Genomic DNA, 132500 nt, shown 5'->3' with positions numbered 1-132500 from the left:
AGGGTAAAAGTAAGGGTGAGGGTTAGGGTTAAGGCCAGGGTTAGGAGTTTGGGTACTGGTATAGGTAAGGGTTAGGGATACAAATTATGAGTAGGGCTTGTAAAATACTAAATTAATACTTTGTTCTCTCTGTGTTTTGGGGACGTTCTCTCTCTGTTTCGGGGTCATTCTCTGTGTTTTAGTGATTGTCCTCTGTTTTTGGGGATCTCTGTGTTTTGGAGTTGTTCTCTCTGTTTTGGGGTTGTTCTCTTTGTGTTTTGAGGTTGTTCTCTGTTTTGGGGTTATCTATGTTTTGGGGTTGTTCTCTCTGTTTTGGGGTTGTTCTCTCTGTTTTTTGGGGTTGTTCTCTCTGTGTTTTGGGGTCGTTCCTGTGTTTTGGGGTCATTCTGTGTGTTTTGAGGTTGTTCTCTCTGTGTTTTGGGGTTGTTCTCTGTGTTGTATTGGTATTGTAAGTGGTATTGTCTATCATGTGCTCAACACCACCCACGTTTGCAGCTTTAAGAGCAAATGTAAATGTCCCGAGGCTGTGTTTCTGTTCCTTGAAAGTGACAATGAAGAACAGAAACCTCACCAGGCTTCAGAAAAGACTTCACAGAAAGACAGACATGTGATCCCCCCCAGCTCTCCTTAACTGGAGGAGCACGAAATGAAAAACCTGGAGCAGGAAAACCTCTGTTTTTAATTTCGCTAAGGTATTAATAGTTAGTTAAAAGTGCAGCATGTGCTAAATATTATTTTAACAGAGATCGCTATCATTCGGCTATGAAATAAGATCCTTCGAAGCTTTCAGCCATATTTCATGCAATTTCGTGTGTGTGTGTGTGTTGTGTGTGTTTGCATGTGCATGTGTGTTTGCGTGTAGTGTGTGTGTGTGTGTGTTGTGTGTGTGTGTGTGTGTGTGTGTGTGCACATGGTGCCTCGCTAGTATGGTGTGTGTGGTGTGCGTGGTACATGGTGCTGCTAGGTTGGTGTTTACAGTGTTGTTGTGTTTGTGGTATGAGTATGTGTGTGTGTGTGTGTGTGGTGTGTGTGTGTGTGTGTGTGTGTGTGTGTGTGTCGTTGTGTGTGTGTGTGTGTGTGTGTGTGTGTGTGTGTGTGTGGTGTGGTGCACAGACGTGCCGTGGATTGTGTGTGCGTGTGGTGCTAGGTATTGTGTGGTGTGTGTGTATGTGTGTGTGTGTGTGTGCGTGGTGCTGTTAACAACACTTGTGTGTGTGTGGTGTGCTTGCGAGGTATGCGTGCTATGTGTGCGTGTGGTGTGTGTGTGTGTGTGAGAGAGGGGTCCCCTAGTGTGTGTGTGTGTGTGGTGTGGTGTTTGGTTGGTTTGTGTGTTTGTGTGTTTGTGTGGTGTTTTGTTTGTGTGTGTTTGTGTGTTGTGTGTCTGTGTTTGTGTGTGTGTGTTTTTGTGTGTGTGTGTGTGTGTGTGTGTGTGTGTGTGTGTGTGTTTTGTGTGTGTGTGTGTGTGTGTTTGTGTGTGTTTGTGTGTGTGTGTTGTGTGTGTGTGTGTGTGTGTGTGTGGTGTGTGTGTGTGTGTGTGTGGGGGTGTGGTGGGTGTGTGTGTGTGTGTGTGTGTGTGGGGGTGGGGTGTGTGTGTGGGTGTGTGTGTGTGGGTTGTGTGTGTGTGTGGGTGTGTGTGTGTGTGTGTGTGTGTGCGGTGTGTGTGTGTGTGGGTGTGTGTGGGTGTGAGGGGTGTGGGTGTGGGTGTGGGTGTGTGGGTGGTGTGTGTGTGTGTGTGTGGGTGTGTGTGTGTGTGTGGGTGGGGGGGTGTGTGGGGGTGTGTGTGTGGGTGGGGGGGGGGGGTGTGTGGTGTGGGTGTGTGTGTGTGGGTGTGTGTGGGTGTGGTGTGTGGGGGGGGGGGGGTGTGTGGGGGTGTGTGTGCTGAGCAGAAGATTTTCAGAGCTTATGTTAACCTCCTGACTGGGGGTAAAGCTGGTTCAAGATAAATCTAATTCAGCAGGGCAGGACCAGGGCTGCCTTCGAACAACAGTTCGAAATGTTACCGAATTAAACAAACATCAAAGAAGAAGAAAAAAACAGGAAAAGAATCCATAATGACCACACGACCAGATCCAGTGAAATACATACAGAACATGAACATCTTGTAAACTGTGAAGCTGAGATCCAGCGCTCGGCTCAGTGCTTGAAAACAAATATACAAATATAAATCTGTTGGAATTACAAATGAATGCTTTTCCTATATTAGGTGTTTGTAAAGCTTGACAGTAGTACTAGTACTAGTAGCAGCAGCAGCAGTAGCAGTATTAGGTAATATGCTTTAATAACAGACACTCCTATACTTGTCCTGTGTTCTCAGTAAAAGCCTTTGTTCTCTTTAGAAGTGAAGCTCTATATCTTGCTGCTTATCGAACTGCCCATGTTATTAACCAGTGTTAATGCTGCAGCAGTCAGCTCTAACAGGGCTGCCATTTTGCCTTTTCTCTTGCATCTGGGATATAAAGCAGGCCGCGTGCCTCAAAGATCCATGCTGTTATATGACAAAAAAGATGTTCTCCATTATTAATCCACAAATGCCTTTTAATGGCCATGAAAGCCAAGCTCCAGCTTTCATATGTATATTGTGAGCTGTTATATCACCCACTCTGCTGGGGCTGTGCCACAAGGCTTTGAGCCTGCGTCTCAGATGCAGCAGACCGCTGCTGCTCTCTGCTGGCGGCCCTGATATTGCAGCCCCCTGAAACAGACATGGCTGGTGAGAGCACAGCTAGCTCCCTGCAGGACGTGCCAAACTAGCTGGCATGCACACACTAATACACTCCAAAATACACTGCCAGCCATACAAAAAACCAAGCTGTGCACAGTAATACAGTTCAGATCTGCATCTTCAATTCTGAATAAACTAGACACACTCTCGACACAGTGAAACTGTTTTTAACGTCGGACTCTGGTTCTGCACTAGGAAGGAGGTGATTGCAGATTTAATGGGAGCATTTTCATATTTTAGAATCCTACTGGTACAATGAAGCAATACACACTTATTATATACACCATTGCAGTGCCAAGGTACCATATCAGCAAACCCTATGGTATGGGAGTGTATGGGTATGAAGTGATAGGGTAGGGTAAGGTAAGGCATGGTATAGTACGGTATGATATACTGTGAAAACCACTCACTGTCACAGTCACTGTTAATAAAATCAACTGCATTCCCTTTCCAATTTCAACTAGCACAAAACCTGCCTCTCTGTTGAATGGACCCTCTTAATGTGCTCAGAGTGGAGGTGGCATTGAGGTAATCTGCTGCTCCACCTGATCTGGATATCTTGATGCAGAGCAGCGGCAGTGCATTAAAGAGCTCTCCTTCTCACCTTTCCCAATCTGAAACAGTTAAAAACGTTATGGCAGCGCAGGTACAGATAAGAGGCTGCTCTGCCTTGACACCATGCAAATTGACCCTTGGCAGCACAGAGCTGTAACAGAGTGTATGCAAATCACATTCAAAGGCAGCAGACAAACAAGCCTGGAAGAGGGAAGCAGAGAGTGTGGTCTGTTCACAGTTAACTGCGAGGATGCACGCTGTGAGAAAGAGTGCTGCTCACTCAGGTCAGCAGATAGGACAGGATGCACCAGTTTGCAAGTGTAAAGAGATTGATGCAAAATGAATCTCGATTTACACCGGACGTTAGTTTGTTCTGAGTTTTTTTTTTATATATAACTTTGGTTGATCCTTGGAGCCAGCATTGCACTGCAGCCATCAGCACTGTCCCAATAGGAAATCCCTGTTACCTGGAGATAGAGCACTGAAGGCTATGTTACAGTGAAGCTTCTGGTCCCCACCACTACTATCTCACTATCTTGGCGAAAGCCAAGTCTCACATTAGCACAAAGTAAATGACAGCTACTCCCTTGTGATAAAAATCAAGGTGAGTTTTTTCTTTCTTGTAGTAAAGAGTGCAGATTGGTGTAAAAGAGCTTGACAAATCATTCCCTCTGTGTCTCAAACCTCAAATATGGATCCCATCATGGCTAAGCCACCTCCATTTAACATTTTTACTGTTGATTTTAATTGTTCTTCTGACAGTTATACACAACATAAGATTAAATAAACAGTAATATATTCATACCAGGCTCGCATAGCATGCCTAACCCAAGCACTGAGCTTTACCTGTAATAAAAACACTGAAGGAGCACTTGTCAATATGTCATGCATGGGAAATGACCTTGAATGCGGAACATAGAAACATGACCTCAGCTCACAGAGGAACTGCATAGGCTCTGCTTGCTCCTGAGGGTGGATTTTATACTTGCTTAATAGCCTAATATTTGAGTTCTGTATGGTTCTCTGCTGCTGTTTCTGCGTGTATCATTATATACCGCGCTCGCTAACAATTCCAGCAAAACTGCTTCTGAAAAGACTCCTCAAGGCAGATTTCCTTTGAAGTGACATCAGAGAAGCATTTTAACATTGCGCTGCTCACTGCAGCCCATAGGTGAATTTATGAGTTTCCCATTGTAAAAGCATGGTGAAGCAAAGGTTAGCATTCATTGTAATGCACAGAGAGGAAGGGTAAAGCATATAAGAACATGGTAAAACATGGTAAATGCACAGTATAACCATGGGAAAAGCAAGGGGGGAAACTGCCATGTTAGCATGCACATTTACTGTGGTAAACTTTACAAGGGAGTTTTTGACAGAACAGTGAGCTCAAAGATGTAAAGTATTTAATATGTGTGCATATCTAATCTACTGCGTATAATGTATGTAATTGCAATTAGTGTTTTTATCTTCGTCTCTGCAAGGTGCATGCAAATGGCACTTGTACTGTCAGCATTATGTAAAGTGTATATGTTTCGTTTTTACTTGACAATATAAACGCGATTGTATCTCCACGGCAGCGACTTCCTCCCTTTTCCAAGGCAGGGATTCCTGGAGACTTTGTCAGAATTTATGCGGTTGTTTATTTAGTTTGTCTTTATTTACACTGTGAGACGAGGGGGACCCCGAGATAAACACAGATCGTTGGCTGATGCAATGCAGAGTGATTCCACAGGGCTGTGCAATGCTGTGAATCCAGCCAGCTGTGGTTTATCAAATAAAGCCCTTATTCATGATGTTGCCAGTTCAGAGCGAGCCTTGGTTGCACATTTCTTTGAATCCAGCTCATTTAACTAATGCAACTAAGCAAGCTGGGTTGGAAAAGCAAACACTGGATTCACAACCAGCGCAAGCCCCTAAGCCTGAAGAGAGAATGCACACCAAACTTAAACACCCAAAAGAATCTGTCACACTAATTAAACGCTGCATGACGTTGACATGTAAATTGCCCCCTGATTTTGCATTGTGTGGCTCATCCTGAACAGCGTGTGTAATTACACTGCAACTGAGCAGGACAGAGAGGTGCAACCTGTTAATCTCGCAGTCCATCTCACTCACTGATCTCCTCTCTGTCTCTCCCTGTAATTGCTTGTCTGTGTGATTAAGTAAACCCAGTGTATTTGGGGCTGGGCAGTGGGCTTGTGCACCAGCCTTTCAGCTCCAGAGGGCTGGGTTCAAATCCTGTTTAGATCACAAGATAATTTTTTTGGTGGTCACTATAGAAACGCTTGTAATTCGCTGATTGCAACAATATTCAAAGGCCCCTCTGAAAATCCATTTTATGAGCCAAATAGTTATGCAGTTGATCAAGGGGGATAATCAATTAACTAATAACTAATCACAGTTACTCTTAGGATTACTACTGATTATTGACTAATCACGATTGGTGTAACCAACTTAATGTGTTCTTTAAGAGACAGACGGGGGACGGGGGTGTTCTTTAAAATCAATTGGGGAAACAAACAGAAATCAATCAGAATATAAAAATGAAAAGACAAAAACAGTTACACCGATAACAACGCAGATCCATCGAGGAAACTGTAACGAAATGAAAGCTTAAAAAGACACCAGCCATGCATTCTGGCTGATACAAAGGGTCTATGAATAACAATAGGTGCGTTGTGATTCAGTGCGTTGAATAAATGTATTCACAGACAGCATCACAGCCACACAGTATTAGGGCCTGAGCACCAGTGTACCAGTACAAACGAACAGAACCAGTAAACCGCAGGGTGCAGGTTTCAGCTCCGGGCACCTACATATCAATCTAAACTGACAGTGCTGCTGTGCATTGATTGCTGTGTTAATGTCCGTGTGGATATCACTGTAATCTAGAGAGTTTGTCTGGGACTCTTAGCTGCTGTTTAAAAGCTTTCTGGTCGGGTCCTTATTTAAGATACAAATCTGCCCTCTGTTGTCCTCCGCTGTCCTCATGATGGATTGATTGATTGATCGATTGATTGATTGATCGAGTATTTCAAGTTGTTTTTCTTCTTTCTTTTTTTATTTTCTTTCTTTGTTTCTTGAGTGGGACGTCTTTGGAATTCCTTGTGCTGGTTGCAGAGGCTCGGGTGCTGTAAAGACCTCACCTGTTGGAGAGGCTGTTGACAGGTGCTACTGATCACCTGGGCTAACAGCTGCTTGCTCTGACAGGTGTCACGCAGGTAAGATGCAGCTCTGTTTTCAGCATAGTGGAAGTGGGGTTACACACAGTTGAGGCTGAGGTGAAGTTCAGGGGACGGGTCTTCTTGAGACAAGAGTTTCCTTCCTTCTTTAATTATCTCCGTTATTTCTTTTAAAGGAGAAAGAAAAATGTAACCCCCCCCACCAAAAAAAAATATTTAATTTGACCCCCAAAAAGTAATGCGATTCAATACAGTCCCTTAAGAACTTTGTGTGTTTGTTGTCACTTTTGTTAACATTAATTTGCTTAAAAAGTTAATTATGGACTGGAATCAAAACTATTTGAATTGGTGAGCCTATCAGTGTAATTCTCAGTGAGGTCGTATTCATTTCAGTGGCCAGCTTGTCTCTCTGTGTCCAGCATGCTGTTATTATTAACATTATGCACAGTGGTACAAGGAAAAATGCTGGTGTCACAGTCTGTTTCACAGGCAGGCCAGTGAGAGAATAATTGGGTTTGACTGGTATGTGGCTGCTAGTGAATAGCACTTTACAGCTTGTAATTTGTGAGGAACAGATAAATAAATAACAATTTAATAAATGAATAAATAAATCATGAAGTTCAGTCAGCCGGCATGGATCAGATCAAACAGACCTTTTGTTTCTTTCCATCTCAAACGATAAAACACTGACTGCCCTGTCCCTCCGACTGCAGAGAGACGGGCAGGGCAGTTAATTTAATTTAACAAGGATTATAAACAGTCCCAAGACTCTGTGTGTGTGTGTGTGTGTGTGTGTGTGTGTGTGTGTGTGTGAGAGAGTGAGTGTGTGTATGTGAGTGTGTGTGTGTGAGTGCGTGCATGCATGCATGTGTGTGAGTGTGTGTGTGTGTGAGTGTAGGGTTCTCTGAGTGTTTACGTGATTTAAAACTTTGAAGCAAAGAGCAAAAAAACAACTTCAAATGATCTTTCAGGAAAATGAACGCATTTTAACTTTAAAGGGATTGCAGGCAGTAATTATATAATTCTTGTCAACTGATGGTGGAGATAGCTTGGGAGGAATGCACACAGAGGCCCTGTAATAAAACGGACTCCTTGACTCCTTTTCAAATGTTTTAAAGCCCCAGGAGGTTATTCAAAGGTCATGTACAGGAAGAGCCTTGGTGAACAGAGAGGACAAAAATCATGAGCCTGTTTAATACTGTTCCCTCTTCTGTAATAAAATCAAATTGTTGTAAGAAGGAGGAGGAGGGCTGAGCCCTTCTCTCAGATCCAGAGCCAGGCAGAGTAATGAAACACGCTACAGCAAGGAGACTGCCTGCTAATGCACAGCTCAGGAAAGGCAGGGCATCACCGCGGGTACTATAAATCATGTGAAGTACAACATGCCACACACATGAGGACACACACGTATGAGCACGCACACACACGCATGCAGAGAGGTGCCCCGAATCCTGCCTCATGATTACAAACAGGCTTACACTGAAGGCTGATGCAGTGTGGTCTAGTGTGAACTAAGCTACCACCATTGCTTAAAACTTTTTAATCAATCCAAATTTAAAAGTTTGTTTGAATAAGCAGGTATTAGTGATGCAAATACAATTGATGAGAGCATTGTCAATGACAGCATGAGAGCAAGGACAAAAAACACTGTAAAAGAAAAGACAAAACTATTTGCAAAGGCACTGGCTGGGCTGGTATCTGGGTCTTTGTAAAGGCACTGGCTGGGCTGGTCTCTTGGTCTTTGCAAAGGCACTGGCTGGGCTGGTATCTGGGTCTTTGTAAAGGCACTGACTGGGCTGGTCTCTGGGTCTTTGTAAAGGCACTGGCTGGGCTGGTATCTGGGTCTTTGCAAAGGCACTGGCTGGGCTGGTATCTGGGTCTTTGCAAAGGCACTGGCTGGGCTGGTCTCTGGGTCTTTGTAAAGGCACTGGCTGGGCTGGTCTCTGGGTCTTTGTAAAGGCACTGGCTGGGCTGGTATCTGGGTCTTTGCAAAGGCACTGGCTGGGCTGGTATCTGGGTCTTTGTAAAGGCACTGCACTGGCTGGGCTGGTATCTGGGTCTTTGTAAAGGCACTGGCTGGGCTGGTATCTGGGTCTTTGTAAAGGCACTGGCTGGGCTGGTATGGGCTGGGTCTTTGTAAAGGCACTGGCTGGGCTGGTATCTGGGTCTTTGTAAAGGCACTGGCTGGGCTGGTATCTGGGTCTTTGTAAAGGCACTGGCTGGGCTGGTATCTGGGTCTTTGTAAAGGCACTGGCTGGGCTGGTATTTGGGTCTTTGTAAAGGCACTGGCTGGGCTGGTATCTGGGTCTTTGTAAAGGCACTGGCTGGGCTGGTATCTGGGTCTTTGTAAAGGCACTGGCTGGGCTGGTCTCTGGGTCTTTGTAAAGGCACTGGCTGGGCTGGTATTTTGGTCTTTGTAAAGGCACTGGCTGGGCTGGTATTTTGGTCTTTGTAAAGGCACTGGCTGGGCTGGTAAAGGCACTTTTGGTCTTTGTAAAGGCACTGGCTGGGCTGGTATTTTGGTCTTTGTCTTGGGCTGGTATCTGGGTAAAGGCACTGGCTGGGCTGGTATCTGGGTCTTTGTAAAGGCACTGGCTGGGCTGGTATCTGGGTCTTTGTAAAGGCACTGGCTGGGCTGGTATCTGGTCGCGGGAACATTTAACTAGGGTTTGGATTCATTCCCAAGTTTCCCAGACTCTCAGACCTCAGCTCCAATGGAACCACTCAACCAAAGCAAGGAGACACTCACAGCCAACCGCAAGCGCAGGGCGACTGTACTGAAGAAGCTTGCTGAAACACCTTCACCGCAGAGCAGAGCATCTTGGCAGGGCAAGCCACCTCACAAACTATTCATTTCCCACAGTTTACCCGGGTTTGACATGTTTATTCATATGCTTTACAATACATATCTGGGCTTTGCAATGACCCCCTATGCTTTACCATGCTTTCACCCTGCTCTACACTTTGCTAGGCTTTTGCTGTGGTAAAGTTTCATAGAGATGATAAACTTTCTTCTCAGTGTTATTGCTTCTCACTGTTAAGGCTGTTTCACATGATCTTCATTTCCTAATATTTCATCTCTACCCTGCTTTAATATCCTGTTCTGTGTTGTTCTGTATCATTCTCTTTGTTGTTTCTGCTTCGATCGATGTTGGTCATGCTTGCTAACTATACCACCATAATCAGCTTTGTAGATTCTTTTCAGGAGAAAGTCCGCTGAAAATACCAACATCTTTGACAAAGACAAACTAAAATGCCAAAAATGGTTTTCAACAATTTACGGAGCGTGATCGCATTGAATAATTGTACACATTCTCATAGATTTTTGTAATTTGGCAGGTATAAAAACAGGATTGCTGTAATTAATAATGTAATCCCTTTAGGGTTAGTTATAAAAATCAGACAAACCTTACCGACTTTTCTTTCTCGTAAACGACAAAATCTCGCCGTGGTGCTGATGTTTCGCCTTGTATTTATTAAACTGCAGGAGTTCATTAAAGTCTGGAGAAGGTACTTTGATAGTGGGCCTCTGAGCCCCTATATACAAAAACACGACGGCCTGCTCTTCAAACGGCACGTTCTATTCCGTCACCACCCTGGTCTGGATTGAGACAATGCCGAGGTCACGGCAGCCCGGCCCCCCTAACAGAGCCTTCCTTATGAGGCAAGCATGGTCTCAGGAAGGAACGCAGGCTGCAGCTTGAGATGCCTATCAGCCTGGGCTCAGGCGAGCACATTGCCTTCAGCTAGGGGTTCATTTGCTGCTCAGATAAAACATTTCACGTCCCTGAATTTCAGTTCACAGGCTGTTTTTAAAATTAGCTGTTACATAAATTTTAAAATAGGAGGCTTGACGGCTTCTTGAGGGAGCTGTTTCTCCGGTGATAACCCCCAGGCTGAACTCCTCTCCTTCATCACGTGATAAACCACGATGCCCACGACTCGATCCCTCCTCCCTGTCTGTATCTGTGTAGAGTCGAACCCCTCCCCTTATAAGTGACTGAGTCTCAGATCCAAATGCTCACCCTTTGTTATACAAAACTTTTTTTGTAAATCCCTTTTTGTACGTTTAGTTTTGGGGGACCCCAAGCTTTGTCACTGTCCCCTTGTCCCCAGCATACTGCACTGCACATTTGTTTTCTCTGGGTTTCCTATAAGGTTACTGATAACACTTTAGCTTAGGGATCCTTCTGAAAGGAGGATATAAAACCAGCAATGAACAGCAATTTCCCTGCTAAATATTTGAAATGATTAATATCTAGAAAGGCCCATTGAAAGGAATACTGTGCCTCTGTTCAGCTCTGCGTCTAGTGTGAGGTCTCTCTCCCCCTCCCACGTAGAGCCGTGTTCCTGCTGACAAACCTGTATTTTCACACTTGATCATTTATTAGCCTGTCACGTTCCGTGGCCGGCGACCGTGACGGCCTACAGCAAGCCTCCTGTCTCGCGGCCTGCCCTGCCCGCACCTCCTCACCTGTGTCAGGTACGCAGCGCCGGCTCGCTGCGCGGAAGAGAAACATGGAGAGATCTGTCGGCGCCGGGGATATGAAATAACTCAGAGCAGAGCAGTGATACCACGGGGCAGGCAGGGACCGGGATGAAGGAGCGCTGATAACAAGCAGGCTTGTTCAGTGGGGGGATGTCACTTCTGTGTACCAGGGTTCCAGCGCGTCCGTATTAATTGATAACCCTGTTGGATTTCATAATGCAAGTTAGTTCGGTTCACCGGGGCTCACCCTTCTAAAATTGAAAATTGTTTTTGCAGTTTTTCCCCTGTTTTTCCCATGGTTATACTATGCATTTACTATGGTTTACCATAGTTTACCCCGGTCTGCCATGTTTATTAGTATGTTTTACCATACCCCTCAGTTAGAGTTTTTGTAAACGCTTCTGTGAAAAGCAATATATATCAGTGCCAGAACCTGGCCTGCTGGGGCTCCGCAGGCACGGTGCAACGAGAGGGACCGAGCGCTGGCCTGCTGGGGCTCAGCAGGCACGGTGCAACGAGAGGGACCGAGCGCTGGCCTGCTGGGGCTCCGCAGGCACGGTGCAACGAGAGGGACCGAGCGCTGGCCTGCTGGGGCTCCGCAGGCACGGTGCAACGAGAGGGACTGAGCGCTGGCCTGCTGGGGCTCCGCAGGCAAGGTGCAACGAGAGGGACCGAGCGCTGGCCTGCTGGGGCTCCGCAGGCACGGTGCAACGAGAGGGACCGAGCGCTGGCCTGCTGGGGCTCCGCAGGCACGGTGCAACGAGAGGGACCGAGCGCTGGCCTGCTGGGGCTCCGCAGGCACGGTGCAACGAGAGGGACCGAGCGCTGGCCTGCTGGGGCTCCGCAGGCACGGTGCAACGAGAGGGACCGAGCGCTGGCCTGCTGGGGCTCCGCAGGCACGGTGCAACGAGAGGGACCGAGCGCTGGCCTGCTGGGGCTCCGCAGGCACGGTGCAACGAGAGGGACCGAGCGCTGGCCTGCTGGGGCTCTGCAACGAGGGGGACCGAGCGCTGGCCTGCTGGGGCTCCGCAGGCACGGTGCAACGAGAGGGACCGAGCGCTGGCCTGCTGGGGCTCCGCAGGCACGGTGCAACGAGAGGGACCGAGCGCTGGCCTGCTGGGGCTCCGCAGGCACGGTGCAACGAGAGGGACCGGGCGCTGGCCTGCTGGGGCTGCAGGCACGGTGCAACGAGAGGGACCGAGCGCTGGCCTGCTGGGGCTCCGCAGGCACGGTGCAACGAGAGGGACCGAGCGCTGGCCTGCTGGGGCTCCGCAGGCACGGTGCAACGAGAGGGACCGAGCGCTGGCCTGCTGGGGCTCCGCAGGCACGGTGCAACGAGAGGGACCGAGCGCTGGCCTGTTGTTTCAGCAACAAACTAACTCTGCTAACTCTGGCTGGGGTTAATAACCTACGTTGCTTTTTGAAAGAAAGTTTGTTTGAGAATCTAAAAAAAAAAAAATTGTAGCGCAATGTATGACCCTGGTGCACAGAGGCTATGAACGAGTTCGCCCTAAAATTCAAAATCGAGACATGACATGTATTGCAAACTTCAAGAAATCTAAACGGCTTTTATTATAGGGACAGCCTATATCCTGTTTGTCTTCACACACCCTGAATGCATGGATACTCTGAGCTGCTGAGAAACAAAATAAATAAATATAAAGACATGGAAAACAAAGCTGGATTTGAAACCTGCCTTAATCTGTTTCCGAACTTAGCTAATTAACATGTGAAGAAAGTGTGCTGGGGGGAAAAAAAGAAAAAAAAAACAACAGCAAATGATAAAAAGGAAAAAAACTTTCATCTTTCAATATTAATTGAGTGAACTAAGAACTAAGCATCTCTGACTGCATGATCCCCTGGGGGGTGTGTGTGTGTGTGTGTGTGTGTGTGGGGGGGGGGGGGGGGGGGGGGGGGTTACTGCTTAATTTCTTCTCTTGCAAAATCTTGCTTTTTACATAAGCCTGAGTTTGCAGATTGGATGCAAGTGTCTGGAGGGCTGGGCAGGAAAGGGAGACAGAACTAATACGGACTGTCTCCAACCAGAGCCATCAAAGTGAACTGGAGGAGAAGGGGGCGGCTTGCTCTGACCCCAAGATCTCAAACAACATTCACCGTTTAATTGGATTACGGGGAGCGACAGACCGGGGGGGGGGACTAAAGAGAACAAGGAGTCTAAAGAGAGACACTTAAAATGCCTTCATCTAGCCCTCTTAATCACAGTTTATATAACTAGCTAAGTTAGCCTAATGGCTGGAGCCAGCCTTGGTTCATATCGTTACCTTTACGCTGTTGAGAGAAAGAAAAAAAAACTCTTAAGTGTTTTTTTTTTTTTTTTTCAATGCATTTACTTTTCTTAATGAAAATAATAGCTGTGAGGTTCAAAAATAATTAAGTTTTAAATTTATTCATTTAATTTCCATGGATTTTGTAAAAGGGAGTTGAAGAGCATTGCCCAGCAGGATTAATTAAAATAATTCACTCCGTTTAGACAGTTGTTTACTGTATAGTTTTCCCGTCTTTGTTTTAACTTTAGAAGATTAAAAGGAATACGTCAAGCTATTTTTTTTTTTTTTTTTTTTTTTTTTACATATCAAATTTCTACAGTTAACAAAGGATTTATTCTTTGTCCTAGTTTATTTTATTTGAATGGTCTTCTAATGAGAAGATCTGCACTAGTCAGCCACGAGCTGGTAGTTTTTGACTGGTCATGATGGAAACCAGTAAATGTTTCCCAAGTTGTACAGGTCGACAGCAGCTGCAGGAATTCCCTGCAACATGCTCATTAAATACAATGCACAGTAGTAGTTGTGTATTTCATTTTAAAAAGGGTGTCTTCTCTCTGCCACACCTCGGGTTACCCACAGCCCTGCTTGCACTCCCTGGTACTTCCTTGGTCACCTGGAGAGTAGAAGTGCCTTCTTTCCAGACTGACTGCTTCCCCGAGCGACGAACATGCAATCAGTGACATGCTCTGACCCCGAACACGCTCGAGTGAACCTACCTGGGAAGTGAAACTTTAACATGCTGCCTGAAAGTAACACATGCAAATCGAGAGCTTTCTTTCACCTGTCAGCTCTCGCTGTGTACACGCAGGGCCTCGTTTACGAACGAGCACATGAAGCAGTGAGCCCAGCATGCACCATAAATCTAACCGTACTGTCCCATTTACTATCGGAGATCGCATTCGTTTACGTGCACACTGTTATTACACACCATAGTGTGCACACTCCATGTATAGTGAGTGATAATTTAATGTGCACGATAATGTCCAAGACTTACCCATGACCACTGTGATATAAAAAGCCCCAGCGGTCCAGGCGTATCTTTTGGTCACTGGCTTATTGTGAAGGTGGAGGTGGCTTAAACTGAGTAAAATTTAACCACTCTGTGAACTAAAAGATAAAATCTAAGAGATGATAACATGCATTTGTGTTTATTCACGCTTAATATAACCTGTTAGTTACAGGTAAATTTCACTGCTCTGTATGAAAACTTTCATGCAAGTAATGCCTCCACGATGCTGGATAGCTTTCAGCCAGAAAGAGGTTTAAATAGCGTACCTATCAGTGGTTAAAGCCTGGTTTCCAAACAAACTAGTTATCGCTCACTTTAATGGAAATACGGAGATCATGATCATGCGGCACACTAATTGCAATTATGATGCACCATAATGTTTAGTGCTCTTTCGTAAATGAGGCCCTAAGTGCTTCTTTGAAAGCTGCCAATGTGAGATCCACACCCAGTAAGGCAGTGCAGGACAGGTAAGATTTAGAGTTTCTGCATATCTGCTTTGAGGCTTAACCCTACAGGTTACACCTGTGTTGAAAGGACCAGCTGTTTCTGGGGCTGGTTTGAGCAGCGGTTCCCTGAAGGAACGACAGGGCTCAGGAGCAGTAACAGAGAGAGCTGTATTCAGTGCAAGCCTCTCATTTGAATACATTTGCGTCCTGCTCTGCAAACGCACCACAGCGGGAAGAAACAGGAAGGCTACAGAACCAGCCTCCGCCTGGAATTTGAATAGAAAACAATGGGCTGTGTTTTCGACAGTTAGGCTTTTAAAAATAAACGTGTTTTTGCAAATAGTGATGGGCTGTAAAGCTGAAACACAGTAGCTGATGAAATAAACTGTATCTGAGCACAGCAGCAGCAGCACCAGTGAGTCCACTGTTACCCTATTTCTAAACAAAAACATGACATTTTCACTAGAAGTCAGGAAGACACTGAGAAAGACTTCCAGTGGAAATGTTTGTCATTGAATTTACACTGAAGACACCGAGAAAGACTTTAGCGGAAATGTTTGTCAGTATGTTTTCGTTTAGTATATTTAAATGTTACACTGTCGAGTGTTTGCTAGTTATGGATGACTGTAAATCTAAAAGTCAAAGTAAAAATATAAAACTAGAATTCTGTGTTTCAGAATATCTTGAATGCTTGATTTCTAATGGACACTGTTTTGGATTATTACACCAGTAGTAAACCCAGTTTTTGGAAATGAGCCTGTTTTTTAGACGGTGCGTCGCTGACAATGAAATCGCGTCCAATCCCTGACTCATGAACGAGGTTAAGCCTGCTTTATATTGCACTTTTTTTCTGCAAGCATGATATTACCCGTGTCATTGTGATTTTCAGCTCCATGTTTGTGACAATAACCACAGAACAGCTCCTGACTGAATGTACTACAGCGAGCTTAGCGCTGTAAGCCAATTGAGGGGACCTGACGAGGAAGAGACGATTACCTTGGCATGGCTCAGTCTGTGGGAGTGCAGATTGGGGATCCGAGCCACAGCAGATCCTTCTCAGCGCCACGCTGTTGGCATGCTCTTGTAGCTGCCACCAAGCTGAGGAATGTAAGAGAACAGCAGGGCAGAGCCTGTGATAGGGTGTGACGAGTATGTGTTTGTGTTTGGAGTGCTGTACCTTGAATACATGACAGTCTCTCTTGTGAGACTCTAAAGGTCACGCGAGATTCTCATGAGAAGGGAGGGAGAGTTCAGTGTAAATGGAGGACATATTTTGTGTTGCTTCGCTCCTCCTTTGTTATGTTATGGATGTAGAGACAGTGGGCCTGTATGTGTATACGATTGATAGTGCTACAGAAGTGAGTTCTGTATAACTCATGACACATAATCAAATCATTGAATTACCTGAAACGCTGCGTGTCGGTGGCCTGTCATCAAACCTGCAGCTGAACCTCCCGCTGATGGATGACCGCCAAGGACCCCTCACAGCCAGTCAACACAAGGACAACCAATTTCTTACTCGAGTGACGTCTCTCAGAGATATACAGAGAAGCAGGAGTATTTCCGAGAGCCTCCTGCCATGAAACCTCACATAGCATTACAATCCAATTCTAAAATATCCTGGGAATCCAATGGTTAAGACAGTCTAACCAAATACAGGCAAGAAAACAGTTGCTTATTTCCAGATCCTCAAGAAGAATTCCGCTGCTCTGGAGATAGTTAACAACCCATAAATAGGACAAATTGTGCATGCTTGTACTGCCTATGAAAATATTTTAGGAAGTAGATGGAAATCTCCGAGGCATAAATACTGCTTTTTTTCAGCAGGTCTAAATGTTCCAACCACAAGAGGTTTAAGATAAGATTTTACCAGAGTATCAGTCAAATTATTTCAATGCGCTGACAGTCCTCCACCAAACAGAGAGTGATCAGGGAAGCTGATTGTGGGATTGTTATAGCTCTGCTTTGTGCTTTAAAAAGCCATTCCGCACCTAATCTACACCATAAATAAATAAAATAAACCATGATACTGCATTGAATTATTAAATGCAGACTGTTCATGAAATGTGTTTACAGCGATATCCTCTGCCCCATTTTGTTTTCCAAAGGTTTTTTTTTTTATTGATTTGTTTGTTTTTAATTGCTGAAATACGGTATTTCCAGATCTATGACTCCTCGAGATTATGTTATAATCCCAGTCCTGCCTTGTTTCTTAGTTAGCAGACCTGATTGGCCACCCAGATTGTAACACATTAAAACAAGGCTCTATGTGAGCTGTGACTCAAGAACTGGAAAACGAAACACCTCTGCACTCCAGCCACGGAAGAACCCCACACAGTGTGAGAAACAAGTGCTCATAACTGTAAGTGTAACCAGCGAACCAGCGACCTCGCACACTCCGAGCGAGAGTCTACCACTCCACAGAGCAGCCTGGCCCAGCATTCACCCTTCTGTAAGGGCAGCGTATCACACAGCGCTCAGAAAACAGGACGAATTACTAGCAGGGCCGCAGCCAGATATGAGGCACTGGCCTTGGTTAAAATCATGCAAATATTCATTTATACGTTCTCTTACATGTTGCTTAGCGGCAGTGTGTGGGCAAGTACCTCCATGATTTTTCATGGCTGGTTACTGCCCTGACTATGCACACCGCAAAAAGGTAGTTCAAAGGCATGATCATCACTGCTTCAAAATAATGGTCTTGGCAGCAACTTTAACTCCAGAGAATGCAGGACACTTGAGGCATTCCACATGCTTTCTGCAGTCCCACGCGTCTGCTATACTTTTACTAACTTTGAAAGACAAAAGCTCTAGAGGTGTGTACTATTGTCTTTAAAAAGTATTTATCAGCAGGTATTCAACAAATCTGTTCAATGACCTGTTGATTTCAAAACAAGACAAGCTGTCCTTCCCAAGCCTTCACTGTCAGAATAAGGTGTCAGTATGCCAGTCAAAATGCCAGCGCCCCGGATGAGAGGAGAACAAACAACCAGCTTTTAAGACGCTCAATGATTAGTGGATTGCCATGGCCACTCAGTTGGAAACGTGAGGGAGGTCAGCTTTTCTTCTTTTGAAATCAACAGAGAATGGATCTGTTGGGTACCTGCAGAAAAGTTGTTCTTAACGAGAGTAATGAGCACAAGTGACAAGCTTCTGCACCCCCCTAATAATACACTGGAGAGACCCTCGAGCACTGTTAAGAGGTGCTGGTCCTGTCACAGTCCCCTCTAACAATGACATATCTGTGCTCTGTTTAGGATATTGAATAACAGCTGTCATTGTACGGTGAACTTCTGTAAAATCGCTAGCTGGAATTGAAATTCAGCCAAAAGGGAGACCAAACAAAACAGCCAGTAGATAAAACTGAGCACAGGAGAAAAAGATTCCCGAGTTTACTGAAGCGAAGAAACTTTAGTAGTACATGAAAGCTGTCACATAATAACAAGTTGGATTCAAGGTAATTTTTTCAACCTAAATGGCCGTCCGCGTTCCCTTGTTACAGATCACGACTCCTGATAGGAAAATGACGGTAATGGTTAACAGATGGCAGGTGGAGCTGGAGCAGTTTAAAGACGAGGGTTAATCTGGGTTAAGTGATTTTTAAGCAGCGGGACAGTAAGTGGTGTGATACCTGAGAGATACGATCTCAGTGTTTTCTGGGACATTTCCAGTGCAGATGGATGGCGAGTTTAACTTCTTACTGATTTATGTGTTGGAGGATTTTTGGGTATGGCTTCTTTTTTTCTTCTTCTTCTTCTTCTTCTTCTTCTTCTTCTTCTTCTTCTTCTTCTTCTTCTTATTGTTATGAAGTATGAGTTACATTTTTTTTATTATTATTATTAAACCCCTTTAAACATTTTAACATTGTGAGAATGTTTTAGTTGTCCAACCTGAGTGAGTCTCACCTGAGTCTGTATTATAAATAATGCGCCGATCAACCCGCGCTGAAACCAAGCAATTTCCTTCCACTTCGTTCAGTCACAGTCATGTTTTCAAGACGTGAAGATCGTGTGGTATTTAGGTAGCTTGAATAGGGCAGTGGATGCAGGCTGTAAGAAAGCAAGTCGTCAAGGACTTCTTTTCTTGTCCTTAGGGTTCCAATTGAGCGATTCGAAGTTCTGGATGAAGTAAAAACAGAGAGTTACACGACTGAAAGATATGCCTGAATTCAAAGGCATGGCGCTGGTGGATGGAGCCATTCCAGGATATCAGCAGGCACAACTCAGTCTCCATAACTTTAAAGACTCCTCTAGTAGCCATTATTCTAGGTAATGGTAACTGTGCTGCCTTATCTTTTAATTGCTCAATCAGGAGCTGTGTTCAAAAGAAGTCTTCCAGGTGTCTCCAATCCCATGTGAAATGAAACCTTAAGGCCCTCTAACTAAGAGAGTGTGGTGAAGCATGGCTAGAGCTTCTGTATATGTTACCACACTGATGGTGAAAGTGTGCAGTTTTACCATGATGGAGGGTCCATCAGTTTAGGATCTCTGAGATGTATTGGGCTGATGAAATGTTTGCCTACAGTAGGTAACTCTGCTCAATATCTGTCATGTGTTTGTTGGTTATGAGGACAGCTATAGTCTCTCCTGTATCTTGCTCATACCTCCACAGTTAGGAAAATAAGACAAGGTGCTCAGGTTTTTTTTTTCTTTTCTTTTGCAGAAGTTCAGAAGGTAGAAAGGTCATGGCCACGCACACTTAACCAGCAGTTAAAAATCTGAGTACAATTACAGTACAAAACGAGAGCTGTTTTATTGCATGGCCTCAAAGGGAAACATGCTGATAAATCCCAAATTACTGCAAACCACAAGAAAGCCTTTGCAGACTGTATCTCAGATCCTACACAATGTACTGGATGCTCCAATAAACACGAACATTATGTTACCTTTAACCCTCTTGAAAAACCAGATTTGCAGCCTTGTAATCTCTGCTTTATTGTAACGTTTGGAAATGTTTCAAACGTTGGCCATTATTTAATTTTTTCACCCTCCCTTTGGTGTTCAGAGGGGGTATTTAAAATAAATGAATCGTTTCAAACACAAACAAATAACAAATAAACCAGTAACACTGAAAAGTCCGTCACCGTTTAAAAACCCATTTTATACCAAACATTTTTTTTTCCTTAATAAAAAAAAAATTAATAAAAAAAAACATTGAGTGAATAAAAATGTGCATTCTATAACAAAAACTACAACCAGATGAGAGTCAGAGCAGCTAATGGGTTACAGATGGGTCCGGTTCCTTTTCTTTTTTTTTTACTCTCAAGGATTCCTTAAATAAACTTCTAGTACTGTAAAAAAGAAGAGAAGAAAAGAGTGAACCCCTGGTGCATTGCTGTGTCTAAAGCAAAGAAGCAGACCCAAAGAATATTTCTGTGTCGATGGACTATGTGTGGTGGCTTTGAATCCTAAATCACACCTGCATTCCACAGCCTAGGGAATGCAATGGGGAAGAAGATTTAAAACAATCACTGAACATCCTTCACAAGAACATTCTTTAAAAACCAGCAGCTCATCAGATCCAACATCAACAGCAACAGAAGAAAAAAAAACAATTCTGTGCCACACTGACACCACAGTACCCCCTCGTGCCCAACACAGTCAGGGCAGTAGAGCTCTGGGGAGAAGCTGAAGAGACAGCAGGCTGTCACATGGGGAAGAGCAAAGGGTTACTTAAATAAGTTCACCGTTCATAAGATGCATTTGCCAATCCCCATTGCAGAGCCTCCTTTCCAGCGCTCTGTGCAACAGCAATGGGCAGGAAGGGCAGAATGAGGTTTTCAAGATTGGCTCAATGGAGTAGACCATGTGATGGGTAGCGCGGATATGATTGGCTGCAGGTCTATGGAAAGACTGGCCTCCACAGTGCTGAGCGGACTGCGATGGTGTGGCTGGAGGTTTGTTTTGCTTGTCCCATTGCTGCCCCTTGCATGCAGCGTGCGTTTACTATGCTGGACTGCACATGTCTGTTCTTAATGTACTGTGCTGGCCTGGGAGGCACTGCACTTCCATGCACTGTCGCAGCGGCGCATTATTTTAAGGTTACAGCACAGCTAGAATAGGATGCCCTCTGGGTTGGTATGTGCTGATGGTATTACACTGCATTCCAGTTTGATGGTATTACAGTGCATTCCAGTTTGATGGTATTACAGTGCATTCCAGTTTGATGGTATTACAGTGCATTCCAGTTTGATGGCATTACAGTGCATGCCAGTTTGATGGCATTACAGTGCATGCCAGTTTGATGGCATTACAGTGCATGCCAGTTTGATGGCATTACAGTGCATGCCAGTTTGATGGCATTACAGTGCATTCCAGTTTGATGGTATTACAGTGCATGCCAGTTTGATGGTATTACAGTGCATGCCAGTTTGATGGCATTACAGTGCATGCCAGTTTGATGGCATTACAGTTCATGCCAGTTTGATGGCATTACAGTGCATGCCAGTTTGATGGTATTACAGTGCATGCCAGTTTGATGGCATTACAGTGCATGCCAGTTTGATGGCATTACAGTGCATGCCAGTTTGATGGTATTACAGTGCATGCCAGTTTGATGGTATTACAGTGCATGCCAGTTTGATGGTATTACAGTGCATGCCAGTTTGATGGTATTACAGTTCATGCCAGTTTGATGGCATTACAGTTCATGCCAGTTTGATGGCATTACAGTTCATGCCAGTTTGATGGCATTACAGTGCATGCCAGTTTGATGGTATTACAGTGCATGCCAGTTTGATGGCATTACAGTGCATGCCAGTTTGATGGTATTACAGTGCATTCCAGTTTGATGGTATTACAGTGCATGCCAGTTTGATGGTATTACAGTGCATGCCAGTTTGATGGCATTACAGTGCATGCCAGTTTGATGGTATTACAGTGCATGCCAGTTTGATGGTATTACAGTTCATGCCAGTTTGATGGCATTACAGTTCATGCCAGTTTGATGGCATTACAGTTCATGCCAGTTTGATGGCATTACAGTTCATGCCAGTTTGATGGCATTACAGTGCATGCCAGTTTGATGGTATTACAGTGCATGCCAGTTTGATGGTATTACAGTGCATGCCAGTTTGCTTTAATTCACATTACCAGTAGCCCCGCCCCAAATATTTTTTGAGTGTACTCTACATTATGTTATCTTTCATTTTAGTAACACTAAAAGCAGATCATTTTTATAACACGTTGATCTATACTCCATGGCAGAACTTTATCCACGCTCTCTGTTTTAATTGCACTGTGTTTGTTTCACAAGAAGATTAATAATCACTAAATCAAGAAATAAAACACAGTGTTCTGAGTGCTGTCCAAGATACTGTAAAAAAAGATTATTATTACAAAGAAAAAAGGAAGAAGAATAGGAGCCAAGCAAGAGCCTGCACCTGCCCCAGTGGTATTTCTGCCCTTGACAGGCGTAACAGGCACTTCCGGCACTGGTATCACTGTCTTTCTCGCTCTGTCTAAAACTGTCCTTATCACAAGGAGACCAATTTTGGAAACAGCAGATGAGCGAAACGGATATTGGCAAAGATCGCGATTGCACTAATCACAGTGAATCGGCTCTTTGCCGTGTATCTGGTAAAGCTGCTGTGCCTGTCACTGTCTGATTAGCCCATAGGCTCCATTTTAATTTTACCAAAATTTCGAAACATTTCATTCCTTCTTAGAAGAATGTGGGACAGTGTTGTTGTTTTTTTTTTTGTTCGGTTGTGCAAGGTTAATATATAATTGGCTCCACTGTACTGTTAAAGGAAGAAAGAAACAAAACAGCTCTACCCTAGCTGTGGGGGTATTGTCGAGCTTGAACAGGGCTGCTCCACATTTTCTTTTTATTAATGAAGCCACAACACGTGTTTGCATTGCACTGACCCCTGCAAGGAGCGTGGTAACGGCAATGAGGAAATTAGAATAAAAAAATAAACCCGCTGTAATAGAAAAAAGATTTCTTTCCAGGACACCCCACGTGGGACCGTGCCTCTGGTGCCTGCGGACGGCATGCCCGCACCCCGTCTTGCAGCTAGAGGGTGCTGTCTTTGACATTGTTCCCGCCTGGAAAAGATGTTCCAGTCTGTTTGTTTATAGTTTAGCAGTTAACCAAGTTTTTGTGTAAAAGTGTCGTTGCCTCCCTGGGCATCGTGAGTTGTTTTTCGGTTGGTTGGGGAGGTGGGGAAAGCGCCAGTGTGCTGTATTCCTTTTGATCGGCTTTGAAAACTCCCCTTGTTTAAGCCAGGAGTGTGCGCGAGCCAGGGAAAATCCTTTCCATCCTGTCCTGTTACTAAATACTGGAAAGACAAATCTTACATGAGGGGAGGGAGAGAGGGAGGTATTTTCCATATTTCTCTTCATCATATATAGCCCAAAGTTTTGCCTAGAGATTTCTAGGATATTTTCTAGAGAATTAACTTGAATGGAATCTGATTTGATCAGGTTTGATCAAAGATAGAGCCTCGAGTCTAGACCCCGAGCCTTGCTTATAAAGACAGCTGTCTGAGTTTGCAGTTACACGCTTCTAGTTCACAATGCACTGTATGCTGACAGAGTGCTTGTGCTGACATAGAAAAGACAGCATCACCCCTGTTGAAGGAACCTCATTAGTATGAGCAGTATTACCTGTAGCTCCACGTTCACTGTGATGATATAGTATATACTTCCATTCAGTACACTTATTAATAGAGAGGGTCCTCATAGTCACATAATACTTGAAAGGTTAAAACAAAATCTATAACAATGCTGTAAATGAATGCTGTTTTTGTGTCCGGCGTGTATAGCCAGCTAGATGAATGGACTCGATCAGCACGTCAGGGGCCCTGTTTTTTGAATGAGGACCCAAAATAACAGGACCCTACTTTTTCTTGCTTTGACAATGGTGCTCGTTGATTGAGAAAGGATCCTTGATCTACAATAGCTGCACAACATTAATCAGGGGCTCTGTCTGCATCATAGACTTTAACCTGAAGGGAAAGGGTTTGGAATGCCGAGGTTTGCAAACGCAGTCCCGTGCTTTCGGGAGATGTCTGGATAGTTTATTGAAACCAGCGAAATAAGACAAGGAAATATTGCAGATCTATTTCACTGTGGGACATTCAAAGATACAGCTGCCGAAACGTTCGAATACTGCTACACTAAGAAGGGTCTTTAGTTTTACTTGAATTTCTCAATATTCCCTGAACATGTGCAGTAGAGCACGCAGGATTCTATACACAGCAGTATTGTCTCCCCAAACGACCCCCTTTCATCACACAGCCATGATGACAAGTTCCTGCTTACCGGCAGGCCACCATCCCGAGAGTTAAAACAAAGGGAGATGGAAAGAGAGAGTGAGAGAGGGAAGGGGGGGAAGAAAGAGGCAGCAGAATTCTGTGCACGATATATTGCAGCCGGCCAGCTCAAAGAGAGAGAGAGAGAAGGAGGCTTGTCAGCTTCTTTCAGCACCTCACTGACTCTCATTCACAGAACTCTCACTCCTCTGTATTAGAAACTCACACCAGCACAGATTGAACCAGGCCTAGCGGGTGTGCAGTGCCAAGTCAAGGCATCTCTCCTTATTAAAGTCTCCCGTAGTAAAAGCATAGCAAGGTATAATAAAGCACAGTGAATGCATGGTAAAGCATAAGTAAGCATTATAAAGCATGGAGAGGTATGGTAAAGCATAGGGAAGCATTGTAAAGCATGGAGAGGGGCTCACTACAGCATCCCAGCTTCATACTTTGTTAGATCTGTTGGAAATGTACTAGCAAGCTGAGGTGATGTTTTACACTTCTAATTACTTTGTGTTTACACAGGAGTTACACAGTTATTCCAGGAGTGAGGCTCCAGGCTGAAAGACCCTGACAAGCCCCTGTCCCATTGTGAAGAGCAGAGAGGTATGGTAAAGCAAATCACAAAAGCACAGCACAACCAAGGGGAAACTGCAACATTACTGTGCGTCCCCATAGCTTCACCCTCTTCATCAAAAGTGTCAGACATTAACATTATTATTATTATTATTATTATTATTATTTATTATTATTATTATTATTATTATGTTGATGATCCCTACACGGACAGAGTGAAATTACAGGATACAGTGCTTCTACAACACAGTGTCAATCAGGTGAGCTGTTAATTAAAGGTTGCTGCTAGAGGAAGATGATTGTTGCTGGGAAAAAATCTCTATCTGTCCCCCATTTTCATATGAATGCAGTTCCTTTTTAATTAAATTGAAGAGCTAATGAGTGGCTGTATCAACACGATGTAACATTTTACAGGACAAAAGCGTTGTGGAAATTAAAAGCGACGCCACAGAGAGGAGAGAGAGAGAGACAGTCAAAGAAGCTGATGATTATTGGAAAAGCTCTGAGCCTCGCTGCCTTTGAACGGCCCACTTCTGTTCTCATGTTAGGCTTACAAAATGAGACACTGCGTTTTTCTTATTGTGTTGATGGTATTAAAAGAAAGCAGAAAATAAAACAAGAAGAGAAGAAAAGCGAGGGAGAAGTTTTTTTACTTTTGGTTTTGCACAAAACATCATGGAAAAAAGAGTTCAGCTTGAAACAAGCGTAATCTCGGCAAGACGAAACAAAATGCCGGAGCTTGCTTTTTTTTTTTTTTGTATTTTTTTTAACAACGGGGGAAAAAATCCCCAAACATTTCCAAGCAATGCAGTTAGCGCTCATTTCTAATAACACATCCAAGCGATTCAAATACCTATAAAGAGCGCGACATTTTCAGCCAGCTTTTTTTATTATTTGTTTTCATTTTATTTTATTGCATTTTGTTTTCAAATCATTAGAAAACCCTTTTTTGTTCCCTCGCAGGATTCGCCTGAAAAAGCTCTTTGAGCAAACAGCAGTGAGAGCTTAAATCTGAACCACAATCAGAAAATAAGAACTTTCAGGCTGAAAAAAAGGACAACAAACAAACAACAAAAAGCTATTTTATTACATTTAGCATCCAAACCTGTTAGAGTTGCCGTGCAGACAGCTTCCACTAACTGCTTGGGTTCCAGAATGTTTGTGAAGTTCCATCTATAGGCATGTTTTTATTTACACTGTGCTTATAGATTCTGATGAGAAATAATAACAGTGAATTGGAAAGCACATATAAATCATTCTTTTGCTATAGTGCAAGAATGTTATATGTTTTATATCATGATTCAGATTTATTTAAACCACTTTTAACAGATCCCCACACTGAAGTATGCCTTGCATGTACTATAATATAGGAAGCAATGCTCAAATGTTTTTTGAGTGACACTGAGTTTTCGTTTTTGCATGGGTTTACAGCTGTGAATGGCCAAACATGTTTTAAAGACCTCACTACTTGCTATCTGGTACTTTGCAAAACAAAACAAACAAAGCCAGCTAAATGGAATCGTTTGGTCACTGCACAGAGAGAAAGAGCTTTGTGAGCAAGTCTGCAGATGCAAAGCGCACATCATAGGAGAGAGGTAGACAGGACTGTCGGACAACTGCCTGAAAATCTGCAGCCAAATACTGTCAAAAACAGAGGCAGCAGGAGCAGCACTGCTACCCAAAATAGACTCACTGTCCTTTAAACAAAGCAGCAACACCTGGGCTCAAATTTGCAAACCCTCCAGGACTTTGCATAATGAGCTGTTGAAAGAAGCAGCAAAGAACGCCTTGTGCAAGTGTAACCCACAAGCATGAAGACCATGCCAAACTCGTTAGCACTGTGGCTCAAGTGGACCCAACTCATTTCTTACCAGACTGGTTGTGGTTGTTTTGTTTTGTTTTTTTTAAAACATCAGTAATAGATTTGACTTCTTTTGTGTTTTGGAAAACTGTAGGGCAAGAAAAGTAGATTGTGCACAGAAGAGGAGAAAATGAAAACCAATAATGTTGGCTGACAGGCTTTATAACAAGTGCTGGCATTCTTCAGATCCATCTCTGTTCCTAGTCGTTTTTCAGTTGTTGGATTGAAAGTGTTAAACTGGCTTCCAGTTCAGAGTGATCAGCTTTGATTTAACAATTTTATTTTGGGCTCAGCAGACAGTGCTGCAGACTGTGCATGGCAGCTCAGTGCTGGGTAATCTGGCCGCTAAATCAGTCTCCTGTTTTTGCAAAGGTCTTATAGGTGCCAGTCACCTTCCTTCCAATCCACATTCCTCACCTAAACCTGCATCAGATTTCCATGATTGATAAAACAGGTCGCCTTCATTCTCTAGTACAAGTTACTGAAAGAATGTGCAGATCTGTGCGCATTGTACAAGAACTGGAACTAAACGCTTGCAGTGGTTAGAGCTCAGACTGGGAGTGAGAGAGGCAGTGAGGTGTAGTGGTTAGAGCTCAGACTGGGAGTGAGAGAGGCAGTGAGGCGTAGTGGTTAGAGCTCAGACTGGGAGTGAGAGAGGCAGTGAGGTGTACTGGTTAGAGCTCAGACTGGGAGTGAGAGAGGCAGTGAGGTGTAGTGGTTAGAGCTCAGACTGGGAGTGAGAGAGGCAGTGAGGTGTAGTGGTTAGAGCTCAGACTGGGAGTGAGAGAGGCAGTGAGGTGTAGTGGTTAGAGCTCAGACTGGGAGTGAGAGGCAGTGAGGCGTAGTGGTTAGAGCTCAGACTGGGAGTGAGAGAGGCAGTGAGGTGTAGTGGTTAGAGCTCAGACTGGGAGTGAGAGGCAGTGAGGTGTAGTGGTTAGAGCTCAGACTGGGAGTGAGAGGCAGTGAGGCGTAGTGGTTAGAGCTCAGACTGGGAGTGAGAGAGGCAGTGAGGTGTAGTGGTTAGAGCTCAGACTGGGAGTGAGAGGCAGTGAGGCATAGTGGTTAGAGCTCAAAGACTGGGAGTGAGTGAGGCGCAGTGGTTAGAGCTGATGAACCGGGGGTCAGTGAGGCACAGTGGTTAGAGCTGATGAACTGAGGGGCACGGAGACTGAACTGCTCCCTCCCTCACTAGCTAAGAAAAAGGGTGCTCCCTCCAGTCCAGGGCAAGCTAGAGGCATGGAGACTGAACTGCTCCCTCCCTCGCCCCCTGTAGGAAATGATAGAGTCTTGCTTGCTGGGTGATACTGAGGTATTTGTGCTGCCCCTCCTCTGTGGATAAACAGAGAGGACTTTGGTCTCAAGTATTGCTAAAGCTTGTGTCTTTCATAAACACAAAAATGTATCAAGTGTTTAGTAGATACACAGCAAACTGTCAGGCTGACACATGCACAGAACACGCAACCTCGCAGAAACGCATTCCTCAATCATTCTCCGCGACGCGTGGCAAATTTAAGCCCCAGGGCTCGCGACTATAAAGTCTAAAACACAAGTTTAATAAGAGTGTCAGTCCTTAACACACTGCCCACTGTGTGACCGGTTCAAACTTGTAGCAGCTAGACCCACACACAGATCCACTCTACTGCCAGTAACAGACAGGGCTGGAAATAATGCAATTCTTAACTGTGCAGTATTTGTAAAAAAAATTCTCTTCCTTAAACTTTTAACATTTTGACGCCCGGGGACATTTGCAAACAAGAACAATAAAATTAACTTGTAATGAACTAAATAATTATACATCAAACACACTGGTTATAAAAGTAACATTCAGAAGAAAGACGCAATTTACAGATTACACGGCTGCTCATGACTGCCCAAGTTCAAAAACAGAGCAATGAGTTCTGAAGAAAGGCTTCCCAGCTCCGCAGCATTCTTTAAACTTGTGTAATGGATGAGCTAGCGGCGATCAGAATTTAACATGCCAAAATCCTCGTCTACATGCACAGCTTCAAAGGCTCCACTACTTGGTTTAAGGCAAGGAGTAGCTGAAAATCCTTTCTGAACTGCACATTTCTACCCGAAGAACAATAAATGTTTAAAGATATAATTGAACTGGGGCACTAAATACCGCTAGACAACACAAGACTGCAATCTTCAATAAGCATTCATGAAAATGAAAAACAATCCCAAACTTTGAAATGAAAACTTTCTCTGCTTTGCAGTGTGTGTGTATGCAGGTGGACAGACGGGCAGGTTTTTGCCGTTTCTGGATTACGCTGATAAATCCCGTGTCTGGTTTCACAGTCAAGGCTGACTGCAGTTCTTCTTGTTTTGTACCTTTTAAAAGTTTATAAGAGGTCTGAGTTGGGTTCTACTGTGACATAAATAAAATACAATTTTAAAAGTATTTTACAGATCTACACTATGAAGCCTGTCCTTTTCTTTTCAGATTCCTCTCCCCCGTGCAGAATCAATCCAGTTTTTGTTTTTTTTGTTTTTTTTCATGTCGGTGCTGTGCATTGCAGCCATCAGAAATAATTCCAGTTTAATAAATCTGTTGCAAGGGTAAACAAGCAGCCTAATCAATTAAACAGACTCTCCAGCCGTGCGTCCCTGCATGTCAGACACTGTCTGTGGGTCTGTTAATATTCCCAGCCAGGTGCGCACTGCAGGCTCCTCGGAGTGCAAACGGCACCCTGTTCACTGTTAACAAATAAAGAGGAAAGCTTTTTAACATGCATTGCTGATAATCTGGCAACAACGTACAGTTTGACTGAGTGTAAATTGTTATATATTGCCCATGTACAGAGATAGAAAGAAAAAGCAGCATTGCTCTCCTGATCCTTTGCACAGATTTGAAGCAGATGCCAAAGATGTAAAACTGTAATGTCCCTCAACACTAACACTTTAATAGCTCCGTCATGAACCATACAGCCATGGGAATAAGATTATTTTTGATGTTTGTAACACTAGTTTGGTGTATGTTATAAATAAGTAATAATGCACCTGTAAATATGTTATAAATTGTGTTATAACAATATTATAGTTATTATTAGTATTACAATTATTATTACATTTCTTCCAAAGTAAGGGAATGTAATTATTCCTGATCACCTCTGACTGCTGTACTGCAATGAGGTGACCTGAACTGAACACACACTCACTCACACTCACACACACTCAGTCGTACGCACACACTCACTCACACACACTCACTCGTACGCACACATTCACATACACACTCAAACTCTCACACAGACACACACTTTACACACACACACACTCGAACTCAAACACAGATACACACACTCACTCGTAAGCACACACTCACTCACTCAGACACACACACACACACACTCCCACTCACTTGTACGCACTCACTCACACTCATACACACACACTCACTTGTACGCACTCACTCACGCTAATACACACACTCACTTGTACGCACTCACTCACACTCATACACACACACACACATTCACTCATACGCACACACTCACTCACACTCACAACATCGAGAAATTGTTCAATTTCAGGTCTTTTTTTTGTTTGTTTTTTTACTTTGCATAATTTCACGAGGAATGAGTACTTTAATCATGTTTAGATTGATCTTAATTGCTGGTGCACTCTTATAAAAGATTGCCACAGTAAAATTGCACTTTGATTTTGCCATTTCCCCCTGGTGGTACTACGCAGGGACTGCAGTCTAATGTGGGTTGCTGTGTTATTTGTATATGCTTTTCTATATCTCTCTGGGCTTTCCCCTGCTTAGCTGTATATCACCATGCTTTCACCATGCTGTTAAGCCTGGCATGGAATGGCCCTGCAGGACTGTGATTGGAGAGCCCTGATTTATACCCTCCACACCAGGCTTTGCTTGATCGTTAATTGACCCAGCCCTTGTTAACTGCCCTCACCTTTGGCTCAGGACACTTAACTGTCACCGTGGCCAGTTATCGGGCAGATCAGTGGCCGCTGTGTGGGCTACTATTGGCTCAGCGTCACTCCTTCCTCTTTACACCCCTAGCCTCATCTCGAAGGTTGGCTTTTAAACTCTCATTATTGCCACCATTAGGAACGCTTCATTTGCAAAGCTGGCTCTGGAACTCGGCATACATTCTGCTGGAGCGAATTAACATTCCACCGTTTGTTTTTGCTAAACTGAAGTTAGTTGGACACATTTGGGCTAATTTGCTTTAACCGCATCAACCCTGGGTTAAACAGTTTATTAAAAATGCAATTTAAACTTTCGAGGAGCGCCACTGGCACAGCCTGGCGCGTGTTTATTTCAACCAATGGATTTGTTTTTCAATTAACTTTATCACTTTTATAACCTTATAAAATGTATCAGTATTTGCGTCTGATTTTGTTTGTTTGTTTGTTTTTAAATTTACATTTTATTTAATTTATTTAACACAATCAGGTCTGGATCTCCCTCACTCGCTACTGCATGGGTTAAAGTGTGTAGTAAAGTACAGCGAAAGCAGAGTAAAGTGTGGTAAAACCAGGTTTAAAAAGTAAAAAAAAACTGCAGTTAATCTACAGTAACACTGCAGTCATTTTTCACACGACCTCTTGATTGGGCTCTCAGACCCCGACAGCTCCCAGTTCAAAGACATCCAGCGCTAACTACTGCCACCAGCCCACTGACTCACACACACTCACGCACACTCACATTCACACTGCCAGTCTCCAGAGAGATGAAAGCTAAGAGATTGCTCATTATCATCGCTGTTTGAAATGATAGATTAGAAACAACAGTGGTAGCTCACAGTGCCAACAGTGACCGCTCTAATGACAGTTTAAATGCTGGTTAAGAGCAGCCCCTTTTAAACCCTGTGGCATGTGGGGGCAGTAATGGAATTAGACAAAGCACTTAGAGAGAGGAAACTGCCTTCAGAGTGACCCACGACCTTCCCAGCTCTCAGGACTGACCTTGAGTGCTGACGTCAGGATTTTGTCAGCCAACCACAGTGAGCTGTGAGCTGTGTGCTGCACGCTGCTGTGGTCAATGCGTGCATGTTGTAATATGCTGTCTTCATTCAAATATTCACTGCACATATGGAAGACAACTTTGTTTTAAATCCCCACTGATTGAAGTAGTTGATTTTATAAACAATGGGGTTAGGGTTTTCAGAGAATCGTGTTCTCGTGGTAATAATAAGAGGCAAGAGAGGTTATCTAAAGAGAACGAGGTTGTGAGGTATCAGGTGTGTCCAGTTATATTATGTTACATGTCAGACTCTGGAAAGAGGAAAAAAACTAAACTGGAAACTAGAGCCATTGAGTTAAACTCCTGAGATGTACGTATTTCTTTCTTCAGTTGTTAACTAGCTGTTGTGCTCCTCCATTAGGGGATTTTGTGCATTTATTCTTGCTCTGCTTCGCTGTGGTTCTCTGTGCTTTCACCATGCTTTACTGCACTCAGCAATCGGATGAGCAGCTCAGCTATGTTAAAGGCACCGATACTGTAAAGGAAGGTTAACTATCCTTTGTGAATCCACCTTCAATCAGTCTAGACCTAAACTCAGTTATTTAAAGATCAGAACTCATCAGACTTCTCCTGTTGAGGAATCAATATGGAGCCTAGGTAACTGCCCCTCATAATCTGTGCCTGTGTGCTTTAGTGGCAGTCTTTCTTTCTTTCTTTCTTTTTCATTCTTTTTATAGTTTTTTTATAACATAGCAGAGAGAGAGAGAGAGAGCGAGAGAGAGATACCTGTAGGTATGAAATCAATTCCCTTGCGTTCTGTCAAAACTACAAGTGCTCCTGCCAGAATTCACCTGTGAGGCAAACATCTCCTGAGCAAGTCTATTCATTAGCCTTGTTACATGCCCATGACAAATTATTAACATTGCTTTCTTTTTCACTGGGATAAAAGGTATCACATTACTAATCATGTTTTCACTGCAATTATTTGCTCAGTTTTGCCAGACAGGTCTTGAATCCCGGGCAGTAGGCAGCGTTGTTCTGTATGACCTGGGGGAGAGGAGGCAGAGGGAGAGAGAGAGGGGTGTAATGAATATAATCCCCTTGGCTGGTAAAACCTGTGAGATTCATTTCATGTATTTTGATGGCATTGTCCAGACCCCATTGTGGCACGTCTTGTTGAAGCAACTAAGCCAGCTGAGTTTTGAAGCACGGCAGCTGGGCACAGTGTTTGAGGAATCTGATCTCAGGATCCCTCTCACTGGGTGGTCCCTCCAAGGTCGCTCCTCCAAAGGTGGAAAAAATAAGAACTATGACAATCATTAATGAATTTCCTGACACTTGATGCTTTGAGCTGAATTATTTGAAGTGGCAAAGAAAAAGATGACAGTTCAGTGCAGAGAAGCCATCGGCACAAACTTCAGCAGCTGTTTCTTCAACTGATTGAATTGCAACAGTTCAATTCAGTAATTTAGGGTTTAGGTGGAACAAGACGAGGAGGGCTCCAGACACGAGGAGTGGGACTGTCATTGGAGCTGCATCCATAAATAAAATACTAGAATGTGCTTTTTCTGTGCTCTTTTAAGTCTGACCACTGCAGAGTCCGTGTCGGGTAAACGTCTATACAAACTGAGCACTGGGACAATGACAGGGTGACCACTCGACAGGCCAGGGCCCGTTCCACAGCAGGAACCCTTTTCAGACGCGTGGCAGTGCAGAGCAGGGATGTCACGGCATTCCGAATCAGCACCATGCAGCTGGAGGGAACTTCGAAACATTGCCCTCTTTCTATTCCGTGGCACAACGAGACTGGCACTCCTTCACTCGCGGACCCCCTCATCCACCGTCACCTGTCACCGCGACAACACACAAGGTGTCACAACACGGCCTTTCAAGGCGCTGCATCCATTGACCCCTGACCTCCCTGCTGCTGAGACGGCCTTTCCCGGCATGCGGAGCCTCTGACAGCTCCCAGGAGTGATTGGCGGTTATTCTTTATTCTTTTTGCCGTCCTGTAAAAGCATAAAAGCTGAACTCCAGGACAGAGGGAGGCAGAATGACAGGGGAAGAGAGTGCCAAAGAGACGAGCAGACAATGCCAGCCTGAGCGGGAGCAGGGGAGACAGGCTATCAATATATTGCTTTATTGGACGGTAGTTGAATTTGCATAGATGTTATGGGAGGTATAATAAGGCAGTCAGAGATATGCAAAGCGAGCGAGTGAAAAGGGAACAATGCCGAACTTGAAGGCTCATTCTGGATTCTGTGTTATTTTTCATGCTGCCAGAATTTGCAGAAAGGAAAAGAAATTTAAAAAAAACAAAAACGAGAGCTGTAGTTTTGATCTGGATTTCAGAGCGTTGGCTGTGTTGGTTGCTGTTATTGCTGGTGTGTGAAGTCTTGCCCATGCAAATACAACAGATCACTACCACATAAAGCCGTTACATTGCCCGTACCCTTAGAAAAGTCAACCACAGTACATTAACACAGTAATTTAACGTGCTTTCCCCATGCTTTTTCAACAGTTATACTATGTCTTATAGTTTACAATGTTTTTCCATGTTTTTTAAAAGGCTTTACCATACCTCTCTGGACTTTACAATGCTATAGCAATGCTTTACCACTATGCTTTTTCACTATGCTTTATCTCACTTTGCTGGGCTTTTCTGTGGGTAGCTGCGTAATAAGCTGTAGGGGAACCAAGAAAGCGCAGACTCCCTTATGTGTGAAATATAGGACAGACTGACCTTCCGTTATACATGGTGACATGCTTACATGTACTGTTTCATTAAAAACCATGCACTGAGCGCATGGAAGGTAAGTGTGTCGCTGCACGCATTTTACTCGTCGAATTTTCAGCATGCAACCCACTGCAATGATGCTGCATTTCTTGACAGCCCATCTTTATGAATCACATAACAAGGCGTGTGCCAGGAGTGTTATCTTATGAAGGAGAGGGACTGCCGCAAATAGAACAGCTTTAAATGAAAATGTCAGACTGGGGTTTAATATTGTCTCCATAACTCAAAAAAGAGGATGTTATCAGCGTGTGTTTGCAGGCAGGCCAGTGGTGTGTTACTTCATCAGGAGGCTGTTAATGCATGCTTTGTAGCTGCAGTATTTACAAGCACTGTATTACATGCATTTAATGTAAAACCAATCACTCCTGGTATGAAGTGAAGGAGTCGCTGAGTGTTAGTGACACAGAGCTCTGCCCTGGCTGGGAGTGCTGCTTTATCTCAGGGTGTGCAGGCGGACGTCCTCAGCTTGATAAGTTAACTGTCAGTTTGTTCTTTATGAAGCCCGCACTGTCCTCCACTATCCAGCAGCTCATCTCTCCAGTGCCAGTGTCACAAAAAGCAGGGGTCCCCCGGACACCTCCCTCCCTTCCTACCTGAATTCAAAAAAACAATAATATGTGCATGAAAGATAAGAAGCTTAACCTCTGCAGATGGCATGACCCCCTGTACCTGCGAGCACCGTCTGTTTGTAAGGCTGGTCACTGGGGTCTCAATCGCCAGAGCCAGTGACTAACAAGCTGAGACTGAGTGCCCGAATGGGGCTGCACACAGCTCTGCTGCTCCTCGCTTTCCTGTTCCATGAACTGAATGACACAAGCGTTCTGTAACGATATATTTTCAGCTGCGACGGACACGAGTGCGGAAATGAACCGTCTGGACTGGGGGTGTGCGGTGCGGTATCTACAGGGCAGTCTGGACTGGGGGTGTGCGGTGTGGTATCTACAGGGCAGTCTGGACTGGGGGTGTGCGGTGTGGTATCTACAGGGCAGTCTGGACTGGGGGTGTGCGGTGTGGTATCTACAGGGCAGTCTGGACTGGGGGTGTGCGGTGCGGTATCTACAGGGCAGTCTGGACTGGGGGTGTGGTATCTACAGGGCAGTCTGGACTGGGGGTGTGCGGTGTGGTATCTACAGGGCAGTCTGGACTGGGGGTGTGCGGTGTGGTATCTACAGGGCAGTCTGGACTGGGGGTGTGCGGTGTGGTATCTACAGGGCAGTCTGGACTGGGGGTGTGCGGTGTGGTATCTACAGGGCAGTCTGGACTGGGGGTGTGCGGTGTGGTATCTACAGGGCAGTCTGGACTGGGGGTGTGCGGTGTGGTATCTACAGGGCAGTCTGGACTGGGGGTGTGCGGTGTGGTATCTACAGGGCAGTCTGGACTGGGGGTGTGCGGTGCGGTATCTACAGGGCAGTCTGGACTGGGGGGTGTGCGGTGTGGTATCTACAGGGCAGTCTGGACTGGGGGTGTGCGGTGTGGTATCTACAGGGCAGTCTGGACTGGGGGTGTGCGGTGTGGTATCTACAGGGCAGTCTGGACTGGGGGTGTGCGGTGTGGTATCTACAGGGCAGTCTGGACTGGGGGTGTGCGGTGTGGTATCTACAGGGCAGTCTGGACTGGGGGTGTGTGGTGTGGTATCTACAGGGCAGTCTGGACTGGGGGTGTGCGGTGTGGTATCTACAGGGCAGTCTGGACTGGGGGTGTGCGGTGTGGTATCTACAGGGCAGTCTGGACTGGGGGTGTGCGGTGTGGTATCTACAGGGCAGTCTGGACTGGGGGTGTGCGGTGTGGTATCTACAGGGCAGTCTGGACTGGGGGTGTGCGGTGTGGTATCTACAGGGCAGTCTGGACTGGGGGTGTGCGGTGTGGTATCTACAGGGCAGTCTGGACTGGGGGTGTGCGGTGTGGTATCTACAGGGCAGTCTGGACTGGGGGTGTGCGGTGTGGTATCTACAGGGCAGTCTGGACTGGGGGTGTGCGGTGTGGTATCTACAGGGCAGTCTGGACTGGGGGTGTGCGGTGTGGTATCTACAGGGCAGTCTGGACTGGGGGTGTGCGGTGTGGTATCTACAGGGCAGTCTGGACTGGGGGTGTGCGGTGTGGTATCTACAGGGCAGTCTGGACTGGGGGTGTGCGGTGTGGTATCTACAGGGCAGTCTGGACTGGGGGTGTGCTGTGTGGTATCTACAGGGCAGTCTGGACTGGGGGTGTGCGGTGTGGTATCTACAGGGCAGTCTGGACTGGGGGTGTGCGGTGTGGTATCTACAGGGCAGTCTGGACTGGGGGTGTGCGGTGTGGTATCTACAGGGCAGTCTGGACTGGGGGTGTGTGGTGTGGTATCTACAGGGCAGTCTGGACTGGGGGTGTGCGGTGTGGTATCTACAGGGCAGTCTGGACTGGGGGTGTGCGGTGCGGCATCCGGACATGATATACGAACCAGGGGGTTGAAACAGTGCAGCGTCCGGGTGATTTAAACTCCTGATCAGCTCAGGGTCACAAAGGCTGCTCTTTATCGCCCCCCGCCCCACTTAATTCGCCATAGAGCTCATGTGTGGGGTCTGATCTGTGTGGAGAGGTGCTCTGTCTCACACAGATCTCTCTCCTGATCTCTTCAGAGCAGCGTGGTTTCTTATCAGAGGGAGGGGATTGTTCTGAAGGATTAGATTAGACATGCAGCTGCCCCTCCCCTTCAGGTTCTCCTGACCCTTTGTGATAACAAGGCCTGGCGGTCAAGTGCAATTTCACAACGCTCGAGCGATAAAAAAGAAAAACAGGGGGAGGCTTTCAAACAGACGAGGGAAAGATATTTGATAAAAACAGCTGTTAGATTTCAACAGCTTTTCAACATTGCTCTCCCTCTGTCTCCCTTCACTTTCATTCTCTCTCTCCCCCTCCCATTCTCTCTCTTTGCTCCTCCCCCTGCTCTCTCTCTCTCTCTCTCTCTCTCTCTCTTGTTCAGGTCACCACCGTGAATAATGAAACAAATGATCTGCACGCCCGATTTGCTTCTCTCGTGTATTTTAAACAAACCACGTTGGTTCAAACATGCATTGTTTTCTGCAGGAATGCCTGCGTTTCTCCCGGAGGGGCGGCGTGTTCCTTGCACAGCTTCAGCAGCAGCACTCTGCTCCCCTGCACTCCACTGCCGGCGAGCAGACAGAGAGCCCGTTAGGGGCCATGTGCACACATACTTTACTCATAAACAGGAAACAAGGCAGTGATGTTTCAAAGCAGCAAATACAAAGCCAGGAGCTCCACCATTCACCTTGGGCTCTTACTTGCTGGTTCTGTAACACTAGCTTTTTGATTTTCGCTTCATAATAAAATGTTGCAAACTAGCATTATAAAAGTAGTCCATGGCTAACTTGCATGGTAATTTTGCAGTGTTTACAGGCTTTTAAACTATGCATTTACCACAGTTTACCATCGTTTTTAATATGCTTTACCATGCTTCCACTTTGCTTCATCACACTTTATGTAAAATGCCCAATTGTGGCAAAAAAGATGAAGTATAACCCCATTTAGCTACAAAGACTAAGATAAAATGAAAGTTGTATACAGTATATTCCTATCTTGTCATTTAAATGAACCCTTTAACCATGTGTAAGAGCACACACCTATTACTTTATAAAAAGGTATCATCTCTCAGTATTAAACACTGAACTCCCAGTCAAGGTGCAGCTCTATTTCACCAGACACTGCTTTCCATTGACCTTCAATGTTATTTGTTTCCCCTTATAATATTTGTATGACTTTTCCTAGGCTGGGGTCACAAACTTATAAGTTGCAAGTGGTTCTCAGAGCTGGACAGAGACAGTGAGACGAGGACGTGGACGTGTCAGAAACGGAAGACAATCCTTCCCATGAATCATCCTCTGAGGAGTCTGAAGATGTCCACACTGAATCTGCCGTGGCTTCTCCTTCAGCATCAAAGGGAAGAGGTGAAAATCAAACTCTCCCCTCCAGCCCATTGCTTCTCATGTGGGTGAAACATTCAAGTCTAGAGATGGAAGTAAATCATGGGCAGCATCTCCATGCATGAATCAAGGTAGGCTATCAAATTCCAATGCCATCAAAATACAATTTGTTTGCGATTGTGCAAAAATATAATGGGTGCATCTAAACTCAGAACGATGGGGGGGGGTTTAGTCATGGTGCATTTTGAAATGCTGAACTCAGTACATACAATGACAGCTGTTTAGACAAAACAAATGGAATTTGCGTGAAATTAATTTATTATTAAAAGTTAGTGGAATTTGCAGCTGATGACTTCAGATAAGAGAACTTCAGCTCTGGAGATAAGTCAGTCTGTTCACTCCAGAGAGCTCCAGCAGCTGGGGGGGGGGGGCATGTACAAGTCAGGCCAGCTCAGACGTCTTGTCCCTGGGCTGTTTCAGATGGGTGGTCCTCCCTACTACCACTGCTCCTGAATCAAGGGGGTCCCAAGGACAAGTCAAAGCTAATATTGTACCGTGACTCCAAAACACATGTGTGCAGTTAGCTAGGCAAGAACTGTTTGGATCAGGCATTGTGTCCTAATTCTCTGTGGCATTGTAGCTGATGACTCAATTAAAGTGATGTTTCTACTTTTTTGCACATTCCTCAACTGTCTTCTTTTAAAGCTGATATAGTTTATATAGTAGAGAGCTGGTACTGAAGTGATACACACCTGAAAGAACAAGAGTCTATACAATGGGCAGTGTGCCTATACTATTTACTGTGGCAGCTGCTTCACCTTTAGTGGAACTGCCAGTAAGGGGTGTATTTGGAGAAATGAAGTTAGCCATCACCGCATTCTAATTCTTTGCATGTGTGTGGAATCCAGTGCAGGCCCGCTTGTGCAGTTGTATTAATGTTAAGGTCGTTACTTTGCATCCATTATGTTTTAAACAGCTTCAGCATGCCGTTTAGGGTTTAGAAAATGTGCTCCATATTACAGGACCTTATTGCTTAAAGATGACTTCCAAAAAAAACAATGCAAAGTACTGTAGGAAAAATGCACAAGTGGACCTACATGGGGCTCGATATACATGGAAAAAACATGTCAACAGACAAGCTCATTTCTACCAGAATACCCCTGTGGCAGTTCCATTAAAGTGGGAACAACTTCTGTAGTAAACACTTCAGTCTTGCCTGTCAGTTGTAGGCAACATTCCCATTTGTCCTGCTTGTATCAGACAGTTGTTATGAAATAAAATAACATTAAGATTAGCTATAGTCTGTACGTGCTATTATTGACCTGCTATAAAAAGCATTGCAGTGCAGGGTGCTGTGAGACACAAGCTGATAGACCAGCTTCATCACTGGTGCACGGCTAAGAAGGGTCTGTTAGTCTACCTGAATTTCAGGGCTATGTTTTCATGTTTGAAACACGACGGTCTTGTCTGAAAACAACAAGCATGAAAGAAACGGACCTTTAGCCAACAAAACCGCAAGCTGAACGATAACACGTTTAAAGCGCAAGAACTAGCCTTGGGTGAGCGCTGCAGCTTGTTAATGTAAACGTGCTTCATGAATTTGTGACTGGGACTTCGTGCTTCCTTCTCCCCGCTCGCAGCCCTCACCTGTGGGCCTGAAACTTGAGAACACTTTGGGGGAAAGAAAAAAAAAAGGGGGGGGGGGGAATAAATAATAATAATGAAACTTTTTTGTCTTTTCAAGCTGGCTTCATCCCATAATTACCATGAAAATGAGTTATTTAATAAAAACATACTTCCGTCCAATATCCCCAAAATTCAGAATGAAACTGAATCTGTTTGGAGGATGTTTTTTTCTAATTATATTTATTTAGTTGAATAAGTACCATAAAATATAATATACAAAACCAGTATAATTGTATTTAATTGTAACAATAATGCAAAACGGTTTAGGTTTGAACCCTATTATATCAACCAATGATCTTGTTTGCGTTTCTCATTGTTTCTCATATCAGCCATATCAGAAGCTCAGCAGCAATGTTGTTGTACAAGCTTTCCATTTACCCTGAAGCCTCTGTATCTCTGGATTTCAGGACACCTTCATTCCTTCCTTCCCGGGACACAAAACAATCCTGGGTGGGTGTGTGTGTGCATGGGTGGGTGTGTGTGTGCATGGGTGGGTGGGTGGTGTGCATGTCTATGGTGCTGCGCATGTGTGTGTGCGCGTGTGTGCATGTGAGTTTGAGTGGGTGCGTGTGGGTGCGTGCATGTGTGCATGTGTGTGTGCATGTATGTGTGTGCGTGTGAGTGTGTGTGCGTGGGTGGGTGCGTGTAAACCAGGGAACTCGTCTCGTTTTCAAGAACTAAGTCAACCAGAGCCTTTGTCAGTGTAGGTACAGCCATGACGTTTCCCTACTTGACTTAATTCTTAGAAATGTTCCTTAAGATCTATGGATCTTTATGAAGGGTCTCGATCACTGTAGATACGTTTAAAACCAGCTTTTTTGCACATATGATCATCATACTGAACACAGAGAAAAGGATTTTTTTAATCACATTTGAAAAGACCATTCCTGCCACCAATAAAAATAAAGCTAGCACAGAATTTTGATTCATCATCTCAGAATTCTGACATAGTAATTCTAACTCAGTATCTCAGAATTCTGACTGCAAGTGAGAATTAGAAGATAGCTTTGTTTTGCGTGGTGGTGAAAATGGGCTTTCACATAATTAAAATAAATAACCCATCTCCTTGTGCACGCTCTCAATTTGCTGCTGCTGTTAGTTCTGCTCAGCTCATGTTTCTCTCCTGAGCGCGTGCAGTTTCGAGCTTCGCGGACCTGAAGCAATTATCCAGCACGCAGATAGTCGTGCGAGGAGGCTGTCAGCCGAAACGCTCCCTCCCTCCTCTCGTTTTCTTATTAAGCTCGCTCTCTCCCCTGTTTTGTTTCTGAGCATCAAACTGGTCGGCCGGTGTGTGACTGAAGAGAGCTGTGCTGATAAGAGCTCGCTGCATCACACTGCAATGACAAGGTGGCAAATCAACAGCAACAACCACATACTGGGGCTTTCAGAATGGAGCGATTTCTTTAGAGAATGAGATTTACCATTGAATCAAGAACATGCATTTTCTGGACAGAATAAAGCTCAGTTAGTGCATTCTTCAAATCTAATGATGCCGTTTGTTCTTATTCTTGCCAGCTATCGCTACAGGGTGGATCCGGCAGGATGCGACGTGTCGCTCACAAGGGGGTCACCCCTGTTTACTAAGACTTTGAAATAGCCAGCCACTTGTACAAGTCTCCCATTGTACTAAAACACAGCAAAGTGTAATAAAGCATAGTAATGGCATGACAAAGCACTGTAAGCACAGAGAGGTGTAAGAAAGCATGGGGAAGCATTGTAAAGCACAGAGAGGCCTGGTAAAACAAAGGAAAGCATTATGAAGCACAGAGAGGTCTGGTAAAGCACGGGGAAGCATTGTAAAGCACAGAGAGGTCTGGTAAAGCATGGGGAAGCATTGTAAAGCACAGAGAGGTCTGGTAAAGCACGGGGAAGCATTGTAAAGCACAGAGAGGTCTGGTAAAGCATGGGGAAGCATTGTAAAGCACAGAGAGGTCTGGTAAAGCACGGGGAAGCATTGTAAAGCACAGAGAGGTCTGGTAAAGCATAGGGAAGCATTGTAAAGCACAGAGAGGTCTGGTAAAGCATAGGGAAGCATTGTAAAGCACAGAGAGGTCTGGTAAAGCATAGGGAAGCATTGTAAAGCACAGAGAGGTCTGGTAAAGCATGGGGAAGCATTGTAAAGCACAGAGAGGTCTGGTAAAGCAAAGGGAAGCATTGTAAAGCACAGAGAGGTCTGGTAAAGCACGGGGAAGCATTGTAAAGCACAGAGAGGTCTGGTAAAGCACAGGGAAGCATTGTGAAGCACAGAGAGGTCTGGTAAAGCACGGGGAAGCATTGTAAAGCACAGAGAGGTCTGGTAAAGCATAGGGAAGCATTGTAAAGCACAGAGAGGTCTGGTAAAGCATGGGGAAGCATTGTAAAGCACAGAGAGGTCTGGTAAAGCAAAGGGAAGCATTGTGAAGCACAGAGAGGTCTGGTAAAGCATGGGGAAGCATTGTAAAGCACAGAGAGGTCTGGTAAAGCATAGGGAAGCATTGTAAAGCACAGAGAGGTCTGGTAAAGCATAGGGAAGCATTGTAAAGCACAGAGAGGTCTGGTAAAGCATAGGGAAGCATTGTAAAGCACAGAGAGGTCTGGTAAAGCACAGGGATAGCATTGTAAAGCACAGAGAGGTCTGGTAAAGCATGGGGAAGCATTGTAAAGCACAGAGAGGTCTGGTAAAGCATAGGGAAGCATTGTAAAGCACAGAGAGGTCTGGTAAAGCATGGGGAAGCATTGTAAAGCACAGAGAGGTCTGGTAAAGCATAGGGAAGCATTGTAAAGCACAGAGAGGTCTGGTGAAGCACAGGGATAGCATTGTAAAGCAGAGCGGTTTAGTAAAGGGTTAGGGTTAGGACATGGTATAACCATGGGAAAAGGTATGGGGAAAGTGCACAATTACAGTGGTAAAGGGGTGGGGTTAGAGAAGGACAAGAACAAAGGGCAGACATTTCCAATGTGATTGTTATCGAACAGCTGTTTTTTTTTTTCAACACAGGTGATTTCAAGAAGCAGTGCATTCAGACGATGCGTTTTTGAGAAACTCATTTCTTAACCCATTTTAATGAATGTATTGATTGATTGGCAAAGCTGCTGCTGCTTAGTTTATCTTTGTGAGATCTGAGCCGCTCTCAACCCAAGAACAAGAATTCCAATTCCTGACTCACTGCCTGGTTTCCTACATTTGGTTTCACAGAACCTGATTTGCACTAATCCTGCAACACCTTCAGTAAAGTCCTCTTAGGTGCTATATTGAAAGAACCTTCTTAGCAGGTCTGTGAAACAGCTGTCTGTTTCATCGCACGATCTGAATGAATGCACAGTGCATCTCAATCAGTCTGTCTCCCAGCATGTTCCTGATGGCAAAATGAACTTGGTACGAAGAAAATCTGACCAATGAAATGTTTAATATTAAAATCAAAAAAGAATTTGAGATAGAAGATGAGAGCAAGGAGGGGAAAAGAAGAAAGGAAGGAAGACCGATAAAAAGGAATGAAAGAGAATTGCTGTACTGTGTTAATTAAAAATGCTGGCTTTCATCACAGCTAATTACATTCCCTATGAAAAGGAGAAGAAAAAGAAAAAGATATGGACTGCGTCCATGTGTTCACCAGCTACGATGCAGCCAAAATAGAATCTGATCAAGGGGAACATCACTGTGTCCTGATAGTGAATTAAACAACATCGCTGTGTCCTGATAGTGCATCAAACAACATCGCTGTGTCCTGATAGTGCATCAAACAACATCGCTGTGTCCTGATAGTGCATTAAATAACATCGCTGTGTCCTGATAGTGCATTAAACAACATTGCTGTGTCCTGATAGTGCATTAAACTGTGTCCTGATTAATTAAAAACACACTGTGTCCTGATTAATTAAAAACACACTGTGTCCTGATTAATTAAAAACACACTGCTGACAGGAGTAATAATAATCTCAAATGAAGCAGGTCTGGGGTCGTGTGGAGTACAGCGAGGGGGTGAGGGAATGAATGGAGAGGGGAGGGGAGGGGAGGGGGTCATGTTTGAAGATAATAATGTAATACTGCAGAAAGAAATGGGAGAAACAACTGTAAGCCAGTAGCCACGTGGCAATCTCGCTGTCAGTTTTGACTCGCTGCCAGACCCATTAAGAGTTGGGGCCGCTGTGGGCGCAGGCAGAGAGAGAGAGAGACACGCACACACACATACATAGACACACACACACACAGGCATAGACAGACAGACAGACAGACAGACAGACAAACACACAGACACAGACATAGACAGACATGCACACACACACACACAGATGTGAGGAACCCTAAAGTTAGATGTGAGGAGGACCCTAAAGTTAAGGCACCCCAAAAGGGAAGGCTGGCAGTCGTGCATGCCAGTGTGTGTGTCAAACACTCCTACAGATAGGCAGGCAGACAGACAGGCAAACAAACAGACAGACAGACAGACAGGCAGGCACACACACACGCAGGCAGTCAGACAGGCAGACAGGCAGGCACACACACAGATGTGAGGAACCCTAAAGTTAAGGCACCCCAAAAGGGAAGGCTGGCAGGCAGACAAATAGACAGACAGATAGGCAGGCAGGCAGGCAGGCAACAGACACGTCAGGCAGGCAGGCAGACAAACAGACAGACAGACAGACAGGCACAGGCAGGCAGGCAGGCAGGACACAGACAGACAGACAGGCAGGCAGCAGGCACAGGCAGAGGCAGACAAACAGACAGACACACAAACAGACAAACAGACAGGCAGGCAGGCAGGCAGGCAGGCAGGCAGGCAGGCAGCCAGGCAGCGCAGGCATGCAGGCATAACAGGCATGACACAAATAACAGGCAGGCAGGCAGAACAGGCATTTATCAGGAGGCATGCTAATTATTCTTTTTAATCACTTTTTCCTTTTTTTAACAGGCACGCAGGCAGGCAGGCACCAGACATCCCCAGGCAAATGTTTATACGTGAGGTAAGTATTGTACAAATCTATGTCCCCGTGTCGGTTACTCAATTTCCCGTCTCTTGTTACATGTAAAGGTATGTACCGTTTGTCATTTCCCTCGCAGGCAATTAGGCAGGCAGCCGGTCGCAGCGCAATTATGCAAATTAATAATAATAATGATACAAATAACAGCCACGAGTTAAATTAGCAATGAACCCTCTCTCTCTCTCTCCCTCCTCTCTCCCTGTTTAAGGTACAGTTTAATCACTTTTTCCTTCTCTCTCTCCCCTAATTACTTCCTTTATCTGTACAGTTTGTCACTCCCCCTCTCTCTCTCCCCTCCTCTCTCCCTGTTTAGAAGGTACAGTTTGTCACATGTCAAACAGTCCTCTCTCCTCCTCCCTCCTCTCTCCCTGTTTACATGTACAGTTTGTCACTTCCCTCTCTCTCTCTTCTCACCGTCCCCTCCTCTCCTCTCTCCCATTGTACAGTCACTTGTCACTAGCAGTTTTTCTCTCCCCTCTCTCTCTCTCTCTCCCGTCCTCTCTCCTTGTTTATTGTACAGTTTGTCACTCCCCTCTCTCTCTCTCTCTCCCGTCCTCTCTCCCTGTTTATTGTACAGTTTGTCACTCCCCTCTCTCTCTCTCTCCCGTCCTCTCTCCCTGTTTATTGTACAGTTTGTCACTCCCCTCTCTCTCTCTCTCCCCTCCTCTCTCCCTGTTTATTGTACAGTTTGTCACTCCCCTCTCTCTCTCTCTCTCTCCCGTCCTCTCTCCCTGTTTATTGTACAGTTTGTCACTCCCCTCTCTCTCTCTCTCTCCCTCCCCTCTCTCCCTGTTTATTGTACAGTTTGTCACTCCCCCCTCTCTCTCTCTCTCCCGTCCTCTCTCCCTGTTTATTGTACAGTTTGTCACTCCCCTCTCTCTCTCTCTCTCCCTCCTCTCTCCCTGTTTAATGTACAGTTTGTCACTCCCCTCTCTCTCTCTCTCCCGTCCTCTCTCCCTGTTTATTGTACAGTTTGTCTCTCTCCCTCTCTCTCTCTCTCCCGTCCTCTCTCCCTGTTTATTGTACAGTTTGTCACTCCCCTCTCTCTCTCTCTCCCCTCCTCTCTCCCTGTTTAAGGTACAGTTTGTCACTCCCCTCTCTCTCTCTCTCCCCTCCTCTCTCCCTGTTTAAGGTACAGTTTGTCACTCCCCCTCTCTCTCTCTCCCCTCCTCTCTCCCTGTTTAAGGTACAGTTTGTCTCTCCCACCTCTCTCTCTCTCTCTCCCCTCCTCTCTCCCTGTTTAAGGTACAGTTTGTCTCCCCCCCCCCCCCCCCCCTCCCCTCTCTCTCTCTCTCTGTCCATGTCATCCTCCAGGTACAGAGTTCCATCACTCAAAACAGTGAGGGGGGAGCGAGAGAGACCTCCCCGTTTTCAAACAAGGTACGTTTTGGTCCTCTCCCCCCCCCCCCCCCTCTCTCTCTCTCTCCCCTCCTCTCTCCCTGTTTAAGGTACAGTTTGTCACTCCCCGCTCTCTCTCTCTCCCCTCCTCTCTCCCTGTTTAAGGTACCCCTCTCTCTCTCTCTCCCCCTCTCTCTCTCTCTCTCTCTCCCTGTTTTAAGGTACAGTTTGTGCACTCCCCTCTCTCTCTCTCTCTCTCTCCCCTCCTCCTCCCTGTTTAAGGTACAGTTTGTCACTCCCCCCGCTCTCTCTCTCTCCCCTCCTCTCTCCCTGTTTAAGGTACAGTTTGTCTCTCCCCCCCCCCCCCTCTCTCTCTCTCTCCCCTCCTCTCTCCCTGTTTAAGGTACAGTTGTTAAGAGGTCACAGCTGAAGACACATTTTAGCAACTATGTTTTCAGTCTTCTCCTGATCCCTTCCACCTCTGTAATGTTTCCGATACCTCTAGAGCTTCTGGATTTCAGAACTATCTTTGTTTATATTATTGAAATGACCAGCTATCAGGCTGATGCTAAATCTACTCTGAACTCCCTACAGCATGAGCAAGTCTCTCCTGAGTCTGTGCAGTAGGAGTACTATTCAGAACAGGGGTCTGATTGCTCAAACTCCTGGCTCCTGATCATTTCAATAACAAGCTTCTGAAACCCAGGACCGGGTGCAGAAGGGCTAGTGTGAGTTTCAAACACTGATCAAACTCCTGCCTCCTGGACGGTTTGAAAGCTATCGTAGGTTTGTATCCTGTCTGTGTGTCTGGAGAGGGGGAAAGGGTTCATTTTTTGGAGTCTGCAGATTTTTGTTTTGTGTGTGTGCATGTGTGTGTGTGTGTGTGCGTGTGTCCAATGACACCTTTAATGGATCTACCATTGTGTATATTTGCATGTGCTATGAATCCTTGGTACTGTAAGTCGCATTGTTTCTCAAGGTCATTTTTCCTACAGATTTCATAACAAATTTCCCATCTTATCGACCCTTGTCCTTTCCTAAAACTTCCCTGTGATATGCCACAGCAAAAGAACATGGAAGCACAGTAAAAGTTAATTCAGCAAAGTTTCTTTTATTTGGATGAAGACTGCTGACAGGATAGGACACAGCTGCCTGCCTCCTCCCCACTCGTCTCAGTGCAGAACACACCCCACAGCTCCTCAGAGGCTGGTAACATTATCATCTTCGAAACGCAGAACCCTTCCACTGCTGTTCCCTTATCTCCTCATATTCACTGCTGCAGATAACAACACACTCGCCTTGGGTCCAAATGGGGAAGAAATTAAATAAAATAAAATACACACACATTATATATATATATTATATATATATATATATATATATATATATATATATATATATATATATATATATATATTTATTTTTGGACTGTATAACTCAACAGCAGATCTCATCAGAACTCTCTCATTCTCCCGTTCCCATCGCTAGATTTTGTTTGTATTTTTTTTCTTTTTTAGGATGTGTGGGGGAGGCGAGTGATAGATTTTATGTTATTTTATTTTACAGTGGTTTATTTTTTTTGTCTGCAGATGCAGTTCCTCTCTCTCTCTCCCTCTCTCTCATTCTGGCTTATCAATCAAATATATATTAACTGAAAACTTGGCGCCCATCAAAGTCTCGATTCCGTGGACATTTGAAGATAAGGCTTATCTCATTAATGGTGCATTTACAACCCATATCTGAAAGCCCCCTGCCAGTCATTTCATCTGTTTCTTTTTCTAGTATTTTACCGCCCCCCCCGCCCCGTGCAACCTGATTCAGAACTGGCTCAGACTGCTGACTCCTCATTAACTCCCCCAACAGAACCTCTGCAACCACTCATCTAGAACATGAGAAAAGTTTGGAACAAAGGAGGCCTTTTGTCTCATCAGTGTGCGTCCGGTTCCTCTCTGCAGAACCCTGTCCAGCCCCGATCTGTCTAACTGGTTCTTCTTTGTACTGATTCAAAGCAGGACATCGATTTCTTTTTTCGGTAGAAACAGGTCAAGGCTCAAATGAAAAAGCCTTTTTATTCAGCATGGAGATATTGAAGTCATGTGCGCCCCCGTTAAGAAACAAGGCCGACCAACATGAAGCGAACCACACGATTACATCAGCAAGGAAGCCGGCCATCTGGAATCTATTCTTTCAATATGAAAATAGCACCACTGAAGACACAGAGAATTTTTTAAGATTCGTCTAGCTGAAAATATTTAAAAAGTAATTATGAAAAGTGCCGCAGTTATACAGCACTCCGGTCCTATCCAGAGAGGGGAGAGCTGCTGCTCAGGATCTCATATCCCCCCAGACCGAGCTGGCCAGTCTGCGTGCTGCTCACAGAGAGGCAGCGCGAGAGCTTGAGCCTTGCAGAGATAACGCTAAAAGGCCTGTCAGTCTGCAGAGCAATCCTGGCCCTGTCACTCCCGAGAGCCCCGCTCCACCAGATAATGGGGGCACTCAGGTTTCCTGCGATCCCTGCGCTGATACAGCCTGTCAGGGCAATCACAGCCACCCCCAAACCGCTCCTGTTCGACAGCCTTGCTCCATCAGATACCCCAGCCCCTGTCCAAAACCCACGCAGCGATCTATATATATTCTATATATTTTCAGTTCACCTGAAATTAATAATGACTATTTAAGAGTGATATTTTCTTTTCTATGCTCTGAAGAAGACCTATGGGTCAAAACACCTTTTTTTGCCCTCCGTGGTTGTCCACTGGAAGAGATTCTTGTGTGTGTGTGTGTGTGTGTGTGTATATATATTAATTGAACCAATGTGTGTACGTCCACACCACAGGCTACCTCCTTGCAGCGTCGTGCAGTAAGTGCTCTAATTGCATATGAAGGTATATTCCCTCTGCCGGCTCTGCTTTCCTCTGCTTTTCAGGGGCAGACAGCTGAAGTAGGAACTTTGTTGTTGTTGAAATTTTTTTTTCATCCCCCCCACAACCCTCTTCCCTCCCCCTTTCCCGCCCCCCCCTTTCCCCACCCCACTCCCCCCTCTCCCCGCCCCACCGCGGGGGGGGGGGAGGGGCGGGTGGGGAAGGGGGGGGGAGGGGGCGGAGGAGGGGGGGGGGGGGGGGAAAGAAGGGGGGGGGGGGGGAAGGGGGGGTCGGCCTGACAGAAGCTCGCCCCCCCCCACTGTCCCACCCTTCCCCCCAAAAAAAAAAAAGAAAAGGAGGAAAAAAAAACATTGGGGTTGGGAAGGGGGGGGGGGGGGGGGGGGAGAGGGGGGTGATGGGGGGGGGGGGGGGGAATGGGGGGGGGGGGGGGGGGGAAAGGGGAGGGGGGGGGGGGGGGGGGGAGGGGGGCGAGGGGGAAGGGTGCCCCGCCTCTATTTCCCCTTCCCCCGGAGGAGGGTGGGGGGGGGTGGGGGGGGTGGGGGTGAGAGGGGAAGGGAGGGGGGAGGGGGGGGGGGGGGGGGGGGGAAAGGGGGGTGGGAAGGGGGGGGGGGGGGGGGGGAAGGGGGGGGGCGGGGGGGGAGGGGGGAGATTCTTCTCCCCTCCCCCCAGTTTCTTCCCTTAGGGGAGGGGGAGGGGGGGGGCGGGGGAGGGGAGGGGGCCCGGAAGGGGGGGGGGGGGGGGGGTGGGGGGGGGGAAGTTGGGGGGGGGAGGGGGAGGAAAGAGGGGGGTTTCATGTAGAACTGACATCCCCATGAAACAGGACACATGGACCAACTCAGAGCCATTACAAACCCTGCGCCTGAACGCAGACGCTTCTTTCAGAAGCCAGTGATTCTGGACAAAGCCACTGAGAAGCTGCTTCATGTCCATTATGGTAACCTGATAGGGGGTCTATTATTTGAGCAGATCTCCTGTCAGCTTGCTTGGCATCTAATCCAAGTTGCAGCTCTTTACTCTGTCTCGGCCGGGCTGTAACTGAGAACAGACGATCATATTCACCGGCCAGGGAGCAGAATGGTCATGTCAGAACTGACATCCCCAGTGAAACAGGACACAGGGACAAACTCAGAGCCATTACAAACCCTGCAGCCTGTCTCCACTTGTGACATGCTGCTGTGTGGCAGAGAGGGAGAGGGGGGAGCAGAGAGAACTTCTTTCATTGCACACACACTTAGACACAATCAGAGTGGATAGAGCTGAGAGACTGGGAGGAGAGGGAGAGGGAGAGGGGGGAGCAGAGAGAACTTTTATCATTGCACACACATTTAGACACAATCAGAGTGGATAGAGCTGAGGGACTGGGAGGAGAGGGAGAGAGGGGAGCAGAGAGAACTTCTATCATTGCACACACACTTAGACACAATCAGAGTGGATAGAGCTGAGGGACTGGGAGGAGAGGGAGAGAGGGGAGCAGAGAGAACTTCTATCATTGCACACACACTTAGACACAATCAGAGTGGATAGAGCTGAGGGACTGGGAGGAGAGGGAGAGAGGGGAGCAGAGAGAACTTCTATCATTGCACACACACTTAGACACAATCAGAGTGGATAGAGCTGAGAGACTGGGAGGAGAGGGAGAGAGGGGAGCAGAGAGAACTTCTATCATTGCACACACACTTAGACACAATCAGAGTGGATAGAGCTGAGGGATTGGGAGGGAGACAGTAGTGTTATAGTGGTTAGAGCTGAGAGACTGGGAGGGAGGGAGGCAGTATTGTTATAGTGGTTAGAGCTGAGGGACTGGGAGGGAGGGAGGCAGTATTGTTATAATGGTTAGAGCTGAGGGACTGGGAGGGAGGGAGGCAGGCAGTGTGGCTCTAGTGGTTAGAGCTGAGAAACTGGGAGGGAGGGAGGGAGGCAGTACTGTTATAGTGGTTAGAGCTGAGGGACAGCGAGGGAGGGAGGGAGGTATTGTTATAGTGGTTGGATCCAAGACAATCTCTTTTTTTTATTCCAATGAAAGCAAAAAACTTCAGTAGTACACCAGCATGTTTATTGGTTGTTTCACAGCTGACTTACACAATGATGTAAACTCACATACAGTGGGTACTGCCAGGTTATTTGCATAGTGATTTTAAAATTCTAACCCTAAAAAAATAACAGCTCAAAAGAAGCAGTTAGTTGATTAATAACATAATAATTTGATGAATGCATAGACTTTATGAGTTGTGTTATTCCATGAAGGTTGAATGCTATACTTTGTGATTCTTATTATTCCTGCTGCAAAAGGCATCGTATCTCCAGTGTCAGTTTTTCCATGTAAAACTGGTACCAAACAATGTGAGCCAAAATAAAAGGGGCTTTCCAACCAATCCCAACACAACCATTATATATATATATATATAATATATATATATATATATATAGAATTTTTTTCTAGGGGTTGCAATAAAATTGTCACAGAACAAAACGTAACGATTCTAAATGAAATATTCCCGTCCTGCTTAATCCAAGAAACTGTGCTGACCCTGCTGCATATCTCCAGGACTGACTTCAAGGGGAGTCTTCCGCCTGCTCACCCCACGAGTCTCTCACAATGACCTTCGAGAGACAGGCTCAGCTCTACAATCTGATCTTTCTATAATGCAGTGCTGCCCAGCTCCGGCACACGGGACCCAAGGCAGCCCAGGTCTTAATTCTAAGCAGCTTCTAATAGTTATCTGTTCAGGGTCAATTAACACATTTAGGACTAGATTGGAACACAAACCCAAACTGGAACCAAGCTTGAGGAGGACAGCCTTGCACCAGCGTTTTAAGAGCACTTCAATTCACTCTCCGGTGAGGCTGTCCCAGTGTGTGTGTGTATCCTATCCTCCCCTCCCCCTCCCCTATCCTACCCTACCCTCTCTTACCCTCCCCTCCCTCTACCCTCTCTCCCTTCCCTTCCCTTCCCTTCCCTTCCCCTCCCCTCCCCTCCCCTCCCTTCCCTATCCTATGACACGTTTGCGCCTCCCCTATCCGGTAGAGGAGTCTTCAGGCTTAAGAGCGAAGGCCCCAATAAACTTTCCCATCAGGACTGCACCATTTTCTTGTGGGGGTCGAACACGTATCTCTTGAAGGACATCCGGATGCTGATTGGCTGGGAGTCTGTCTTGGGCTCTTCCTCTTTGGCCGGCTCCTCCTTGCTCCCTCCTTTTGGTTTCTTCCGTGAGGCGGCAGAGAGCAGCAGCTTGGTTTCGGCACTCAGCCCCTCTGCAAGACAGCACAAGGGCAGGGGGGAGTCAAGGAGGTAAGTATTCTGTAAGTCAATACGAGGAGCTGACCCCTGTCTCCTAACGTATAAGTGGCTCTTCTCTTGAGCAGTTGTCTCCCAAAGTGTGAAACGAAAAGACACTCTTATACAATAAGAGACAAGAAGATGTCCTTATCATAAAAAACATTTCATTTAAAAAAAATTCAATTAAAAAAAAAGAATGCAATGCACAGCTAATTCCGTTATCCATGTCCGTGCAGGAGACAGTACTCATGGGCAAGTAAGACGGACTAGAATGTTCTTTTTTAAACCAATCAGCTGTTTCCCACTGTTGACTGACGTGCTTTGCAGCCAATAGAATAACCCGAGGAAGAGGTGAAATGTCGCAGCAAGAGGCAAGGCAAGCCAACACAGAGCTTTATAACCTAGCAGCAGATACTGTGTGACATGAGAACAGGTAAATGCATGTTTTCCAAACTGCACCCTTAACCCCACAGTATACAGTGAATGGATGTCCAAATGGAGAATATTTAAGGGATTATTGGGTGAGCTGCAAACACTCTAAACAGCAGCAGCTACACACCCTGTCACGCGTTATTAAGCACATCACAGGGGTGTCCAATCACGGGCCTGGAGGGCCATTCCACTCCAGGTTTAGCAGGTACAGAGAGATCATGAACCACTTCAGGGTCTGGATGGAGGTTTCATTGGTTCAATGAAACCATTTACAACAGGGTTGGAACAAAGACCAGGAGTAGAAGGGTCAAGTTTGTCCAGCCATGGCGTACGTGATAATTTCACAGCAGCATATCAGTGTGGAAGCCTGATCGACCCCCCTCCAGTCACTCTGGTGCCAGCCTGCTTGCGTTCTTTCTGAAAAACGATTGGAGCAGCACGTGTGTCTGTCTCAGCCCTGTGTTATCAGCTTCGATCTCCCTGGTTGATAAGACAGGCAGACTGGCACAGAGATAGGAGGGAGGATGTGGAGGGGGGCTAGAGAGGTGTGTCACTCTATGGGTGCTTTGTCCCTTGCCAAAGACCCCATCCAAACACAGCGCGGGCAGAGACAAGCTTGGGCAAGCATGTCATCACAGGCCTGGCACACACAGACACAGCGTCAGCCTCCAGCAGCACCGCTCCACGCTTCATGGTTACGTGGCGCCAGGCTACTGCCACCCCACACACCTGTCTTCAGACAGAGACAGTATCTCCCTGCAGGTACACTGAACCTTGCCAACCAGCCCCTGGCATGCATCCATCAGCAACAGCAACACTAACAACGACGACAGAAACAGTTATTTAATTGGAAATAGAGGGAGGGAAAGAGATTGGAGACCTTTCAGCGACACTAAAAGAATGCGTGCAGCAATCGGAAGCAATTTTCCCAAAGCGTTTGATGAAGGTTATTTTAAATGAGAGGGTCCGTTCCAGTCTTGGCCTGGGAAGGAAGTCTGTTTCCTGGGCAGGGATCCCAGAGGACTGGGAGGGAGGGGAGCGGAGCAGAGCAACGTGACACAGGGATCAGGGCGCCTCACAGTCACAAACCCCAGTGCAACAGCCACCAGGAGGTGAAAAAGTCCAACCTGGAAACAAGAGCTGTCAGAATCGTGAAAAAACTAAAAAAGACGACATCATTGTGACCTGCAGACACCATATTCACATGGGAAAATATACAGACAAGAGGGACAGGCAGTGGTCCGGTCCTAAATCTGAAGGGACCGGCACACCACGCAAATATTGATTTTCTTAAACAAGAATTATTATTAGTGTTATTATTATTATTATACAAATTCACATTTTGTTTGTATACTGAACTGTAAACACGTATAATAGGCAATGCATTTTTCTTATTTCTACAAGTATTTCCACAAAGTGTCTTGGGTGTGTGCGTGCATATCAGTCGCTCAGTTTGTGTCCACAGTCGTCTTAAAGCAGTGGTTAGTAATAGAAGAAGTTCCTAATGCTCTTTGCGTTGCATCAAGAGGACTGCTGACTCACTGAATCAGTTGTGTGGGAGATGAGAGTCATGTGACCAGTTTGCCTATTATGCTCATCCCAACTGGACTAGCGGCTTTCTAAATGTGCGCTAGACTCATTCGTAAAGGAGCAGGAACAGGCACCCCCTGCTGGGGGGTAATAAATGCGGGTCAGCTGTGAAGTTCTGTCCCTGGGGGTCACACTTGGCTGGCAGTTCCCAGCGCAGTAGAATGAAAACTAGAAGACTCTTCAGAGTGCTTGCCCTGTAAGTGTCTGGCTGTGTGAGACAAGCGCACGCGCTGTGAAGTCTGCACTGGTCTTTAATGCCTTTTCAGTAAGAGGGCAGCCTTCAATAGCAGTGTGGGGAGCAGCTGGTGATAGGAAGCCAGCTTAATCCCTCCAAGTAAAACCCTACTTACAAAACGATTCCTCTTTCATCTTTTTTTTTTTGTGAGTTTGTTGCAAGACTTGCAAACATTAATTACAATTTGAAAGAGGCTGAGGGTTAAATGAGGCAGGTCAATGTTTCTGAAAAAAAAACATTTTAATCAGAGCATTGCTTTTATAGTCTTCAAAAATGTTGTAATTATTTTGTTGTTGAAAAAATATAGCTAACAGTATAAAAACAGTGAAAAACAAACTACTTTTGAATAAAAAAAAACCCTCTAAAATAATAAATTACATACATTTGTATTTGTGACCTTTTTATACAGATCTTCAAATTCATTTCTTCTTGGTTTTAATACCTAATTAAAACAGCCCAGCGCTTTCACGACCCACACTGCCTTCCACACTGCAGCCCAACGTTTTCACTACCCACTGCCTTCACACTGCAGCCCAGTGCTTTCTTTCTCTAACCACTGAGCTATTCAAACCCACTGCCTTCCACACTGCAGCCCAGCACTTTCTTTCTCTAACCACTGTTCAGTCTGCAGTTTATTACCCTCATTTTATTTCCCATTAGTGCTGCTATATTTGACAGTGATGCCCGGAGGGCAGAGGCAGTGGGCAAGCGTACTGCACCGCAGAGCAAACGAGGGACCCGCGCTGTAAACAAGACAAACAGAAGAAGGCATTCGGACTGGGTGGGGGGGGGTGGAGGGCAGCCATTTGTTCTGGTTTGACTCTTATTTTGGTTTTGCAGGGGAAGTGCTGCTGAATCCCCTGCACACAAGGAGTGTATTGTAGCATTAAGGACCACCTACTTTCTACAAATAACAGGAGAGTCAGCGTAACAAAATGCTGCTAACCCTCACATTTATAAATGATTAGTTCCATACCTAGCAATGGAGCATTTCCACTGAAACATGTGACTGCTAAGAGGCACTAAAAACACAGCGAGTGACCAAGAATGCATGAGAGTGGAGGAGTCATGCGTTAGCGTGCCATGAAATACTGTACTGTCCAATACCATTGCATTGCATTAGCTTACAAGAGACTGATACAATTCATCAACCCTCGCTTCCAATTCAAGAGACTGGTCCATTTCATCAACCCACGCTTCCAATTCAAGAGACTGGTCCATTTCATCAACCCACGCTTCCACTACAAGAGACTGGTCCATTTCATCAACCCACGCTTCCACTACAAGAGACTGGTCCATTTCATCAACCCACGCTTCCACTACAAGAGACTGGTCCATTTCATCAACCCACGCTTCCACTACAAGAGACTGGTCCATTTCATCAACCCACGCTTCCACTACAAGAGACTGGTCCATTTCATCAACCCACGCTTCCACTACAAGAGACTGGTCCATTTCATCAACCCACGCTTCCACTACAAGAGACTGGTCCATTTCATCAACCCACGCTTCCACTACAAGAGACTGGTCCATTTCATCAACCCACGCTTCCACTACAAGAGACTGGTCCATTTCATCAACCCACGCTTCCACTACAAGAGACTGGTCCAATTCATCAACCCACGCTTCCACTACAAGAGACTGGTCCATTTCATCAACCCACGCTTCCACTACAAGAGACTGGTCCATTTCATCAACCCACGCTTCCACTACAAGAGACTGGTCCAATTCATCAACCCACGCTTCCACTACAAGAGACTGGTCCATTTCATCAACCCACGCTTCCACTACAAGAGACTGGTCCATTTCATCAACCCACGCTTCCACTACAAGAGACTGGTCCATTTCATCAACCCACGCTTCCACTACAAGAGACTGGTCCATTTCATCAACCCACGCTTCCACTACAAGAGACTGGTCCATTTCATCAACCCACGCTTCCACTACAAGAGACTGGTCCATTTCATCAACCCACGCTTCCACTACAAGAGACTGGTCCAATTCATCAACCCACGCTTCCACTACAAGAGACTGGTCCATTTCATCAACCCACGCTTCCACTACAAGAGACTGATACAATTCATCAACCCAAGCTTACTATAAGTCTGCTTCAGTATCTTCTAATCTTTGTCAAACTATTTCAAGAAGAACAGACGAAAGTTTATGAACGAGGGGAGGCCATTCGGCCCATCTAAGCTCATCTGGTTCCTAACAATTCATTGATCTCTGTCAAGTCGGGTCTTAAAAGATCCCAGTGGTTCTGCCTCAACAACATGACTAGGAAACCTATTCCATCCCCTCACCACTCTCTGTGTGAAGAAGAGTCTCCTTCAACAACATGACTAGGTAACCCATTCCCACTGTCCTAAGTCTACCCACTTAATTTCCAACTGTGTGTCCTGTCATTGTGGTTTCTGTACTACACTTAAAATAATTAGGGTTAACTATGTCAACTCCTTGTAAGATTTTAAGCACACACACACACACAAATTTGTGTGTTCACCCTCCAAAGAGAAATAGAGAGAGGGAGGGAGGGAGAGACAGACACCCCTACCCCCTCCTCCTCTCCCGTGACCCGCAGTTGTTCTGCCCCTCCAGGCTACAATAAGTGTCTGGTGCCAGGCTGGCCTTGCCTGGGATATGTTTGGGGATGAGTGGGGGGTCAGGGTTTGCACGGCTCACAGTGGCTGCTCTATGCAGGGCTGGGAGGAGACAGTCAAAGGTTCACTCTCAACCCAAACTGGCTCCTCTTCAAAGGGCAGTCCTGTGGGGGGGTCCCTGATTCGGAAAAGCACTTTCCATAAGCCCTGCAGCCGTGTACGCAAAAATAACACACACACAGTGTCACTCTAAGTAGTACAGCACAGGACACAGAGACAGTCAGGACTGAGTGACGAGGATCAATGGAATAGATTGAAAAGTGGAATAGATAGAAACAGTATTTATCAGATGAAGGGGTACGTTTACCTTGAAGCAGCAAGAAGTAATTTTTTTTTTTTTTTTTTTTTTTTTTTTTTTTTTTTTAATATTGACGTAATATGTAATAAACTAAAGGGGCTTGATTTCAGAGTGTTAGTTCGGGATTCTGAATGAATTCTGAATTAATTTCAGGTTATAATGTCAGTATAGAAACGACATGGCTACAAAACAGTGTTTGATGGATCTGATGTTACCCCCTGGATCCCTCCAACAGGGCTTAACCAGGGGAAATGAAATGATCCAGCAAAACAACCACCATTCATATTAATAGTGGAAAAAAATAATATCAACTTCCCCCTTCTGAGGAGGTGTTGTTTCCCCTGGATTTGAAAGGAGCATGGAGACACCAAGAGGGTTAACTGTGACTGCGCTATTCTTAAAAAAAAAAAAAAAGAGTGTTTCTTATAAAGAGAAAATCTAATAAAGTGAGAGAGAAGGAAAGAAAGCAGGGAAGAGGAGCTGTGGGAACAAGCACAGACGCTGGTAATACCTGCATATCTGGTCATGCCAATAACATTCTCTGCCTTTGAATTCAATTGAATTATGAGAACAAGGGAGGGAGCGATGGAGACAGCGAGTGGGGAGTGCATGAGCGTGTCTGTTTGAAGCGTTGAGGGAGAGCGGGGCGGAGGGATGGAGAGAGCGAGTGGGGAGTGCATGAGCGTGTCTGTTTGAAGCGTTGAGGGAGAGCGGGGTGGAGGGATGGAGAGAGCGAGTGGGGAGAGCATGAGCGTGTCTGTTTGAAGCGTTGAGGGAGAGCGGGGTGGAGGGATGGAGAGAGCGAGTGGGGAGTGCATGAGCGTGTCTGTTTGAAGCGTTGAGGGAGAGCGGGGTGGAGGGATGGAGAGAGCGAGTGGGGGAGTGCATGAGTGTGTCTGTTTGAAGCGTTGAGGGAGAGCGGGGTGGAGGGATGGAGACAGCGAGTGGGGAGTGCATGAGCGTGTCTGTTTGAAGCGTTGAGGGAGAGCGGGGTGGAGGGATGGAGAGAGCGAGTGGGGAGTGCATGAGCGTGTCTGTTTGAAGCGTTGAGGGAGAGCGGGGTGGCGAGGTCACGGCAGGGTCAGCCCCTCTTTCCACACTTGAACATGTCCAGCCTTTCATAGCACATGTGTTGTTTATCTGACCTCTGATCCACTAATGAAATCGATCCGCGCAATATCACACTCACTCACTCACACAGAGCCCTGCACTGGCACACTTGCACTTTTCATTGACTGCTCAAACTATGGTTTAAACAAAGCCAAAAATGCGGGGCTTAAATACTAAATTCTTCTTTTATTAGTTTTATCACACTGCTTTTGAACTTAACCTAGTGAGCACGCACACACCATCACACATACACGCACACGCACAAGCACACACACACACACACACCCACCCACGCACGCACGCACGCACGCACGCACGCACGCACACACACACGTTTGCATTCCTATACTTGTGGGGGCTTCTCATTGACTCTCACTATATTTTTATTTACTATTTCTAACTCCAGTCAGACAAAACTCCACACAGGGTGAAAGTCGACAACAAACTCAATATGTTGTCACTTTTTTTATTTATTTAGTTCTTAAAAAGCTGTTTTACAAAGTGGGGGCATCCCCACAGCATCGGTTTTTCAGGGGTTACTATCTTTGTGGGGACATTTTCCCAAATGTTGTCCGCTCATTGATAGTAGTACCTACCCACGCCCGCCCTCCCGCTGTAAAGAATGTCCAGTGCAAAGTGGAAAATCGGGTGAGCTCTCCGAAGACAGAGCCTGAATCAGCCCAATCGGTCACCATGCCCGTGACTGTAACCCCCTGGAGGGATTACCCTGAGGAATGCCATTAAAGTGATGAAGTGTGACCTATCATAACTGTATGATATAATAACGTACATGAAAGGGCGCCTGCTCCCAGGGAGGGGCATCACGGCAGGGGGAATAAAACAGCGACGCAGTTAATCTTAATCTCTGGAAAGAATTCCAGTACAACTTCCCAGGAATGTCAGGAGGCAGATGATTTAAAGTGCAAGAAAAAACATACTGTGTAAAAACAAACCAACAAACAAGCTAAATTAACAGGCCTGTCATTTAAAAACGAGGTGGTAAAGCGACAAGCAAATAAAAAGCATACGATTGCTGTCTAAATGAATTTGGACAGTCGCTTCTATTTCTTATAGGATACAACTGTTTTCACACTAATAGAGCTTCATGTTAATAACTGAGCCTGTCTAGTGCGGTACAGCACTGTTTTCTGACTAATAATTAGGCAGAAGGCAGTCGTTTCATCCAGTAGTGTTTCAGGGGGACAGGTTAACGGTTACACACTTGTGTACCTGTTGCACTTAGAGAGGATGCAGGTGCGAGAGGCATCAGGGGTGTTTTAAGAAGGCACCAACATGAAACAGAAAATGATACACAAAGTGAACCTGTGCAACACGTAATTACGCCCCCCCCCCCCCCCCCCCCCCCCCCCCCCCCCCCCCCCCCCCCAAAGTGTGTTGTTTGCGGGGGGTCCTATTACAGTACATATAACACAGGAAATGAGAATGGGGAGAGGAAGGTCAAAATTAACTGCCAATAAACGCGAGTATGAGTATCAGCACAGCCCTAGGTTGGGTTAGGGGTAGGGTTACAGCCAACCAAGGTTCAGCTGAGAGAGCTCACTCTCCTGCTCCAATCATTAACAACACACACAGGAGAGTGGATGAGAGCACAGGAACCTGACAGAATTCCCAGAGCCTGGATTCCTGGCCGATTCCTCAACCACATCCTGACTGGAGTATGAGCCGGAGGGAGAAGGGGAAGAAGGGACAGAAATAACAACAGCGCCAGAAGAATCCAGAGCGGAAGGGCAGGGCATTAATCACACCCACGCACAGGAACCCTGTCCACTAACCAGGACACAAACAAGCAATCTGCACAGCACGCAGGACCCTGTCCACACTGACCAGGACACAAGCAATCTGCACAGCACACAGGACCCTGTCCACACTGACCAGGACACAAGCAATCTGCACAGCACACAGGACCCTGTCCACACTGACCAGGACACAAACAAGCAATCTGCACAGCACACAGGACCCTGCCCACACTGACCAGGACACAAACAAGCAATCTGCACAGCACGCAGGACCCTGCCCACACTGACCAGGACACAAACAAGCAATCTGCACAGCACACAGGACCCTGCCCACACTGACCAGGACACAAACAAGCAATCTGCACAGCACGCAGGACCCTGCCCACACTGACCAGGACACAAACAACCAATCTGCACAGCACACAGGACCCTGCCCACACTGACCAGGACACAAACAAGCAATCTGCACAGCACACAGGACCCTGTCCACACTGACCAGGACACAAACAAGCAATCTGCACAGCACACAGGACCCTGTCCACACTGACCAGGACACAAACAAGCAATCTGCACAGCACACAGGACCCTGTCCACACTGACCAGGACACAAACAAGCAATCTGCACAGCACACAGGACCCTGTCCACACTGACCAGGACACAAACAAGCAATCTGCACAGCACGCAGGACCCTGTCCACACTGACCAGGACACAAACAAGCAATCTGCACAGCACACAGGACCCTGCCCACACTGACCAGGACACAAACAAGCAATCTGCACAGCACACAGGACCCTGTCCACACTGACCAGGACACAAACAAGCAATCTGCACAGCACGCAGGACCCTGTCCACACTGACCAGGACACAAACAAGCAATCTGCACAGCACGCAGGACCCTGTCCACACTGACCAGGACACAAACAAGCAATCTGCACAGCACGCAGGACCCTGTCCACACTGACCAGGACACAAACAACCAATCTGCACAGCACACAGGACCCTGCCCACACTGACCAGGACACAAACAAGCAATCTGCACAGCACACAGGACCCTGCCCACACTGACCAGGACACAAACAAGCAATCTGCACAGCACGCAGGACCCTGTCCACACTGACCAGGACACAAACAACCAATCTGCACAGCACGCAGGACCCTGCCCACACTGACCAGGACACAAACAAGCAATCTGCACAGCACACAGGACCCTGTCCACACTGACCAGGACACAAACAAGCAATCTGCACAGCACACAGGACCCTGTCCACACTGACCAGGACACAAACAAGCAATCTGCACAGCACACAGGACCCTGCCCACACTGACCAGGACACAAACAAGCAATCTGCACAGCACACAGGACCCTGCCCACACTGACCAGGACACAAACAAGCAATCTGCACAGCACACAGGACCCTGCCCACACTGACCAGGACACAAACAAGCAATCTGCACAGCACACAGGACCCTGTCCACACTGACCAGGACACAAACAAGCAATCTGCACAGCACGCAGGACCCTGTCCACACTGACCAGGACACAAACAAGCAATCTGCACAGCACACAGGACCCTGTCCACACTGACCAGGACACAAACAAGCAATCTGCACAGCACGCAGGACCCTGTCCACACTGACCAGGACACAAACAAGCAATCTGCACAGCACGCAGGACCCTGTCCACACTGACCAGGACACAAACAAGCAATCTGCACAGCACGCAGGACCCTGTCCACACTGACCAGGACACAAACAAGCAATCTGCACAGCACGCAGGACCCTGTCCACACTGACCAGGACACAAACAAGCAATCTGCACAGCACGCAGGACCCTGTCCACACTGACCAGGACACAAACAAGCAATCTGCACAGCACACAGGACCCTGTCCACACTGACCAGGACACAAACAAGCAATCTGCACAGCACACAGGACCCTGCCCACACTGACCAGGACACAAACAAGCAATCTGCACAGCACACAGGACCCTGTCCACACTGACCAGGACACAAACAAGCAATCTGCACAGCACACAGGACCCTGTCCACACTGACCAGGACACAAACAAGCAATCTGCACAGCACACAGGACCCTGCCCACACTGACCAGGACACAAACAAGCAATCTGCACAGCACACAGGACCCTGCCCACACTGACCAGGACACAAACAACCAATCTGCACAGCACACAGGACCCTGCCCACACTGACCAGGACACAAACAAGCAATCTGCACAGCACACAGGACCCTGCCCACACTGACCAGGACACAAACAAGCAATCTGCACAGCACGCAGGACCCTGTCCACACTGACCAGGACACAAACAAGCAATCTGCACAGCACGCAGGACCCTGTCCACACTGACCAGGACACAAACAAGCAATCTGCACAGCACGCAGGACCCTGTCCACACTGACCAGGACACAAACAAGCAATCTGCACAGCACACAGGACCCTGCCCACACTGACCAGGACACAAACAAGCAATCTGCACAGCACGCAGGACCCTGTCCACACTGACCAGGACACAAACAAGCAATCTGCACAGCACGCAGGACCCTGCCCACACTGACCAGGACACAAACAAGCAATCTGCACAGCACGCAGGACCCTGTCCACACTGACCAGGACACAAACAAGCAATCCACACTGCAAGCAATCTGCACACAGGACCCTGTCCACACTGACCAGGACACAAACAAGCAATCTGCACAGCACACAGGACCCTGTCCACACTGACCAGGACACAAACAAGCAATCTGCACAGCACACAGGACCCTGCCCACACTGACCAGGACACAAACAAGCAATCTGCACAGCACACAGGACCCTGTCCACACTGACCAGGACACAAACAAGCAATCTGCACAGCACACAGGACCCTGACCACACTGACCAGGACACAAACAAGCAATCTGCACAGCACACAGGACCCTGCCCACACTGACCAGGACACAAACAAGCAATCTGCACAGCACACAGGACCCTGTCCACACTGACCAGGACACAAACAAGCAATCTGCACAGCACACAGGACCCTGCCCACACTGACCAGGACACAAACAAGCAATCTGCACAGCACGCAGGACCCTGTCCACACTGACCAGGACACAAACAAGCAATCTGCACAGCACACAGGACCCTGTCCACACTGACCAGGACACAAACAAGCAATCTGCACAGCACACAGGACCCTGCCCACACTGACCAGGACACAAACAAGCAATCTGCACAGCACACAGGACCCTGCCCACACTGACCAGGACACAAACAAGCAATCTGCACAGCACACAGGACCCTGTCCACACTGACCAGGACACAAACAAGCAATCTGCACAGCACACAGGACCCTGCCCACACTGACCAGGACACAAACAAGCAATCTGCACAGCACACAGGACCCTGCCCACACTGACCAGGACACAAACAAGCAATCTGCACAGCACACAGGACCCTGCCCACACTGACCAGGACACAAACAAGCAATCTGCACAGCACACAGGACCCTGTCCACACTGACCAGGACACAAACAAGCAATCTGCACAGCACACAGGACCCTGCCCACACTGACCAGGACACAAACAAGCAATCTGCACAGCACACAGGACCCTGCCCACACTGACCAGGACACAAACAAGCAATCTGCACAGCACACAGGACCCTGTCCACACTGACCAGGACACAAACAAGCACTCTGCACAGGATCCTGTCCACATTGCGCTCACTCACCTGGGACTCGGATCTTCATCTTGCCGCTCTGCCCGAAGCCCCCCTCAATGACCCCGCACTCCCCTGTCGACAGTGTGACCTTTAACCCCACGAACAGCTGGATATTGGTCTCCTTCTTGAAAAGGTTTCGGCCAATCACAGTGTAGTCGTCTGCCACCTGGAAGCCAGACAGACAGACAGACAGAAGAGTATAAAGAAAAACTGCAAAACAAGAGGAGGCCGTTCGGCCCATCTAAGCTCATCTGGTTCCACGTAGCTGATTCATCTCAAACGTTTGTCAAGTTTGATCTTAAAGGATCCCAGTGGTTCAGCATCAACAGCATGGCTAGGTAGCCCTTGATATCCCATTCCATACTCTCACCACTCTGTGTGAAGGAGTGTCTCCTTCCCTCTGTAACCACTTAACAACTGTGGTCCTGTGGTCCTCTTTTCTGTGCTGCACTAAAAGTATTGGGTAGACACTCAGAGAGTGGAGATACCAGAGTTGGTTGTTACAATCATCTAAGCTCATCCGATTCCTAGTAGATTTATCTCAAAACTTTGTCAAGTTGGATCTTAATGGATCCCAGGGATTCTGGATATTCTAATTTAGTTCCCAACTGTGTACTCAACTGATCTTTCTAACTATGGCTGTAAGGCTTTTGACCAGGCCTGACAAAGTGAAGCAGAAGAACTTGGGTTCTGACATGTTTACTTTTTGTCTAAGTAAAGTCACTTGTTGCCTAATCTTTTTATTTATTTTTAAATTAATCATCAGAAAACGTCTGAGCTGAGTGAAGAATGCCTGGCACAGCTTCAGAAATGCAGCACATTCCTTTCTTCAGATCGCTAGCATTTCTGCCAGGCTGGTTTTGTTGTTTGTTTGTTCTTGATATTATCGTGTAATCTGGAACTCGCCCACACTTGCTCCAGGTCTGCACTGATAAAATGAGTCTCCACTGTCTCTGTCTCTCTCTCTTACTGACTCTCTGTTTCCTGCTTTCAAACTTTGCAATAAACACAACGATACGCAGAAAATTCAGTGTTTAAAAAAAAAAAAGAAAGCTCCCTGAATGTTATGTAGGTAAAACAGAACAGATTAGTTTTGCAACAACTTAAATAAAGAGAGATCAGGCCTGACCCTGCTGTGTCTTTGCTTTCTGAGATCTGAGCAGATCACAACCCTAGAAGAAGTACTGACCAGCATGCTATAAAGCAGGAACAGACTTCCTGGGAGGCAAGGCAAGCAAACTGAGAACTTCCTTTAACTGAGTGTAGAATAAGTAAGAGAAAAGCAAAGGGCAAGTGTGTGTTAATAAAGAATAATAATAAAATAACAGACAAACTAACGCTGATAAACTAACTAAATTAACAGAGCCCCCCGACGCTTGTTAAATGCAGCCGCAGCTCCAGATTCATTATGAATACCTGTACAGGAGCACCATTCCAAACACGCACACGATTATTCAACAGAACGGGACGCTCCAGATTCATTATGAATACCTGTACAGGAGCACCATTCCAAACACGCACGCGATTATTCAACAGAACGGGACGCTCCAGATTCATTATGAATACCTGTACAGGAGCACCATTCCAAACACGCACACGATTATTCAACAGAACGGGACGCTCCAGATTCATTATGAATACCTGTACAGGAGCGCCATTCCAAACACGCACACGATTATTCAACAGAACGGGACGCTCCAGATTCATTATGAATACCTGTACAGGAGCACCATTCCAAACACGCACGCGATTATTCAACAGAACGGGAAGCTCCAGATTCATTATGAACACCTGTACAGGAGCACCATTCCAAACACGCACACGATTATTCAACAGAACGGGACGCTCCAGATTCATTATGAATACCTGTACAGGAGCACCATTCCAAACACGCACACGATTATTCAACAGAACGGGACGCTCCAGATTCATTATGAATACCTGTACAGGAGCGCCATTCCAAACACGCACGCGATTATTCAACAGAACGGGACGCTCCAGATTCATTATGAATACCTGTACAGGAGCGCCATTCCAAACACGCACGCGATTATTCAACAGAACGGGACGCTCCAGATTCATTATGAATACCTGTACAGGAGCGCCATTCCAAACACGCACACGATTATTCAACAGAACGGGACGCTCCAGATTCATTATGAATACCTGTACAGGAGCGCCATTCCAAACACGCACGCGATTATTCAACAGAACGGGACGCTCCAGATTCATTATGAATACCTGTACAGGAGCACCATTCCAAACACGCACACGATTATTCAACAGAACGGGACGCTCCAGATTCATTATGAATACCTGTACAGGAGCGCCATTCCAAACACGCACACGATTATTCAACAGAACGGGACGCTCCAGATTCATTATGAATACCTGTACAGGAGCACCATTCCAAACACGCACACGATTATTCAACAGAACGGGAAGCTCCAGATTCATTATGAATACCTGTACAGGAGCACCATTCCAAACACGCACACGATTATTCAACAGAACGGGACGCTCCAGATTCATTATGAACACCTGTACAGGAGCACCATTCCAAACACGCACGCGATTATTCAACAGAACGGGACGCTCCAGATTCATTATGAATACCTGTACAGGAGCACCATTCCAAACACGCACACGATTATTCAACAGAACGGGACGCTCCAGATTCATTATGAATACCTGTACAGGAGCACCATTCCAAACACGCACACGATTATTCAACAGAACGGGAAGCTCCAGATATAATATATTTTAAAAATGGTGTAGTAAGATAGAGTTCATTATGAATACCTGTACAGGAGCACCATTCCAAACACGCACGCGATTATTCAACAGAACGGGACGCTCCAGATTCATTATGAATACCTGTACAGGAGCACCATTCCAAACACGCACACGATTATTCAACAGAACGGGACGCTCCAGATTCATTATGAATACCTGTACAGGAGCACCATTCCAAACACGCACAAGTTTTATTCACAAGAATGACGAGGTGCACTCGTGGAAATCAGAACACGCAGCGGGCTTCACCAGGGTCGGGTCAATTCCAGTTCCTTTTTAAAATCAATTCCCAATTTAGAGCCATAATAATTGATGATTCTTCAACTGCTTGCATTTGAAGTCAGTTTAATTGACTAACAGTGACTTCAATGCAAGTAATCTGTTGCCATGGTGAGAAGCTCATTTTTAACAGAGCACTGCTAGTTGCTATTTTGATCAACAACGTGTTGGAATCGAATAAAAGGGAACTGGGATTGAGAATAGATTTTAAAAAGGAATTGGAAGTGAACCCTGGTTAGAACATGTGCTTCTTACAAACCTGCACACTGCAGACCTGCATTGTGACTGAGAGCACACAAGCGTTCAGCACGCTCTCCAGAGCTCCAGGTTAGTCACAGCCCCCAGAGTGGAAAGCTGGCGAGTACCTCAGTGATGCTGCTGATTAGGAAGTCAGTTGTGGGCATTCCTGCTGCATCCAGGTGTGACCAAACAACGCCATTCCCAGACAGGCACCCAGGTAAGGTATGCCACCCTGGCGTCAGCATGTTTACATGCGTGTACAATACCCCCGGGACACAACGCACCGACAGGGCACAGCGCCACATTCCACATGCAAACAAACAAGCGCTCCCTCACAGACAATCACACACTCACAGGCAATCACACACTCACAATCACACACTCACAGGCAACCACACACATAAATTGAACCTGAAAGCAGTCCAATAAAAAACCAGCCCCTCTAAACAGTTAGCTGGGAAGCCCAGGGCTGGCCTACCCTCTCCACCTGCCCCTCCTTGTGCTTGCTCTTGTAGACTCGGAGCCGAGGCAGAGACTGCTCAGGGTAGTTCTTCTCCTCAAAGCCCTCCAGCAATACTCCGTGGAAGGCCAGCCGGCAGATGTTGCTGTGGATATCCGTGTCCAGCTTGGAGCCAATCACCAGGCAGAGCCGGGGGCATGTGACCGGCTTCTCGAACTCCAGCAGAGCCCACTGCTTCTCGTCCTGCTGCTTGGGGGCGGCGGGTTTCCCGTCGCTGTCCCCGCCCTCCTGCCTGGGCTGGCCAATCAGGTACTCCTCTTGGTAGAGATACTCCCTCTCAAACTGAAAAGGGGCAGGGTCCTCCCCAGCAGAGGGGGCGGGGTCTGGCTCTGTGCGAGGTTCCGAGGGGGCGTGTCCGAAGAAAGTGACCCGCCCCATGACGGTCTCGTGCCCCACAGTGATGTGGAACTTGCTCTTGGTGTGCAGCGTGCCCTTGAAGTAGGATATCTTTCTGACAGAGATGACGGCTGCGTAGATGGTGCGGAGCGATTCAGGGGTGCACACCAGCCCCCTCTCCAGCTGCTTGGGGTCGAACTGGGTCACGCACACCCCCACACGGTCCCCCTGCATGGCCGAGCTCACCGGCTTGTGGAACATCTGCATGGACTTCACCTTCCGGGTCACCTGAAGGATCACAGTAAAAATACAAGCATTCAGTGTGTTGATGAAGAAAGCATCGGTGTCAGTGTGGGCAGTGTAATGGCATGAGCATCTCCAGTGCTTGCAGGGATGGGAATAAGACTCCCATTGCAGAGCGGTCTGAACCGTTCCTGCTTTTACAGTGAGTTTAATAAGACACCCCTGAGCTTGTTACCTGAACACACTGGTGCTAATCAAGCTCTTAGTAAAACCTGAAATGGATGAAACTGCTATGCAATAGGAGTCTTATTCAACCTGTTGTAACGGCTACAAAGGTTCCAGCTAACAGGTCTATTTAGCTGTGACCCCGTCCCGGGTATCTTCAAGCCGAAACAAGACTCTTAACAACGTTAAATCATTCCCCAGCCCCCAGCCCTTTAAAAACTTACCTCTAATTGTGTTATTGGAAACCTAATTCTGTTGGTTAGCGCTGCTAATTGAGCTTGGCACCAGAGCACAGTTACCGTTAGGCTGTCTTGCGGACCCTGTCTGCGCCGTTTTCCAGGACAGCCCTGAAAACAAGATGCTCCTCCACCGTCTCAAAGCTCAGCTCCCTTAGAAAGGCTTCCCAACAGTACAAGCACAGCAAAAAGTGTGATAAAGCACAGTGAAAGCACGCTGAAGCATTTTAATAAAGCCTAGAGAGGTATGGTAAAGCACATCAAAAATTCAAACTTAATATAAGTTTTACTCTGTAGGGAACAGCTAATGTGCAAACTTGCCATGTATTCTAGATGGTAAATCATAGATAAGTACAGCGCAGCATGGTAACAAACACAATAAGACTACAAACAACATAAGTGCATGGTAGTAAACGTGCAGAATGTACTGTGCAAGTGAATCTTCTAAGAAGGAGCTGCTAAACCTGTGCCACTGAAAGCAGACACTGTGCCTCTCATGAATGCATGAACACTCAGCCTGCAAGGATCTGGAGCTCCATTTACCAAATTAAAAAAGTGAAGCTGGCAGGGAGGCGAATCAAGGCTGAGCGTGGGGAGAGATTAGCGCTGTTTGAGGGGCGGACGTTTCCTTGGAGAGGGATTAACTGATCCAACCCAGGCGCCCCCGGGCTCACCTTTACAGTTCCACAGTGGGGTCAAGGGTCATGACCTCCAGAGCCCTCGCAGGAGGGTAACGGGGTGGACTGGACTGTGACAGCGAGTCGCGGGGGGCACCTTGGTAATTTCAACAGGTGGAGAATGAAGTGGAGACGGGCTGAGTACAGAGGGTTTGGAGACATTTCTTTAGACAGAGAGTGGTGGGGCGCTGATGCTCAATCACTGGGAAACTTGGGTTCATCGGGTGAGTAACTAAAGAACTCGAATCCTATCTTTTAAACTGCAAGCTATCTTAAACTTGAGATCTTAAACAAGCTCTCATACTGCACCCTCATCCTAGCAAAGTGAGGCTCTGAGAAGCAATGGTAAGAAAGTGTACCCACACTCACTCTCTCACACACTCATTCACACAGACACACACACTCACTCACACTCAACAAGACATTATTAAGTTGTTTCTTGATTCTTTTTTTTTTGGGGGGGGGGATTTTGGTTCCTGTAGCAACAGCTTCGAATCATACCAGATCCCCTGCTTATATCAGGTTGTTTTTTTTTCATGCCAGCTTCTAAACACATTAATAATAATGAGCACTAGTGTAAACACTGCATTCTCAGCTCTGCAGCATTGTAATAAGTGTGTGTGTTGTGTATGTGTGTGTGTGCGTGCGTGCGTGCGTGTGTGCGTGTTGTGTGTGTTTGTGTGTGTGTGTGTGTGTGTGTGTGTGTGTGTGTGTGTGTGTGTGTGTGTGTGTGTGTGTGTGTGTGTGTGTGTGTGTGTGTGTGTGTGTGTGTGTGTGTGTGTGTGTGTGTGTGTGTGTGTGTGTGTGTGTGTGTGTGTGTGTGTGTGTGTGTGTGTGTGTGTGTGTGTGTGTGTGTGTGTGTGTGTGTGTGTGTGTGTGTGTGTGTGTGTGTGTGTGTGTGTGTGTGTGTGTGTGTGTGTGTGTGTGTGTGTGTGTGTGTGTGTGTGTGTGTGTGTGTGTGTGTGTGTGTGTGTGTGTGTGTGTGTACAGTGTGCTTGTCAGCGAGTGTATCAGTGTGTTGCAGAGGGTCTGGTTTCTATTAGCAGGAAGCTCTTAGCTGCCCAATCACCGCCCCCCCCTTCCAAGTAAACTCCTGAACTTCCGTCCAATCACAGGCCAGCTCTGGCTGCCACAGTCCCGCTTAGGAACAAATTGCTGTGATCTAATTAGCACTGCAGAGAAGACAATCACACACACACGCACACAGGGAAGATTTCTCTATGAGAACCTGTCATACAAACCAAAAGAAATCCCACATTTTAAAGAGCTGATTCTCTCCTGGATTTCTACATGAAAGTCCTTTACCGGAAACTTTTCCAGAGCTGATGACAATGCCAGTGCGCAGCGCAGATTATTTATTTCGTTTTGAAAATGTTTCTGCAGGAAGGGGAGCTTCTCTTTCAAGAGGCATCAACTTTGAGCTGGGGGGGGGCACTATCGTCAAGTTCAGGAGTCACACTCACAGACTCCACAGGGATAATCACTTTTTGTTTTTTATTTTTTGTTTCCCACCATTAGCAGCAGTAATCGCTCCCAGATGCTGGGGGGTGAGGGTGAGGGGGGGTAGTGAAGAGCCGAGCCATGCCCCCCTCCCTGGAGAGGAGTATGTTTATTTTGTATGTTGTATATATGAACTCTTGCCCAGCCTGGCCAGGGCACAGGGTCAGCACTGTCCAGACTCGTTAGCAGAGCTTGGATACGATGTCACTGCGACAGGACCTACCCGTCACTAGGGTCACCCAGGGGTCAGCTGGGTTTTTGGGGGTTTTCTGAAGGTTTGTAAAGAGGACGCGGTGCAGCGCATAAAACACTCCCTGGGAAAACCACGGCCACTTCTATCCAGTACTCGCTCCACCACAAACCACGTCCTTCATGTAAAGAACTCTGTGATTGGTGTGTCGGCGAATTGACCAATTACAATGCTTGACTCTTCAGTGAGACACCTTTCAGTCTGCAATCTCCCGGCTCGGCTTTTCACATTTCCCTCATATGTTTGGAACTTTATCTCAAACACCAAACCAAGACAGAATATCTGTATAACACGCGAAACCATTAACAACACATTCAAAGGGCTGCTTCATATCACATCTACAGACTGATTCTGAAAGGTGCCCTCAAGTCTGATTGTGGGGAAGTGAGGAGGGGAAGCATATGTGTCACTGTGTGGGTACGAGACTGTGAGAGTGTCACTGTGTGGGTATGAGACTGTGAGAGTGTCACTGTGTGGGCACGAGACTGTGAGAGTGTCACTGTGTGGGCACGAGACTGTGAGAGTGTCACTGTGTGGGTACGAGACTGTGAGAGTGAGAGTGTCACTGTGTGGGTATGAGAGTGAGAGTGTCACTGTGTGGGTACGAGACAGTGAGAGTGTCACTGTGTGGGTATGAGACTGTGAGAGTGTCACTGTGTGGGTACGAGACTGTGAGAGTGAGAGTGTCACTGTGTGGGTACGAGACAGTGAGAGTGTCACTGTGTGGGTATGAGACTGTGAGAGTGAGAGTGTCACTGTGTGGGTACGAGACTGTGAGAGTGTCACTGTGTAGGTATGAGACTGTGAGAGTGTCACTGTGTGGGCACGAGACTGAGAGTGAGAGTGTCACTGTGTGGGCACGAGACTGTGAGAGTGTCACTGTGTGGGTATGAGACTGTGAGAGTGTCACTGTGTGGGTACGAGACTGTGAGAGTGAGAGTGTCACTGTGTGGGTACGAGACTGTGAGTGTCATTGTGTGGGTACGAGACTGTGAGTGTCACTGTGTGGGTACGAGACAGTGAGAGTGTCACTGTGTGGGTATGAGACTGTGAGAGTGTCACTGTGTGGGTACGAGACTGTGAGAGTGAGAGTGTCACTGTGTGGGTACGAGACAGTGAGAGTGTCACTGTGTGGGTACGAGACTGTGAGAGTGTCACTGTGTGGGTACGAGACTGTGAGAGTGTCACTGTGTGGGTACGAGACTGTGAGAGTGTCACTGTGTGGGTACGAGACTGTGAGAGTGTCACTGTGTGGGTACGAGACAGTGAGAGTGTCACTGTGTGGGTACGAGACTGTGAGAGTGTCACTGTGTGGGTACGAGACTGCGAGAGTGTCACCGTGTGGGCACGAGACTGTGAGAGTGTCACTGTGTGGGTATGAGACTGTGAGAGTGTCACTGTGTGGGTACGAGAGAGTGAGAGGAGTGAGAGGTGGGAGAGTTACCTTGAGTGCAGGAATCTCAATGCTGTCGTTGATGGAGACTGCCCCCTGCAGCACAGTGCCTGTCATGACGGTCCCCTGGCCCCGGATTGAGAAGCAGTGATCCACAGCCATCAGGAAGGGCCCCGAGGGGTCTCTGCGAGGGAGGTAGGTCTGGGCCTTTAGCAGCTGGGGGGGGGCAGGTGATCAGTGAAAACAACCTTCAGTGCATGTAGCAGGGTTTCTGCATGGAACTCATTGCAAAGCATTTTAACAGAAATAGAAAAACTTGGACCCAATTATTGTCTAAAGTATGTTTTTGTATTTTTTTGTTACAATGTTATAAAATTAACACCAACAACAAAAAAACTAAATAGAAATTTAAAAAATGTCAACGGCAGAAAGCTTTTTTAAAATAATAAATAAAACAGGAGGGCCTAGAGAGTCTTTTACACCCCCAGATTTACCTCAATCAGTTCAGACACCCCCTGGGCCACCTCTGTGTCGGGAGCCTCAGGACCCCCAGGCTTTGCAGCCACCGGGATGATGGGACAGCCATGGAACCTGGCAGGGGTTCATAAATAAATATCAAATATATAGCTAAGAGCCTCTGTGATGTCATTCCACAGAGCAGCGTGCGGACGCGTTTCCTGCTCAGGGGTAACACCCTCTATAGATCCTGCGCACACGTGTACACACTCTATACTCACGCTGTGACTATGCATTTGTGAGCCCCAAGCAGACACACTGGCATCAGAACGGGTCTCATGACTGCTGATCTTCCAGTCAGTGCCTCAGTCACTGTAGCCATCAAAGGCTAATCCATTGTGAGCATTCAGAAAGTGTACTGCTTGCTGCCTGCAGCCCCCCGGGGAGCTTGTGGATCAGAAAGGAGAAGAAATTGGCTGTGATTCGGTCTTGTGATCGACCACAAGACTGTGATTGACCTCAGCCCAGAACGCTGAAGAAGACGGGGGTGGTTCAGCTGGCAGAGCCTGTCTCACACACCTCCTTCACACAGGGCAGCGGGAGGCTCTGCTTTGTAAATACAGTAATATACAGCTGAACTGTTTTATTATTGTCACTTCTGTGTGTCAGTGTGTGTGTGTATATATCAGTGTGTGTGTGCGTATCAGTGTGTGTGTGTGTATCAGTTTGTGTGTGTCTGCTCGTGTCTGTGCAGTCTCTTGCTCATCTTGTCGATAGTGAATGACAGTGTGTGTGTGTGTGTGTGTGTGTGTGTGTGTGTGTGTGTGTGTGTGTGTGTGTGTGTGTCAGTGTGTCTGCTCGTGTCAGGGCAGTCTCTTGCTCATCTTGTCGATAGTGAATGACAGTGTGTGTGTGTGTGTGTGTGTGTGTGTGTGTGTGTGTGTGTGTGTCAGTGTGTCTGCTCGTGTCAGGGCAGTGTTGTACCTGGTGTTCTCCAGTGTCCTGTGCAGTCTCTTGCTCATCTTGTCGATGGCTCCCTGCCTCTTGGCCGCTGGCAGCAGGTCAATCTTGTTGAGGACGACCACCATGCGCGGGCAGGCCATCTCCCCGATGACCAGGCACTCCGCCGTCTGGGTCTGCACCCCCTTCATCACGTCCACCACCAGCAGCATCAGGTCAATGATCTGGGCACCTGGGGGGCACAGCGAGGTCGTTAGTCACAAAGCTGAACGAAGGGATGCCATACGCCTCACCTGCTGTCTGGAGCGCACTGCAGGAAAACCGAGTCACGCAAGGAGCTTGTGTTCAATCTCACACTGGATTTCCTCACATATACACTATGGGACACCTGCTGCTACAAGCAGTGAACTCCTAGTGCTTTGTGCAGGAGACACCCATTCAATATACAGGGGAGCACAAGAAGATTTTAATACTAATAATAGAAAGAAAATTATTTTTTTCCAAATGTTGACCTTTTCCCTCGTGGACACTGTTGGCTCATCAACATATGTTTTTTTTTTTTATTATTATTATTTTGGTTCATAAAAGCCATCACATCCTTCCAACCAGCAGGAACGGAGAGACAGACAGACAGAGCATCCCTGTAAGAAAGCCTCTGAGATGTAACTCTGGAGCGGATCTGTAGTGCTGTGCTGTATAAATATCTTGGAGTAAGAAAATAATCAAACTCTGTTATACAGCTTTTACATTTCCGATTTCCAAGGCTATTCGGGAGGATGGGGGGGGGGGAGAAATCACAATTTACATTAAGAGCCCCGGACAAAAACACAGAGCTGACAAGCTGGAGCATTGCTGGGGTCTGGCTCAGTCTCTCCGGGGCAGAGGCGGTCTGTTTAACGAGCCCTTCCCTTTGCAGAGAGGCTCGGAAACACTCCAATTAATCCCCCCCCCCCCCCCCCCCCCCGTCTGCTTTCGGGCACGAGCTCCCCGTCTTAATCAACTTCATCTGCTTTCTGGACGTCCCAGACAGACTGCCCTTTCTTCCAGTCCCTTGGCTTCAGTGAGAAGGATGTCTTATTTACATTTCAAGAATTATTCTTTCTCTACCACATCTCCTGTTTCAGGAAATATTGTCTTTTTTCTTACATGTAACAATAATATATATATATATATATATATATATATATATATATATATATATATTTTTTTCTTGAAGTTTTAAACAAAAAAACAGAAAAGTACACAGACAAAGCTGTTTTTTCGTCATCTTCTTTGAATTGCAAGGATATTGAATCTACCTTGTTCCACTGAAGAGGAAGTATTAGTATCAAGCGGGAATTCTTGTTAAAAATAACCCTGCAGGCGCTGAATAAACTGGCTCGGAGACTGGGAGCCGGGGAGAGCCAGCAAAGCAGCTGGGCACCTCTTACAGCTTTCATATCCGCTGCCTCACCCCAACACACACAGCAGAGCCCCGTCTATCAACTGCACCCCCGGAACCAGCTCCGCCACCCCAACACACGCAGCAGAGCCCCGTCTATCAACTGCACCCCCGGAACCAGCTCCGCCACCCCAACACACGCAGCAGAGCCCCGTCTATCAACTGCACCCCCGGAACCAGCTCCGCCACCCCAACACACGCAGCAGAGCCCCGTCTATCAACTGCACCCCCGGAACCAGCTCCGCCACCCCAACACACGCAGCAGAGCCCCGTCTATCAACTGCACCCCCGGAACCAGCTCCGCCACCCCAACACACGCAGCAGAGCCCCGTCTATCAACTGCACCCCCGGAACCAGCTCCGCCACCCCAACACACGCAGCAGAGCCCCGTCTATCAACTGCACCCCCGGAACCAGCTCCGCCACCCCAACACACGCAGCAGAGCCCCGTCTATCAACTGCACCCCCGGAACCAGCTCCGCCACCCCAACACACGCAGCAGAGCCCCGTCTATCAGCTGCACCCCCGGAACCAGCTCCGCCACCCCAACACACGCAGCAGAGCCCCGTCTATCAACTGCACCCCCGGAACCAGCTCCGCCACCCCAACACACGCAGCAGAGCCCCGTCTATCAACTGCACCCCCGGAACCAGCTCCGCCACCCCAACACACGCAGCAGAGCCCCGTCTATCAACTGCACCCCCGGAACCAGCTCCGCCACCCCAACACACGCAGCAGAGCCCCGTCTATCAACTGCACCCCCGGAACCAGCTCCGCCACCCCAACACACGCAGCAGAGCCCCGTCTATCAACTGCACCCCCGGAACCAGCTCCGCCACCCCAACACACGCAGCAGAGCCCCGTCTATCAACTGCACCCCCGGAACCAGCTCCGCCACCCCAACACACGCAGCAGAGCCCCGTCTATCAACTGCACCCCCGGAACCAGCTCCGCCACCCCAACACACGCAGCAGAGCCCCGTCTATCAACTGCACCCCCGGAACCAGCTCCGCCACCCCAACACACGCAGCAGAGCCCCGTCTATCAACTGCACCCCCGGAACCAGCTCCGCCACCCCAACACACGCAGCAGAGCCCCGTCTATCAACTGCACCCCCGGAACCAGCTCCGCCACCCCAACACACGCAGCAGAGCCCCGTCTATCAACTGCACCCCCGGAACCAGCTCCGCCACCCCAACACACGCAGCAGAGCCCCGTCTATCAACTGCACCCCCGGAACCAGCTCCGCCACCCCAACACACGCAGCAGAGCCCCGTCTATCAACTGCACCCCCGGAACCAGCTCCGCCACCCCAACACACGCAGCAGAGCCCCGTCTATCAACTGCACCCCCGGAACCAGCTCCGCCACCCCAACACACGCAGCAGAGCCCCGTCTATCAACTGCACCCCCGGAACCAGCTCCGCCACCCCAACACACGCAGCAGAGCCCCGTCTATCAACTGCACCCCCGGAACCAGCTCCGCCACCCCAACACACGCAGCAGAGCCCCGTCTATCAACTGCACCCCCGGAACCAGCTCCGCCACCCCAACACACGCAGCAGAGCCCCGTCTATCAACTGCACCCCCGGAACCAGCTCCGCCACCCCAACACACGCAGCAGAGCCCCGTCTATCAACTGCACCCCCGGAACCAGCTCCGCCACCCCAACACACGCAGCAGAGCCCCGTCTATCAACTGCACCCCCGGAACCAGCTCCGCCACCCCAACACACGCAGCAGAGCCCCGTCTATCAACTGCACCCCCGGAACCAGCTCCGCCACCCCAACACACGCAGCAGAGCCCCGTCTATCAACTGCACCCCCGGAACCAGCTCCGCCACCCCAACACACGCAGCAGAGCCCCGTCTATCAACTGCACCCCCGGAACCAGCCCCGCCACCCCAACACACGCAGCAGAGCCCCGTCTATCAACTGCACCCCCGGAACCAGCTCCGCCACCCCAACACACGCAGCAGAGCCCCGTCTATCAACTGCACCCCCGGAACCAGCTCCGCCACCCCAACACACGCAGCAGAGCCCCGTCTATCAACTGCACCCCCGGAACCAGCTCCGCCACCCCAACACACGCAGCAGAGCCCCGTCTATCAACTGCACCCCCGGAACCAGCTCCGCCACCCCAACACACGCAGCAGAGCCCCGTCTATCAACTGCACCCCCGGAACCAGCTCCGCCACCCCAACACACGCAGCAGAGCCCCGTCTATCAACTGCACCCCCGGAACCAGCTCCGCCACCCCAACACACGCAGCAGAGCCCCGTCTATCAACTGCACCCCCGGAACCAGCTCCGCCACCCCAACACACGCAGCAGAGCCCCGTCTATCAACTGCACCCCCGGAACCAGCTCCGCCACCCCAACACACGCAGCAGAGCCCCGTCTATCAACTGCACCCCCGGAACCAGCTCCGCCACCCCAACACACGCAGCAGAGCCCCGTCTATCAACTGCACCCCCGGAACCAGCTCCGCCACCCCAACACACGCAGCAGAGCCCCGTCTATCAACTGCACCCCCGGAACCAGCTCCGCCACCCCAACACACGCAGCAGAGCCCCGTCTATCAACTGCACCCCCGGAACCAGCTCCGCCACCCCAACACACGCAGCAGAGCCCCGTCTATCAACTGCACCCCCGGAACCAGCTCCGCCACCCCAACACACGCAGCAGAGCCCCGTCTATCAACTGCACCCCCGGAACCAGCTCCGCCACCCCAACACACGCAGCAGAGCCCCGTCTATCAACTGCACCCCCGGAACCAGCTCCGCCACCCCAACACACGCAGCAGAGCCCCGTCTATCAACTGCACCCCCGGAACCAGCTCCGCCACCCCAACACACGCAGCAGAGCCCCGTCTATCAACTGCACCCCCGGAACCAGCTCCGCCACCCCAACACACGCAGCAGAGCCCCGTCTATCAACTGCACCCCCGGAACCAGCTCCGCCACCCCAACACACGCAGCAGAGCCCCGTCTATCAACTGCACCCCCGGAACCAGCTCCGCCACCCCAACACACGCAGCAGAGCCCCCTCTATCAACTGCACCCCCGGAACCAGCTCCGCCACCCCAACACACACAGCAGAGCCCCGTCTATCAACTGCACCCCCGGAACCAGCTCCGCCACCCCAGCTCAGTGCACTTCTTCCAGATTTTTTTGAGTCTTACAGTTTTAATATGTGCTTGATTAGCCCCAGTGTGCAGGTGAGTCTTACAGTTTTAATATGTGCTTGATTAGCGTGTGCAGGTGAGTCTTACAGTTTTAATATGTGAATTAAACTCATAGTAAAACCAGGAATGGATTACACTGCTGTTCAATGGGAGTCTCATTGCCACCCCCCCTCCCCCGTATCCCGTGTCAAACCTGGTTTCTGCCACATCCCTCTGCCAGGGCAAACACTGCACACTCCCTCCTTCCCTGTCCGAGCTAGGGGGAGGGGTAAGGCCAGGGGGCACAGTCCCAGGGCAGACACAAAGCAGCCAGTAACAGGAATCCAAAACAGTCCCACCAGCTCTTTCTTTCATCAGCATGCACGTTCAATAAGTTGAGTTTTGCTTTCAATGTATTACCAACGTCCCCACAGGCAGAATGGTGACAGCAACTGGGCTGCATTAAGCTACAGTGGAGAACCAGTCACTGAAAACTAATCCATATGTATAATATTTATATATATAATATAATATATATATATATATCTATATATATATATCTATCTATCTATTAGATGCATACGTATCACATATCATATCATAAAGATATATATGTGAAAGGGTGTATAACTGCAGTGCACAAAATGACAAATATGAAAAGTATTTTAATTTTTATTTTGGATGTACACAAAGGGCTTAAATGATTAAAAAATGATTTATTGAAGACGAAGAAGGGCTTTTGTCCGAAACGTCCTTAAATAGATGATTTAAACCTTCATTTTGTGGTGTAAAACGCTCTACGCTTGCCCAGCTTTGGCTCTGCAGCTCATCCCTGCCCGGTGAGTTAATCACACTGATAGTGCGACGCGTGCATTTCAAACCCCTGAAACGTGTCTGTGCAGAACACAGGGGTCGGGAATGTAGGACACTGGCAGGGCAATGCTGAAGGTGGCTGAAATCCTGCAGAAATAACAACCGTAAAACAATATGTATGACAAACACAGGGGACCTTTGGTTTCTGCGTCAGGCCCGGCTGTAGATTTTATTGTCGACTGCAGACTGGAGATGGGCCCAAGCATGTTAAATCTAACTCCCAGTAAAAATCTCTGGTTGATCTTGAATTATTCCTGTCCCTGGTGACAGATATAGTGGTGCCGCCTGTATGCCTGACTAACATTTATACACTGAAACACAGGCACAAGGGATGCTGAGGTCAAAATACAGATGGTACATGGGCGCCATCTGCAGCTGGGTGTTGGTAATGCATCTAAAAAAAAAAACATCTGACAGATTTCACAGTGAAGGGGGTTTACACTCAAACTCCACCATGGGGCAAAACACTGACGATCCTCATTGACTTCATGAACTCTTAAAAGAGCAGAAGAAGAAGTGATCAGACCTCTCAGCTAGTGCTAGTTTTCTTTCTGAGATCTGAGCAGGTTACAGGACTAGGTGGTTTGGTCACATCACTTAACACATAACAATCAGGGCCTAATTTAGATTCAATTTACCCTGAACTGTCTCTGAGAAGGGAGGTGGAGGGGTGGAGCAGAGTGGTGGTAATAAGGGGGAGCAAGAGGAAGCAATTACAACTTATCAGATTCACCGAACCCTGACTGTCTGTCCGTCTGTCTGGAGAGAGAGAGAGTGTGTGTGTGTGTGTGTGTGTGTGTGTGTGTGTGTGTGTGTGTGTGTGTGTGTGTGTGTGTGTGTGTGTGTGTGTGTGAGTGCATGCGTGGGCTCGCTTCAGAAAAAGATGAATGGAGATGAAAAAAAAAACAGAATGACTTCTGTGGGAAAAATTGTACTGATGACTGGAGTGGGTGGGTGGAGAGAGAGAGAGAGAATTGTCTTGCTGCTCTGGCCTTCCTACCCAGGGGAACAAAGAAGGGCTGTGACTCTCAGGGACAATGCTGACCCCTCCCCTGCATCCACACTGAAGGGATGTGACTCTCAGGGACAATGCTGATCCCTCCCCTGCATCCCCACTGAAGGGATGTGACTCTCAGGGACAATGCTGACCCCTCCCCTGCATCCACACTGAAGGGATGTGACTCTCAGGTACAATGCTGACCCCTCCCCTGCATCCACACTGAAGGGATGTGACTCTCAGGGACAATGCTGACCCCTCCCCTGCATCCACACTGAAGGGATGTGACTCTCAGGTACAATGCTGACTCCTCCCCTGCATCCACACTGAAGGGCTGTGACTCTCAGGGACAATGCTGACCCCTCCCCTGCATCCACACTGAAGGGCTGTGACTCTCAGGGACAATGCTGACCCCTCCCCTGCATCCACACTGAAGGGCTGTGACTCTCAGGGACAATGCTGACTCCTCCCCTGCATCCACACTGAAGGGCTGTGACTCTCAGCGACAATGCTGACCGCTCCCCTGCATCCACACTGAAGGGATGTGACTCTCAGCGACAATGCTGACCTCTCCCCTGCATCCACACTGAAGGGATGTGACTCTCAGCGACAATGCTGACCTCTCTCCTGCATCCACACTGAAGGGATGTGACTCTCAGGGACAATGCTGACCCCTCCCCTGCATCCACACTGAAGGGCTGTGACTCTCAGGGACAATGCTGACCCCTCCCCTGCATCCACACTGAAGGGCTGTGACTCTCAGCGACAATGCTGACCTCTCTCCTGCATCCACACTGAAGGGATGTGACTCTCAGGGACAATGCTGACCTCTCCCCTGCATCCACACTGAAGGGATGTGACTCTCAGCGACAATGCTGACCTCTCCCCTGCATCCACACTGAAGGGATGTGACTCTCAGCGACAATGCTGACCTCTCTCCTGCATCCACACTGAAGGGCTGTGACTCTCAGCGACAATGCTGACCTCTCTCCTGCATCCACACTGAAGGGCTGTGACTCTCAGGTACAATGCTGACCGCTCCCCTGCATCCACACTGAAGGGCTGTGACTCTCAGGTACAATGCTGACTCCTCCCCTGCATCCACACTGAAGGGCTGTGACTCTCAGGGACAATGCTGACCGCTCCCCTGCATCCACACTGAAGGGCTGTGACTCTCAGGGACAATGCTGACCCCTCCCCTGCATCCACACTGAAGGGCTGTGACTCTCAGGGACAATGCTGACCCCTCCCCTGCATCCACACTGAAGGGCTGTGACTCTCAGGGACAATGCTGACCTCTCCCCTGCATCCACACTGAAGGGATGTGACTCTCAGCGACAATGCTGACCTCTCCCCTGCATCCACACTGAAGGGATGTGACTCTCAGGGACAATGCTGACCGCTCCCCTGCATCCACACTGAAGGGCTGTGACTCTCAGCGACAATGCTGACCTCTCCCCTGCATCCACACTGAAGGGCTGTGACTCTCAGGGACAATGCTGACCGCTCCCCTGCATCCACACTGAAGGGCTGTGACTCTCAGGGACAATGCTGACCGCTCCCCTGCATCCACACTGAAGCACTGCAGTGCCGAGTCAAGAGACTAGATGAACCACCGCATCTCACAGCCTGACTGGATATTCAATTGCTTCCATTAAACCATTTAGAATTGCACACTGATCTGCAGGGTGAGCGCTCCATTCTAGCACGACATCATTGATCAAAATTGCAATGAGCAGTGTTCTGTGATTCCTGGAAGGAAGTAGAATTGGAACTGGAACTGGAATTTCAGATCAGGGCAGGACCCCGATCCTGCTGATCTGTGTCACGCATCCACAAGAAGGGCCACCAAAAGGGGATCGTTTCAGACTTAGCACAGCCAAGAGCCGCCGCTCAGGGGTGCAAGTTGAAAGTTCAGTTGGGCAATATGAATAAAAGCTTTGTGAAAGCCGCTCCAGTCTTCCTGCTCAACTGAATGGAACACTCATAGATCAAGTTTTCTGCCCCCTTCTGCCTTTTTGAGTTAATTGTACCAGATTTCATTGGGTCCTTTTCTTGCTTCTCAAAATGCACCTGCCATCAAGTATTAAGAATCCAGGGCATTAAACTCCCCTATAAACTGAATTTAATGATACCTTATAAAAGGAACAGCCTTGTATGTGAAAATGAACTCAGAGAGACGGGTCTAGATGCCACAACAGGCTAATTTACTAGCAGCTCACCACTGGATTCCTGGGTTTAAATGTGGCGCAGGTTATAAGCAGAATATGTGTTGGTCTCAGTTCACTCATGTATATTGCTGTTAAAAGACTCTCAAAACAAGCACAGTGGCTCTCTGCTTGAGAGAGGTGCAGTTATAGGGTTTGGGTGTGTCAGCCTCAGGTGATAGGCAGACAGTGCTGTGACGTGTTGTGTTTGAGATTAATAATGGCCTTAACAGGTTAAAAAGGCAGTGCACTGCAGTGGACTCTGACACCACTGGCTCTAGTGACTCGGTGATGACAGTGCACCGCGGAGGACTCTGACACCACTGGCTCTAGTGACTCGGTAATGACAGTGCACCGCGGTGGACTGTGACACCACTGGCTCTAGTGACTCGGTGATGACAGTGCACCGCGGTGGACTCTGACACCACTGGCTCTAGTGACTCGGTGATGACAGTGCACCGCGGTGGACTCTGACACCACTGGCTCTAGTGACTCGGTGATGACAGTGCACCGCGGTGGACTCTGACACCACTGGCTCTAGTGACTCGGTGATGACAGTGCACCGCGGTGGACTGTGACACCACTGGCTCTAGTGACTCGGTGATGACAGTGCACCGCGGTGGACTCTGACACCACTGGCTCTAGTGACTCGGTGATGACAGTGCACCGCGGTGGACTCTGACACCACTGGCTCTAGTGACTCGGTGATGACAGTGCACCGCGGTGGACTCTGACACCACTGGCTCTAGTGACTCGGTGATGACAGTGCACCGCGGTGGACTCTGACACCACTGGCTCTAGTGACTCGGTGATGACAGTGCACCGCGGTGGACTCTGACACCACTGGCTCTAGTGACTCGGTGATGACAGTGCACCGCGGTGGACTCTGACACCACTGGCTCTAGTGACTCGGTGATGACAGTGCACCGCGGTGGACTGTGACACCACTGGCTCTAGTGACTCGGTGATGACAGTGCACCGCGGTGGACTCTGACACCACTGGCTCTAGTGACTCGGTGATGACAGTGCACCGCGGTGGACTCTGACACCACTGGCTCTAGTGACTCGGTGATGACAGTGCACCGCGGTGGACTCTGACACCACTGGCTCTAGTGACTCGGTGATGACAGTGCACCGCGGTGGACTCTGACACCACTGGCTCTAGTGACTCGGTGATGACAGTGCACCGCGGTGGACTCTGACACCACTGGCTCTAGTGACTCGGTGATGACAGTGCACCGCGGTGGACTCTGACACCACTGGCTCTAGTGACTCGGTGATGACAGTGCACCGCGGTGGACTGTGACACCACTGGCTCTAGTGACTCGGTGATGACAGTGCACCGCGGTGGACTCTGACACCACTGGCTCTAGTGACTCGGTGATGACAGTGCACCGCGGTGGACTCTGACACCACTGGCTCTAGTGACTCGGTGATGACAGTGCACCGCGGTGGACTGTGACACCACTGGCTCTAGTGACTCGGTGATGACAGTGCACCGCGGTGGACTCTGACACCACTGGCTCTAGTGACTCGGTGATGACAGTGCACCGCGGTGGACTCTGACACCACTGGCTCTAGTGACTCGGTGATGACAGTGCACCGCGGTGGACTCTGACACCACTGGCTCTAGTGACTCGGTGATGACAGTGCACCGCGGTGGACTCTGACACCACTGGCTCTAGTGACTCGGTGATGACAGTGCACCGCGGTGGACTGTGACACCACTGGCTCTAGTGACTCGGTGATGACAGTGCACCGCGGTGGACTCTGACACCACTGGCTCTAGTGACTCGGTGATGACAGTGCACCGCGGTGGACTCTGACACCACTGGCTCTAGTGACTCGGTGATGACAGTGCACCGCGGTGGACTCTGACACCACTGGCTCTAGTGACTCGGTGATGACAGTGCACCGCGGTGGACTCTGACACCACTGGCTCTAGTGACTCGGTGATGACAGTGCACCGCGGTGGACTCTGACACCACTGGCTCTAGTGACTCGGTGATGACAGTGCACCGCGGTGGACTCTGACACCACTGGCTCTAGTGACTCGGTGATGACAGTGCACCGCGGTGGACTCTGACACCACTGGCTCTAGTGACTCGGTGATGACAGTGCACCGCGGTGGACTCTGACACCACTGGCTCTAGTGACTCGGTGATGACAGTGCACCGCGGTGGACTGTGACACCACTGGCTCTAGTGACTCGGTGATGACAGTGCACCGCGGTGGACTGTGACACCACTGGCTCTAGTGACTCGGTGATGACAGTGCACCGCGGTGGACTCTGACACCACTGGCTCTAGTGACTCGGTGATGACAGTGCACCGCGGTGGACTCTGACACCACTGGCTCTAGTGACTCGGTGATGACAGTGCACCGCGGACAGGACTGGACTCTGACACCACTGGCTCTAGTGACTCGGTGATGACAGTGCACCGCGGTGGACTCTGACACCACTGGCTCTAGTGACTCGGTGATGACAGTGCACCGCGGTGGACTCTGACACCACTGGCTCTAGTGACTCGGTGATGACAGTGCACCGCGGTGGACTCTGACACCACTGGCTCTAGTGACTCGGTGATGACAGTGCACCGCGGTGGACTCTGACACCACTGGCTCTAGTGACTCGGTGATGACAGTGCACCGCGGTGGACTCTGACACCACTGGCTCTAGTGACTCGGTGATGACAGTGCACCGCGGTGGACTGTGACACCACTGGCTCTAGTGACTCGGTGATGACAGTGCACCGCGGTGGACTCTGACACCACTGGCTCTAGTGACTCGGTGATGACAGTGCACCGCGGTGGACTGTGACACCACTGGCTCTAGTGACTCGGTGATGACAGTGCACCGCGGTAGGACTCTGACACCACCGCTGGCTCTAGTGACTCGGTGATGACAGTGCACCGCGGTGGACTCTGACACCACTGGCTCTAGTGACTCGGTGATGACAGTGCACCGCGGTGGACTGTGACACCACTGGCTCTAGTGACTCGGTGATGACAGTGCACCGCGGTGGACTCTGACACCACTGGCTCTAGTGACTCGGTGATGACAGTGCACCGCGGTGGACTCTGACACCACTGGCTCTAGTGACTCGGTGATGACAGTGCACCGCGGTGGACTGTGACACCACTGGCTCTAGTGACTCGGTGATGACAGTGCACCGCGGTGGACTCTGACACCACTGGCTCTAGTGACTCGGTGATGACAGTGCACCGCGGTGGACTCTGACACCACTGGCTCTAGTGACTCGGTGATGACAGTGCACCGCGGTGGACTCTGACACCACTGGCTCTAGTGACTCGGTGATGACAGTGCACCGCGGTGGACTGTGACACCACTGGCTCTAGTGACTCGGTGATGACAGTGCACCGCGGTGGACTCTGACACCACTGGCTCTAGTGACTCGGTGATGACAGTGCACCGCGGTGGACTCTGACACCACTGGCTCTAGTGACTCGGTGATGACAGTGCACCGCGGTGGACTGTGACACCACTGGCTCTAGTGACTCGGTGATGACAGTGCACCGCGGTGGACTCTGACACCACTGGCTCTAGTGACTCGGTGATGACAGTGCACCGCGGTGGACTCTGACACCACTGGCTCTAGTGACTCGGTGATGACAGTGCACCGCGGTGGACTCTGACACCACTGGCTCTAGTGACTCGGTGATGACAGTGCACCGCGGTGGACTGTGACACCACTGGCTCTAGTGACTCGGTGATGACAGTGCACCGCGGTGGACTCTGACACCACTGGCTCTAGTGACTCGGTGATGACAGTGCACCGCGGTGGACTCTGACACCACTGGCTCTAGTGACTCGGTGATGACAGTGCACCGCGGTGGACTGTGACACCACTGGCTCTAGTGACTCGGTGATGACAGTGCACCGCGGTGGACTGTGACACCACTGGCTCTAGTGACTCGGTGATGACAGTGCACCGCGGTGATGACAGGCACCGCGGTGGACTGTGACACCACTGGCTCTAGTGACTCGGTGATGACAGTGCACCGCGGTGGACTCTGACACCACTGGCTCTAGTGACTCGGTGATGACAGTGACCGCTCTGGCTCTAGTGATGACAGTGCACCGCGGTGGACTCTGACACCACTGGCTCTAGTGACTCGGTGATGACAGTGCACCGCGGTGGACTCTGACACCACTGGCTCTAGTGACTCGGTGATGACAGTGCACCGCGGTGGACTCTGACACCACTGGCTCTAGTGACTCGGTGATGACAGTGCACCGCGGTGGACTCTGACACCACTGGCTCTAGTGACTCGGTGATGACAGTGCACCGCGGTGGACTCTGACACCACTGGCTCTAGTGACTCGGTGATGACAGTGCACCGCGGTGGACTCTGACACCACTGGCTCTAGTGACTCGGTGATGACAGTGCACCGCGGTGGACTCTGACACCACTGGCTCTAGTGACTCGGTAATGACAGTGCACCGCGGTGGACTGTGACACCACTGGCTCTAGTGACTCGGTGATGACAGTGCACCGCGGTGGACTCTGACACCACTGGCTCTAGTGACTCGGTGATGACAGTGCACCGCGGTGGACTGTGACACCACTGGCTCTAGTGACTCGGTGATGACAGTGCACCGCGGTGGACTGTGACACCACTGGCTCTAGTGACTCGGTGATGACAGTGCACCGCGGTGGACTCTGACACCACTGGCTCTAGTGACTCAGTAATGATTACTTCTAGTAGTTCCATACCTGCTTGTTTTTCCTCTTGAATTGTGTTTATTTATTTATTTAGACTTGCATTGCTGATCAATCTCTGAATTCCAGTTCAAAGTAAGACTTTGCGTATTACTGGAAGAAATGAAAGGGGTGGAAATAATGTTCCCCATTGCATAGCAATTTGCTCCATTCCTGGATTTACTATATGCACTTTCTAATTACTTAGCCACCAAAAGCAGGAGAGGGCTCTACTCCACAGCAGTGTCACCCAGTCCAGGTTTTACTAGCGGCTTGATCAGCCCCAGTGTGTCTAGGTAACAAGCTCAGGTGTGTCTTATTATTAAACTTCTAGTAAAACCAGGAATGGATCGAACTGCTTTCCAATTGCAATGTTATTCCACCTTGGCATTTGTTTCACAGTACAGTACACTGAAGTGCGAGCTAATATACTGTAGCAACACCACGACTACCCCTCCTACCTCCAATGATGGTGCGAATAAGAGACGCGTGCCCAGGGCAGTCCACCAGGGTAAACTGCAGCCTCTCGTAGCCCGTCTGCCCGCATTGCTCCTTGAGATGGTTCGGGAGATCCACGGTGAACGAGGAGAAGCCCAAATCCAGGGTAATCCCCCTCTCTTTGGACTGCGGGTTTTTATCAAAGGCTGCGGTGGAAGCTGTGGTGCTCAGCGCCTTGGCTAGCGAGGTTTTGCCGCTGTCAATGTGCCCCAGTACCCCGATGTTGAAATTCAGTGTGCTACTAGTTTTAACACCACCAGCGCTGGCCATGGTCGGAATTGAATTGCGATTTGCAGGAGCGCTGTTCGAAGGGTTTCTCAGCTCGGTTTCTCAAGCAGCAAACTAACGAAACTATTGAAAAATAATAATAATAATAATAATCCACTGAAATACTCGCTAAATATACCAAGCTACAGCTCCTGAGCAACAGCGATTCACCTTCCCGCGGTGGGAATGACAGTGCTGAGCTTTGGTTCCGCTGAAGAGTGTACTGCACGCTGTAACGCTGCGGGTACATTTTCACAGCCCTGTAACGAGCCCGGGTAGCTCGGCTGTCTGGGGCGGATCGTCCCCCCTTCCCCCCCCTGTTTTACAGTATACATAGCACTGCTGTATTATTACTGTACTTCAGCGCTGAAAAAAAAGTAGCTCTTTGAAACAGCACTCTGTTATAAATTGGGGGGTTTCCAAAAAAATAATGTACCTTATTGCATTCCGCGGAACTTTCGCTTTTGCCATCGAATTTTCCTTTGTAACGCTTTAAAGACAAATTCTGTTAATCCGTGCAAAAAGTTTGATATTACTGAATCTGTTCTGGACTACTGGTGGTTTATATTAATAACAGTAAGAAAATTGAATAACAAGTGACAACGTATGTGTAGACTAAATATATTATATATATATATATATATATATATATATATATATATATATATATATATATATATATACTATGTATATATATATTGTTGTAATATATTTAAGCAGTAAGTAAATGAAGAATACACAATATTAAATACAATTTTAAAAATAAAACATATACAACTCGTTTCCATGGGGACGCCGGCAAAGCGACACAACCGGAAGCCCTGGCGTGCATTTCGGAACGCATTTCGCTTTGACAGGCGGCCGTGCCGTCCAATCGTTATACAGGTGCCTGGCAAATTGACCAATCAGAACTTTGAGATTTCGGGTGCTTGATTAGAGCTCCCTAGTTACCCCACATGGTAACCCGCCAGTCCCAACTGGAAAAACAAACCGGACGGGACAGAGCAAGACGGGCCGTTATTGTGAACTGCGTGCCGGACAGCTACCCGTGTTTACCTGCTCGAGTTGTTTCGCAAACTGCAGCAGCTATGAAAATCGAAGAAGTTAAAAGCACGACTAAGACTCAGCGTATCGCGACCCACAGCCATGTGAAGGGGCTGGGCTTGGATGAAAGCGGCATGGCGAAGCAGGCAGCAGCCGGCCTTGTCGGGCAGGAGAACGCGAGGGAGGTAAATAAAACGCTCCCTGTGGAAACGAGGGCGGCCCAGGAGCTTCTTAAACTGTAGACTTAAAAACAGCAGAGCACAGGCGAGGAAAGACGGGCCAGCGGAGAGAATTGGGATACTGTACTGAGCTTAACAACCCTATCGTAATCGAAAGAATGTGCTAGAGTTTTACACTGATCTTTCTGCGCCAAAACAGAACAGGATCCGTGATAATAAATCGCAGCTGCTTCATATGAGCCTAGTGTTATATAACATTGATATAACTTTGTGTTATGTGCGTACAACAATAAAATAACGTTGGGCACATTTCTAGTTATATTGAAGAAGTACAGCTCAGTACATTTAGCCTGTATTGTACAGTAACTTCTCCCATTAATAATATTAGTGCTGTTTTGTCAATGAAGATGCAAATTGTTGTACACTTGTGTCATTCACAATGTGTGGCTGTTTTAGCACTGCGCGTTAGTTTAGGTAAATCCCTGAAAGTTTGTAAGTTTAAAATGTATATGTAAATATGTGTGTGTGTGTGTGTGTGTGTGTGTGTGTGTGTGTGTGTGTGTGTGTGTGTGTGTGTGTATGTGTATATATAATTTATCATTAACAAAGTAATTTGTTTTTAAAATGCTGTTTGTTCTTTCAGGGCTGTGGGATTATAGTGGAACTAATCAGAGCGAAGAAAATGGCCGGGAGAGCGATATTGCTGGCTGGACCTCCAGGAACTGGAAAAGTAAGGGAGTTATTTATCCCACACAGTGTGTGTGTATGTCCTATTATATAGCAATTTATCATTAACAAAGTAATTTGTTTTTAAAATGCTGTTTGTTCTTTCAGGGCTGTGGGATTATAGTGGAACTAATCAGAGCGAAGAAAATGGCCGGGAGAGCGATATTGCTGGCTGGACCTCCAGGAACTGGAAAAGTAAGGGAGTTATTTATCCCACACAGGGATGGGAATAAGACTCCTATTGCATCAGCAGTATTCACCCATTCCACGTGTTAATAACAAGCTTGATTAGCCACAGTGATAGAGGTAACAAGCTCAGGTGTGCAGTACTCTGCAAAAGCTCAAACTGCTATACTCTGCAAATCATTGCTTCAAAAACCAATTATCCACTATAACGCATTATACTCTGCAAATCATTGCTTCATTTTCTATAACGCATTATACTCTGCAAATCATTGCTTCATTTTCTCTAACGCATTATACTCTGCAAATCATTGCTTCATTTTCGTCATTATACTCTGCAAATCATTGCTTCATTTTCTATAACGCAGTATACTCTGCAAATCATTGCTTCATTTTCTATAACGCAGTATACTCTGCAAATCATTGCTTCATTTTCTATAACGCAGTATACTCTGCAAATCATTGCTTCATTTTCTATAACGCAGTATACTCTGCAAATCATTGCTTCATTTTCTATAACGCAGTATACTCTGCAAATCATTGCTTCATTTTCTATAACGCAGTATACTCTGCAAATCATTGCTTCATTTTCTATAACGCAGTATACTCTGCAAATCATTGCTTCATTTTCTATAACGCAGTATACTCTGCAAATCATTGCTTCATTTTCTATAACGCAGTATACTCTGCAAATCATTGCTTCATTTTCTATACTCTGCAAATCATTGCTTCATTTTCTATAACGCAGTATACTCTGCAAATCATTGCTTCATTTTCTATAACGCAGTATACTCTGCAAATCATTGCTTCATTTTCTATAACGCAGTATACTCTGCAAATCATTGCTTCATTTTCTATAACGCAGTATACTCTGCAAATCATTGCTTCATTTTCTTAACGCATTATACTCTGCAAATCATTGCTTCATTTTCTATAACGCATTATACTCTGCAAATCATTGCTTCATTTTCTATAACGCATTATACTCTGCAAATCATTGCTTCATTTTCTATAACGCAGTATACTCTGCAAATCATTGCTTCATTTTCTATAACGCAGTATACTCTGCAAATCATTGCTTCATTTTCTATAACGCAGTATACTCTGCAAATCATTGCTTCATTTTCTGTAACGCAGTATACTCTGCAAATCATTGCTTCATTTTCTGTAACGCAGTATACTCTGCAAATCATTGCTTCATTTTGTGGGAGGTGTGTTTCTTTAGTTTCAGTGCACCGCTCTTGTGCTCAGCCAGTGATACAGATCTGTACCCCCCTGGTATCTCTGTTCCTCTCTCCACAGACTGCCCTGGCTCTGGCTATTGCTCAGGAGCTCGGTAACAAAGTGCCCTTCTGCCCCATGGTGGGGAGTGAGGTGTACTCCACAGAGATCAAAAAGACAGAGGTGCTGATGGAGAACTTCAGGAGAGCTATAGGTGAGCCAGGCAGCTGTCCCTTAACATCGAGGTGTATTCAATAGATCTATATAGCGGCAGATCTTAATACTGCTGCAGTTCAAATCATTACAGGGGTGGAAATAACACTCCTATTGCACAGCAGCTTCACTCATTCCAGGTTTTATTATGAGCTTGATTAGCCACAGTATAGAGGTGACAAGCTCAGATGTGTCTTATTAAACTCGTAGCAAAACGAAGAATGGATCAAACTGCTATGCAGTGGTAGTCTTATTTCTGTCACTGATTCTGGATATATCAAAAGGTGTTTATTTTATTTAATCATTAACCTTGGGCAATTAAACTTAAATGTAAGGCTTCGTATGGTAAACGCATTCAATTCTATAATTTTTTGCGGGGAAAAAAGTTGCAACAAAGATTTAATGGCAAAACACGATGCAACAATCAGTCGTAATAAACAAGTTAGTAAGTGTGTAAGGAAGTCATTAAGGTGACGTGACCTTTCTAGTGGACAAAGTGCCCCATCCAGCCCACACTTGAAAATCCTGCTCTTCAAAAACAAAAGCCTTTGAAGCGAGCTGGAAGAAACAGCTCCAGTGTTCCCGGGGGGTGCTGACGCGACCTGTCACAGGTGTGTGGATGGAGCCTGAGCAGATGAAACCCCTTGTCATCGACACTGCCATCCTCCTGCAGAGATCCACAGGGGGCGTGGGCGCTCTCCCCTAATCCAGCGCATTCTCCGAATGTCAGCGCGCAGATAGCTTCAAACAAATATCGTCCCTCTTGAAAGATTGGAGCGCGTCGCTGAAAAGTGCCGCTCGGTCACTTGATTTGCAGATTCTGTACACCTGCCTGCAGCTGGGGAGCGGATTTCTTTCGTTAAATTTCTTCTTTGTAGGAACATCGTGTAGAGGCCAGCTGTCCACTCATAAGCATACCGTAGATGTGTGATTGTCCATTCTTTATGGACAGGGATTACACGTGTTCTCAGACTAGTCTGTGACACCAGTAATGATTACCTGTGTTCTTTCTGGCTGTTCTAAATGTCAATGTAGAGACAGTCTTTTTTGTGCTGTTTGCATTCATTTAATGGTGATGATATCTTGCAGATTTTAGACAAATGGGGTCTGCTCAGTTGATCCAAACAGTGTCACATTTAATAATAATTTCATATAGAGATAAATAAAGGAAAAGGCTTTGAAAATCATTCCTGAAGTTTTTTTTTACTGACTATCAGCATGTTTACGGTATCGCTGTCCAAATAAATAAGAAAGCAAGTAAGGTGAAGTGGAGTTACAGTGGACAAATATAGGGCCACATCCAGTCCCCCTGCCCGCCCTGCAAATCCTTCTGTCTAAAAAATGAGACTTCCATTGCACAGCAGTTTGATCCATTCCTTGTACATCCACTGTGGCATGTATTAAAACCTGGAATGGGTGAAACTGCCATGCAATAGTTTGTAAGGGTAGTGTAGCTGAACTGACCTCGCCCCTCACTCACTCTCTCAGGCCTGCGTATCAAGGAGACGAAGGAGGTGTACGAAGGGGAGGTGACAGAGCTCACTCCCTGCGAGACGGAGAACCCCATGGGGGGCTACGGAAAAACCATCAGCCACGTGATCATCGGACTCAAAACCGCCAAGGGAACCAAGCAGCTCAAGGTAGGAACTTCGTCATTACGGGGTATAGACAGCCGGTAATCGACCCTGCACCTCTTAATCACTGCACGCAGGGGCAAACAGCAGCTCAAGGTAGGAATGTCATCATTACGGGGTACAGACAGCTGCTAATCGACCCTCCACCCCTTAATCACTGTGTACGGGCACACAGCAGCTCAAGCTAGGAACTTCCTCCTCCTTGGGAGAGGATACCCCCTCGTTTACCCTACACCCTGGGTCAATAGATTAGTTTTGAAACAAAGCAACATGATTGATCCTAACACACTGTGTATTGTGATAGAGTGCATTATGTGTTGTGATACCCGACCAAAAACAAAATATGCATGATATATATGTATAAATGCATGGTGGCATCTATAATGTTTTCATGAATACCAGGCTCATGTATTCCACTCAAAACAAGCCCAATATCACTTAATGGAGCAGCAAGAGGTAAAACACAACGTTACTCCAAATCCCCTTGCCCTGTTTTGCCATGACCCTGCCCTGCGAGACCCTGTGGTGGTGCTGGTGTGTGTGTCTGTTTTTCCTATGGCCCTGCCCTGCGAGACCCTGTGGTGCTGCTGGTGTGTGTGTCTGTTTTTCCCATGGCCCTGCCCTGCGAGACCCTGTGGTGGTGCTGGTGTGTGTGTCTGGGTTTTCCCATGGCCCTGCCCTGCGAGACCCTGTGGTGGTGCTGGTGTGTGTGTCTGGTTTTTCCCATGGCCCTGCCCTGCGAGACCCTGTGGTGGTGCTGATGGGTGTGTCTGTTTTTCCCATGGCCCTGCCCTGCGAGACCCTGTGGTGGAGCTGATAGGTGTGTCTGGGTTTTCCCATGGCCCTGCCCTGCGAGACCCTGTGGTGGTGCTGGTGTGTGTGTCTGTTTTTCCCATGGCCCTGCCCTGCGAGACCCTGTGGTGGTGCTGATGGGTGTGTCTGTGTCCTGTGTGTTTCAGCTGGACCCCAGTATCTACGAGAGCCTGCAGAAGGAGAGGGTGGAGGTGGGGGACGTCATCTACATTGAGGCCAACAGCGGGGCAGTCAAGGTATGAGTCTCACAATGCAATGCAGTTAAGACTGTACTTGTTTAAACACAAAACAAACGATCCTGAACGGCATTGTGTTTTACAGCCCTGAATTGAGCCAGAATTGGACTGAGCTTTTTGTCTTGCAGCACACATATAGACATATTGTGTGTGTGTGTGTGTGTGTGTGTGTGTGTGTGTGTGTGTGTGTATATATATATATATATATATATATATATATATATATATATATATATATATATATATATATATATATATTTTATAGTAAGAAATAAGTTTTGCTAATCTTAACATCATTTCCATCTGTATCACATCTACGTCGGAGGCGACTAGGTTACATAACAGGAGTTGCTCATTGCTCAAGATGTAATGTTGAAAACCCCTGTGGTGCCCTTGCCTGTGTGCTTGCTTTGCCTGTGAAACCCAGAGCTCACTACCTACGCACATCAAAAAATCATGACAAGCATTGAAAAGCGTGAATTAGTGAACAGCACTGTAATGTATAGAAGATGACATTTATCGTGGAGTAAGTGTGGAGCCCTGTGTTGCAGTACATCCCTAACCTGTGTTTTTATCTGTTTGAGATTCTGTTTCTCAGAGTTTATTGGAAGAGGTGCCAGTCTTGGTTATCACAGGTCTAATCGCCCAGTTGTAAACTGACCTCTGCAGGATCATTGATCTGCACTAATTGTGTTATTGCTTTCTTTTTTTCTGCTAATGGCCTTTCTGATTTTAAGGCATTAATATAACCTTGCTGTTCCACATACAGTATTTGAAAGTTGTTTTGCAATGTCCTTTTATTAGGCTCAGTTAAATATATACATTTTCATAGATATTTATATATACACTAGATTCCAAGACCAGAAACAAGTAACTTTCTTAACATTCAATCTCAGCTTCTCTACTAGCAGGAGACAGACAATCCCTTCCAATATAAAATGTGTTTCTTATTTTAAAACAAACCAGAAAAAAACCAGAACAAGATTCCTTTACTTTGATAAATGTTCAAGCTCTTTTTAATCAGGACAGGTGGGCTGGAAGGATGAAGGGGGTGAGATAAAAAGGTGACATTTGGAGTTGTCGACACGGTTCTGTTAGGCTGCTCGCTCCCTTTCTTTCATCCCCCCCCCCCTTGGTTGGCGGCTGCCTGTCACTTTGGGAGCTTGGCAGCGACTCCAGACATGCACCTGTGTAGCTGTGTGCTTCTTATTCTCATCACTCTCTCCCCCCTCCACACACACACACACAGCGGCAGGGCAGGTGTGATACCTACGCCACGGAGTTCGACCTTGAGGCTGAGGAGTACGTGCCCTTACCGAAGGGAGACGTGCACAAGAAGAAGGAAATCATTCAGGACGTTACCCTGCATGACCTGGATGTGGCCAATGCCAGACCGCAGGTACCCCCCCTCTCAATCCCCCCCCCCCGTCTTTGTTTTGTTATATATCGTTATTGATATACACCTTCATCATGTGTTTAAACTTTTGAAGTATTAGGTATTTAGGTTTAGAATTAAACACAGCGAATCATGCTAAATTCAACGAGAAATGATTAGAAGTCTTTCTCAATGCAAAGCGCAGACATTGAGAAAGAAGTCTAGTCGAAATGTTTATCATTTCATTTTTTTTTTTTTATAGTAATTGTTATTTCATTTTCTCAAGCTTGCTTTTGATATAGAAACAGTGTGAGATGGCAATGCATGTTAGATTTCTTGGTGCTATTTTGTTAGCTCTGTGCTTCAAACACGCATGTTCATTTAAAGTAGACTAGTCGCTCAGTTCTCTGTATTTTTTGATTCAGGGTGGCCAGGACATTCTCTCCATGATGGGACAATTGATGAAACCCAAGAAGACTGAAATCACAGGTAAGATCAGAGGAGTTACTGTGAGCAGTAATACTCTTGAGCCGAGTCTGTAGTTTCAGGCAGAAACCAGAAGTCAAATTTATAAATAAACATGAAACCTGTTTAATATGCAACAAAATAGTGTGTACAGAGGTGGAAATAAGACTCCTATTGCATTTTACGATGAGCTTGATTAGCCACAGTGTGTTCAGGTAAGGAGCTCAGGTGTGTGTTAAACTCCTAGTAAAACCAGAACTGGTTCTATGCAGTGGGAGCCTTCTTTCCATCCTGCAGTAACACCTCCACCCTTTACTCCCCTGTCTGGTTTGTTCCTGTTTCCCCCCAGATAAGCTGCGAGGGGAGATCAACAAGGTGGTGAATAAGTACATTGACCAGGGGGTGGCGGAGCTGGTTCCGGGGGTGCTGTTTATAGACGAGGTGCACATGCTGGATATCGAGTGCTTCACCTACCTGCACCGCGCCCTCGAGTCCTCGCTCTCACCCATCGTCATCTTCGCAACCAATCGGGGGAACTGCCTCATCAGGTGAGGCACTGCCCGGCCCAGATACTCGCCAACCCGTCCTTTTCAGAGATGGGAATTGGATTCCTATTGCGTGGCGCTTTCACCCACTCCAGGTTTTACTATGAGCTTGATTAGCCACAGTGTGTAGGTAACTGTAGCTGTGGTGGGTCTTATTAAAGGTAGTAAAACCAGGAATGGCTCAAACTGCTATGCAATGTGTGTCTTATTTCCATCCATGTTAAACCTCGAGAGACTGTAAGAACCGTATCTGGAACACGCAGTACCTGATAATGCAAAAATTGTAATCCTGGAATGTTTATTGCAGTCAACCAGGAACTGGAGTTGTGATCCTGTGCTGCTGGTAACGGTGTGTTTTTTGGGGTGGGGGTGTTCTTTCTCTGTCCAGGGGTACAGAGGATATCCTTTCCCCCCACGGGATCCCGCTAGATCTGCTGGACCGGGTCATGATCATCCGCACCATGATGTACACTCCCCAGGAGATGAAGCAGGTATGCTAGCCCTCTGCCATTCACGCTCCAGAACCGGAAACAGAAAATCGCCTTTACTTAAAAAAACACGTTGTCTCTACCTGCCATGGAAGTGCAGCTGCACAAAAATATTGCCTCTCAAACTGGCCCCTGAACCTCTCCCAGTCCTATTATACACTATATCTGAGGCATGGAAACAAGACTCCTATTCCATAGCAGTGTCCTCCATTCCAGGTTTTACTACGTTCTTCATTAGATGTGTAGGTAACAAGCACAGGTGTGTCTTATTAAACAAGAAGCAAAACCAAGAATGGATTGAACTGCTATGCGATGGAAGGGTATTTGTTTGTTTGTTTATTTATTTATTGTTTTATTGATTACATTCTCAGCCCCTTCAGTCTGCCTCAGCTTTACAAGGCTGCCAGAGTGAGGAATGGTGCTGTTATATGGGGCTCACAGTCCTTGCGTTATCTGTGCTTCACAACACTCGATCGCTATCCTGCCTGCCTGGGTGTCTGACTCGCAATCACTCGCTGCCTCTGTTGGGAAAGGCGTCCCTGTGGACTGTCCCATCACATTTCAGCAAAGTCACGTGTGCTGTTGATTGATTGAAATTGCACTGTGAACGATGGCCGGGAACTTGAAATCCATTATAAACATGAAGATACTCGTGATATTAATTTATGTACAGGAGCTGCATGCTCACTGCTTTTTAATAAGTTTGCTTGGATATCTGTTTCTCTGAAAGCGTGTGAAGCTTATAACTTCCGAACGCCTTGTTGGATTGAACGTTTTGTAGGCGTCTAATCATAGTGGTGGGTGGGAAGAAACAGGCACGGGATTTTATACACAAAAAAGATTGTGTGTAACATGGGGCTGTCTGTTTAACGTGCTGATGGAGGTTAACTTGACCAGCTTCACAAACTAGTCCATCCATCCCTCAAGTGTTATCCCTGATACTCTGAGATTCGTTATTTTTACAAATTTTTCACCCATTTTTAAATACATTGATAAACACTGAAGTATTAAATAAAAATAAAAAACTGAAATAAAAGGCCTTGCTTGCACTGTAACACTGCGATAACCCAAACTGTTTTGCATAACTTTAGTGGATGAAGTCATTTCTAGTTACTGTGTTGTGCACCTCTGGACTACGGTACTTCATACTAAAGGTTTGCACAACATAATTGAAAGAAATCTTTACTTTCAATCAAATCCTCACTTTCCTGATCCAATTTGAATTTCTTTTGTGCTCCCAATATCTCCCCGAGCCCAGATTGACCTCTCTGGCCCCCGGTGTGTCAAGGTATTATCAGCCATGTGTCGTGCTGTTAGACGCGGGTTCTGTAATGTTAATGCCTCTGCGTGTGTGGAAGGCTGTTCGTGCTGTTAGACGCGGGTTCTGTAATGTTAATGCCTCTGCCTGCGTGGAAGGCTGTTCGTGCTGTTAGACGCGGGTTCTGTAATGTTAATGCCTCTGCCTGCGTGGAAGGCTGTTCGTGCTGTTAGACGCGGGTTCTGTAATGTTAATGCCTCTGCGTGCGTGGAAGGCTGTTCGTGCTGTTAGACGCGGGTTCTGTAATGTTAATGCCTCTGCCTGCGTGGAAGGCTGTTCGTGCTGTTAGACGCGGGTTCTGTAATGTTAATGCCTCTGCCTGCGTGGAAGGCTGTTCGTGCTGTTAGACGCGGGTTCTGTAATGTTAATGCCTCTGCGTGCGTGGAAGGCTGTTCGTTGTGTTTAACCTCTCGTGATGGGCCGATTATTTTGCAGATTATTAAAATCCGCTCTCAGACAGAAGGGATCAGCATCAGTGACGATGCCTTGAACCTCCTGGGGGACATCGGGACAAAGACCACGCTGAGGTAGGCTCGAGCCAACGCAGGAAACCATCCATTTACTGTTGCTTTCTTGTGAGATCTGTCCGTCTATCTCGTATATGATGTTATGCGATACACAATAAACTGCAGAAGTGTTCTACTGGCCTGTCTGACCTTGAGTGGGTGAAAACCATCTTGTGTCTTACACAGCAACCTGTACTGTGTATTTTGTATATCAGAAAGCATAGTTCATTTTAATCTGACCTCATTTCCATCTGATACAAAAACTTTTCAGAGCACATTAATAGAGCTAAATAAAAGTACATGTGTGTAGTTACCATGGCAGCAAAAGCCTAGAGGTTTTCAAACATGCTTTCCCTTGACAAAGGTATGTTAGATATACCGTAACATTGGGACATCGGCTCTGAAAAACAAACACAAATAATATAAAAAGGTTTACGTGATTTTAAAAAGTCAATTTCAGGACGTTTCGGACGTTCAGCTGTGTATAGCCAGGGTGAAGTGCAGATTTGTAGTCTGCAGAAACTTGCCAAGGCAAGTCCTCATAGTCCACACAGCAGCTGCTCCATCAATGCAGCCCTGAGAGATGAGCTCTGCCTGTCCCAGATTGTGAGGCGCATTGGAAGGGATCATCCCTCAGATTCACTGCAGCGCATTTCTCACAACACGCTTGGAACCGGTTTGATAGAAGATGACAGAGCTGGGAGAAATGAATCAAACACAGATTTAAAAAAAAAAAAAAAAAATCTCCACCAGCTTTTATGAGTAGTGTTTTCTTGTTTTATTTGTTTCTTTTTTTCTGCCAGTTTTAATAGAATTCTTAGAGCTGTCCTGTTAAAGTATATATGTGATATGTTTTTCTTTAGCCATTAGTGTGGCCCTAAGCGTACTATTTTAATAATAAAAATAAAATAACTCCCCCAGTCCACCTAGCTAATTGTACCATGCTATCTGTAGAAGGTGGAAGCCGAGACAAGTGTATTTGTTGGAACAAGAAAGGCTGTTTGTTCAGCACCGTGGTCTTACCGTCCTCCCCTCTGCTGCTTAGGTACGCGGTGCAGCTGCTGACTCCAGCCAGCCTCCTTGGAAAGATCCACGGGAAGGATGGGATTGAGAAGGAGCACGTGGAGGAGATCAGCGAGCTGTTCTACGATGCCAAGTCCTCCGCCAAGATCCTGGCCGACCAGCAGGACAAGTACATGAAATAGCAAGCCCCCGCGAGCCTGCCTTCTATTAAATAAACACCCCAGAGACTCACAGCTCAGAGCAATCCCCCCCCCCCCCCCCCCGCAGAGACTCATAGTTCAGAGCAACACCCCCCAGAGACCCACACTGCAGCAGCAACCCCAACGAATACTCTGCTGTTTTTTGTTTTGTTTTTTGCAGTGGTAGTCGATGTTATCTGAGATTCGTCTCTGTTTGTAGTTTGGGGTCTCATCTCTTTCATATGCAAGCTTTCAAATTTGCCTACCTGGCATTTCCACTGTGTTAAAAGCTGAGGCTGGTGTTGCAACAAATGAGAGTTAAAATAAATATATAAAATCGTCTCCAACTGCAGCGGCATCAAGGGTTATTGTAATGTGCTGTTTGAGATTCGCTTCCGGAGGCCTTTCTATGTGTAACACATTTGTACGACTTTGTTAAATTAAAATTTTGTGTTATATTGTTTTTCATGTTAAGACAAAAATGCAACTTTTTTAAAATAAACCGAATGAACTACATTCTGCTGTCTTTGGATGAGATTTTTTTTTCTTTTAATTACAACTATCCTGAAATTTTATTTATTATCCCAGAGTTGAAAAATGGAAAACCCTGCAGTGTTTACAGTTAGGAGATAGATATAAATCAAATCAAAATAAAAGAATGTGTTTGTGTGTGCTCTGAGACAGCAAACGTTTGGTTATTGTAAACCTCTCTGCCTTGTCTGTGTGTGGAGAGGGGCACTCGCTCATCCAGGATGAAGATGTTTTTATTTCAGGCAGACGGAGGCATCGCAAGCTTCTCTGAAAATCCCATCAGCAGGAGCCGGTCCGTGGCGTTTGTCACATCTTATCAGCCCTGACACGCAATCACACAACAATTACAGCAAGCTCATATTTCACACTCCTTTTTGACGCTCTCTTTTGTGGAAAGTGACAAATTGTCTCTTATCAATAACCTCGCTGTCCTTTTTTGGAGGACTTGTTTCAGCAGCATGCACCCCCCCCCCCCCCCCCCCCCCCTTTCTCTCTGTCTCTCTCTCCCAATCCCTTCTGTGTACCTCAACAAGAAACTCGGTGAGTGGTCACTAAGGTCAGTAAATTACAGCTAAAATGCAGGTGTTACAGTGCAGCATAGTCAGTGTGTGGTAGTATTTTAGTTTTTTCACTCAATTTAAACTGCTCAGATTTACAGTATTGGTTTCTTATGTATATATTTTTGCTCCAAATCGAATCCACGTTGCATCCAGGGTTGCTTATGGTTACAGAGGTACTTATGATGGAGGTACTCTAACAGAGGCTTGATATGTGTAGGCATACTGATGGCGGCCTTAATACTGAAGGTGGCTTTATTGTATCGTCAATTGTAGCAAAGTGGCCTTAATTGCAAGATAGTCTTGAAACAAGGATTTTCTGTACATTTAAAAAAGTACAATTTCCAAAATCTGAACTATCGTGTTAAAAAAAAAAAAAAAGAAAAAAAAAAACTTCACTGAACCAAAGACTCAGCTCTAGAGCAACTTTAACAAAAAGTAAAACAAAAGTGATGGGAATGACAGTGTTGCCTCAAAAAAAAAAAGACACGTTGATAATAAGTTCTGTCAGATCCATCAGCCCCCTCCTCCTCCTCCCCTGTTCCCTCTCACTTCATCTCCTTGATTAATGTTCCTCGCTAACTCCCTCTCCCCTGCCTCTCGTTCTGTCACACATCTCATTAACATGTATCTTTGCATCGCGGAGGAGAGCAGAGAGACGGGCCGCCAGAGAAATTGTTCTTTCAAACTGACAGCGAGAGAGCTGGAGGATGAGGACCCGGACAGAGGTGTCAGTGGAGCGCCCAGTGAACAGTCCAGCTTGTCCTAACAAGAGATAGAGATAGAGAGAGAGAGAGAGAGAGGTAGGGGCAAGGCAAACTGAATTTCACTTCAGAATTTTTATTACTGCCATCAGCAGAGTTTGGTACTGTGGAGCCGGGGTGTTCAGCTGTGGCTCTTTCAAACTGTTCCAGTGCAGGACTTCATTCCTACCAGGCCCTTGACCCTTCCAGACCTGAGTTAGTTTTGCCGAGCTGTAGAACGCGAAATTAAGTTATGTCATTTAAAAAAAGAAACTCCTTTATTGAGTATACATGAGAAGCAGGATAAACGTATCTAGGTTTTGTTAAGAACTCGGATAAGGACTGAGCAGGCCAAAGCATCTCTTTTAATTGGCCCTAGGAGTTCAGCAGAGTAATTGAACAAGGTCCTGGTTTGGAATGGACTGGCTGTGGGTTCTATAGAGAACACCCCATGAAAGTTCATGGAGTCCTGGAGTCGCTCCACAGTAAGGATCCCAAGTAACATGGGTAAGCCCCAAGAGGTCGGCTTTCCTCCTGAGTGAAATGAACCCTGCATTACTCTGCAGTGTGTGAAAATAAAGTATGTTTAAACCTAGATTTAACTGCTGATATTGGAGAATGACTTTCCCTCAGTCAAGCTCTGCATCTGCTGAATGATGGCAAGATAGATTCAAATATTCACTCCGGACCAGTGAATATGAAAAGGTTATGTGATGCTATACATGGGGCTCTATAGAAATGAGCTGGATTGATTAATCCCGGTTTGAATAGAATAGCCAGTTGAACCTATCTACCAATCAAGGGACCCCACACACAAAAAACATTGCAATTCTATACTTCCTTCCAAAAACCTACACTGCTCATATTACAAAGGGTGAAAGGGTTTGAGGGAGGGAGCGAGCGGGTGAAAGGGTTTGTGGGAGGGAGCGAGCGGGTGAAAGGGTTTGAGGGAGGGAGCGAGCGGGTGAAAGGGCTTGTGGGAGGGAGGGAGCGAGCGGGTGAAAGGGTTTGTGGGAGGGAGCGAGCGGGTGGAAGGGTTTGAGGGAGGGAGCGAGCGGGTGAAAGGGCTTTGGGAGGGAGGGAGCGAGCGGGTGAAAGGGTTTGAGGGAGGGAGCGAGCGGGTGAAAGGGTTTGTGGGAGGGAGGGAGCGAGCGGGTGAAAGGGCTTGTGGGAGGGAGGGAGCGAGAGCGAGGGTGAAAGGGTTTGTGGGTGGGAGGGAGGGAGCGAGTGGGTGAAAGGGTTTCTGAGAGTGAGTGTCTGTCCTGCGCTCAGTGTCTGGTTGATTAATTCCCTTCGCTCTTTCTCTCTGGTCTCATCTGGCTCTATTCAGTCCAGCTGGACGCTTGCTGATAAGACTCGCTCCTCCGATCTGCTCTCTTCTGTCGCTGATTGTCTGTGTTTTCCCTCAGCTTCCTGTCACCCAGGACGGCTGTCCAGACCCTATACCCCTCCCGCCTCCTCAACCCGAAACAAGACACTGACAGGTCTATCCACTGGTGACCCTCTCGGTCTACCTCTCCCACACTCACTTCTTTCCTTCACCTCTCTTTCACCAACTCTATCTCTTCTCTCACTTTCTCCCTTGGATTGTAAGTGTTAAAGGGAGGTTGCCTGCCTCCCTCTTCCTCCAGTCTTGTAGGTAAGACCCACTCTGACAGGCCCAGTCTCCGTCACGATGCAGTCCTGTCTTGTCTGCGCAGTGATTAATGAACGGAGCATGGCAGCGCCTTTGCGTTCTCTCTCTCGCTCTCTGTATGTCTGCAGTGACTCCCTGTTACAGTGAATCAGAGCTTGGGAGAGTCAATACAACAATAGCAGCACCAGAGTCCTCCTCCACCGCGCTCCTGAACACCTCAGGGTCGCGGCAAACAAAAGAGAGATGCAGCCGTCAAACCGCGAGACGAGGCTGGCTGACGACGGCCTGATTCTTTTCCTTTCTTTTATTCTCTCTTTGTAAAAAAAAAAAAAAAAAGCCATCTGTAATAAATCATTGTCCGTAGCAGGTTCTCCAGATCGATGATAACAGATACTGTTTTTATTCACACTGGATTATTCGAGGCAGGAGGCAGGCAGCCGTCACCTTTCACTGAACAGGGGGCTGGGAGAGAGGGAGGGAGCGGGGGTCATCTGTCAGTCATTTTGCAGCAGCGTTATGCAACCGTGTTCATTTTTTTTTCTCTTAACTTTATTTGATGTATTTTATTTTTTTTTTTTGTTTCTTGGCTGGAATATAGATGTGGCACTGCAAAGTAACAACAAATTAATTCCAATAAACGTTTCCCTGGACATAGCCAATTGGGTGTCTGTACCAAACCTTCCTTGAGTATGGACTAGACTGGAGGGAGTACCCTTTCTTCTAGGGAGTGAGGGAGGAAGGGAGCAGTTCAGTCTCCATGCCTCAAGTCTGTCCTGGACTGGAGGGAGCACCCTTTCTTCTAGGGAGTGAGGGAGGAAGGGAGCAGTTCAGTCTCCATGCCTCAAGCCTGGACTGGAGAGAGTACCCTTTCTTCTAGGGCGTGAGGGAGGAAGGGAGCAGTTCAGTCTCCATGCCTCAAGTCTGTCCTGGACTGGAGGGAGCACCCTTTCTTCTAGAGAGTGAGGGAGGGAGGGAGCAGTTCAGTCTCCATGCCTTAACCCTTGTAAGTGCCCTGTGGCTGGTGAAGAAAGTCAGCTACTCTATCTTGGCGGTCTGTTTACAGAGCCTAGAAGACTTCCTCATTGCATTCACACTGCATGATAATGATAGAACTCAATATTGCATCAACAGACACCAGAGCCGCTCTGCGTGAATGCAAACATCAGAAAAAGACAAGGGGGAAGGTGATTACAATGAAATAAATAGGACCAGAGTCTGAGGCAGTGCCAGGTTTTCAATTCCAATTCCACTGAAGCACTTGGGAGTGGAATTCACATTTTAGAGATATGTGTGTGCTTATTCATCTGCTTTCACTTGAAGTCAGTTTAAGTAATTTGTTGCCACTGTGAGAGGAACTGGAAATGGAACTGGAAGTGAGGAACAGGAATTGACCCCCGACCCTGAATATGAAGAAACCAAATGAAAACAACAAAGAGACTCCTTTAATACGACAGAGCCTCCCCTGCAGCAGATCACAGCCACGTCAACGAAGAGCAGGAGCACGAGAAAGAAGAACAAACAGCTGTGACCTTTGGAAGACCGGAGCTCACAAGCAGGGGTCAGGGGTCGCCTCTTTGCCAAGGAGGATTGGCATGTTCCAGATCCTTTCCTCTGATTATAGACAAGAGCAATACGACCTTCGACACCTCCCCCCCCCGCCTGACAGCCAATCGGCTTGCTGTAGAGACTCTCCCCTTCCCCTGGGACCCTGGCTCAGTGCTGAGTGTGTCACAAAACAAAGGGCTCTGGAGATGGGAGCCATGCATTTCTGCACACCTACCTCTGAGGAGCACACTCCATGGCTGACTAGATCCAGTGCTACAGTTTCACTGCTTTCGCAAGAACTACATTTTAAACAGCAAGATGGTTCCCAGCATGTCTGAAATCAAAGGCTGCTGGAGACAGGAGATTCCTGAACTCTACCCTCCCAGCTTCTTTCAATAGGGGTGCAGTTAGCATGCCCTGTTGTGGGGTTTTTAAGTATCTAGCTGTGAAATAATTCTTTAGATTTCCTTTCTCAAACAAGCACTCCCACCTCTGAGATCCAAACCACCACATCTGAAAGGAAGGGGGTTGGTAGAAGTGTAATCTCTCTAGAAATCATCCAATTGAAAACACTGATAGTATTACTACTCTAGTATTGAGAACCGATTCATACAGTGCGTGTATTGCAGTGATATTGGAGTGTGATTTATCAAAGCTGTGCTCAGTGTACAGTGCTGGCATTGAGGGGCTGCTGTAGAATCTACATGGGTGTGGAAGCATAACATTAAACACGAGACAAGATTAAAAAACGGGCTGGTTTCACAAAGCAGTTCTGGGGAGCGGTCTGCTCAATCCAATTCACTTCCATAAGGAAAGAGAGAAAAAAAATAACACATTTACCCTTCGATCATACTGACCTGTTGAGTGAATCTCTACTGAACTTCATCATTCTATATTAAAATGCAGTTGTTTTTATTTTGTTTTTTTAAACAGGTAAAAAAAATATGATAGCTAAGCACCCTCATTGTGAAACTGGCCCCAGGATCTTTTGGTGTCCTGGGAAAGCCATATTGAAAACCAGGACAATCCAGGGAGAGCAAGGACAGGGGGGCAACCCTACCTGGAACCCAGGCGACCAGGAGAGTGCCAGTCTGGGCAAAGTGATATACCTGCTCCATTGGCAAGCTGCACCAGTATAGCTGCTCTCACACCTGTGCCTAGCAGGTTAGCTGCAGTCTGTATACAGCAGTCAGATAGCACCGTCTAGTGGCAACAAATGGAACTGTGCACATGGGCCATCTAAATGCACTACTGATATCCCGCATTGCAAACAAGCACAGCATTACCAATACTATGGGATGCATGCAGGTAGCTGTGTGTTATATATGGGAACGACAGACATAATAATAATAAAAAAAAAGGTTAGGTCTAACTTAGAATCCCAGGTCATTTTCCATGTTTTATTACCCACATTTACAACCACTGAAATACGGGTCATGTATTATTTTAGCCGGATAAATTAATATGCCTATAATCTTATAACGTTCAATAAATTAAAAAGGAAATTCTCTGAACACCCTATAGCTCGTTATTGTTATTTGCTTAACTAACGCTTGCGTCGCATGTGCGCACCGGTCAGTAAGGCCTTTTACCCATCGCACGGGTGCCAGTTGTATTACAATCAAAATCAGATGCAGTTTTGTTTATTTTTGATAAGTGGTTCAAAATTGTTTTTTTTAAAGTTTGAATTTCCCGCGAGCGAGGTCTTCCACTAACACTGTTTGGTTGAACATTTAGCTCGGTAGATTCGTGATAATCATAAAACTAAACATGCAGCAATTTCTTGTCACCCAAACAACTGAGGTAAATACGTTGTTTGGATGATTTTTTTTTTTCTGTAATAAAAAATATAACTAAGTGTTTCCTTGTTAGAAATATGCTTTTGTTGTTGTTGTTGTGAGCGTCACGTTACAAGAGACGCGTTTGCTTTGTGTCGTTTATATCAAATAGCGTTGCTTATATTTAAAGATTCCGCGGATTAAAGTTGCGCACTTTATATTTATATACACACAGTTACGATTAATTAACAAAACACCGCAAAACTACAGCGAAAAACAAAATAAAGCGGAAACTGTTTTCATTGCCAGATCAGCAGATCCGCCGCGAAACTATCCGAGTTAAATAACACAATAAAAAAAAAAAAAATCAGACGAGTTTAGAATAGAAAATATACACATATTAAAATAGCGTGTATGGATATGATATTCGCATGTTTTATTAAATGTGTAAAATATAAATTTTGGAAAGTGCGAATAGTGTTCAGTGTTTTAATCACACGAAACAGATTCGTCACTTTGGCAAAACCGCCGAACTAAAATAAAGAAAGAAAGGAAGGAAGGAAGGAAGGGAAGGAAGGAGGGAAGGAAGGAAGAAGGAAGGAGGGAGGGAGGGAGTGATTTGAAGTGTGGAAGCCGGGGAGCCCCGGGGTGTCGCTGGCGCTGCTCGGCGGGTGTTACTGTGCGCGGTGGAAGCGGCAGGTCTCGAAAGTGCGGGCTCGCCTCCGCGCTGCAGCGCCGCTATTGTTCCGCCAGGATGGCTTTCAGATGAGATCAAGCGCATTGCAATGCTTTTAATATTTACATTGCAGCGATTTTAATATTTACATTGCAATGCTTTTAATATCTATTCAGAAAGAAACCCCCGGGGTGCGGGCACCAGGCGTCACATTCCCAGTAAGTCTCGTTACAAGGCTTTTAAATTGCAAAACATTTTGGCGTTGTGGTGGGAAATGTGCACTGAACTTCAGCTCGACCTTTTTTGTCATGTTGTTGTTGTTGTGTGTGTGTGTGTGTGTGTGTGTGTATATATACTATACTATACTATCCTATCCTATACTATACTGCACTGGCAGTGTTTCTGTAGCCTCCCTTATTAAACACACCGCGTACACATTTCCTTATCGATATTTTAGATTTTTTTTAAACACATCTTTAATATATGAACAAATACAACCCTGTTTTACCGCCGAGGACAACGCGAGTAGCCTGCAGAGTACCGTTGTCATCTGTATGGAGTTGGTTTGTGGCTAACGTATTTGTTTTCATTCAGGAAGCGCCTAAAATAATTAATTATTTTCCTTCTTTTTTTAGGATTCGACGTTAACAGTTTTGTAGAGTTAATAAAAAGCGCCGCAGAAGCAGCGGGGGGCTGCCCTGCCGTGTTAGGGATCTGCGCATCTCCCTCTGATCTGAATACTCATCCCGCAGACACACAGACGCGCTTTCACACAGGCATTGGAAACCCGTCAACTGCAACGCGATACGACGACAAAGAAGGTAACCTGGAGTTTTTCACTGAAGTTACTAAACTGACTTTGTTTGTGATTACTTTCTTGGGTGGAGGGTCGAAGTGGAAAAACGAGAAATGATGAGAAGTTGACGGGGTTTTTTAGTTTTTTTTTTTGTTTTTGTGGCGTGTTTTGACCGCTCCCATTTTATGTTTCCCTGCACACTATAATAATATAAATTGTGGATTTATTTTTTGGAGGGGAGTTATAGTTAACTGTAGTTGAAATCGAAAAAAAAAACAAAGTTCTGACGTGACGAAAGACAGCAAGAAGAGAGGAGATGACTCGTTTGTTGACGCTGGCAAGTTCTTGTATTTGTTTATTTCTGTATTGCATGTTTGTGCAGTAATAGTTTAGCCTTTGAGTCATCCCGATCGGTTGCTAGCATTATTTGAGTGTGTGTTAACGGTTTGCCTCCAGTAACTTTTTCATTATTAGTGTTAAACTCAAGCTGTCTAAACATTGATTCATCGAAGACAAGTGACTGCTTCTTAATACAACACATGCTTTTATCCAGAATGGAGGGGATATCTTTGGAATTGCTAGGGTAATATATTAGGACTCGGAACTGGTAAAAAGTTGCCTGCAGATGCAGGTTCTGACAGTAACTCCAGCACTCTTCCTGCTTGCTAAGCTGCCAGTCCTGTACTGAGCTGCATCACTTACCTTAAAATTGGGACCCTCATTTCTGTATATGTCAGTAGTTAATTTGACTGCATTGGCTTTGGTGCTCCTGCGGGTTGGGTTGGGCTGGGCTGGGCTATCGGCAGGGACTGTGTCTCCTGAGCTGTTGTGTGTGGGTTGCTATGGTGATGAAACACTGTTGGATATTTTTAACATGGCAGGGGAAAAATGCAAATACCCAGAACAGATAAATTGCACTGTTTTAAGTTTTATCTTTTAAAAGATCATTAAAATAAGTGAAATTTATTCAGGACTTGAGTTACAAAAACTGAAAAAGGCTGCTGCAAATGAAATGAAAATGTCTAATTCCTTCCTTCCTTCTTCTCTTCCTCCTTTCCTCCCAGATGTAACCCGCTGCAGCCACAGTCGTCGTTGTAACAATGGGTCTGGACTTCGATGTGAAGACGTTCTGCCACAACCTGCGGGCCACGAAGCCCCCGTACGAGTGCCCGGTGGAGACCTGCCGCAAGATCTACAAGAGCTACAGCGGCATAGAGTACCACCTGTACCACTACGACCACGACAACCCCCCTCCCAGCCAGGGCACCCCGCTGCGCAAGCCCAAGAAGAAGGGGCGCCAGTCCCGGGGGGGGGCAGGAGGAGATGCAGGAGGAGGAGGAGGAGGGGGCTCCACGCCCGGGGGGGAGAACCAGCCCAGTCCAGCCCACTCAGAACTCTCCCAGTCCCCCAGCAGAGAGACCATGACCTACGCACAGGCGCAGAGGCTGGTGGAGGTGGACATCCAGGGCAAGGTGCACAGGATCAGCATCTTCGAGAACCTGGACGTCGTTTCGGAAGAGGAGGGGGAATCCGAGGAGCCCTCTGGGGGGCAGGGGGGCTCGCTGGGGGGGAGGCCCCCGGGGGGAGGGGGGCCCGGTGGGGGGGATTCAGCGGGTGCAAAAGACAGGCCTGATACCCCGGCAGCCAATTCAACCAACTCGGGAGCCAGCGGGGGCAAAGGCAACAACACCACCCCCAAACCGGGCAAGCACAAGAGCAAGGAGAAGAAGAAGGAGGCCACGGGGCACCATCACCACCACTACCACAGCGCCTCCTCTGGACCGGCCGTCAAACTGCCTGAGGTGGTGTACAGGGAGCTGGAGCAGGACACACAGGACGCGCCCCCAAGACCTGCCTCCTACTACAGGTAACAGACACGCACACACACACACACAAACACCTCATACTGCAGGTAACACGCATGCACACAGAGACACCTCATGCTGCAGGTAGCACGCATGCACACGCAGACACCTCATGCTGCAGGTAACACGCATGCACACGCAGACACCTCATGCTGCTCATGCTGCAGGTAACACGCATGCACACGCAGACACCTGATGCTGCAGGTAACACGCATGCACACGCAGACACCTCATACTGCAGGTAACACGCATGCACACGCAGACACCTCATACTGCAGGTAACACGCATGCACACGCAGACACCTCATACTGCAGGTAACATGCATGCATGCACACAGACGCACGCGCACATCAAAAGCTGTAGTGGGCAGGCATGTTCCACTCGGGTGCCTCACTGAAATGTAGCTACAGTTCACACTGTAGCTACAATTCTGACTCTTGGCTTGCGGTTCCATTTTTAAAAATTGATTTGTATAGAGTTTTGCTCTTAGTATTGGGCCTGTTTGATTCGAGTGAGCTTCTGTATTTTCTCTTGACAAATCCACGATGTTCAGTTTATTTAGATATTAATTCATTAGAAAGGGTGTGTTTTATTGGAGTTTTGGTGGTTTTTTTTGCAGCTATGTTCAGAAACCCCACTTGAGTGGCTCACTTGATTTGTGCCCCAAAGTTTCATGAAAACTAAGAGCTCTTGAGCATCCAAGCGTTTGTGGAAATCGCTGGATTGTGCTGCGCAGTAGCAAATGGCGCACTCCTCCATCAGTGAGCATTGACACTCAAGTGCTGTTTCCAGACACAACTCTTTGAAAAGCTTTGCAGCTCAGCTCCTGTACCCTGTGTCTGTGTCCCTCTCTGGGTGCGTCTCAGGTACATTGACAAGTCTGTGAAGGAGCTGGATGAGGAGGTGGAGTACGACATGGACGAGGAGGATTACATCTGGCTGGACATCATGAACGACAAGCGGCACGCTGAGGGGGTGCTGTCCATCCCCCAGGAGGTCTTCGAGTACCTCATGGACCGGCTGGAGAAGGAGTCCTACTTCGAGAGCCACAACAAGGTAACCCAGCAGTCAGCTAATACCTCGTTTCCATGGCTTGAAAACCCTGCTGCCCCTGATACTGCGTTTCCATGTTCATTTAACCAACCTGCATTTGCTCTGAATCTGAGCTGCCCTGATTCTATTCTAATCCGTTCCCAAAGCCACGAGGCTGGGAAAGAACCGCATTTCATTGAAGTCTTTTCACTGAACTCGGTAGACTATCGATGGGGTTCAGGAGGAATGCGGGAGGCCAATCAAAGCTCATGGAGACGAGGTGTAATACTACTACTCTGTTTAGGAATGATAACAGCCTTTCTAAATTGTTCCTGTCGTCGTCGTCGTCGTTGTTGTTCCCTGCTTCCCCAGGCGGACCCCAGCGCCCTCATCGACGAGGACGCCGTGTGCTGCATCTGCAATGACGGCGAGTGCCAGAACAGCAACGTCATCCTGTTCTGCGACATGTGCAACCTGGCCGTGCACCAAGAGTGCTACGGGGTGCCCTACATCCCCGAGGGCCAGTGGCTGTGCCGACGGTGCCTGCAGTCTCCGTCCCGCGCGGTGGACTGCGCGCTCTGCCCCAACAAGGGCGGCGCCTTCAAGCAGACGGACGACAGCGGCTGGGCGCACGTGGTGTGCGCACTGTGGATCCCAGAGGTCTGCTTCGCCAACACAGTGTTCCTGGAGCCCATCGACAGCATCGAGCACATCCCCCCCGCACGCTGGAAGCTGACCTGTTACATCTGCAAGCAGCGCGGCTCCGGAGCCTGCATCCAGTGCCACAAAGCCAACTGCTACACGGCTTTCCACGTGACCTGCGCACAGCAGGCAGGGCTCTACATGAAGATGGAGCCCGTGAGAGAGACTGGGGCCAACGGCACGTCGTTCAGCGTGAGGAAGACCGCGTACTGCGACATCCACACCCCGCCCGGCTCAGCGCGCCACCCCGCGTCCGCCCCCACCTCGGCCGGGGCTCTGTCCCTCAGCGAGGGAGACCCAGAGGACGAGGAGGAGCCCCCTGAGGAGGAGGGCAAGGGGTGGAGCTCTGAGAAGGTGAAGAAGGCCAAGGCCAAGTCACGCATCAAGATGAAGAAGGCGCGCAAGATCCTGGCGGAGAAGAGAGCGGCCGCGCCCGTGGTGTCCGTGCCGTGCATCCCGCCACACAGGTGAGAGATGGGGAGGGGCTGGTGTGTGTGTGAGTGACTGGTTGCATGCAGCGTTTGTGTGATGGGGATATTGTTTCAGGAAATATGCTATACAAAAACTTGTTGGCAGAACATCAAGCGTTTTGGAGATATTAAATGCTAGAAAAAAAGTTGTTAAGGTAAATATATTCACCCAGCTGCAGTTGTGCAGAAGAACTTCTTAATAGTGTGATTATTATTATTATTGTTGTTATTATTATTAATATCTGTAATGTTCTTTTACTTTCATCACTGGAATTTTAGATGTATGATTGTGACATCTAAATGCGTTTTTGTCTCTTGTATTTGTCTCCTCTGCGTCTGTGTCTCTGTGTGTGTGTGTGTGTGTCTGTCTGTCTGTCTGTCTGTCTGTGAGCGCAGGCTCAGTAAGATCACAAGCCAGCTGACCCTGCCACGGAAGAGCCAGTTCATGCAGCGGCTGCACAGCTACTGGACTCTGAAGAGGCAGTCTCGCAACGGCGTGCCGCTCCTGCGCCGGCTGCAGACGCACCTGCAGTCCCAGCGCCACGCCGAGCAGGTGGGTAAGCAGTGAGGGGGGGCAGCCCTCCCCCGGCCCATAATCGGGCACATAATAAAGTCTAGAAAGGATGAAACTGCTATGCAAAAGGAATCTTACTTCATCCCTCAGTTTCATAAATGTTTAAAACTTTTAAAGGCCGTTCGCACCAGCAGACTTTCAGGCAAGTTTTTTCTGGCAGTTTTTCAAGTGGCTAATTACTGGAGACATTTTAAGTAGTTTTCACTATGTGGTTTAAGTCAGAATTGTTCCGATATTGTGGATTATGTGATAGCCTGACTGTGTGTGGTAGCAGTGCAGTGTGTTATATGTGTGTGTTTCTATTCTGCAGGACAGCGATGAGAAGGACAGCTCCTTGGAGAGTGGAGTAGTTTTTCCTGTAAGGGTTCACTTTATTTGATTTATTTTTGTTGTTTTTGCAGCTTCGTGTAGCACAGATGCTGATTTCTTAAGAATTTTCTTAAGAATTAAGAGTTCCATCAGAATTCAAGTTCCAGGCAATCATTTGTATAGTACTGATAGATTGTTACATTACTTGCATCACTTTTAATTACAACAATATTTGAATTATTTTTGATAGTTTATCTTTATTTTAGGTTTTTTTTGTATTTTTATTTTAATTTCTACATCATATTCATTTATTTTTTGTAATTCTCTGCCCTTGATCACGTAGTCGGTTTGATTTGTTTTCAGTCTGTGTGTTTTCTCAGGCTGTAAATAGGAATAAAGGAACGCAAGCTGGAAGCTGACCTTATTTGTAGAATTGTTTCTGTATATTTTGCAGATGCTCCCTTGCAAGTAAATATAGTGTTGTTTTACATCTTGTGAGCTGTGGTCAAGAGCCCTTTATTGAGTTAGTGCAGTGCAGTGCATGAAATCCCCCGAAGGCAGTATAGTGCATACTCAGGGTGCTGGTTTGGGTCGCCGATCTCTCCCTGGTTACAGTCTGGCTCGGACTCCATGTGTTTTTTTTTTTTTTTTTTTTTTTTCTACTCAGAAGGAGGGTGATGAGAAGCAGAGCGCCCTGAAAGAGCAGCTCAAGTCCTGGCAGAGACTGCGGCATGACCTGGAGAGAGCCAGACTGCTGGTGGAGCTGATCCGCAAGAGAGAGAAGATCAAACGAGAGTCGGTGAGAGAGCAAGGGAGGGAGAAAGTGAAACGAGAGGGAGAAAGTGAAACGAGAGAGGGAGGGAGAAAGTGAAACGAGAGGGAGAAAGTGAAATGAGAGGGAGAGGGAGAAAGTGAAACGAGAGAGAGGGAGAAAGTGAAACGAGAGAGAGGGAGAAAGTGAAACGAGAGAGAGAGAGAAACTGAAACGGGAGGGAGAAACTGAACGAGAGGGAGAAAGTCAAACTGAAATGAGAGAGAGAGAAAGTGAAACGAGAGGGAGAGAGAAACTGAAACGAGAGGGAGAGAGAAACTGAAACGAGAGGGAGAGAGGAACTGAAACGAGAGGGAGAGAGGAACTGAAACGAGAGGGAGAGGGAGAAACTGAAACGAGAGGGAGAGGGAGAAACTGAAACGAGAGGGAGAGGGAGAAAGTGAAACGAGAGGGAGAAAGTGAAACGCGAGAGGGAGAAACTGAAACGAGAGGGAGAGAGAAAGTGAAACGAGAGGGAGAAAGTGAAACGAGAGGGAGAAAGTGAAACTGAAACGAGAGAAGAGAAACTGAAACGAGAGGGAGAAAGTGAAACGAGAGGGAGAGGGAGAAACTGAAACGAGAGAGGGAGGGAGAAAAGTGAAGGGAGAGGGAGAAAGTGAAACGAGAGGGAGAAACTGAAACGAGAGGGAGGGAGAAACTGAAACGAGAGGGAGAAAGTGAAACGAGAGGGAGAAAGTGAAACGAGAGGGAGGGAGAAACTGAAACGAGAGGGAGGGAGAAAGTGAAACGAGAGGGAGAAAGTGAAACGAGAGGGAGAAAGTGAAACGAGAGGGAGGGAGAAACTGAAACGAGAGAGGAGAAACTGAAACGAGAGGGAGGGAGAAAGTGAAACGAGAGGGAGAAAGTGAAACGAGAGGGAGGGAGAAAGTGAAACGGGAGGGAGAAACTGAAACGAGAGGGAGGGAGAAAGTGAAACGAGAGGGAGAGGGAGAAAGTGAAACGGGAGGGAGAAAGTGAAACGAGAGGGAGGGAGAAACTGAAACGAGAGGGAGGGAGAAAGTGAAACGAGAGGGAGAAAGTGAAACTGAAACGGGAGGGAGAAAGTGAAACGAGAGGGAGGGAGAAAGTGAAACGAGAGGGAGGGAGAAACTGAAACGAGAGGGAGGGAGAAACTGAAACGAGAGGGAGGGAGAAAGTGAAACGAGGGGAGGGAGAAAGTGAAACGAGAGGGAGAGGAGAAACTGAAACGAGAGAGAGGGAGAAAGTGAAACGAGAGGGAGGGAGAAAGTGAAACGAGAGGGAGGAGAAACTGAAACGAGAGGGAGAGAGAAACTGAAACGAGAGGGAGAAACTGAAACGAAAGAAACTGAAACGAGAGGGAGAAACTGAAACTGAGAACGAGAGGGAGAAACTGAAACGAGAGGGAGAGGGAGAAAGTGAAACGAGAGGGAGAAACTGAAACGAGAGGGAGAAACTGAAACGAGAGGGAGAGGGAGAAAGTGAAACGAGAAACGGGAGGGAGAAAGTGAAACGAGAGGGAGAAAGTGAAACGAGAGGGAGGGAGAAACTGAAACGAGAGGGAGAGGGAGAAAGTGAAACGAGAGGGAGAAAGTGAAACGAGAGGGAGAGGGAGAAACTGAAACGAGAGAGGGAGAAAGTGAAACGAGAGGGAGAAACGGGAGGGAGAAAGTGAAACGAGAGGGAGAAAGAGAAAGAGAGGGAGAGGGAGAAACGAGAGGAGAGGGAGAAACTGAAACGAGAGGGAGAGGGAGAAACTGAAACGAGAGGGAGAGGGAGAAACTGAAACGAGAGAGGGAGAAAGTGAAACGAGAGGGAGAAAGTGAAACGAGAGGGAGAGGGAGAAAGTGAAACGAGAGGGAGGGAGAAACTGAAACGAGAGGGAGGGAGAAAGTGAAACGAGAGGGAGAAACTGAAACGAGAGGGAGAGAGAAACTGAAACGAGAGGGAGGGAGAAAGTGAAACGGAGAGGGAGAAAGTGAAACGAGAGGGAGGGAGAAACTGAAACGAGAGAGAGGGAGAAACTGAAACGAGGGAGAAAGTGAAACGAGAGGGAGGGAGAAAGTGAAACGAGAGGGAGAAACTGAAACGAGAGAGGGAGAGAAAGGAGAGGGAGAGGGAGAAAGTGAAACGAGAGGGAGACGGGAGAGAAAGTGAAACGAGAGGGAGAGGGAGAAAGTGAAACGAGAGGGAGAAAGTGAAACGAGAGAGGGAGAAAGTGAAACGAGAGGGAGAGGGAGAAAGAGAGAGAGAGGGAGAAACGAGAGGGAGAGAGAGAAACTGAAACGAGAGGGAGAGAAAGTGAAACGAGAGGGAGAAAGTGACGAGAGAGAGAGAGAAACTGAAACGAGAGGGAGGGAGAAAGTGAAACGAGAGGGAGAAAGAGAAACTGAAACGAGAGGGAGAAAGTGAAACGAGAGGGAGAAACTGAAACGAGAGGGAGAAAGTGAAACGAGAGGGAGAAAGAAACTGAAACGAGAGAGAGAGAGAAACTGAAACGAGAGAGAGAGAAAGTGAAACGAGAGGGAGAGAAACTGAAACGAGAGAGAGAGAAACTGAAACGAGAGAGAGAAGAGAAACTGAAACGAGAGGGAGAGGGAGAAAGTGAAACGAGAGGGAGAAAGTGAAACGAGAGGAGAGAAAGTGAAACGAGAGGGAGAGAGAGAAACAAACGAGAGAGAGAGAGAGAAAGTGAAACGAGAGGGAGAGAGAAACTGAAACGAGAGGGAGAGAGAGAAACTGAAACGAGAGGGAGAAAGAGAAACTGAAAGGGAGAGGGAGAAAGTGAAACGAGAGGGAGAGGGAGAAAGTGAAACGAGAGGGAGGGAGAAACTGAAACGAGAGGGAGGGAGAAACTGAAACGAGAGGGAGAAACTGAAACGAGAGAGAGGGAGAAACGAGAAACGAGAGGAGAGGGAGAAACTGAAACGAGAGGGAGAGAGAGAAAGTGAAACGAGAGGGAGAAACAAACTGAAACGAGAGAGAGAGAAAGTGAAACGAGAGAGAGAGAAAGTGAAACGAGAGAGAGAGAAAGTGAAACGAGAGGGAGAGGGAGAAAGTGAAACGAGAGGGAGAAACAAACGAGAGGGAGAGGGAGAAACTGAAACGAGAGGGAGAAAGTGAAACTGAAACGAGAGGGAGAAAGTGAAACGAGAGGGAGAGGGAGAAACTGAAACGAGAGGGAGAGGGAGAAAGTGAAACGAGAGGGAGAAACTGAAAGGAGAGGGAGAAACTGAAACGAGAGGGAGAAAGTGAAACGAGAGGGAGAAAGTGAAACGAGAGGGAGAAACTGAAACGAGAGGGAGAGAAAGTGAAACTGAAAGGGAGAGGGAGAGGGAGAAACTGAAACGAGAGGGAGGGAGAAACTGAAACGAGAGGGAGAAAGTGAAACGAGAGGGAGAGGGAGAAACTGAAACGAGAGGGAGAAAGAAACTGAAACGAGAGGGAGAAAGTGAAACGAGAGAGAGGGAGAAACTGAAACGAGAGGGAGAGAGAAACTGAAACGAGAGGGAGAGAGAGAAAGTGAAACGAGAGGGAGAAAGTGAAACTGAAACGAGAGGGAGAAACTGAAACGAGAGGGAGAGGGAGAAACTGAAACGAGAGGGAGAAACTGAAACTGAAACGAGAGGGAGAAACTGAAACGAGAGGGAGAGAGAAAGTGAAACGAGAGGGAGAAACTGAAACGAGAGGGAGAGAGAGAAAGGCAGGGATATGGGAAAGAGGTTGTAGCTGTACGATGGTGTATTTAGTTGGGAAAGGAATTGTATTGTGTTCTATCACTTGTAGTGTAATGGTTTGTGATGTGGAAATAATAGAAATCTTTATTTTATATGGTGCTTTCATGTGGTACATCACAAAGTGCTTTACAAGCAAAATCACAACACACATACATCAGTCAGAATTAAAAAGTAATTATTTAAATAATAGAAACTTATAATTTTAAGTAGATAAAAAAAAAAAAAGAAAAAAATGTAAAAAGTAAGTTTTCAGTCGTGCTTTAAAAACAGGAGCACTCCCTGTGCCCTTCATTTCAAGGGGACGAGCACTCCAGAGCCTAGGGGGGTCGCTGCAAGATGCCCCATCGCCCTGAGCGGAGCCTGGTTACAGGGACTCTTACCAGTGCAGAGGCTGCAGATCACAAGTCACGCACAGGAATACAGTTAGTTAGTTATTGACTCGTCCTGTGGCTGTAGATGTAGTATACAGTCTGGTGCATTGTGTATTATTGTTGGTGCACTGTATTGTGCTGTATTGTAATGCATTGACTTGTCCTGTGTCCTGCAGATCAAAGTGCAGCAGCTTGCCATGGAGGTGCAGCTGACTCCCTTCCTGATCCTGCTCAGGAACACTCTGGAGCAGCTGCAGGACAAGGACACCAGCAACTTCTTCACTGACCCTGTGCCGCTGGCAGAGGTATTGCCCCCCTGTGTGTGTGTGTGGCAGTGGCTGGCTGGCTGTGTTTGTGTTTTCACTGTTATTTTGTTTTATGGTATGTAGTGTGACTAATAATGTAAATTAGATCTCTCTCTCTCTCTCTCTCTCTCTGTGAATAGAATTTTTCTGTATGCCGTACCCCAGTATTAACACTCTGTCTCCCCACTCCCTCTGTCCCCTTGTCAGGTGCCGGACTACCTGGACCACATCAAGAAGCCGATGGACTTCCAGACGATGTTGGTCAGCCTGGAGGCTCACGAGTACCGCAGCTTCGAGCAGTTCGAGGAGGACTTTGGGCTCATTGTCAACAACTGCCTCAAGTACAATGCCAAGGACACAGTGTTCTACCGGGCGGCGGTGAGGCTCCGTGAGCAGGGGGGCGCCCTGCTGAGGCAGGCCAGGAGGCAGGCAGACAAGATCGGCATCGACTTCGAGACGGGGCTGCACCTGCCCAAACCCCCCGCCGCAGAGGGGCAGCGCAGCCAGCTGGGCCTGGAGGATGGTGAGAGGAGAGGGTCGCTGACCGTCTGTGCGTTGCCAGCTGTCTCTGCGTCTCCTTTCAGCTACGTGCATTTCTTTCTTTTTCTTGTCTTAGCGCTGTTTCTCCCCTCCTGCTTCCCACCTCTTCACCTTCGTGTTTCTGTGCGAATGTTGCTAGTGCTATTTGTGTGTGTGAATAGAGATGGCACTGTATCCCAGGACACTGTAATTTTAACATTCTCTCCCCTCTCTTCCCCACCTCCCTCCAGCAGACCTGCTGCTCCCGGAGAACCGCAAGCGGCTGCCCCTGTGCGAGCAGCTCAAGGTCCTGCAGGAGAAGCTGGACGAGGTGAGCGCGGGGAGGCACAGCATCGGCCGTTCTCGGCGCGCCAAGGCTCTGAAGAAGGAGATGACGGTGATCAAGCGCAAGATGGCTCACCAGAAAGACGGGGGTGGAATGGGGGGCCGGGAGGGGGGCGACCGCGGGCAAGGGGTCGCCCCCCCCTCATCACACCACCACCACCGTCATCACCACAACCCCCTCCCCGGCAACGGCACCACCGGAACTGGCACAGGCAGCGGCGGCAAGGAGCTCCGCCGGCACTCTGACCAGGAGGGGGAGGAGAGCAGCAGCCATGAGATGGGGGGAGGAGGGGGAGGAGGAGGAGCAGGAGGGGGGAAAGGTAAGCAAGAGGGAATAGGAGGTGGGAGGAGAAAGGAGTACACACTGTAGTCGGAGATGGAAAGGAGATTCCCATTGCATAGCAGTTTGATTCAGTCCAGGATTTTACACAAAGAGTTTAAGAAGACACACCTGAGCTTGTTGCCTGTACACTGTGGCTAATCAAGCTTGCATTAAAACGCGGAGCGGTTTCCCTCCCAGTAGCAGGTTGGAAAGCTGTAGTTTTTGTTTGTGTACAGTGTCTAGTGTACAGTATTGTTGAACTCTCCTCTATTCCATATTCTACTGCATTGTAATATTGCCCCATCCTAATTGCTGTGGGATTCCCATTAACCCTTGTGTGTGTTTCTGTCTGCAGCTGACTGTCTGTGTTTCTGCAGGTCTGGGCTCCTCCTCTTCCTCTGCTCTGGCCCCAGAAGTGGGGCGCCGCACTTCGGTCCTCTTCTCTAAGAAGAACCCCAAGACCGCAGGGCCTCCCAAGAGGCCAGGGAGGCCCCCGAAGAACCGGGACAGCCAGGGGGCTCCCGGCTGCCGCCCCAGCCCCATCGGACCCCCTCGGCTGCCCCTGCTCTCCGGCCCCCGCCCGAGGAAGAGGGTGCGAAGCCCCCGGAGCAGCTCAAGCTCGGACAGTGAGAGTCAGGAGAGCAGCGAGGAGCTGCACCTGGGTAAGAGAGAGAGACATATACACACACTGCACTGAGACACACACAAACACTGACACAGGAGAGCAGCGAGGAGCTGCACCTGGGTAAGAGAGAGAGACATATACACACACTACACTGACACAGGAGAGCAGTGAGGAGCTGCACCTGGGTAAGAGAGAGAGACATATACACACACTGCACTGAGACACACACAAACACTGACACAGGAGAGCAGCGAGGAGCTGCACCTGGGTAAGAGAGAGAGACATATACACACACTACACTGACACAGGAGAGCAGCGAGGAGCTGCACCTGGGTAAGAGAGAGATATAAACACACACACACACAGACTGAGCCATAACCCCGCGTGAGAGAGGAGACGTATTGGCGCACAGACGCACACTTCTGTTCTTCCTCTCTGCTGTAACTCGCTCTCTCTCCCTGTCTTCCCTCAGGTCTCCCCTCCAATGGGTTCGACGGGGGCAGTCAGCCAGTGACGGAGAGTTTCCGCGTGTACCGAAACGAGCGCAGCCTCCCACGCAGCTCCTCCGACTCGGAGTCGAGCACCAGCACCAGCAGCAGCGCCGCCTCCGACCGTACCAGGTACAGAAACACACTGAGCCACACTGAGACTCGCACACACAGAGCAGCTCCTCCGACCGTACCAGGTACAGAAACACACTGAGACACTGAGCCACACTGAGACTCGCACACACAGAGCTGCTCCTCCGACCGTACCGGGTACAGAAATGCACTGAGATGCTGCGGCGCACTGAGACTCGCACACACAGAGCTGCTCCTCCGACCGTACCGGGTACAGAAACACACTGAGACACTGAGCCACACTGAGACTCGCACACACAGAGCAGCTCCTCCGACCGTACCGGGTACAGAAACACACTGAGACACTGAGCCACACTGAGACTCGCACACACAGAGCTGCTCCTCCGACCGTACCGGGTACAGAAACACACTGAGACACTGAGCCACACTGAGACTCGCACACACAGAGCAGCTCCTCCGACCGTACCGGGTACAGAAACACACTGAGACACTGAGCCACACTGAGACTCGCACACACAGAGCAGCTCCTCCGACCGTACCGGGTACAGAAACACACTGAGACACTGAGCCACACTGAGACTCGCACACACAGAGCTGCTCCTCCGACCGTACCGGGTACAGAAACACACTGAGACACTGAGCCACACTGAGACTCGCACACACAGAGCAGCTCCTCCGACCGTACCGGGTACAGAAACGCACTGAGACACTGAGCCACACTGAGACTCGCACACACAGAGCAGCTCCTCCGACCGTACCGGGTACAGAAACACACTGAGACACTGAGCCACACTGAGACTCGCACACACAGAGCTGCTCCTCCGACCGTACCGGGTACAGAAACACACTGAGACACTGAGCCACACTGAGACTCGCACACACAGAGCAGCTCCTCCGACCGTACCGGGTACAGAAACACACTGAGACTCGCACACACAGAGCAGCTCCTCCGACCGTACCGGGTACAGAAACACACTGAGACACTGAGCCACACTGAGACTCGCACACACAGAGCTGCTCCTCCGACCGTACCGGGTACAGAAACGCACTGAGACACTGCGGCGCACTGAGACTCGCACCCGCAGAGCAGCTCCTCCGACCGTACCGGGTACAGAAACACACTGAGACACTGAGCCACACTGAGACTCGCACACACAGAGCTGCTCCTCCGACCGTACCGGGTACAGAAACGCACTGAGACACTGCAGCGCACTGAGACTCGCACACACAGAGCTGCTCCTCCGACCGTACCGGGTACAGAAACGCACTGAGACGCTGCGGCGCACTGAGACTGGCACCCGCAGAGCAGCTCCTCCGACCGTACCGGGTACAGAAACACACTGAGACACTGAGCCACACTGAGACTCGCACACACAGAGCTGCTCCTCCGACCGTACCGGGTACAGAAACGCACTGAGATGCTGCGGCGCACTGAGACTCGCACCCGCAGAGCAGCTCCTCCGACCGTACCGGATACAGAAACACACTGAGACACTGAGCCACACTGAGACTCGCACCCGCAGAGCAGCTCCTCCGACCGTACCGGGTACAGAAACGCACTGAGATGCTGCGGCGCACTGAGACTCCCACACACAGAGCAGCTCCTCCGACCGTACCGGGTACAGAAACACACTGAGACTCGCACACACAAAGAGACGCACTGAGAGGTGCTCTCGCTCACTCTCCTCTCTCTCTCTCGCAGCACCACTCCCTCCAAGCAGGGTCGCGGCAAGCCCTCGTTCTCCCGGGTGAACTTCCCCGAGGACAGCAGCGAGGAGACGTCGGGGACAGAGAACGAGTCATACTCCACAGGAGGGGGGCGCGGAGTCTCTCTCGGCAGTAAGCACTCTCTCCCTCTCCTGTCCTCTCTGTATTAACTCCCTGTCTCTGTGGTACTGATCCTCTCTCCTGTCTCTGGTACTGACCCTGTCTCCTGTCTCTGTGGTAGTGACCCTCTCTTCAGTCTCTGGTACTGACTCTCCTCCCTCCTCTCTGCAGTGGTCCGTTCGGGTCGTGGCCGGTCCTGTTGGATGTCTCCTGATGAGTACAGCCCGCTTCACTCTCTAGACCTTGTGTGGGCAAAGTGCCGGGGCTACCCCTCCTACCCCGCACTGGTAAGGGAGTTTATACTGGGAGGTACCCATTAGGGCTACAGTGCTGCGAGTGTCCACCAGGAGGCAGCAGTGACAGTTTCAGTAATGGCAGGCCATTCAAAATGAGTCCACCCCTGCTATCTATCATATATATATATATTTATATGGCATATAGATATATATATTATATATATATATATATATAACTATGTATATATATATTTTTTTTTTTTTTTTCAGGTGTGCTTTTGTTTATTCTTTATTTTAATATAGTTTTTGTTTCTAAGTGTTAACCTGCTCCTCAGTCACAGACTAAAATCAATCAAAGTTCTTTTTTTATTGTACTTTAGTGCGAGCCAGGCGACAGTCTAGAGACTCGGGGGGGGGGGGGGGGGGGGGCTTCTGTGTGCCCTTCAGCTGTTTCTTGCAAGGGATGGTGTTGTGCTTTATGAATATGGGCAATATTCTCCCTCTCCTTTCTCCTCTCTCCTCCCTCTTTTTTCTCTCTCTCTCTCTCTGACACTGGTTTCAGATCATTGTTCTTGATATGCAAAAACATATGTATTGCAAACTTAACATGGTGTTGTGCTTTCCTCTCTCTCTCTCTTTCTCTGGTTTCAGATCATTGATCCGAAGATGCCTCGGGAGGGGATGTTCCATCACGGCGTTCCAATCCCGGTGCCCCCCCTCGACGTGCTCAAACTGGGGGAGCAGATGAGCCAGGAGTCCCGAGAGCACCTCTACCTCGTGCTATTCTTCGACAACAAAAGGACCTGGTGAGTGGGAGCTTCCTCCCCCCTCCCCCCTCCCTCGATCCGTCATTCCTCCTTCATTCACTCCCCCCTCCCCAGCTAGGAGTAAGGAGGAAGTCAAGTGAGGGGGGAGGGGGGGGAGCTAGCTACGAGGCTTCATTAAGTAGGGGAGGAAGTCGAGGTCAGTCAGTAAGAGGAGTGGGGAGGGGGATCGAGGGCCCTCCCAGTAAGGTAGTCTTCAAGTCAGAGGGGGGAGGGAGCTAGGAGTAGAAGGAAGAAGTGAGGTGAGGGGTGGGAGGCACAGCTAGGCTAGTTAAGGAGGGAAGTCAGGGTGAGTGGGATGGGGGGAGGGAGTAGGCAGTAAGGAGGAAGTAGTGAGGGGGCAGGGGAGGGAGCTAGTCAGTAAGGAGGAAGTAAGTAGTGGGGGTAAGCTAGGGAGGCATGTAAGGGGAGCTAGGCAGTAAGGAGGAGTAGTGTAGTGGTTAGTGTGGCTCGAGCTCGTGCAGTAAGGGGGAAGTTAGTAGTGCGGGGAGGTTCATTCCCTCCCCCCTCCCTCGATCCGTCATTCCTCCTTCATTCACTCCCCCCTCCCTCGATCCGTCATTCCTCCTTCATTCACTCCCCCCTCCCTCGATCCGTCATTCCTCCTTCATTCACTCCCCCCTCCCTCGATCCGTCATTCCTCCTGCATTCACTCCCCCCTCCCTCGATCCGTCATTCCTCCTTCATTCACTCCCCCCTCCCTCGATCCGTCATTCCTCCTTCATTCACTCCCCCCTCCCTCGATCCGTCATTCCTCCTTCATTCACTCCTTCTCCCCACTCCCCCCTCCCTCGATCCGTCATTCCTCCTTCATTCACTCCCCCCCCCCCTCCCTCGATCCGTCATTCCTCCTTCATTCACTCCCCCCTCCCTCGATCCCTAGCAGTGAAGGAAGTAAGTGAGGGGGGAGCTAAGAGCTAGGCAGTAAGTGAGGAAGGTAAGTGATTGTGAGTAGGGGATCGAACTAGGCAGTAAGGGAAGTAAGAAGGGGGGAGTAAGGAGGAGCAGTAAGAGGAAGTAAGTGAGGGGGGAGGGAGCTAGGCAGTAAGGGTCAGTAAGGAGGGGGGAGGGGATTCACTAGGCAGTAAGAGAAGTAAGTGAGGGGGAGGGGAGTGGGAGAGGAAGTCCCCCCCCCCCTCCCTTGATCCGTCATTCCTCCTTCATTCACTGGGGTAAGGAGGAAGCCCCCCTAGTCCGGGAGGGATAGGAGCTAGTCCCTCATTCTTGATCCGTCATTCCTCCCCCCTCCCCCCTCCCTCGATCCGTCATTCCTCCTTCATTCACTCCCCCCTCCCTCGATCCGTCATTCCTCCTTCATTCACTCCCCCCTCCCTCGATCCGTCATTCCTCCTTCATTCACTCCCCCCTCCCTCGATCCGTCATTCCTCCTTCATTCACTCCCCCCTCCCTCGATCCGTCATTCCTCCTTCATTCACTCCCCCCTCCCTCGATCCGTCATTCCTCCTTCATTCACTCCCCCCCTCGCTCAGTCTTGTATTCCTTTTTTCTTCCGTACTTCCCTGCTCCCTTCATTAACTCTCTTATTCATCAGTTTAACGGGCAGCCCTTGTTTTTGCTATTACAGCACACTTGAAAGTAATTGCAGTTTCATTCACCCCACTCATTTCAGACACCCTCCATGCCCTGTGTGTTTGTGACTTTGAGGTTGTTTTTAGAAATGCTGAAAGAAACCAGTTCATGGCTTTTTCAATGCCTTCAGTTGTCCTTGTTGTCACTGAATGTATTACTTCTAGATAATTTTAGTATTTCTAAATTTAGTTTTGAGGTCCAACCATCATTGATTTCTGAAACCCAGGTATGAATGAACAGGGTTGGAAATAAGACTCCATTTGCATAGCTGTTTGACCCAGCCCTGGTTTTATTATGAGTTTTCTATGACACGTCTGAGCTTGTCAACCTGGACTGGGTGCAACTGTTATTTAACAGACTCTTATTTCCAACCCTGATGAAGCTGTTTGCTGATTTCTTCTCGTTCTCCCCGTTCCGCAGGCAGTGGCTGCCGCGCACCAAGCTGGTTCCCCTGGGGGTTGACCAGGAGCTGGACAAGCTGAAGATGCTGGAGGGGAGGAAGAGCAACATCCGGAAATCTGTGCAGGTGGCTTACCACCGAGCCATGCAGCACCACAACAAAGTGCAGGGAGAGCAGAGCAGCGACTCGAGCGACACGGACTAGGGGAGGGGAGGGGCAGCCTGCACACACGGGGGAGGGGAGCCCACGCCACCTCGTCTTACCCCCCGAGGGGGCCTGGTGTGCACCCCTGATCCCCTCCCCTCCCCCGTCTTCACGTGGGTGCCGATCCCTTATCCCCTCCCCTCCCCGTCGGACGTGGGTGCCTGATCCCCTCCCCTCCCCCGTCGGACGTGGGTCCTGATCCCCTCCCCTCCCCCGTCGCGACGTTGGTGCCTGATCCCCTCCCCTCCCCCCGTCGGACGTGTGTGCCTGATCCCCTCCCCTCCCCCGTCTGACGTGTGTGCCTGATCCCTCCCCCCTCCCGACGTCGGAGGGTGGGGCCTGATCCCCTCCCCTCCCCCGTCGACGTGGGAGGCCTGCATCCCCTCCCCTCCCCTCCCCCGTCGGACGTGAGTAGGGGGCCTCCCCACCCATCCCCGTCGGAGGGGTGGGTGCCTGATCCCCTCCCGGACCCCCGTAAGGGGACGTGGCAGCCTGCCCCTCCCCTCCCCCTCCCTCCCCCGTCGGACGTGTGGGGCAGCCTGATCCCCTCCCCTCCCCTCCCCCCGTCGGGACGGGGGTGCCTGATCCCCTCTCCACCGCACGGACTACCCCTCCCCTATGGGAGGGGAGGGGGCAGCCTGCACCCACGGACTAGGGGAGGGGAGGGGAGGGGCAGCCTGCACACACGGACTAGGGGAGGGGAGAGGGCAACCTGCACACATGGACTAGGGGAGGGGAGGGGAGGGGCAGCCTGCACACACGGATACGACTTCAACCGCGTATTCTTCATAATGGGGTTGATTCTTTTGACCCTTCCATTTCTAGCTTGCTAAAAGGAAGGCCCAGGAGAAGCTGCAACTCTCTGCTTGGTGGGGGGTCTGTTTTTTATAAACTGTATTTCTAGGCTAAAAGTGGAAGAGCTTTTCTGGAAGAAGAGAGGTAGAGGGGGAGCAACAGACTATGAGAGCACAAGGAATGCAGTCCTGTGTTTCTGATTTGTAGTACAGGGACTGATAGAGTTTAAATACGCCAGGCTCGATCCTCAAAGCTATTTACTCTGAATCGTCAGCAATGTTTGTTTCTAAAACAAATTCAAATGTCTTGAGTTGTAGATTTCTGCTTTACAGTCTTTTAATATTAGTATTTTACAATTCAAATGACAATTTTGGGTTATTTAGCTTTGACAGTCTAGTCTAGCAGTAGGTCTGCACAATAATGCCTTCACCAGCAGTCCTGAGTCAGTCATTCATTTAGTCAGAGCTGACCGCTACTGGCCGTTACACATGCACATTGGAGAGAAGTCCTGCTCACACCGTTTCTGTGTTCCCGTCTCTCCCCACCTCTCTTGCAGTTTGAGATCTGCGAGTGGTCTGTGTGCATTCGCAATGATTTTGAGAGTTTGTATTTTTGTAATAAATTGGTCATTCCCCTGTACATTTGTTCGACCCGAACATTTTCCCAGAAGTTTTAAATAGACAGCCCCATATGGAAGTATTTTATTATTTTGTTTAACACAGTTCTTGCCTGCATAAACCCTCTGTCTTGAGTTGTAGAGACTTGTTTACAAGTGTGTCCCAGAAAGCTTAACCTGCACAATCTGTTACGGCAGTCTTCTGTGCAGTACTGTACTGTACACACAAGCAAAGGAATCCCAGAAACCCGCAGCAGCAGCAATCGCTAACACTGACGGCAAAGCAGAGCGCTGCACCTTCACTGTCAGGAGAAGCATTCTGTGTGACGAGACTTGGGGTGACTAAATGGGCAGGAGGGACGCCACCAAATTATACTGGAGCCGCGCTCAACAAGACTGTAATTGACTACCGGAGAAACTCTCCAAACTAAACGCACGGATCTGTATAGGTATATATATATATATATATATATATATATATATATATATATAATATATATAATATATATATTTAAGACAATTTTGTTTTCTTTTACACACAGTTTTATAGCTGAAATCAAGCCATTTCTGGGACTTTTTTAGTTTAAATCATGCCGAGACACAACGCTGTCCACCTCGGATCTCAAGGGTCCAAGCGGCTGTGAGGAGCCCCGTCTCAGAGGAAAGTAGCACAGAGGGGTTTAAAAAAAAACAACAAAACAGGACGTGTGTGTCTGTGTATATTTTTTATTTTTTTTAAGTAATATTAATAAAATCATGTTGTAGAGAATTCCTGTGCCAAAACAGAGTCCTTTAAAATCCAGCGCGGAGAAGCTCAATAAGCAGTGGAGAACTCGTCTCCACAGAAAAGAAGATCCAAAATAACAACAGCAGCTTGTGCAGGTAGTCGAGTCAAAATAGGATTTGATCAGCTGTGTGTGTGTCTGTCTGTCTGTCTCTTTCAGTGTTGTATCTTAAACTTATTCAGGTGGGAAAATCCACTCAAACCTTTATGAAATAGAACGGTAATAAAATAAATGAAAGTTTTGTATCTCGGGCTAGTTTTGATTTGTGTTTTGTTTTCCTGTTTTTCTGAAAAGAAAGTGATCAAATCCTGCACGGACAAGCTGCATCTTACCCTACATCTCGTATTTTTTTATCAGAGTTTTCAAACGACTTGTAACTTTATTAGGATATTGTGTAGCACAAGTTAATGAGAGTTTCAAAGTCAGGGCAGTGTATGCAGCAGCCTGGCTGGACCTGTGCATGTCACACCTGCATGCTTCTTACACAGCGAGTGTAGTTACTGCTTCTCTTCTTTTGCATGGTCCCGACAGCTCTAACATAGTTATTACAACTGTTTCAACTCTCTGTCCAATAAAGTTACAACAGAAAGTTAAATGTGTTGGAGAAACGCTTCTCTCCTGAAAAGGGATATTCTTTTGTTCATGTTAAATGTGTATTGCTAGAAGGATGCTGTAGAGATTATTAGAAACTATTGAGCCACTGAAGAGTTGACTCCTGCTTCTCCAAGTCTCGATCAATGGTTTTTATTTGGCGCTAAACAGTTAAAGGCAATCTTGTGGATTGTGTGAATTCTGTGGTGTTGGTGGGTGCAATGCAGGGTGATTCCTCTGACTGTAAAAGGCTCTAAAGAAACCCAGCTGTGACATGTCAGGTTGATCACATCGACCCCGAAGCCCACACTTGAACCACACTTTATAAATCATTTCATGAGCTGTCACTTTCAATATGCTGTATTTGTGCCTCGCTCATTTTAGCGAACATTTTCTTGATAAAGTCCCAGTCGATGTATGCAGTAGCTGCAGCTGTTTCTGTGACGCATGCTTTGGTCTTTCTGTGTCCTGTTATAAAGGGGAACATGCTTTGGTCTTTCTGTGTCCTGTTATAAAGGGGAACATGCTTTGGTCTTTCTGTGTCCTGTTATAAAGGGGAACATGCTTTGGTCTTTCTGTGTCCTCTTATAAAGGGGAACGTGCTTTTGGAATCCCGTGGAAGTTAATGGCAGAGAGCAGGGCACGAGGGCCCGTGGGAAGCTCTTTTCATCAGTAAGATGTGGTTTCAGGGTCCTCTTCTCAGCCGTGCTATATTTGCCGTTCCATTATTGAGTAAAATCAGAATGGCTGAGCTCCATAGAAACACGCTTTGTGTTCCATGTGTTTTTAACCTGCAGTTATAGAGCAGGATCGTGTATTCACATGTTGGAGGCAATATCTGCTGGACTTGGTTTCTCGTAGCTCTGCCTGTGCAGAGTTTAAGATTGAGTGTATTGAAGTTAATAACGAGGACCTTTTTAAATGGTATCGTTCACTGTTAATCTGTAGCTAGAGAAGGGGAGCTGCAGTGCAGGGATGGGAATAAGACTCCTGTTTCATAGCAGTTTCACTCATGCCAGGCTTTAATACATGCTTCATTAGCCCTGGCGTATAGCTAACAAGCTTATTAAGCTCATATGCTTGGGTCAAGCTGCTATGCAATGGGAGTCGTATTTCCACCCCTGTAGTAGCAGGAGGCTTTGGGTATAGTATGGCTGTGCCGTCCGGTCTGTCCTCTCTATCACTGTATGAGATGTTCTTTTTCAGTTGTGTGAAATGCAAGTCACAAGACAAACCCCAAGGCTGGGAAACACCTGGCAAATTTAACTGCCACATTTTTTCACGCACATTTTTGTTGCTGGAGTACTTTTTTTAAATGTTTTTCCTTGAAAATGCCACTTGTAGTAAGATGCTTCAAAATGTTTTACTGCAGTTTTTTAAAAGTAATTGCTATCATAAAATGTAGCATCACTTTGATCCAGCTTACAAGCTTTGAAAAACCAGCCCCACAGGATTTGTGAGCCCTAACAAACAAAACCACACAGTGCGACACACTTTCATTATCCACCCAGTGACCTTCAACGCCCTTAGCCTTGTACCTAGGAACTGATCAGACTGCTTCATTCCTTTATTTCTCTTCATTTTGTTAATGAATTTAGTTCATGATTTCTGTCTGTTTATATGTTCGTTTTTTTAAAATTTATATTTAATTGTATTTGTACAATGTAACTTCTCTTTAATTTTCTAAGAGGGTACAGATGGCAGTCTCTGCTTGAGAGAGGCCCAGGACTAGGGTGATGTTGTGACTCCATGTACACCTGGACAGGCTGAAGCGGTTCTGGCCTTTCAACTCATACTGCAGTGCATTCTGGTACATTTTACCTGTGTGAGGTACCTTTCACGGAAGGACTACACTTACCAGAATGCATTGGGAGTGAGAGTTGAAAAGCCTGAACTGTCTTAGTGTACAGGGAGTCTGTGGTCACCCTACCCAGGAATGACATGCTGGCATGAATTGTGTCGATAGTCCAGTCTACTTGTCCCTCCACCCTTTTTATTGCTTTGCAGTGAAGGGCAATGATGTTGGTACTCGATAAGAAGTCTTTATGTTACAGATAATGCCATATTAATGGCAGATTTACAGCAGTTGTGGCAGCATGCGCGGACAGTAATAGTGCTGTAGGAGTGGAGTGCTTTGTTTTTCTACCTTGTGTTCATCTGCAAAATCCGAAGATTGAGGCAAAAGTTTCTGTTAGAAATGACTCTGCGCTGCCTAAAGCAGATTCAGAGCTTCCTCTGAAGAAATCTGTGAGCCACTGCCCAGTTTTTGATGATAGTATGAAGCAAGTAATGAACGTGAGAGATGTGGCTTATCAAGTTGTTTTAGATCCCTTCTGTTATGTGTTGACTCTGCTTTATTGATTTGATTGTAGCTCTATTACCCGACCTGGCAGTGAAGCGCAGTGCTGTGGTTGATTCAGCTTCGAAGCACTATAAAAAGTAAACCTGACGCAGGATTTGCGAACGGACCATCTGAATTGTTTATTAAAATCGTCAGCCGCGCTCTGAAGCTAAAGGTTCTGGAGTCCAAAGTTCAGACAGCATTTTTCAAACTTCTCTTTTATGTAAAAACTCTTTTACCGTTGTGGCGAGAGGCTGGCCTTGTGATACTAAATATCGTAAACATGTTCCAGTGAAATGTGAAGTACTCAATTAACCCAATTAATTTACAATGCTTCCCTATGCTTTACCAGACCTCTCTGTGCTTTACAATGCTTCCCTATGCTTTACCAGACCTCTCTGTGCTTTACAATGCTTCCCTATGCTTTACCAGACCTCTCTGTGCTTTACAATGCTTCCCTGTGCTTTACCAGACCTCTCTGTGCTTTACAATGCTTCCCTATGCTTTACCAGACCTCTCTGTGCTTTACAATGCTTCCCCTGTGCTTTACCAGACCTCTCTGTGCTTTACAATGCTTCCCTGTGCTTTACCAGACCTCTCTGTGCTTTACAATGCTTCCCTATGCTTTACCAGACCTCTCTGTGCTTTACAATGCTTCCCTATGCTTTACCAGACCTCTCTGTGCTTTACCAGACCTCTCTGTGCTTTACAATGCTTCCCTATGCTTCACCAGACCTCTGTGCTTTGCAATGCTTCCTTGTGCTTAATCATGCCTTGACAGTGCGCTTTAGTACACTTTGCTGTGCTTCTAGAGAGCTATTCTCAGGGAATCCAATCAAGCAGGTAACGTAGCATTTTTCTTTCGTGTCTCTGTTTCACAGGCTCAGCTCGCATTCATTTCTGCTTCACTGCTCAACTTTTTCAAATATTTCTCGTTTTTTTTTTGTTTTTCTCCTTTTGTTTTTCTGACAGCAGATTTCGGAAAAATATATTTGTGAGAAGCCTATCAGCTAAATGAGAAGAGCCGCAGCTCTATCCCTGATTCATTGCACTTCAAAATATATTCGTGAGACACATAG

The 132500-nt window shown here is 47.7% G+C and overlaps 4 protein-coding genes across 8 annotated transcripts; 2 read left to right on the top strand and 2 right to left on the bottom strand.

Annotated features, from left to right (window-relative positions):
• Positions 1-51876: 51876 nt before the first annotated feature.
• Positions 51877-88599, bottom strand: eefsec (eukaryotic elongation factor, selenocysteine-tRNA-specific). Its single transcript, XM_041224465.1, has 7 exons — positions 87951-88599; positions 74109-74316; positions 73163-73259; positions 72720-72884; positions 67767-68432; positions 63983-64139; positions 51877-52142 (listed from the first exon to the last, which is right to left on the bottom strand). The coding sequence occupies exons 1-7, from the start codon at positions 88255-88257 to the stop codon at positions 51961-51963; spliced, it is 1782 nt and encodes a 593-aa protein (XP_041080399.1). The 5' UTR covers positions 88258-88599; the 3' UTR covers positions 51877-51960.
• On the bottom strand, positions 65267-67757 carry LOC121297878. Its single transcript, XM_041224469.1, has 2 exons — positions 66776-67757; positions 65267-66514 (listed from the first exon to the last, which is right to left on the bottom strand). The coding sequence occupies exons 1-2, from the start codon at positions 66914-66916 to the stop codon at positions 65330-65332; spliced, it is 1326 nt and encodes a 441-aa protein (XP_041080403.1). The 5' UTR covers positions 66917-67757; the 3' UTR covers positions 65267-65329.
• A 588-nt stretch (positions 88600-89187) lies between the features above and the next one.
• On the top strand, positions 89188-100928 carry LOC121297877 (ruvB-like 1). Of its 2 annotated transcripts, XM_041224467.1 has the most exons (11): positions 89188-89483; positions 90121-90207; positions 91689-91821; positions 93309-93460; positions 94414-94503; positions 95753-95902; positions 96304-96367; positions 96693-96891; positions 97277-97379; positions 99130-99221; positions 100246-100928. In XM_041224467.1, the coding sequence occupies exons 1-11, from the start codon at positions 89211-89213 to the stop codon at positions 100403-100405; spliced, it is 1503 nt and encodes a 500-aa protein (XP_041080401.1). In that variant the 5' UTR covers positions 89188-89210; the 3' UTR covers positions 100406-100928. The 2 variants fall into 2 exon arrangements, with proteins under 2 accessions (XP_041080401.1, XP_041080402.1); XM_041224468.1 differs by lacking the exons at positions 89188-89483; positions 90121-90207 and adding an exon at positions 90316-90398.
• Positions 100929-107790: 6862 nt separating this feature from the next.
• Positions 107791-126326, top strand: brpf1 (bromodomain and PHD finger containing, 1). Of its 4 annotated transcripts, none has more exons than XM_041225079.1 (17): positions 107791-108086; positions 108504-108689; positions 109729-110531; positions 111397-111586; positions 111935-112731; positions 113131-113287; positions 113619-113666; positions 114288-114416; positions 118692-118820; positions 119028-119343; positions 119591-120004; positions 120384-120668; positions 121104-121251; positions 122915-123051; positions 123211-123326; positions 123927-124081; positions 126110-126326. In XM_041225079.1, exons 3-17 carry the CDS (start codon positions 109765-109767, stop codon positions 126291-126293), a joined length of 3972 nt encoding a protein of 1323 aa, XP_041081013.1. In that variant the 5' UTR covers positions 107791-108086; positions 108504-108689; positions 109729-109764; the 3' UTR covers positions 126294-126326. The 4 variants fall into 4 exon arrangements, with proteins under 4 accessions (XP_041081013.1, XP_041081012.1, XP_041081011.1 ...); XM_041225078.1 differs by having other exon boundaries at positions 114285-114416; positions 119594-120004; XM_041225077.1 differs by having other exon boundaries at positions 114285-114416.
• The last annotated feature ends 6174 nt before the right edge of the window (positions 126327-132500 follow it).

This window comes from Polyodon spathula, chromosome 23, assembly GCF_017654505.1.
Source record: "Polyodon spathula isolate WHYD16114869_AA chromosome 23, ASM1765450v1, whole genome shotgun sequence".
NCBI lineage: Eukaryota > Metazoa > Chordata > Actinopteri > Acipenseriformes > Polyodontidae > Polyodon > Polyodon spathula.
Note: the sequence above shows the minus strand (reverse complement) of the source record. Positions and strands in the feature narration are given on the sequence as shown.

Excerpts from the sequence above, each read along its gene's own strand:
- LOC121297878 (XM_041224469.1), bottom strand. The coding sequence starts at position 66,916 with ATGAATCTGGAGCGTCCCGTTCTGTTGAATAATCGTGTGCGTGTTTGG. Across the intron at positions 66,515-66,775 it reads GGAATGGTGCTCCTGTACAG|GTGTTCATAATGAATCTGGA; the intron begins GTATTCATAATG and ends GCTCCTGTACAG.
- eefsec (XM_041224465.1), bottom strand. The coding sequence starts at position 88,257 with ATGGCCAGCGCTGGTGGTGTTAAAACTAGTAGCACACTGAATTTCAAC. Across the intron at positions 72,885-73,162 it reads GGGTGTCTGAACTGATTGAG|CTGCTAAAGGCCCAGACCTA; the intron begins GTAAATCTGGGG and ends GCCCCCCCCCAG. Across the intron at positions 64,140-67,766 it reads AGGAGGGGCAGGTGGAGAGG|GTGGCAGACGACTACACTGT; the intron begins GTAGGCCAGCCC and ends TCTGGCTTCCAG.
- LOC121297877 (XM_041224467.1), top strand. The coding sequence starts at position 89,211 with ATGGTAACCCGCCAGTCCCAACTGGAAAAACAAACCGGACGGGACAGA. Across the intron at positions 94,504-95,752 it reads CCAACAGCGGGGCAGTCAAG|CGGCAGGGCAGGTGTGATAC; the intron begins GTATGAGTCTCA and ends ACACACACACAG. Across the intron at positions 97,380-99,129 it reads CTCCCCAGGAGATGAAGCAG|ATTATTAAAATCCGCTCTCA; the intron begins GTATGCTAGCCC and ends ATTATTTTGCAG.
- brpf1 (XM_041225077.1), top strand. The coding sequence starts at position 109,765 with ATGGGTCTGGACTTCGATGTGAAGACGTTCTGCCACAACCTGCGGGCC. Across the intron at positions 113,667-114,284 it reads AGAGTGGAGTAGTTTTTCCT|AAGGAGGGTGATGAGAAGCA; the intron begins GTAAGGGTTCAC and ends TTTTCTACTCAG. Across the intron at positions 120,669-121,103 it reads CAGCGAGGAGCTGCACCTGG|GTCTCCCCTCCAATGGGTTC; the intron begins GTAAGAGAGAGA and ends GTCTTCCCTCAG.